At 35.0% G+C, this 144,179-nt stretch overlaps 1 long non-coding RNA gene across 2 annotated transcripts; it reads right to left on the bottom strand.

Moving 5' to 3' along the window:
- Positions 1–25,892: 25,892 nt before the first annotated feature.
- Positions 25,893–117,112, bottom strand: LOC148954119 (uncharacterized). 2 transcript variants are annotated; one of them, XR_016141483.1, is made up of 5 exons: positions 116,817–117,112; positions 115,422–115,589; positions 103,805–104,512; positions 57,646–57,780; positions 25,893–26,174 (listed from the first exon to the last, which is right to left on the bottom strand). It is a non-coding gene; the product is annotated as an uncharacterized LOC148954119 (long non-coding RNA). The 2 variants fall into 2 exon arrangements; XR_016141482.1 differs by lacking the exon at positions 115,422–115,589.
- Positions 117,113–144,179: the final 27,067 nt, after the last annotated feature.

Genomic DNA, 144,179 nt, shown 5'->3' with positions numbered 1-144,179 from the left:
TAAGACATCAGGACGAAGGATTACGGAGTATTCTTTTCTATAAGGGGCTATATTTCAGTCACGTATATACAAGATTGAAAGCGAAGAAATAATAAAAGGCGCCTTTTCACGGTATAAAGCTAAATATTTGTATTGAATAATGCAAGAGCAAAAAAAAAAAACAAAGCAAAACAAGCATAGTGTGTTTTTAGCTGCTAACGATGTTTGGTAGGAATAAATTTTTTTTATTGTTTAACACAAATAAAATTTGTGAGAAAGTCAAACTTTAGTGTGAATAACGAGGCATTAAGGAGTTAAGATCCCTTGCCATATGCGGGCTAATTTATGTTTAAGTTTTAATGTCGTTCTTTACTTTTAGTTAAAAAACTTGTTTTTTTATTTAATTTTTTAATGTTTTTGAATTGATGCAGGTTTTGATCTTGGCTCACCGTACATGAATAATTAAAACAAAATTTGCATATTAATTTTACTTTTATTTGGTTAAATGGCTTTCTCGAAACTTATTTAATTTTATTTACGAACGTTTTTATTAGTAATAAAGATACATAGCTTACGAATTAACTTACTCAATGAACTTCTACATTCATATATTTTTAATATGTATATTAGGGGGCTCGCCTACTAGTCAATACCTCACTCTTTAAGCTAAAGTTCGAATTTTGTTCCAGTTCTTTAAAAATGACCCCTTAATCACAAAGGCCGTTATTTAGAATAAATAGCTCTTATGAAAGTACAAAAAAATCTTTGGTTTAAAGAGTGAGGTACTGACTAGGGGATGAACCACCTCCCCCCCTCTGGATCCACCACTGTCATGGTTGCAGAGGTAGGTGTAACCTAGTAAAGAACAAACAACAGCCCATAGTAACCAAAAATTAAAAACATTTTGAAAAAAAAAATTACCATTAAGAAAAAGTTGCCATGGGACATTGATTCAGGAATGGTAACTATTATTTTGGTTCGTTTTAAAAGTAAAAGTTTATTCCAAAAAAAAGTTTAAGATAATTTCTAAAAAAAGACTAAAGCATATCAAAAATAGTGTCATATCAATGTGAAAAGTGTACCGTTGTAATATTACATAGATAAAAACATATTACAGGAGACTATCATTTCCCCTCATTCAGTGTCAGACCCAGTGAGGAGGATGCAAAGGGGTGTAGGCCCCCCTAGTGTAGCCTAAAGTAGTGTAATTTACTTAATTTACTCAAGTTTGCGTTAATTAAACTCACTCCTGACGCAAGTTTATCAGATCAACCTATTTTGTGCCCCCCTAAATTTTTTATTGGATCCACCTATTTTGCCCTCCCCCCCCTAAAAAAAACAAAATCCTTGATCCGCACCTGTCCTCATTGAATAACAAGGAAAATCACTTTTCTCAATAATTTCAATCTTAATATTTATCTTAAACTTACGCTTAAACTTACCGCCTATTTAAATCAGAAACCAAAATTGCCCCCCCCCTTATTGATAATTATATCCCCTTAATGTTTAGTTATAGGGGGGGGGGACTAAAATTCAGTTGCGCTATACATGATTACTATATTTTCAAAACGCATAAAAAAAAGGCGACAAAGGGTGTAATCACTTTATTCCTAACTCAATAATATGATTTGGTATATATTTATCAATTTTTGTTGTAAATTAATTTGAGCACCACCCCCTAGAAAGCAAAATTCTGTTTATGTATTTGCATAGGAGGGGGGTGGGGGGGGAAGTTGTAACATCCTTCTCATGGCAATCACAACAAAAATCACACCCCCCTCCCGCAGGTGAAAATAAATAACCTGAAGTGGGCTCGAGAGAGGTGGAGGCTCAAATTCATTTAAAATGAAAATGATTACTATATTCTTAAAGAGCATTAAAGAGCATAATTTACTTAATTAACTCAAGTTTGCGTTAATTAAAATTACTCCTGATGCAAATTTATCAGATCAACCTACTTGGCGCCCCGTAATTTTTTTTTTTATAATCCCCAATTTTTGCCCCCCCCCCCAAAAAAAAAATCCTTGATCCGCACCTGCCCACATTGAATAACAAGGATAATCCCTTTTCTCAATAATTCCAATCTGAATTATTATCTTCTCTGAAAATCAAATTTAAATAACAAATTTCTTATATTAATAAACCTTTTACAATTTAATGTTTTGTTTGCCATCATGAATCATGAATTTGCCAAATCATGAATTAGCAGGTTCTGCATATATGCCTAGCAACAAGCGGACGAAAACCCGTCTCATGAAGGTTGACGAAAGCGGATAACAGGAAATCAATAAACGGAACAAAGCAATATTGCATAATAACTATATACATGAGCGATTCCTATATGTCTGTCTATAGGAAGATTTGACACTTCTTAGTAAATTTAAAAATAAGAAGCGCTGTACAATCAAAACTATTTGAATTAATAACCTACTTGTGAAGAAATTTTTTGATACAAAAATTAAGTTTTTAGGTGGTATAATACAGTAATTAGAGTAGTTTAAATGTCAAAAAGTTTTAAAATGATTAATGCATCACAGGTGATCGGAATTAGAGACTTCTGTCGGTGAATAGGATGATGATTCATTCCTACCAAATATTCTGTCCAAGAATAGGCAGGTGGCCGACTACTGGGTGTCTTACCCTAGGCCTAATGTGGCTAATATGACTGACAGTGTATTTATAAAATATTAAGATTAGCAAACCAGTTAGTTATTATATTTCACTGATGTATGCACTTCAGTCTGAATTAACCAACTAGTCAGCTATAAATGAGTTCTATATAAACTATAAAATGAGCTAACTAGTTGGCTATTAAGATTCTGCTTATACTATATAAACTTGAGTTTAAATTAGCCAACTAGTCAGCCATTAATAGCATTCTATATACACTACAGAATTACCTAACTAGCTGGCTATTAAGATCCCCCTTATATATAAATAAACTTGAGTTCAAAAAAGCCATCTAGTCTGCTAATAGAATTAGCTAATTAGTTGGCTATTAGGATCCAACTTATACATAAACTTGAGTTTAAATTAGCAAACTAGTCAGCTTTCAGTAGAGTTCTGAACATATATATATATATATATATATATATATATATATATATATATATATATATATATAAATACATAAATATATAAATATATATATATATATATATATATATATATATATATATATATATATATATATATATATATATATATATATATATATATATATATATATATATATATATATATATATATATATATATATATATATATATATATATATATGTGTGTATATATATATATGTATATATATATGTATATATATATATATATATATACTATAGAATTAACCAACTCATTGGCTATTGAGATCCAATAGATATATAAACTTGAATTTAAATTAGCCAATAGAACTGGCTAACTAGTTGGCTATAAACATCCAGCTTATATACAAACTTGACTTTAAATTAGCTAACTAGTTAGCTATTAAGATTCTGCTTATATATAAACTTGAGTTGAAATTAGCCAACTAGGCAGCTATCAATTGAGTTCTGTATAAGCTACACTATTACCCTAATTCACACTTTGGAGCAAAATAAGGTCTAATGTTGGATATGTTTGGTAAAATTTACACAAAATATATAAAAAAAGGTTGTGACTGTGTTTATGGCCTAGTGATATGCCTTCTGACTAGGAGAGTTCTAGGACAGATGCAATTTAAGACCACTTGTTAACAGTGACCCCAGATGGGTATGATCAAGGGGACCATTCTCTTGTAGTTTAGAGTAGACAATGCTGCACAACATCAATTTCCAATACAGTATGTGACAACAGCAACCTTATAAGAAAATTAAAATATATTTTCTTGTGAACTATTATCGCTTCTGATCAGTAGTTGTACCAAACCAATCTGTCTACATGCATTCTCCGGGCTATGCTGTGGTTTTTTTCCTTTCCATAGTATAGCGCAGATAGTTTGGTGTCACTCTATTATTCCTTCTTGGCTTAGTTTTTTTTTTTTTGTTTAAAGCTTTTTCCAAAAGACAATTTTTATAATTAATCAAAAAAAAAATTACCCCCCGAACCCAAATAGAGTTACAGTGAAAGTGCCATAGTGAAAGAAACCCATCTTGGCTGGTCAAGCACACTATCTAAAAGTTCAAATGATAGCCTTAATTCGGAGAATAAGACAATGATAAGTGTAGGGTCAAATGTCACCATAAATGAGGATAAAGGGATTCAAGAGGTGCTTTCTTGAAGCGATAAAAAAAGGAAAAAAATATCTCCAATTAAAATCATTTCCCCTCTCCCTGCCCAAGATCATCCCTTCAAAAACTTAGGAATTTACCTTAAAATTACTCCTACTACCCCCTTTGAAATAAAAAAGATTACTGCAATAAAATTTGCAATTTTTAAATTGCTAAAATCAATAGTCTCTCTTAATATTAACTATGATGGATCTCTGATAATATCTGTTGAAGATCAGAAATCAACGGATACAATAATCAACGTAACCAGTCTTATAAAGACAAAACTTATTGCGTCTAATTAGGAACCAAAAAGCTTAAGAAGAAACATTGTTGTTTATAATATTCCCCCTGAAATATGCACTCAGGAGATAAAATAAGGTCTATCAAATAAAAATGGTATCACAATCCCAGTTGACGACATTACCCAACTTGACAAGCCTAACTCTAATGGCCTAAAAACTAGTAGATCCTTCTTATTCACACTGAAGGAAAAAATTAATATCCCAGAAAAATTATTCCTATTTGGGCAAATCAACCCACACAAGGAATACAAACATAAGCCTATCCAGTGTCAGAAGTGTCTCAAACTGGGACACACGACAAACAAATGCAATGAAATTCTCCAAGAGTGTAGTAATTGTAAAGCTTTCCATCCTAAAGAGCTGACAAGTTGCAACAACACTCAGCCTACATGCATCAATTGCAAAGGCCCTCATGAATCTACAAATAAATCATTATGCCCTGCTTACAAGAAAAGAGCTCTAACACTCCAAATATCAACAGAGAAGGCCATTCCATACCCCTTTGCAGCAATGGAAGCAAATGCTGCCCAACAATACCAAATAAAGCCTGTAATGAAACCAACCAAAACCCCCCAGTCCAACGCCCCCAATGTATCAAGCACCCCATATAAAACACCATCTTCTAAGCCCCCTAGCTCAAATTCCTATCAGAAGGAATCACTAAGCCAACAAGCCTCCTTGTCCGGTGAGATGGGGTCAGCCTGGCCCCCCCCTCCCAAGAAGAAACAAACCAGAAACACTACCAGGAATCAAACCCTTAGCCGACAAACAGGATGCACAACCAAAAATGCAATCCCCAAAAATAAGCATAGTCATTTTAAACTGTAATGAAGTTCAGTCCATGAACATACATCAACTACAGAAAACAAAAATCATTGCAGAATTGGCAAAAATCTACATCCCAGATGATATGCTCATTCAAGCAAAAAAAGATCTTGCTTTACTTTTAACAAAGCTAAACATTGATACACAGTCATGTGAAGAATAAATCAATAACAAAACATATATCAATACTCCAGTGGAATGTAAGATCACTCACAGAAAAAAAGCTAAATGAACTATTATCTTTTATGAATAATAATTCAATTAATATTGCTTTCTTCCAGGATACTCATTTAACCCAAAATCAATAAATTAAGTCTGTGAAGTATACTATCCTCAGAAAGGATAGATCTTCAGAGAGAAAAGAAGGTGGGGTAGCTTTATTAGTTAAAAATAATATAAAATTTTGTGGCATCAATTTTCCAGATTTTGCAAATGATGTTGATGTAATCGGTATCAGAGTTTGGCTGAATAATTTAAAAACCCACATAATAAGCTTTTATAACCCTAATGGCCAAACTACAGATGCCAAGGAGTTCTTTAATTATATAAATAATTCTAATATGTTAAAAATATCATTATTTGTGGAGATTTCAATGCCCACAGCCTTTTGTGGGGGAATAAACCAGCAAATAAAGCTGGTAAATTCATTGAGCATATGACTTCAAATAAAAATGAATTAGCTGTTGCTACCCCTCCAAACCTAAATACATATTTCAACCCCAAAAGTGGCATATTCTCCACAATTGACCTACAAATTGTGTCATTAAATTTTTTGAACAAAATTTACATTAATAAAATTGATAGTCTATGTACAGACCACTTTGCTATAGTTTGGTCCCTAAATGAACCTGCTGAAACTTTATCTCATACCTCCAAATATATCAACACTAAAGCAAATTGGTGTATGTTCGAAAATAAGCTAAATGATGAAATTACAAGTTTCACCCAAATTTCATTTATTTCTAACACAACAGTTGACACACATGCTGAAGCCTTGACATCTTTACTAATAAATACAACTAATCATGCTATCCCCAGGACAACACCTAAGAAAATATTCCCTAAACAAATTCCTAAAGCATGGTGGACAAATGAGTGCCTAAATAAATGGAGGATAAAAAAGGCAGCTAGGACAGAATTAATAAAAAAATCATCACCTACTACATATTTACAAAAAGTACAAGCAGAATCATATCTAAAAAGAACTATAATAGATGCTAAACATAAATACTGGAATAATTTTACAAATAATCTCTCCAGAGAAACGCATGAGCCAGTTATGCATAAAGTCAAGCCACATCTGTGGGGAAAAGACTTCCCCCAACCCACTCCTCTATGGGCTCATACATAATAATACCCATTATGGCAAAGGTAATGAAAAAGCTAACATATTTGCAACTCTTTTAGTTAATAAGCTAACATCAAATAATCAAAGCAAACTGTCCACAATTCCTATGAACCCAAGTTACCAACCACGCCCAGGATCCGAGTACATAACTAATCCATTTTCAATCTAGGAATTGAATAATGCAATACATCATATTAGGACCAAAACTAGTGGCAGCTATGACAATATACACCCTACATGGATAAAGAATCTCACACCTTCATACAAACAAGAACTGCTAAATTGTTATAATCATGTCGAGATCATTACCTGAAACTTGTCAAGCAGTCTACAATTTCTAGAGTCTGTACTCAATTCTTCTCAACATGTATTGTCAATAATCAGAACAAACTATCTAATGAAACTTTTACTGCTAAATCCATTGATGTTTTTAAACAAAGGCTAGATGCTGTGTGGTCCTCCAGAGAGTGTAAACTCAATTGGGATGCTATCAATGATGGAACAACACCTGGTCACCAGTGAACCTGCATACAACTAGTCGATAATTTCGGAGACCACACCGCCTTTCCATGACGATAAATAAAAGTTCAAATAGGGATAAAATCCTTTTAATAGACAGTGATGATGAAAACAGTGACAGAAATTCACAAAAATACCAGATATTTCGGTCACATATACAGTGACCGTCATCAGTAGTATATGTGACTGAAATATCTGGTATTTTTGTGAATTTCTATCACTGTTATCATCATCACTGTCTATTAAAAGGATTTTATCCCTATTTGAACTTTTATTTATACAACTAGTCATTACTCTGGAGCTCTACAAGGAGAAATCCTTAGGTTGCTCCTGGCTGCAATTTAAGGTAATAATATTTCACCTGAAAAGAAACATTTAAAAAGTTTTTTTTTAATTTTAGTTTTACTGATTTGATGCTAGATTTCACCATCATCTGAGGAACTGCTGCTCAGCCTCATGCCATGTTCATATTTTTAAGCATTTGACTTCGTTGATCACAATACCCTAATTAATTTATAATTGAATAAATTTGAAGTACACCCTCTCTTAGTAAATTTATATGTGTTTTCTTTTAAATAGATCCCAAGCTGTAAAATACAAAATATCCTCTCTGGGCCCCTCCTTAATTAACGTGGAATTCCTATCCCACCCAAAATGCTAATGAAACATGTTAAGCTCCTTGGTGTCACACACTTCTAATAATCTTAAGTAGGTCATGCATATTTCAAGAATTAGCTTTCCAGACAAAGAATGGTCAAAACTAAAAACTTTTAAACTGGATGAAACTGTTTGATTGACTTTAAAATGGCCAAAAGTTGACAGTACTTTAACTGTGAAGAATAAAGAAGTCTTTACTGGACCATTAAAGGTGAGACAAAGTGAGTCATTCCAGATAGCATTTATAAGGAGACCTGTATCACACTATTATATCACACATTATATTGTAGAGACCTAGGTCACACAATTACACTCCATAGGATTATCCAAGTTTGTCCCTATACTTGAGGCATTTTTTTCAGTTTTGTGCTTCCACTTTCTGAATAGTATTTTATACATTTACAAAAATTGAAACAAAGAAATAAAGTAAAAATAATAGGCATGGTGACTCCAACTAGATCTGTCCACAAGTATTCCCCAAGTATTATGTCAAATAGGGTTCTGACTTACATCAAAAGCAGGTAACTTTTTTGTTATGTCAAATTTGTAGGTGAAAATGCTCCCATTTAAGAAAATCAGAGTTTTGTACCATTTTCTGATAAAACTTCAAACCTTTAATACAGTTAGATGTGTAGATGTTTTATCTACATATTGAAACCCTTTCCAAACCAAAATTCTTTAAATTAAGTCTTCTGGAGTAGAAAAAGTGGTTTTTTTTTTTTTTTTTTTTTTTTTTTTTACAAAAACTGTTGAATAATTGGTACTTTTACCCAATTACTTCTACTGCTGTTCCTACTACTACCACGACTACTGTGATACTAGTAAAAGTAAGGCCATGCATATGAAGGTGAAAATTTGGCAGAATATTGAGGGGGAACTTTGAACTAAATCAAAACACACTGTGTCCATGCAGATTGTCAAAAGGGCATATTTCAAGAATAGATATGGGTATTAAGCTGGAACTTGTAGAGAATACTTAAAGGGGACCAATTGACAAAAAGGTAATATATGCAGACCACTACTAACACTACTAGTGCTGCTACTAAACTACTGTTTCAATTGCAACAACTTGTAAGGCTTAGAGTATTAAGATGAAAAGGGTGTCAAAAGTGCACATCAGCAATATTTTTGGAACGGCTTACTGTGTCAAGGTGAAACTTCCAGGGCATCATGAAAGGGATGTTCAACCTGAAGTCTATGAAGATAAAAATTGAGAGAATATTGATGGCAAATTCAAACTAACAAAAGGCACTATGTGCATGTAGATTGTCAAATGAGCATATCTTCAGAATTGTTTTATGTATTAAGTTAAAACTCTCAGAGAATGCTTAAAGGGGAAGATCAACTGACCAAAAGGCAATATGTGGACACTACTACTAATACTACTACCGCTGTTATATTTACTAGTTTTACTACTGTTAGTGTTGCTTCAACTACTATTTCTATTGAAACTAGTTGTAAGGCTAAGAGCATTAAGATGAAAATCTCCAGAGGTATATGAATATATGGGTTATCAAAAGGACATATCAAGAATATTATAGCAATGGCTAACTATTTAGTTGAGTACTTATACTACTGCTGTGACTACTAATACAACTATACCTAAGGGTATGAAGGCGAAGTCTTTTTAGGGGTAGAGTAATCTGAATCACAACATGCAATCAGTATACAGCTTGTCAAAAGGGCATACCAGCAATATCTTAATGTCAGTTTATTAATTATGTTCTTCTTTCATAACGTCTTTTAGTAGTCCCTCTTCTAGTGTACAGGCAGTACAGTATTTCAATGTTTCTAATAAAAAGTTACCCTGTTATGTATGGATGTGTCCAAATCTGCTAATTTGAGTCATTTCATGGTCATCCATGTTTTTGGGCTAGTCAATTGTTTTTTTTTTCATTTTGTTGGCTTTTCATATTTCTTTGCTCTGTTTTTACACATATTTTATTACGTTTTATAAAAAAACTGTTATTATTTATAAAAATCTATTGAGTAAATAAGAAAGGAAAAAGACCTTACCTTAGACCCTCCAGGGCCTCTAGAGACACACAGGGCATTAGTGAGTAGCCTCCAATCTACCCTCAAGTGGGTTGCTGTGTTGATGTCCCCCTACTTGGGGATAAGATTTGTCTGGAGGCTCTTCTGTCGCTTTTGCATGTTCTATGGAGCCCGGAAAAAGAAGGTTGTAACAATTAGATCAATTTTAAATTTGCAGATCTAAATTGTACCCAAATTTTACTCCTAATCCTAAGAGTTTTTTGTCAAAAAAATCACAGAAGTTCCAGCCCCCTGCAAAAAAATAGGATTGTCCATACTGGAACAAGGCTCAAATTGTCAGAACAGGCAGATTATAGGACTGTATAGGGAAGAAATTTATTAAGTAAAAAATTATCAAAAAATATCTAAAACAATCTGAAAATCTAAATATCTAAACATAAGCTAAAACAATTTATTTCTTTCTTAAAAAAAGCAAAGAAAAAATCTGAAGATAAATCTAAAAATCTAAACATGATCTAAAAAAAAAATATTTCTTTCCTAGCATAATAAAAAATGAAAAGAATCTAAACATAAATATGAAAATCTAAACATAATCTAAAAAAACTTCTTTCTTTCTTACATATCATGTTTAAGCCACTGTAGTAAGGAAATAGACTGGGCAGGTCCAACCTGATTTATTAGAGGAGAGAATACCTTCAGAAATGTTGGCATGGGGTAGGAAGATCGGTTGGGGCTCCCTTATCATATTTATAGACGTATATGCAAATTAATAGTAGTAATTATCATCAATTCTTATTCATTTTTATTGATATTATTGGAAAGCATACAAATGAGTAATGCTTTTTTTTGCAATAGGGATGCAACTGTCACAGTAATGGCCAGTATTTTGGAAGTGGTATTGAATTCGGAATTGAATTGTGCTTCTTATTTGCTATTATAGTGCTTAGGACATTAAAGGAATCTTGGCACAAGACTATTTGTTACCTAATTTGTCCTGAAATAAGACTATTTTATCATGAGGATGTATCTGCTTTCTGTTTCTTTTTTATTGAATGCCCTGTTCCTTATTCTTGCCTCTATTTCTCTATTTTGTTTTAGGACAACATAAATAATATCAGATGCAACTGAAGAAAGGACTCCAAAAAAAAAACTTCTACTACTGAAGAAACTCCTACTACTGAGAAAACTACCCATCCAGAGAGTCAGAAAGCCCCAGAAATTGAGCCAAAGGGAGGTAGTATATTAGGTGGGCCAGGACCAGGACTCTTTGACTTTCCACCTATGGTTAGAGGAGGACGTGGTGGTCCTCTTATGGGTAATCGCCCACCTGGAATGCCCATGATGTTTGGTCGGGGTATGAGAGGAGGCGGCATACTGGACCGTGGCCGCGGGATGCTTGACAGAAGTCGTGGAATTTTAGACAGAGGTCGTGGACGAGGTCGTGGTGGTTTAATGGAACCAGGACCACAGGGAATGCCTGATTTTCATGGAGGTCCTATGGAAGGCATGGATGAAGAAATGCATGGCCCAATGGATCATGAGAGAGGAAACTTTGAAGGTCCCAGGGGAAGAGGAATTCTACATCGCGGCTTTAATCGCCGAAACTTCGATTATCATAGGTTTGATGAAGGAAGGTTTATGGAAAGAGGAAGAGGAGGTCCCCCAATGCGAGGGAGAGGGTTTGTAGTTTTGTTTTGATTATTTCAGGTCTCATGCTTAAGTTTATTACTACTGTACTTTATTATGATTGTGGTTAAAATTCAATAATGTTTGCCAATCCAAAACAGGATGGTATTTGTTTAGCCTTGGGACACCTCATAAGGAGACATGTTAAGAAAACAATTCTTACTTTAAAATATGTATAATGATCCTAGTTCTTATATTATCCAAGGGGAGAACCTTTATCATCAAGTCTTTCCTCTAAAAATCCTCAAAAGAGAAAAAGTTTCCAAATATCACCAAGTCTTTTTAAATTGCTGCCTTCTTTTATAGATAGCGTTCATGCCGGTCTTTTTAATATTTTTTTTTTAAAGAGCAGTGGCAAAGGGCGAATAGCAGTGCCGAAGGGGAAATAGCAGTGGCGTAAATACAAAATATTAATAGCAGTGGCAAAGGGTGAATAGCAGTGGCGAAGGGCGAATAGCAGTGGAGTAAATACAAAATATTAATAGCAGTGGTTAGGTTAGGATACAAAAGCTGCTAACCTCATTTCCTACCTTAACCGCAGAAGTGTTATTCTCGCATATAGCACTAGTCACTTTAATGTATTTGTCTGGTATATAATACAAGGATAAAACCCTTACTAAAGCTCTTCTATCAACAGAATCGAACACTTGCTCATAATCTGTAAAACTGAGGACCAAAGGTGTTTGACAACTCAGGCACTTCTCAATTATTAACCTCAGGGTGAAAATTTGCTCGACACATCCTTTACCTTTTCTAATACCACACTGTTCTTCTCTTATAACTTAAAAGTATCATATTACTAAGTAATTTGCTACCTATAGAGACCAGACTAATGCCTCGATAATTACCACACTCAGTCTCACCACCTTTCGTATATAGTGGTTTAATTAAGGTTTTCCTTAAAATCGTTAGGTACTTCCCCTTTTTCATTAATCATATTTGTATTCTTCGGTAACTTATTTCTAACTTTAGAGCCACCATATTTAAGAAACTCATTTACAACCCCATCAGCACCTGGAGCCTTATTATTTTTTAACCCTTTTAGTACTCTTGCTAATTTATACACACAAAAAAATTTTCCTTCACATCCAGGGTAGCAGAAACTTTTTCATTTTCCTATACATCTTTTCCTGCAACTCTATCTTCGTTTAGAAAATTCTCAAAATGTTCTGCCCATCTCTCTTTAATCCTTTCCTTGTCACTAATTGTGGCCCCATTCCTATCTTTAACTGGGCCAAGTCCGGATTGATTACTCCCTCTCGATTTATTAACTTGCCAGTACAATATTTTACTATTATGCCGTCTAGCTGCATCTTCCAGATCCTTGGCAATTTTATCCATGGCCTCCGCTGCACACATCTTTAGTTCATATTTTAATGCTTTCTCCACTTTCTTTACATTCCTTTTGTTTTGGTATGATCAATCACTCAGATAATTCTTGTTTAAGTCCTTTCTCCTTTCCATTAGACACAATGATTTTTCACTAATATTCTTAGCTGCAGTCCTAGCTTTCTTCCCTAAGACACATTCATCAACTTCACAAATTATTTTTCTAAAATTATTCCAACCATCTTTCACATTATCAAATTTTAAACTCTAAAGTTTAGTATTCAGCTGTTCCTGGAAAGTTCCTCTCAAATTCTCATCCTGGATTCTACTAACATCCTAACTTCCCGGGAGGTAATTATCCTTCCGAAATTTCAGCTTTAAATTAACCCTTGACAATACTAGATAGTGATCTTTACTTTTAAAATCAATAACAGCACTCCTATATACCCTAGTATCTTGTAACGATCCTGCCAATCTTTGGTTTACTATGACATTATCAATAAGGTTTGCTGTCTTATCATCACGTGAATACCATGTTAACTTATGAGCCATTTTATGACCAAATACCGTATTGGTCATAACTACACCAAATTTATCAATGCTAGGATACCATCTATCCCTATTTCTATCGACCTGGGTGGTAAAATCTCTTAGTAAAACATCATATGTCTACCTAGAACCCTGTCTATTTGCTCCTGTAACTGTAAGTAAAATGCATCTGAGTCACTATTATATCCGTCAGTCGGTTCTACAGGGGCGTTTACCACTATAACTGATACCCTGAACTTTTTAGTCATAAAATGAGCCATTAGTATTCTATTGTTAATACCGTCCCAGCCTAAACAAGACTTTCAGCCCGAAGATGCCCCTCAAAACATACCAAGCTTAGAACAATTGTCTGTTAATCCAAATCCCGTGCGTATGATATGTCTTTTACTAAGCTCTAATTTCCTCGAGGGGCGCCACTCCTCAAGTGGGAATAGAGTTGACGGCAAGGTCCCCAGTCTTGCAGGTACCCGAAAGGGTCGAGGCAACCCTTTGCAGAGGCCGTTGTTCATAGATCGGGATCTTACGCCCTGCCGCAGTTGTCCTCCCATAGAGGATCCTCCCGCGATGGTCTTCTGCATCACCATGCAATTTAACCCATTGCTGAGAGAAGGTATGTAACTCATGGGACTTGTGGACACACCGATGGGCCCTGTTGAGTGTACATTTGAGGAGCCTTCTTCCTCCTTCGCCTGCATTTATGATCCCGGGTGAGGGTGCCCCAGTTTCTATTATGGACCCCCAGGGACACGGTCTCCCCTTGGTCCGTGCCTCCTATGAAGGTACCCTACATATCTTTAGGGCGTTCCCCTATCACCACCTGGGGACACGCTCAGTGGCCTAGGGGAGACCAGGAGCATAAGTTAAGACAATAAAGACAAAACAATAAAATGAAAGCAGATTTCCGAAATGATGACATAAATTATGGTAATTAGGCTACAGGTTATAGCAACCACACTAAAGAATTGAAGTTAGTCACAGTGAAATATACCAAAACATGATGAAAATAAAATGCTTTACCAACAAAATAATGGAAACTACAACAGAGAATTATGGAATTATAAGAATTATTAAATATTTAACCTAATTATCTCTATCGATTAAACATCTATTTAAAATATACTAGCATAGATACCATTATCTCACTCAGGCTAGCTGATTATCTCCAAGTGGACAGAAAATTACAAAACTTTGGTATCAGAGCATTTTGCTTGGCCGCCATGACTAGCGACTTGCACATATCAGTAATATTGTCATCATCCTTTAGAAACGATGCACAGAAGACTGCAAATTGTAACAATTAAATTTTTCTTGCTTAAATCCCAGAGGGGAGTAAGAGGGGGAGAGAAAAAGGAAAAAGATGAGTGAAAAACCTCTAAAAATATGCTAGAAACAAATGGCACTAAATGACTTTAAAAATCAATTTTTGAAAAGGACTTCTATACTTCCAGTATTATATGATTAAATCTTAAATTTCTCTGAAAGTGTTAATTGATCAGCATTTCTTTATTCAAGAATTATTTAAACTTAAAATCTATTCTGTATAAAGTGGGCCTGCGTAATTTTGTGGGAATTTTTTTTAGGCTAAATGGGGTAATTTACTTTATGCTGGTGACCCTTATGGGGGTATAATTCTACCCTCTTTACCCAGTTTCCACTATTATATGTTGCCTATCCTCTTGGAGACAAATAGTCATATAGCAATTGGAGAATTTGTATCGAAGAGCATGGGAAACTTATAAGAGTGGAAACTGGCACTAGTGGGGGGAAAAGTCCATTAACACCATAGAGCATTTGAAACCTCCCTTTGCGTTTTAAAGTATACGAAAAGACAAATATGTGGCATTCCTGGGTGAGAAAAAATATCCAAATGATAAAGGCCTATGGCGTTGATGGTCTTTCACCACTAGTGCCAGTTTCCGCTCTTATAAGTTTTCCATACTCTTGGATCAGGTAGCATAAAAGTTTAAATTCGTCTTTAGAATAGATTAGACATTAGAGGCAGTTAGTTGCAGGTTTGGCAACTTGCACAGTTTTCTTGTGCAATGCGCTGTTTTTTACCTCATTGGACTCTTTCCTTCCACGGACCAGAGTCGCACCCAATAATGGACATTGTACTCTTTTACGAAATGATGATAGAAAAAGTATTACCGAAATAAAAACAAAAACAAACTTTAAATTAAAATTATTTGAGTGCAAAAGATACAACAGTTATCCGGTATCATCTCTACCTTGCCGTTCCCCAGTTGTCTTTCCAGCATTTCCAACCATTTAAGAATAAGTATATAAAAGTCAAATTAACTAGTGAACACATGGAAATTCAAATTTAATAAAAAGTAGTCAAAAACTGTTTGGCGCAACAATTGTTGAAGGTATAATAAAGAATTTGGTTTATTAGCTTCATTATTATTTATGAAATTTCGAGTGGTTATTAATGGGTTTAGCTCACGACATTGTCGTGAGCTAAACTTAAAATGGACAGAAATTGTTATGAATGAATAAATTAAATATAAAAGGAATATTAACTAAAGTTAATCATAAGTTCTACCTTAAAATGAATAAAATCTACAGATAATAGTTGGGCTGCCAACACTTTACATTACCTGAAAGCTAGATTTATCTTTCTATGAAAACATGATGTACGTAAGACAAAACCTGTTTTTATAGAATAAGAAAAGAAAATGATATGACCTAGGGTAAAAATGAAAGATTATTTACTAGCATGGAATTTTAAAGTTCTAGAGCCCTTTTTAAGTCAAAATTTATTGTAAGGCAGCCAGACCCCTCCCCCACCTTTCCCCTTCAAATATATCCAATAAAAATTTTGAGAGTCAGTTTGTTCATAATAGTTTAAAGGTAGATTTATATTTGGAACTCACCCCCCCCCCCATAGTCGGGTGGTACGTTGGACAGGGGAAAAAAATTTTTACTCTTTTTTTATGGGGCACGGTCTGAAATGATTCCATTATTATTATAATTGAACAATAAACAAACATTTTAGCATTATTTTCAATTTCAGAGGTCCCTACCTTAACTATTAGAAATGTGTAAGCAAGTTTTGATAAAAAAAAAGTGCACAATAATGCTGTTTAATTAAATAATATCAGACATGACTGTTGAGTTGCTGTACACTAAACAGAAAATAAGGGATTGGCAATAGTGTACAGCAATAGTAATGGTGTCCAGTCACTTCAATTGTCAAACTACACAGTTCATATATGGGCTTCAGACTGGTTAATCAGTGTTTTATTGGTCAAATTACTGTAATGATGTCAGTACTCCTTGACAACTAGCAACAGCAACTGTTTCTGTTCTTCAGATGTTGTGTGCAGTTTGTTATAGTCATCCATCAGTGCAACACCAAGTTTGGCAATGTCATTGGTTACCCTGATGCTGTGCACTATATTTTTAACTGTCTGGTAGTCTTTGTCAACTGACCACAAATCAATGTTATTCTCTTCAGAGGGTGTTATTCTCTTCAGAGGGTGCTCTGCTCCTGATGTTTGCAGAGCCGTAACCATATGATGTTTGGTGTCATTTGATATGTGTTCGTCAAAGAAGGCAAGTGCCACCAATTCCTCTGATAAGTACCATAGGTGTCGTATTATTTTGTTCAAGGCAGTTTTGATATCAATTCTGATATTTTTCTGTAGCTATAGATATTTTTATGCAGCCTTGAGACGTTGGAGGTCGGTAAAATGGGCTGATGGTAATGACGATGCCTGAAACCATGCTTTCACGTAGATGATGACAGTGAATTGACAAATACCAACAAGAGCCTTTTCGTGAGTTTGGACTGACTTCTGAACATCCAGATCTTTAGCGTATAAATGGCCTTTGCCATCCACCTTGCTTGATGCAGCCCAGCTGGAGCTCTGAACAATGATGGTTGAACAATGGGGGTTGATACGCTAGTGTCTGCATCTCAGCAAATGCTATGATAACTGTGATTACATGTGAAACAGCTGTAAACACGCACTTGTCTGATGAAGCCGTCTGAAAGTCTGCTCTGTTAATAAACTGCCAGGTTTACTTAAACCGGCTGAAAATTGTTATCTCTGGGCCTTTTCTAGGACCAAGGCAATCAAGAACCACTGCTTGTAAGACTATTTCTAAGATATGATGTTGACAATCAAACCAAAGCATGTCCTTGTCAAGTTTTTGTTCCAGAAGGATACAAGCACCATTTCTTGGACTGGAATTGACAGATGTGGTATCAAAACACATGCACTTTACATTATCTGTAATGTTTCAAGCCACAGCTGCTTCAAACACTGCTGCCGCAGAAGCTCAGCCAGTTCCCAAGGCTAGCTTTGGAACACCAAGAAGCTCATCTACACCTGTTCTGGAGACCAAAATTGGATGGCAATCAACAATCTGTCTGCTGCAGATATCCTCTAGGAGCTTTCCATTCCAGTGAATAGTTAGAGGAACTGTTGGTTTAAACTCCTGTTGTAGATTTTTGGCTATTACCTGGCGCTGCTTCATCCTGTCTCTGCAAATTGAAGAGCAATTGACATTATATTCAGCAGGATCATGACCATGGGGTTGCAGAGTTGGAACAAGAAGTAATGCAGCACTTCTGACACTAACTTTAGCCACATCTAGACAGGCTGACATTTTGTCATTCAATATGTATACACGTCCTCTTTTTTGACTTTTTGCTGAGGTTGACAGTTTTATATCTTCTGTTTCAGGGTCTTCAATTTCTTAACCTTTTTTGCTGTCAGTGTCACTGTCAGATGATGATTCCAGTGTCACTTTCTTTTCTCTTGTTTATTACTCTTTCCTTTTCTGAGATGATGCTCTTTTTATTTCTAAAACCTTGTCGACACTGCCCATCTTTCCATGGCGTCCTGGTTCCCGCTGCGCTAACAGAAACTTACGGTCTTCTTGAATTCATATCATCTCCATTGCGTTGGCGTGGGCAATCTCAAACAACACGTCCAGGTCCACTTTCCGCTCTTCTTCCTTCTTTTTCAGTGTCTCAGAACGCTTAGCTTTGTTTTCTTTATTTCTCTTCAGGTTGTCATGCTCCTTAAAGAGACACTGAATTTTTTTTACCACATGTTTCTTGAGTCTTGTTGTAATGTGTGCCTTTGCCCAAACTGCAAGAAGGTCATTAGCTGTGGAATGTGCTGCTTCACAGACTGTCTTGTTCGTCACTTGCTTGTAGTGATAGAATAGCACCATGACCTCCTTCTTCAATGATAGTTCTGTTGAAATCAGAGTGTTTGATAATTGCCCAATGAGCCATATGTGTGTTTCACTTCTTGTAGTTGGTTTTAATATTACATCAGTACTGTCACTTGTACAAACCATGCAGTCCATGCTGTCACTCATTGCTGTGTCAGTGTATCTTTAACAAAGTATCAGATTAATAAAGTTACCTATATCAGTGTGAAGCATAATTAATATATTGCAGTTCATAAAACTAATAAAAACCTGAAATTTGCATTTTCACTCACATTGCATTGAACAAAAATGGCATCCTGTGTTGAAATGCATTGTGGGAAGCCTGCAGATAAATAAGTAAAAAATTCCAGCAGTTCAGAAGGCTACCATGCTGTATTATAGTGTAGTGTTGACTTTTGAAATGTTGAAAACTGTGCAAGGCATGCAGCATTGAGCAATGAGCATGCAGTAACCAAAAACTTTAACCTCTTGTAGGGACCTCTTAATGTTAATATATTTGGCTCTTTTTTAGGATTTTGTGGTATTTTAACAATAGAAAAAAGATTAGGGGGTGCCTGCTGAAGAAATCCTACTTTGAAAAATAAGGACCACCCTACCCCACAGCCCTCGGGGCGAGGGCTGTAAGTTATGCAACTTACCCATAGTTTACCTTTAGTATTAAGCATCGGGAAAGGGAGGCATGTTTGATTCTTAGTATCCAAAAAGGTCAAGAGCATTTTGGTTCAGCTTTCAGAAAATGTTGAACTAGATAAAACACACTATATGCATGCAGGTTTCCAAAAAGACGTATCTTAGGAATTCCTCAGGGTATCAAGATGGACTTTTAGGGGAATGATGAAGGGGGTTGATCAATTAACCAAAAGTCAATATTTACCCGCTACTACTACTACTAGTTTTACTACTGCTACCACTTTTACTACTAAAGCTGAGGTTATTAAGGTGAAAATATTGGGGAATGCCGAAAGATGTTGAACTAATACAAAACACATTATGTGCATGCAGGTTGTCAAAAGGATGAATCATAAATATCCCAGGAATTGCTTGGGATATTAAGTTGAAACTTCCAGTGCATGTTGAGGGAGATGTTGAAAAAACAAATGATTCTATGTGAATAATGCTATTACTATTATTTCTACTTCTGAAGACAAGAGTTTTAAGGTGAAGCTTTCATGAAATGTTTAGGGGATGTTGAACTAAGGCAAAACACAGCAAATGTATATAGATTGTCAAAAGTTTGGATCCACAATATCTCAAGTACAGCTTATAGTTATATTTTATAGTTTTTGTTTTCGCTGTTCATAAGTGTTGTTCATGGTATGTAATTTTTGCTGTATGAGACAAGCCTATGGCTAATTCCTTTTCTGATTAACAAATAATATTAGATTGAAATTTTAGGAAATGTTGAGCGGGTGCTTGGAACTAACCAAAAGGCCCTAAAAGCATACTTACTGCTACTACTAGTGTCACTAAGATTTTTACGAATACTGAGGCTAATGGTCTTTGGCTGAAATTTTCGGGCAGTTTTTAAGGAGTTTCAACCAGATCAGAAAATCCTATGAGCATGCAAGTTGTAAAAAGGCGATACAAGCATTATCTCATGAACGACTTAGTGCCGTAATTTCCATCGGGGGGGGGGGGGGCATGGCAAAATTTTTGGTTCTAATTGGAAGGACGTGCATCATTAAGCTAGCTATTATTAATATCCTTAATTTTGAAAAAAAGTCTACTTTACGAAGATTAACTAATTTTTCAAAGGTCGAGTTATTTCCAACATATAAAATCTATTAAAAAGTGATGTGGCTTTTAAACTTTGTTAAAAATCTCACTCACATTTTTTCGGACGAAGTAATAAATAATTTTTGACAATAGCTAGCATGTCTATGAACTAATAATCAAAACGATGTGTATAATGAAAAATGTTTATTTTTTCTTCGAATAGATGTTTCATCAACAGAATCGCATAACTGGTATTATAAATTTAAATACAGATTCAAATTTATCGTCTTCTTGCATTAACGAAATGACATAACAATAATACTGAGGAAACTTAAGTCGAAAGTGTACTAAAATACATTAAGGCCATGCTTATGGAAACCAAAAACACTTTTTTCTACATATTGTAAACACACACAACTCAAAAAAGGCACTTCTTTCTACATATATATATATATATATATATATATATATATATATATATATATATATATATATATATATATATATATATATATATATATATATATATATATATATATATATATATATATATATATATATATATATATATATATATATATATATATATATATATATATATATATGTGAACAAATGAATGATTGAGTTTATATAAAAGTAATACTTTAATGCCAGAACTGATTAGCATTTTAGATATGTATCAAATGCAGACAAGACTGTGGGTATTACGAGCCCCAACAGTATTTTCTCAAACACTAAACAGTAAAAAAAAACAAAAAAACGCAAAAACAACAATAGATAAACAGTAGTATCAAACACCCTCTTCACACATATAAACTAAAACAAAGATCAACTTCCTCCTTCCTACAAAGAACATTCTACAAAACAAAAAATAGTTGCCATTTTGTCAAGGCAGGATTATAAATTTGGCTTGAGAGGGTCTCGTTTTTTTTTCTTGAAACCTTTTATCAAGTTTTTTAGACTTTAGGGAAGGAGTAAATAATACAAAATGGCAATATTATTACAGGTATCGTACTATTAAGAACAGGGTTGCCACATCATTATTATTACTAAGAAATTGTCATTTTCCCAGTTACAACTCAGGTTCAACATGTATTTAAGCTTGGATTAATAAGCCCAAACAAATTAGGTCAAATAAAGTTTAAAATAGACTGATGAAATAAAATAAATACACGGTTTCATAAATCATTTTGGATTCGTCTCATTCCGGTTTTTGACAATTTTTTAATTCTATATGCAAAATTCAAAAATGATACTTTTATTTCACTCAAAGTAAACTATATAAGGCTTATCTACTTCACCGTATCTTTGCTTATAATAGTTGATACCTTTCAAAATCAAAGGTTATACAAAAAATAATAAAAAACAGATGTCGTATAAACTCTACTTACGGCAAAAACTTTAGTCTTTTTAGGAGGAATTTTAGCACCTCGTTTAATGGTAATAAATATGAATAGCCCAACGAAACAATCCGAAAATTATAAAAAGAACATTAATATAAGAAAGTAGAAGATTCGTAGACACCCATCTTACACTCAAACATACTATGTTTGAGTGCAAGACTAAATAGATGTCTTAGAAGCTTAATTTATCATCACGCCAATTGTGAGGCTAATAGAATTTAATCCGTGTTGCAAACATCCCTATTTGTGTACTTTTTTGCTTGTTCATGACACGTCCTTATTAAGATAAATTATATTAGCTTTCTCATTTTAGGGCGAAGCTCCACCTTTTCTACCATGGAATGTTTCTGTGCTTTGTGGATCTAAATCTTCACCTGTTGAAAATAGGGTTTTTTCATGGATGAACACTAAAACTTGAAGTCTCAGTCTCCTCCTCAAGCGACCAACCCCAACCCCATGTACGGCCAACCCCAGGCAGCTTCATTTAGAGATTTATGACCGGGAGGATGCATTGCGACCGTATCATTTTTATAACGGGTCATATCGATGCAGATGTTTCACAACTAGTGTTTACCCAGCTGACCGACTTGAGATCTCGAAGTCTTGACCCAATTCGTATCTACATTAACAGCACTGGAGGGGAAGTAACTTCAGGGTTGGCTATTTGTGATTTTATTGAAAGTTATAAAAAGAGATAGTAGTCGACACAATATGTTACGGACAAGCTTTAAGCATGGCGAGCCTTATTTTAGCTGCGGGTACTCCCGGCCGTCGATTCGCATGTCAAAATTCCCGTATAATGATTCACCAACCATGGAGTGGAGCAATACAGGGAAAAGTGTCAGACGTAATCATACAAGTAAAGGAGTTACAAAATCTAAAGGATACAGTTATCGGATTATATGCTATTTTTACTAACCGCACAATAAACGAAATCGCAAACGACTTAGACAACGATTTCTACATGAATCCGCAACAAGCATTAAATTTTGGATTGATTGATGAGATATTACTAGTTTAACAACTTTCAATTAACACTGCCCAGCTTATTTGTTTAAAAAACCGGTATTTTATTTTTTAGAAAATAGTAATTTTCGTTCGAAGTGCAGTGTTTTTTTTTTCGATCTTTTACGATTTTAGTTTCATTTAGTTTTGTTATTTCATAAGACGGAAATTTATAATGAGTTTCCCCTTCCACAATACCATACTCTCTAAGCTAAAGTTTTGAGTTTTAATCCCAGTTCTTTGAAAACGATTCCTGAAACACAATGGCCGTTTGATTAGAACAATAAGCTTTGTTTTAAAATTATATAAAAAAAACTTTAGCGTAAAGAGCGAGGTCCTGAGGCGGAGGCAACCCCTTGCATATACGTAATGATTTCTGTTCGTTTTAAGTTTTGATGTTGCTCCTTACTTTGAGTTGAAGAACTTGTTTTTTTTTTTTTTATTCAATTTCTTATATTTATAAATAATACTGGGATATCCGGTTCTCTCTCCATGAAAATTTCCAGTACTTGTGTATTATACGCCACTCACTCAAGTTTACGATGCGTAAAACTCGAAACAAACCGGTTTCTTTGCTTGTTCTTTCGTTCCTCTAGAAACAAATTTGGGCTACATATTTGTACATTAGGGGTAGGGTTAAAGTATAGCGAGTCTGCATGCAAAATGTGTTAGGTATAATTGTAAAGTGTGACTTTCTCTGTGCTCTCTTCTTCGGAGTCTTATGGTAGCGTTGGCATACAATATGGGGTTCGACCGGTGGAGGATGTCTAGCGCCTCTAACTTTCATTAAGTTTGTGTGTAGAGTATAAAATGTTTATTTATACATATAATACAGTAAATGTACATACAACGAGTACAGTCATCTAGGAAATGGTTATTTTACAGAACTTGAGAATTCGATTATGTATCTAACACGGAAAAACCCACTTTCACCAAATTTTACAGATTTTTCCCTAGGTTTCAGAATATTTTTTTTTTTACCAAAAAATAGATTATTTTCTATCCTCCAACAAAGCTACACTTAATAAGAACATAAAATAAAATACTGACACTAAAACTGAACAACAAGACACAAGAAAATATTTTCCCAATTGGCACTTTCAATTTTCACTTCAAGTTATATTGTCAAGCTAAGTTCACATAAAAACACCTAATTGCTTAAACTAGTAATATCTTATCAATCAATCCAAAATTTAATGCTTGTTGCGGATTCATGTAGAAATCGTTGTCTAAGTCGTTTGCGATTTCGTTTATTGTGCGGTTAGTAAAAATAGCATATAATCCGATAACTGTATCCTTTAGATTTTGTAACTCCTTTACTTGTATGATTAGGTCTGACACTTTTCCCTGTATTGCTCCACTCCATGGTTGGTGAATCATTATACGGGAATTTTGACATGCGAATCGACGGCCGGGAGTACCCGCAGCTAAAATAAGGCTCGCCATGCTTTAAGCTTGTCCGTAACATATTGTGTCGACTACTATCTCTTTTTATAACTTTCAATAAAATCACAAATAGCCAACCCTGAAGTTACTTCCCCTCCAGGGCTGTTAATGTAGATACGAATTGGGTCAAGACTTCGAGATCTCAAGTCGGTCAACTGGGTAAACACAAGCTGTGAAACAGCTGTAACGATATGACCCGTTATAAAAATCATACGGCTGGAATGCATTCTCTCGGTCATAAGATCTGTAAATGAAGCTGGCTGGGGTTGGCGGTACATGGGGTTGGGGTTGGTTGCTTGAGGAGGAAACTGAGACTTCAAGTTTTAGTGTTCATCCATGAAAAAACCCTATTTTCAACAGGTGAAGATTTAGATCCACAAAGCACAGAAACATTCCATGGTAGAAAAGGTGGAGCTTCGCCCTAAAATGAGAAAGCTAATATAATTTATCTTAATAAGGACGTGTCATGAACAAGCAAAAAAAGTACATAAATTAAGCTTCTAAGATATCTATTTAGTCTTGCCGTGTATCTATTCCTATTATCGTTTTTTTTTTTTTTTTTTTTTTTTTTTTTTTTCGCTTTCACACACACAGTTTGACGAGCACATCCCTAAACCTCAAGAAATCAAAGGTATTGAAAATGTTGACTTCCTCGCCTCAAGGACAACCGTATGATTCTTGGAGCCAACATAGATCTATCAAACTCAGAGACTACATGAGAGCAAGGCTCAAAATAAGAAAAATTCACTCCACTCCTGTTCACATGAACTCAGCTCGCATAAATCTGTTGAAATCTACGTAGTAGCATTGCTTCATCAATTTAACTTAACAAAGTTTACTATCTTCTGTCAAAAACTTAGCTTATAAGATGTAGATTATCATTTGAAGGAGATTCGCGTGATTGTTCCCAAGACCTTCCATATAATTGGTAGTAATTTTTCTTACAAACACAATCTTTAGCTTTAATTTTTCAATGATTCACATTCTCTATTTGAAAAATTCAAAGATTTTGTTTTTGGATTTCTCCAATTCTAGCATTTAGGTTTTTCAGGAAAATAAACTTGAATTGCATAGAAGAGTTTGCTTACTCATATATTTCAGGCTAATTTAAAAAATGTTATCCACCATATAACATATGTCTTTTTGTTGAACTAGCTTAGATACTAATTTGTTACCCTCTGTACACAACAAAAATGCACTAAAGAGCAGTATAAGAAATGAAAAGAAAAACAAAAAGGACGCAGAAAAAAAAACACGCTGAATTCTTGACAACTTTAACTTTCAAACACTTTTCAGCATCCAGTTCCAGTTCCAAAATTTTGTATAAGGGTATATGGATCACCTAATTAGTCATTTCACTCACAAAAATATCTTCAAAAGGAAATAAAATATCCTCCGATCAGCTAACAATGGGTTCTCCTTTTAATTCTAATGATGTTTTGTGGGAAGAACGGGTACTTGAGCTGTCTGTCCCCAGCAGTTTAAGGCCTATAGGCCGGTTGGTACCTATACACCTCTTCCCACTTGCTCCCGCTCTCTTCTGCACATTTCCTAAATATTACTGAATCAACACTTTTTCCCATTGTCTTCTTCATCCTTAAGAAGATGGGTCAAACATTATAAGATTCCACAACTTGCGACTCTAAGCACTTGATAAAAGGCAAGCTAGTGAGGAATCGATAATTCTGTTGCTGCAGTCAGCAAATCTACTTGACTGTTCGTCCGTTCTTTGGCAAATCTCAAAAACACCGTACCGTCGCGAAATTTAACTATTACGAGTCCAAATAGGGATACTAAGAAAATACTTGCAGAACCTAAAGAACAGCGATCGGATTTGCTTTTTATCAGATACAGAAAAAAATTTCCAAAAAGGTGTCAAAACAATATATGCGGTGCAAAAAACGGATTTTACGGCCAACAAAGGGTTCTCGGCAAAGGCGATCCATTTATTGAGAAAATCAGTCGTGATAAAGAATTCTGGAAGAAAAAAATGCTACCAAAATTACAAAAGTTTTATCTTGAAGCAATAGTGCCAGAAATAGTTGACACAAGATTACCGAGAAATATGGAAAAACGAGAGCCGTTTTTATAAAAAGAATTTGAACAGTATTAACACTCACGACAAATAATTGCTACTATTCGAATTAAATTAAAAAAAAATAACAACAAAACCAAGTAGATAATTGCGAATACCACACTGACTTTCCTTGACAATAAATAAAACTTCAAATAGGGATAAATCGTTTTAATAGACAGTAATAATTAACAAAAAATACTGGATATTTCTGTCAAATTTACAGTGACTGTCATCAGCAGAAACACTCACATCTATTAAAAGGATTTACCCCTATTTGAACATTTATCTTTCGTTTTTAACTGAAGTTTTTTAATGGGAAATTAAAGAGCAATCTTAAAACTTACCACTGACAGAAATTCAACGTACACGAAGGGGGTCACCCACTCCTCAACACCTCGTTCTTCACCCTACAGTTTTTTAGCACTTTAAAAAAATATTTTTATTGTTCTAATTAAATGACCCTTGTGTTTCATGAGTCGTTATAGACTTTATAATTTAAATATCTAATTAAATGACCCTTGTCTTTCATGAGTCGTTATTAACTTTAGCGTAAGGAGCGAGATGTTCACGAGAGGGAAACCCCCTGTATATACGTAATAATTTCTGTTCCTTTTAAGTTTTATTGTTGAGGCTTACTTTCACTTAAAAAATAATTTTTTTTTATACTTTAATTTCTGATAGGTTTTTGAAATAGTGCCAAGAAATCACCTACACCTACACAGAAAAATTCCCCCTCCCACAGATAGATCCTCTAGACAATTCAATCCTGGTGAAAAATTTACCCCGGACAATTGCCCTTAACATCTCCATCCTTAAAATTTAGCTGACAAAGGGAAAGTAATACAATAAAAAGAATTTCGAATAGGAATTCTGGCAAATTTCCCCAGTATAAAATTTCCTTAGAAACTTTCACCCCCCCCTTCCCCCTCGGAAAATTCTCTCCTCATGTAAAATTTTCCCAGTGGAAAATCCCCCGAGCAGAAAATTCACCACCCCTCCCTCACCCGAAAAATTTATGTCAACTTCGTAATAAAAATACTATACGTAAACAATGAGCAAATTTTATAACTTAAAGATGGATCCCCAGGGGCTATAGGGGCCATATTCTCTCCATGGTAAGGGCATTATATCTCACAATTTTGATCGAACGATTTAGGGAAAAAGGGGCGGTGAATGTCAGGGGGAGGGCTAATTGCGCTCAAATATTTTTAGTCACTTTAAAAGGGCACTAGAACTTTTAATTTCCATCGGAATAAGTCATTTTCCAATAATATAGGTCTACTGGTTCGATACAATAACCCCTTGGGAAAACAAACAAAAAATAACAACAAATAAACACGTATCCACGATCTTTCTTCTTGCAAAAAAATACAAAATTTCACATTTTTGCAGAAGGGAGCTTGGAACTACTGCGACAGGGTTCTCAGATACGCAGAATATGATAATATGATTTTCATTAAGATCTCTTGACTTTTTGCGGGTGTTTACCCCTTTTTTTAGAAATCAGGCAAATTTTCTGAGGCTCATAAACAAATAAGTAGAACAAAAGGGAAATTTTTATATAAGACAGTGGAACGCAACTTTAAATGAATATTTCGACCCTATATCCAAGGGCCGTCCTCAGCAAAACAGACGAAGAGAATAAAAACAATATGAAAGAAACTTACATTAAAATTCACTCATTAAAACTAAAAGGTTTTTTTAAAAATGTTTTAAAACAGCCCTAATATCATTACTTCAAGGAAGTTCAACCAGGACTGGTACTCGAAACGAATTGGATAGATAACAATTCATTCAGATGGAATTAAATACTTGCAGACAAGATTTTAAAGCTAATCTCGCCTTCTTGGCAGCTAACCTAGATGGTCTATTCGTAATAGGTTGACTGGAGTTATTTACTGTTTTTTTAATATAATTAGTTAAATCATTTTTAATTAGATTTGTGTACAGGGCATTAAGTGAATATTCCCCCAAATCTCTATTTAAAGAAATATTACTATTTATTTTGATTTTGCCTCGCGAACAGCCAGTTTTATGCCTAAATCATTTCTAATAAGGCAAGTTTCTTCAAAAAGCATTTTATGACTAGGGTTATCATATATGTGACTGCTTAAAGCCGAATCGAAGGAAATATTTGTACTATTAGAATTTAAAGCTTTAGTTATGTCATCTTTGTGTTGTTGCAGGCGTTTTTCTAAATTTTGATGGGTTCTACCAACATAAAAATGGCCACAGTCACATGGTATTTGATAAAACCCTCTTTGGCGAGTAACTGGGGTTATATCTTTACCAGAATTTGAGAAATTCATGATTTTAAAATTATTTGTAAATACAACATAAAAATTATTTTGTGCGCAAATTTTTTTAAACTTGTAGTGACTTTTGGGATATATGGAAGGTAAATTATATTTGAGGGCTTGACGGGAACTTCACATTGCAAAAGACCCTTAACTTTACGGGAGTGTCTTGCCAATCTTCGGCTAATTGTATTGTTAATAAAGACAATAGGATAACCGTTTCCAAAAAGTATGTCACTAATAGAATTTTTTTTCGCACGACATGAAAATTTTGTCTAATCTTCGCAAAGACTCTTCAATTATAATAACTAAAGCAGACAAGGGAAATTCACTTGTAGTCATGGATACCTTAGATTACGACAATAAAATTTATCCACACTTAAATGACACAAATACATATACTTCAATGACTCACGACCATACTGATAAGTTTGCGAATAAAATTATAACCGAACTAAAGAATCTAAAACAAAATGGCAAAATCACCCCACAATTATATTATGAATTTCTCCCCCGAGGTAGCTTTTGCCCAAAGTTTTACGGTTTACCGAAATTACATAAGCAAGGTATTCCCTTAAGGCCAATTGTAGCATGTACGAAAGCCCCTTCTTCCAATATTGGAAAGTGGTTATGTACAGCCTTCAAACCGTTACTTTAGTCCAAAAAATCTCACATATGTAATTCGGTAGATTTAGTAGAAAAACTTAAAAGTGCAAGCATTTCAGAAAATACAATGGTAAGTAGTTTTGACATAGTTTCTATGTACACAAATATTGATGTAGCAATATCTGAGCAGTTATTAAAAAATAAAATAGAAGAAAATTATCATTTAATTGAAGATTCCACAACAGGAATAGACCGTGAGGTTTTAATGTCCCTAGTCAAAATTTGTAATAAGTATTCAATGTATTTTCAGTTCCGTAATTCTTTTTATCAACAAAAAAATGGTCTCCCTATGGGTGCACCGCTATCCGGGTTATTAGCGAACATTTGTGTAGAACACCTTGAAAATTGGGCCTTAAATTCATATTTTTTTAAACATGTCGATTTGGGGTGTTATATGGATGATGTAATATTATTTTGAAGTTATTGGAGAAATAAACTTAGGGGCTCTACAGATCACCTTAACACTTATGACCAAAATTTACAATTCACTTTGGAAACTTAATCTGAAAATAAAATTCAGTTTCTGGATGTTTTAATTATTCGCGACATTGATAAACTGAATTTTACAATTTACAGAAAACCCTCACAAAATAACAGATATCTACATTTTAAATCCAATCACCCCCCACAAGTTAAAAGAGGTGTTGTTACATCTCTTGTTGACCGTGCCTTAAACATTTGCTCTGAATCTTACATCACAGATGAACTAAATTTTATTAGAGACATACTTTTTGGAAACGGTTATCCTATTGTCTTTATTAAGAATACAATTAGCCCAAGATTGGCAAGACACTCCCGTAAAGTTAAGGGTCTTTTGCAATGTGAAGTTCCCGTCAAGCCCTCAAATATAATTTACCTTCCATATATTCCAAAAGTCACTACAAGTTTAAAAAAAGGTTGCACACAAAAAAATTTTTATGTTGTATTTACAAATAATTTTAAAATCATGAATTTCTTAAAGTCTGGTAAGGATATAACCCCAGTTACTCGCCAAAGAGGGGTTTATCAAATATCATGTGACTGTGGCCATTTTTATGTTGGTAGAACCCATCAAAATTTAGAAAAACGCCTGCAACAACAAAAAGATGACATAACTAAAGCTTTAAATTCTAATAGTACAAATATTTCCTTCGATTCGGCTTGAAGCAGTCACATATATGATAACCCTAGTCATAAAATGCTTTTTGAAGAAACTTGCCTTATTAGCAATGATTTAGGCATGAAACTGGCTGTTCGTGAGGCAATTGAAATTAAAATCAAAATAAATAGTAATATTTCTTTAAATAGATATTTGGGGGAATATTCACTTAATGCCCTGTACACAAATCTAATTAAAAATGATTTAACTAATTATATTAAAAAACCAGTAACTAACTCCAGTCAACCTATTACGGATAGACCATCTAGGTTAGCTGCCAAGAAGGCGAGATTAGCTTTAAAATCTTGTCTGCAAGTATTTTAATTCCATCTGAATGAATTGTTCTCTGTCCATTTCGTTTGGAATACCAGTCCTGGTTGAACTTCCTTGAAGTACCGTAATGATATTAGGGCTTTTTTAAAACATTGTTAAAAAAACCTTTTAGTTTTAATGAGTTAATTTTAATGTTAGTTTCTTTCATATTGTTTTTATTCTCTTCGTCTGTTTTGCTGAGGACGGCCCTTGGATATAGGGTCAAAATATTCATTTAAAGTTGCGTTCCACTGTCTTATATAAAAATTTCCCTGTTGTTTCTACTTATTTGTTTATTATGGAAAGGCAGTGTGGTCTTCGTCGCTATTTGTTTCTGAGGCTCGTAGTTTTTGATGGGTAACACTAACTATCAGCATGATAAACCGATTCTTTTGATAAAACTATTGACACAAGAATTCTGATTTTTTGGTTTCGGTAAAATTTGAGCAGCGTAGCTCCTTACTTACAGTTCGTTACCACAAACTATTTGATTCAAGTTTAAATCAGACAAAAATCTATGAATAAGCCTTGCAATTTGTACTTAGCATTAGAAGCTTACAAAGTAAGTCTCTGTAGTTAATTTGTGGCAGAATTCATGGTGTTTTAGCCTTTTTTCCATGACATTTCAAGGAAAATTTCTAATATTTCTTCGGATTCCGATTTGATTGTCGATTTATTAAAACTAAATTTTGTTAGATGGATTCTAGACTGAGTATTAACTTAGTTGCATCTTTCTTCTGCGTTTATTTTTTGGGGTCATTGTCTTCTTTGTAATACAGACAAATTGTTCAAGTTTGAAAACTTCTTTTTATGTGTGCTTTTACGACCTGTGCAAGCTACTTTTTTGCGATCGTAAGAACTTTTGATATTATGGAACAACATTTTTAAATGATTTATTTCGGTTTACGAGTGTTGAACAATTAGTCTATTTTCATCATTTGTGTTTGTTGAATAACAGCTTAATAAAGGTATGCTTCATGAAAAACTGTTATAATCTGTATTAGTAAATCTGATGTGCATGTGTAATGTATCGTATGTCATAATTAGGTAAAATCGTTTTATGGCAAAAATTTATAGTTTTCAAAGTTTTTTTTTTAATCTTTATTTTTATAGTGCCACTTTTTATTAATTGTGTTAGAAGATCTTCATCAGATTTCTAATGGATATGTAATCTATTAAAATTGAATTTTTTGTAGGTTGAATGCAAAATTGTGCTCTCAGTTTCGATAATCTAACTTTCTTTTGCATTTTTTCTTTTTTTGCGCGAGCATTTTCTTGTGTTGCAGATCCATTTTTCAAGATTCTGCTCTAGATATTATCTGTATTTTTAATAAATATAAGCCCTTTTTCTTAGTTCCTATCAGATTTGTTTTCATTCTTTTAGAAATCATATATTTTAAGTGACTTGTTTGAGTTCACGGGGTCGAACTATAAGACTGGTTTTTAAAATGAGTTGTGCTTCATAATGGGATGCTTCACAAAAAGCTGTAGCAAAGTTTTTCTTAATCAGCCTTATGTGCTGGTACACCCTCCAGAGGAGATAGGCAGACCATACTGTCAATATAATCTTATTTCTATAAATAAAAACATGATTCCATATCATCATGTGGTGAAATATATTTTTTCAAAACAAATTTCAAAAATTACCCTAATCAGAGACAAATTTATACAAATGAATCTGCCCATGGTAAGAGAGATGGAGCAGCTTCATGCATTCCATCCCTGGACCTTAATCTTTATATTCTCCTTCCATTGGGATCCTGTATTTTGTCTGCTGAACTGTGTACCATCCACCTTGCCCTAGATCTCTTATAGATTATTGTTTAGAGTTTGAAAGTATTCTCTCTTTAACTGACTCCCAATCTGCAATACATTTGCTCTAAAGTTTAAACAGAATTGTTGATAAGGGCACACTTCTTGTGTACGATCACACAAGAAGTGTGATTTTTATATCTTAACAAGCCCCCACCCCTCCTTTGTCATATATTAAAATTTTGTTTAGTGTCATATCGGGAAAATCTAAATATTGGTTATTACAAGGTCTAAGAATTTAGTGTGCTTGTGCATAATAGGGTCAAAACAAAAGAACTCAAATTTGGTTAATGCTAATAAAAATAAATAGGATGAATATATAATAGTTTATAAACAAACTTGGGCTATATATTTGCACGTTGGGGGGAAGGTGGTAGAGCATAGCATATATTAAATACGTTACCTAACCTAGGTACCTTCCCCCCTAAAGCCCCCCCCCCCAAAAAAAAAAACAGTTTAAATATTGTAAACGCAGTGAAAACCACGCTTTTCGGTCCGTTTCTCTATTGCCAATACTCGTTTGTCGGTTTTTGTGTCTTGTCTCCTTGATAGAGTTACAGCGTTGGGTACTAGATAGTGCATAACTACCAAATTTAGCTACAGAAATAGGGTAGGCCTACCATAGAGGCAGGCAAATGAAAAATAGTATTTGTTTGCGGTTTGAGGACCAAATTCTGGACGGAAGAAGACCTCATAATATGGCAATCTGAGAGCCATTTCTAAACAAGTTGACAGGTAAATAAAACTGCATACATAGCTTCAAAGATAATGTAATTCGGAATTAATGTTTATTTACTGCGTACACTAAGAAAGTCTCAAATGCTGAAAACGAATGCATTTATACATATGTATGTAATTACTATATACTGGAAATTAATTTATACTTCTTAGCTGTCCTTGTCATTGAAATTATCCTGTCTAGATAATGCTAAAACCGTGGTAGGAGTTTCTTCAAAATAAAACTAAAATTTCATCATTTTGAAGGTCAGTCTGGGCCAAAAGATAAAAGGAAAGCCCCATCTTTAGGAATTTTCTAACCCCTTTATGCATAGAACGATGTGCGATTTCGTAAGGAGTATAATTGCTGTTATGAAAGAAGAAAATACAGACCAGGACTTAGTCAAGGCTCAAAAAGTAATTATGGTGCTTACAAGTACCGCAAATTACCAAAATCTTCAAGCCATTTCTTAACCTATCAAAGGCAGGGGCGTAATTTGCTACGGGACAGGAGCGGTAACTGGTCCCTCTACACCCAATTTTGCCCCCCCCCAGACCTCAGTTTGCCCACCCAGCTGAAATTTAGTTTCTGCAAAAATCTTGTCACAAAGATAAGCCTGCAAAATACAAGTATCCAGAGAAACAGGCAGTTACTTTAGTATATTTTTGTCTTTATGTTAATATATGGATCATTTCTCAGTTTTCACTGTCATTTTCATTTGAATGGGAAAATTAGCTCCAACTTTGCCACCACCACGCCCCCCCCCCAGGATTTTGACAAAATTACGCCACTGATCGAGGGGCAAATAAAATTGATTGCATGACTTCTAAGCAAGACAGTATCTGTTTAGTTTTCTTTTTTTTTGGGGGGGGGGGAGGAGGACAAAAAACATCAAAATTTGTTTATATATATTTTGGTTGAGTTTTTATGAGTCTGACAAAAATTCCAGAGGGATTAAACCACCTCTCAATACGGCCTTGCTTCTGAGAAAATGTTTCAGTTTTTAACGAGTTGGGCAAACCCAATGAAAAATCAAGTTTCGAATTAGGTTTTTAACGAAAGTTTATTTTAGCTACTCAAGTATTTATTGTGTCAGCTAATTCCCTCCTCAGACGGTTATCCCTCAAAAAAATTCTCCCCGTGTATAAAATTTTCCTCAATCAAAATAACATCACTTCTTAAAATTACCAGTTTATTTAAAATCACCAGTGACTCATTCTTTTTATTTTCCTGCGTCAAGGTACAAGGCCTTTTGCATAGAAACATTTGCTCCCAATCAATTCATTTGAAAACTTCAACCAATTCTTACTCCCTTCTTACTAATCAAACCAGACATTCTTGATGACAACTAGTCATCTGTAAGAGTTTGCTAAATTTTAGATTCTTCCTAAAATGTTACAGATTCTTGCCACTAGATTAAGTAGTCTCTGCTTTTTAATTTTCTGGAAAAAAATTCAGAATCGGTAACCCGGAAATTATCCAGCGAAGTAACGACCCTTAACAGAGACATAAAAACACTGCCTTAATAAATGTACGTCATTCCTTTTAAAACCTGTTAATTTTCGAAGCCACCTATTATCCAAGTTGAATTGTATGCTTTTCGTGCGTCGAAACCGGTCGCCCCTTAAGGCTTCTTCTAAATTATCACTTACATGTCATTTTTCTATACCCTTATGTTGAACCGAAGATTCGAGCACATCCCTAAACCACAAGGAATCAAAGGTATTGAAAAAGTTGACTTCCTCGCCTCAAGGACAACCGTATGATTCTTGGAGCCAACATAGATCTATCAAACTCAGAGACTACATGAGAGCAAGGCTCAAAATAAGAAAAATTCACCCCACTCCTGTTCACATGAACTCAGCTCACATAAATCTGTTGGAATCTACGTAGTAGAATTGCTTCATCAATTTAACTTAACAAAGTTTACTGTCTTCTGTCAAAACTTAGCTTATAAGATGTAGATTATCATTTTAAGGAGATTCGCGTGATTGTTCCCAAGACCTTCCAAATAATTAGTAGAAATTATTCTTACAAACACAATCTTTAGCTTTAATTTTTCAATGATTCACATTCTCTATTTGAAAAATTCAAAGATTTTGTTTTTGGATTTCTCCAATTCTAGAATTTAGGTTTTTCAGGAAAATAAACTTGAATTGTATAGAAGAGTTTGTTTACTCGTATATTTCACGCTAATTAAAAAATGTTATCCACCATGAAACATATGTCTGTTTGCTGAACTAGCTTAGATACTAATAATAATAATTTATTGTTACCCACTGTACACAACAAAAATGCACTAAAGAGGAGTATAAGAAATGAAAAGAAAAACAAAAAGGACGCAGAAAAAAAACACGCTGAATTCTTGACAATTTTAACTTTCAAAGACTTTTCAGCATCCACTTCCAGTTCCAAAATTTTGCATAAGGTTATATGGACTACCTAATTAGTCCATTCACTCACAAAAATATCTTCAGAAGAAAATAAAATATCCTCCGATCAGCTAACAATGGGTTCTCCTTTTAATTCTAATGATGTTCTGTATGAAGAACGTGTACTTGAGCTGCCTGTCCCCAGCAGTTTAAGGCCTATAGGCCGGCCGGTACCTATACGGCTCTTCCCACTTGCTCCCGCTCTCTTTTGCACATTTCATAAATATTACTGAATCAACACTTTTTTTTGTCTTCTCCATGCTTTAGTACACGGGTCAAACATTATAAGATTCCATAACTAGCGACGATAGGCACTTGATAGGAGGCAAATCAATGGACAATCGATAATTATGTTGCTGCAGTCTGAAAATCTACGTGACAGTTCGTCCATTTTTTGTCAAATCTCAAAACACAGTGCCGTCGTGAAATTTAACAATTATGAGTCCAAATGGGGACACCAAGGAAATACTTACAGAACCTAAACAACAGCGAACGGATTTCCTTTTTATCAGATACAGAAAAAAATTTCAAAAGCGGTGTCAAAACAACATATGCGGTGCAAAAACGCATTATATAGCCGACCAAGGGTTCTCTTATTAATCTGGCGCTTTACCCAAGCGAAAAAAACGTAAGATATTCTTAGTTTTTCTTTCAAAGAAACAATTATAAGCTTCCTAGTGGATCTAATTGAAGTTCCAAATGGAAGGCCTAAATACCTAAGTGAGCTGGAAGATGAGATTAGGGTAGGGTCAACTTGGATTGGATCACATTGAAGGCAATCTCCAGTCCAAAGACAAGAAAATCTGTTTTTGAAGTAGCAACTGAAAGGCCGATTTCTTTCAGTCCAGAGCATACAACATCAACAACGTTCTGGAGTGCCCCAAGATTATAAGCCCAGAGAAGAATGTCATAGGCATAAGACAAGTGACTTGCGTCTAAATATGGCTCAATTAAGTATGGTGGGATCTGTCGAGTGACTACTCTAATAGAGTTATTAAATATTGCCGGACTAAGAACAAAACCTTGCTTAACACTATGACTTACCCGAATACGATTACTAACAGTACATTGCAAACGTATCCGGATTGGGAATTTCTGATAGCACTGTCACAGAGAGGTACTAACAAATGAATCAGTTCCACTTCTGAAGAGAGATAGAATTGCTTGAGAGTGAAGAATGGAGTCAAAGCCTTTAAAATATCAATGGCACAAACGTAGAAGTTACTATTTCCCTTTTTATGCCTTTCAAGAATCGCTAGAAGAGTTGCATGGGCGTTCTGCACCCTAAGACCTTCCCAAAAACCGAATTGGTTATCGCCATGATCACATTTCGTGCTAATTTCATTATAGATAAGCTTCTCAAGAAGCTTGCCAATCGTCAAACATAAAGAAAATGCATTAAAAATGCACGTTACTAGACCTCCACATATTGTATCGGGAATATGCTGCTGGGCGATACAAGCCTGAAGTAAAATAGCAAAATGTTCAATCAATTTTACTGTCCCGTATATCAGATGTTCGGGTTGCAGGCAGTCTGAACCTGATGGTTTACCTGGTTTAAGACGGCGAATATATGCCTTACAAGATGCTGGCATTATAGTGATATAGTTTTTAGCATGGTCTAACTTTGCAAAATGACCCAAAAGTATAAATCTAAATGTTGTGTCAAGAGGAGTTGGATCATCAGAAAATAATGAAGAAAAATTAATTTCCCAGGAGAATAAGTCAATCGAATTGTCCTCAGATGAAGAAGTCGAGGTAAGTTTTCACACGTGACGGCACAACAGCTGGGGGTTATTTTAATATCCCGCAAAAAATTGCCGATTTGACATCGTTTCCATTGCCACACAGCATTTCCATGTACACGCTTCGTATATTTGACGATTTGAAATAAACTAACTGACCTTGGATAGCCACAGTCTGCCCAAATACGAAACCAGGACTTGTGTCAATGTTTAGAGCTCTTAAGTTCAACGTCTTCACTCCACCCTTTTTTACGTGTGCCAACTCAAACTTTGGTTAGAGGAAGAGAGACTGAAGCTGCGATCTTGGTTGAATGAAATATTTCCGCTAAGTAAAAATCCAAATCGCGAGTGTTCCCGTTTATGGACGTACTTAAAAGGTGAAATGGAATACGGATTTTCGACAACATAGAATCTAATGTCCCCTGATATAGAGAGAGATCAAGACGATTCCAACAAGGTTTAAAAAAACACTTAGGCTTTCGCACATGAAGAGGCAGAGAATAGGAAAGTCGAAACTGCAAACTCAAGTAATCGCTTGTTAGGATGTCGCTTGAAACGTCAACCATCGTACCTTCCATCTGGTGGGCGTATCTTAGAACGAAATCCAAATCGGAAGTGGATCCCGAAATGTGCACACAAGAAAACGGCTTCGATTTTGCTAGCAGAAAAACGCCACTAGGAACGGAAGAAAGTAATATTCAAGTAAGAGGTACATTCTTTTTTTTAGATCCGTGTTAAAATTACTGCAAACAAATATTGACTTATTTGCTGATCGAACCTTATGAATGGATTTAGAAAGTGAAGCACCAGCTGTGGCAAATTTACGATGAGAGGACTCGCTTCGGTAGTTCGTTGGCATATACACACACATCAAAACAAAAGAACCAAAATCAACTGAAATATATGCATCAGAACATTCAAAAAAAGAGCAAGAAAACTTCTTATTCACTGAAATTGCTAGGCCACCGGAAGGACGACCAGATACCAGTGTGGCGGGCCGAAAAAAAGAAAATGTGGTCACGTAAGAGCTCTAACAGTGAGACATTATAAGCACTTACAAGGTGTTCAGTGATGCACACAATTTTGTCACTACTAAAAAGCCTTTCGAGAGTTTCAAGCTTCTGACGAGCACCATTGATATTTTGATAAAATAACGACACGGCTGAGTTAGAAATCATCACCAATCATAGATTAAACACGGGCAGATGAATTAATTCTTCCTGAGGCCCTTTGAACGGGGAGGTACTTCTTAAGCTCTGGACACACCAAACTATTGCTATGATGATTCCCTCCACAATTAGCCCACTTAACAATCTAAGATGCACATGCTTGGTCCTTGTTAGTGTGATCACTTCCACATTTACTACATTTATCAGGGCTCTTACAGTCCCTTGTGAAATGCCCAAATCATTGGCAATTAAGGCACTGCTTAGGCTTTTTAATTGGCAGAGTGACTCGGAATAAGCAGTATTCAATATTGATGCCAAACCCGATTGCGATATCAATATCTTCTTTAGTTTTAAAGTCCATTTTCACTATTCTAGAACTTCCATACCTTGGTAAATTTCATATCATATTCCATACCTTGATAAAATTCAGGGCTGTGGATTCGGTTATAAGTCACAACCGACTCCAACTCCCACTCCAGACGTTTTCAATAAACTCATAAGTCAACTTTCGATTTATTGGATTATTATTTTCATCTTCAGAAGGGAGATTTGGCGGTAGCTCAGTTCAAGGGATATCCCCTCTGGCCAGTCCGGATTGTTAGCATAACTAACCAAAAAGAGTCTACGCCTAAATTCATTGTTTTTCGCTACGGATCCCATGACCTTTAGACAGTGGTGGAAGTGAATCTTCTTTCATATAGTGAAAATTATGCGGAAGCTTCGAAAAAAGCGGCTAAGGGCGTAAATCATGCTTTCCGTGAGTGTGAATCTTCTCCTGATCTTTACTATCAGTTTCTGAAAAAGAAAACTGCGAAAGGCACGGGTGCTGATTTAACTGCTTCGAGCGAAACATGTGCAATCCTAAATCAGCTTACTTTAGCACAAGATGAAGTTACAAAGCTTAAATTTGGCCTAGTTAAAAAATAGAGAAAAAAGTTCAGGAAAAAGTTGTTTCCGTGACAGGAGTAGCAGGCTCATCGCAACAAGCCGCTCTGCACCCTGAACTGATTGTTTTGGAAATATATGATTCGATCACGCTAGAATACAACGTAAAGTCTGAGAAAATAGAAAAACTGTTTTCATCGCTGTATAGCCAGATTCAGTCATTACCGCTTCGATTGGCTACTATTGAGAAAAATCTGGACGATTACGAACAGGAGCGTTTGCTTGATTCTTTGTTTTTTTTCGGAATGAAGCAGGAGCCCGGAAACGACCTGGGTACTACTGTTCTTGATATAGTGAAGAGAATGGGTGTAAATGTCCAGAAAGAACAGTTGTTGTCTGTGAACCGTTTTAGACTTCCGAACGCTGCCCGGAATATCCAGACACCTACGACTGTTGCGCCAGCTATCGTTAAATTTGCAACTAAAGATACGGCGTACAATATTTTCAGAGCGAAATCAAAGCTCGCGAAATCAGGTGTATTCGTCACTGAATATCTTACGAAAATGAAAAAAACGATTTTTGAAGGTGCGAGAAACAGATATGGTGTAAAAAACGTGTGGTCTGATCGTGGCCGTGTTTACAAACGTGAGCAGGGTGATAGCCACCCAACACGAATCTGCTCACTTGTTGACACTCTTTAGTGTTTTAGTATATGTTGATTATTTATTTTTTTTTTTTTTTTTTTTTTTTTTTTTTTTTTTTTTTTTTTTTTTTTTTTTTTTTTTTTAGAAAAGAGAAACTATTTTATCTTATTACTTATGTTGAATGATTTTTCTTCATTGAATAGATTTATGCGTAATCCGCTCCGTATTGAATATCATTTAGAGGCTCAAATTGGAAGTGATGATTTGCCTATTATTAATTCAAAGGCTCTTCGTGAGAGTTTTTATATATTACCATCACAGATCGGTGCAGACACGTCGCTGTGTCTTAGCACGAGGAAGTGCCACCTTACTACGGCATATTTTTATGTTCTGCAAATGATTGAGCTATCTTCTTTACAATGTGATATAATGGGTATTTGTGAAACTTTTTTGAGTTCTGACCAATATCTCTCGGCTTTTTATTTTCCAGGATATGATTTTGAGGTAAGGAACCGATAAACTATGAACCGAGGAGGCCTGGGATTTTCGATTAAGAAAAATATGAAGTATATGGTGAGGGAGGATTTGGGTGTATGGATAGAAGGTAAGATTGAAAGTTTTTGTTTGGAATTAGAAATTGAAAAAAGGAAATTTTTAATTAGTGTGGTGTATTTGCCCAATGAATTTGTGTGACATATCTAGCCGACTGAGTGTTATTTTGAAAGTTGATATACCTAAACATATTGACTGGTTTGTTTTTTTCTTTTGTTTATACTTTGTTTCCTATGTATAATTCATTATTATATTTATTTAGTCCTCCGATTTTGTAAGATGTAGATGTTATTTGGGGAAAGTGTGGTTCTTTACTCCTCCTTTGACTTTCTCTTGCCCTTATTTGATTTTTGATAATGGTTAATTTAACCAGTAGGTTGAGGGAACTTGAAAGGAGTCCACTGGATGTGTGTGGATTGATAAATGGTGTTCTGCATCGGGACTATGATGTAAGTGAGAATCTTGGATGTATGGATTCCCGGTATGCTTTTTTGTGTGAGATGTGTGATTGGAAGAATATGAGAGAAATGAAAGTCTACATCATGAACTGTCAAGGGATAAACACATCATATGAGTTTCTTGCTGAGCTATGTCTTAAAACAGAGCCGCATATCCTGACCCTAACGGAAACTTGGCTTAGGGGTTATAATTCTACTTTACTAAAAATAGAAGGTTATATTGTTTACGTGCAAAATAGGGTACTACCCCAACGTGGTGTCTTAGCTGTTTATGTAAAAAGTGGTTGTAGTACTCAGATTAGGTCAGATTTAGTGGTTACTTTTGAAATGAAATTTGAGTCTATGCTTCTTGATATGAGTTATGCAAATAATAATTTTATGGTTGTAGTAATTTAAAGACCACTCTTAGATAATGTTGAGGGGTTTATTGAACTAATTGATGAATTTTTGGGAAAGTTCCCAAGTTCAAAAATATCATGTTTTATATGCGGTAATTTCAATATTGATTTAAATATGGTTGATAGAAATAGTAAGGTAAAGACATTTTGTTAACACAATGTTAAGTTTTGGTTTTTATCCTGCAATTAACATATGCAAACGAGTGACAGAAACTTCAGAGTCTATAATTGATAATATTTTCGTAAATATGAATTATTTATGCCCCACAGTAGTTATTAATAGTGTATCTGACCATTTTGGTGTTGCAATATCTGTACCTGGAATATTTGGTCCAAACCCCAAGAATAAAAGTGTGCCAAAGATGCCTTATATGGATGGAAATGTGCTTTTGAAGTTTAAGCGGAAACTTAAAAGTGCAGATATTGAGTTTCTTCAGGATAGTAGAGGTATTGATACTAAATTTGGTAAACGGTATGAAAAAATAAATTACTATTTCAAGAGTATTTGGAGTTTAAAGAGACAAAGCAAAGATATAATTTGCCAATTAAACCTTGGATTACAAAAGGATTACTAGCCTCAATGGAAAAAAGGCAAGTGATGTATAAAAGATGCGTGACTCAAGATTCAGCATCTTATAAAGAACAATATAAAGAATTTAATAGAAAGTTAAAAAGTCTTTTAAGAAAGGCAAAAATTGATTACTTTGCACAGAAATTTAAAGATCATGAAGGAAGCCCAGCTAAAACTTGGTAACTGATTAAGTCGGTAATAAGCCCAAAAAGTGAACCGATAGCTCTTAGTAATTTGCCATAGGAGTCGGATAGTAGTGTAGCCAATAACTTGTGTACCCACTTTTCAGAAGTAGGGTTAAAAATATCGACATATCTAGAACGCATAAATAGTGAGGGTACATACCAGAATTTTTTTCCTGAAGCAAGTTATACAACCATTTATCCTCAACCAATAAGGTCATGTGAACTTGAGGATATCTTAAGAAGTATGAAAAAATCAGCTGCTGGAATGGATTCTATAACCTCTCAAATAGCTCAAAAAATTTACCCAATTATATCTAGTCATCTGTTATACATTTTCAATCAGTGTTTTGAATCTGGGGTGTACCCTAACTAGTTGAAAAGTGCTATGGTTATTCCCGTGTATAAAGTAGATGATAAGGAGGATATGAACAACTACCGTCCGATATCTCTACTTCCAAAGTTTTATGATATTTTTGAAATATATATTTATAGACGACGGATGGAGTCTTTGAAAAAAAGAGGTTTTTTTCACTGTAGTCAATTTGGTTTTAGGAAAAATTTGTCTGTAGGGCCTGCTTTATTATTTTTGACAAAATTTGTTAACGATTGCCTAGATTCAGGTCTAAAGGTGTGTTAAATTTTTCAAGATATTATGAAGGCTTTTGACTGTGTTGATCACAAGATTTTATTGGCTAAGCTTGAAGATGCTGGAATTCATTTTCAAAGTCTAAACTTTATTGCTTCATTTCTTGAAGGAAGAATACAACGAGTACGGCTGGGCACAGTCCTGTCAGAAGAAATGGTAGTAAAGTGCGGTGTGCCACAGGGGTCTGTGTTGGGTCCCCTATTATTTCTTGTGTACATTAATGATCTAAATGGATGCCTAAAACAACTGTCAACTCCAAGGTACACTGATGGCCCGGTGCGAGCAATACTTCCAAGTTTTGCTGATGATACTCAATTTACAATGGCTGCAAAAACAGAAGCGGATTTGAAAAATGGCATGAAACAAGGAATGGTGATAATCGAGAGGTGGATGCGAGTGAACAAACTGCTTGTTAATCAGAAGAAAACAATGTTCATTTTATATTGCAGAAGTACAAATTACTATTCATGGATTGAAGAAATTGAGTTAGTAAATGGAAGTATAAAGCGGACAAGTACAGTAAGGTATCTTGGTGTAATTCTCGATGAATGCCTAAGTTTTAAAGATCATATTGCATTTACAAGTGATAAATTAGCCAAAAATGCTGGAATTTTACAGAAGCTGAAAATTTTTTTCCCCAAAAAAGGTATTAGAATGTTATATTTTTCTCTTATTCATCCATATTTGTTGTACTGTGTTACAGTTTGGTCGTCGACGTTCACAAGCCATTTGTATCCGCTCCGTGTGTTACAAAATAAAGCTGTAAGAGTTTTGACTAATGACTTGTCCCAGAATTCGGTTAGATCGAGGTATCACCAATTAAAATTTTACTATTCTTTGGTTTGGTTAAATCTTATGTAAATTTGTCTATGTATAATTTTTTTTCTATTTCGTTACCTGCATGTTTTTCGGAACTTTATAATGAAAGGGGTCATAGTTATGAAACTAGAAATGTTGAATTAGTTAGAACGCCGGTTCCAGTTACTACCAGATCTAAATTTTCTATTAGGTATATTGGTCCTGAAGAATGGAACAGGTTTCCGGCGGAACTAAAAGGTAAGAAGGTTCTTGAGGAATTTCGTGCTTCTTTGCGATGTATTTGTTTTAACCAGTTTTGTAGACACGGATAAGGTGATTGATCTGGGAGTGAATATATGTTTGTGAGTGTTAAAAGAGAAAAAAATTTTCCTGTGTGTTGATTGAGGTGATTGTCGGTATATGAAAGGAAGCATGATGAATCATAGAATATGAGTGTTGAATTCCTTTAAGTTCCCTTTAAAATAAAAAATTTTTTTATCCTTTGGTTGTTGTTTTATTGTTTTGTTGGGGTGGGGGCGTAGAGGAGGAGTCAGAGAGTCAGACACTATTTCCCCAAGGTAGTTTATTAGTGCATAAGTAGTTGAAGTGAGCCTTTTTTTTTGGGTCATCCCAAACACACTAATATGCATCGGTACCTATTTTGATATTATTGGTATTATATGCAGTTTTTTTCTGTTAGCATTATATTGAGATTTGCATGTTGTTTTTTTTTTGACCTATGTGTTAATAAAAAAAAAAAAAATATAAGCAGCCCATTGCTCACCTGGATTAGTTTGTAGCTGGTTTTTATGAGTTTATGAGGGTTGTTTCGTATACAAGCATGTATTTTTTTTTGTATGGGTGATTTTAACTATAATCTTTTAGATATTTCAGGTGATAATTTTGATTTTTTTAATTATATGATTTCAAGTGACCTTTACCCTTTAACTTGTCTACCTACCCGAATCTCTACTCATTCTGCGACCTTAATTGATAACGTTTTCGTGGGACCTAACTATTTGAGTCAAAGCTATTCAGATGTGATAGTATATCCAGGCTCGGATCATCTCCCGGTAATTGCTCATGTGACGTGTCTTAGAAAACGACTTATCCCGGCTAAAAAAAATACTGATACGTGAGCTGAAAAAGCAAAATTTGAATAGCTTTGCCGAAGAGTGGAGCTGTATCAAGTGGGACTCGGTCCTGGGGATTCCTGGTGAATCTTCTCTAGCGTACCATCAGTTCTGGTATATATTCCAACGAAGTTATGAGAAAACATACCTCATGCGTTTGACAGAACAAAAGAGTGATAATCCCCGCAAGTTGTTGATTACGGAGGCATTAATAGACAAGATAAAAAAGGAACTTGTTATATGAGGAATCTCTTAATATTCAGGATGACGCAGATTTTGCAGAGTTCAAGCGAGTTAGAAATACGATGAACAGTATGAGAAGGCAAGCAAAGAAGAAGTATTTTGAAGAAAAGTTTTCTGATAGTAAGGGAGATACCAAAGCCACATGGCAGGTTATTAATAAGTTTATGAGAAATCAGAAAAGTAGTCAGTCTACTTGCATTGATATAAACGGAAGTTATGTGAGTGATAAAAATGTAGTCGTGAATCATTTTGGCCAGTTTTATTCTCAGGTTGGCTCGTCTGTTCAAGAGAGTGTAAGGGGGGACATGGAAAATTTTATTAGCGAGGAATTCGTGGACTCTCGTGGAGATACTGTTGAGTTCCAGTTTGAAAAGTGTACAAGTGATGAAGTGATTAAAATAGAGAAAAATATAAAATCGAATTCTGCTGGGATAGATGGCGTGAATCTGAGAACTTTTAAAGCTGTGTTAATGTATATACCACCATGTATTCTCCATATTATTAATTTATCAATGGAAACAGGGACCTTTCCAGAAGCGTTGAAGCAAGCTAAAGTTATCCCGCTTTACAAAGGGGGTGCCAGGTCAGATGCCGGTAACTGGAGACCAATATCGATACTGCCTTTATTGTCAAAAATTTTGGAAAAAGTGATTCATCGCCGTCTATATGACCATCTCACGAAACATAGCCTACTCAGTGATACTCAATTCGGGTTTCGAAAAGGTCATTCCACTAGTCATACTGCCATTCATCTTGTTGATTTTGTAAATAATTGTTTAGTAAAAGGTGAAATCCCCCTAACAGTATTTTTTGATTTTAGGAAAGCATTTGACATGGTAGATTTTAAAATTTTATAGCAAAGATTAGAATGCTTAGGTGTTAAAGGAATGAGTTTGAAGTGGTTTGAAAGTTATTTGTGTGGGAGGTCTATTAAAGTGATGATTGATGATGCTTTTTCTTCCCCTTATCAAGTGTCGTGCGATGTGCCACAGGGATCGGTCCTTTGTCCACTTTTATATCTGGTTTATGTGGATAGCAGGAGGTTTTGTATTCCAGATTGTTGCTTAACGTCATTCGCTGATGACACTGCAGTTACGTTTTCTGTCGTTGTTTGGATAGTCTTGTGTTGAAAGTGAATTGTGTTCTGAGGAATTTCCATGTTTTTACTAGTTTGAGTTTGTTATCAGTTAATGTTACTAAGACTAATTTTATTGTATATTCTAGAGTAGGTAAGCCCAGTGATATTGATGGTAGAATTCTGTTTAATAATAAGCCTGTAGTTCAAGTTCAAGAAATCCGGCACTTAGGTTTTTACATTGATTGTAATTTTTCGTGGAAACGTCACAGTGATGTTGTTGCCACAAAGGCTGCACGTGGCCTTGGAGCGATTCGTCGTTTTAAAAATTTCCTACCTCAGAGAGTTTTATTGCTTTTATACCATGCTTTGATACACCCATATGCTTCGTATGGCTGTATGTTATGGGCAAGTAATTTTTATGTGAATTTTAAACGTGTTCAGAGTCTTTAAAATAGAGCGATGCGTCTTATTGGTGGGTATGCTGAAGGTGTAAATAACACTTCAGCTTGCTTCAACAAGTTGCAAGTGTTGAATGTAGGACAGCTACGAGATTACCAAATAGGAATTTTTGCTTATCAATGCTGGAATGATGTTAGTCCCAGAGGTTTTTCGTGATTATTTTAATGACAATAGGTCTTTGCACCATTATGAAACTCGTCATGCTAGTGATTTCATTGTTCCGAATAGAAGTGGAACCAGGGCCGGCTTCTATACTAGATTTTCAGGACCTAATGTGTGGAACTCTATTCCGGAGAGCATTCGGGCGGCTGAGCACCTGGGGTTATTTAAAAATAAATTGAAAAAATATTTGTTAGGTCAAGGTTCATAGTTTTTTTTTATGATTATTATTAAATGAATTGGTGAGAGATTGATTTTTTTGTTTTGTTTTTTAGTGTTTTTTGTTTATAGTTAATCAATCATTAGTAAATGAGTTGTATGTACCCGCCCAGTCGCAAGTGCTTTTTGGTATCTTTCTTGGGGCTGGTATTGGCGTATTAGTTAAATGTATTTTGATGTTAAATAAAATGAACTGAACTGAACTCCGACTCCATTCAGCAAAAATTTACTAAAACTCCAAATCCGCAGCCCTGGTAAAATTACACTAAAACTCTCAGCACTAGGTAAAAGCTTATTATATTTTAGAATTCAGCATAAAAAGCAACATTTGGAAGCCATCTCAAAAAAATTAGAACTTTTATTTACAAAAACAGAGCACATATATATCATCAAAAAACTTGCAAAGTTCTCACGCGAAAACTGTTAGAAACAAGTATAATCTCTTTTCTTTTAATTTAGCATAAAGAAGCTCAATCACAGTCATTCATTTTATTTGATGAGCCAAAATAAAACTTTATTTTTGTTCCGCAATGTTACTTACCATATAAGGAGCAGGTAATTCTTTTGTCACATTTTCAAGAGATGCGTCAAGTCCAGCTTGGGCAGCAGTACACGCATTGCTTATGCAGGCAATGCTTTTACAAAACTGTGTTAAGTCTGGAATAACTCTGCATACTCTAACATGCTCAAGCTCCGACTCTTAAATAGTAGTGTCCTCTCTGTACTAATGTACAGATGCAAGGCATGGGCACTTACAAAACAAATTGAGAAATGAAAAAAAGGTTTAGGAAATAACTGCCTCCAGTGCATCTTGGGAATACACAGCTCGGACAAAATTAGGAACATCACCGTATGTGAAAAAAAAAAACCAACTAAGCAACCATTGATATTTGAGAAAATACAGAGCAGCACATGGTGGTATTGGGGCCACATGGTCAGTATGGGAAATGGCATGCTCCTCCATGAGTTCTAGTGCTGCAGCCCCCCCCCCAGTCTTCGGAGACATGAACAGAAGAAAAAATGAAGCTTGGCCGATCCCTTGAGAAGGATGCTTACACTGACCGGAAAATCTTTGGAAGACCTGTTGCTGCAAGCTCTTCGAAGATCACCATAGGGAGGCACCAATGTCACCTTATGTGCCATGCCAGCCACCGTAGGAGGAACCAAGTCTTTAGCAAATAAGAGCATTAAGTTGAGCATTAAAACTTCGTTTTGGTAGATTTTAGTCATGACTAAGCATTAGATATGAAAGATATGACTATAATTATGCTGAATAATTTTCCCTCATCATTTCTTGTTTCCCCTATCACATACGAAGTTAGATATACCTCAACAAAGACAACCAGTGTAAAAAGATCAGTGATAGGTATGTTCCTCACTACCTAACTCAATCCATAACAATTCAAGATACGTCCTTTCATTTTGAGGACGAGGCATTGTGAATTTCATAATGCCAGCAATCTTTATTCAAAAAGAGAAAGGTAGACTTCACTTGAAAATTTTTTAAAAGTAATACCAAAATAAGATACTTTAAGTGGTTTTGCTGCAATGCTCATTGATGAAAGCTACAACGTCTTGACACACACTTTTGTGGGATGGGGTGTCAATCACCCTTATTTTTGAATAGCAAAGCATTGGCCCACTTAGAAACAATTTTAAATTATGAACAAAGCATGTTGTAGTTAGTCTCTCGTATACTTTAGTTAAAGCACTGATTACTCAAAAACTGGGTGTACTGAAGTAAGTCAGAAATTACTTCCAAGGTAACACAGTCTTTTCATTAGAAACATAGACAGAAGAGAGCAGGATAACATTTTGCTTCAACAGTAAAAGAATAAAAACAAACAACTGAATATTTCTACAACAAATGTAACTTCAACACAAATTAATGTTACGATCATAGGCAGCGCAATAGCGCTGCCTAATTAAAGAACGATGTTGGCACAATGTTTTTTTTTTCATACCCAGGAACTTCCTATCGAAGGAGTTGTCGTAGAAATTTCGAAAAGGGCTCATTCAATTGGAAATTGGAGTGGGTTGTGCCCTTTTTAATAGTTGAAAGTGATTGGAAGGCAACTAACACCCCTTCCACGCCCACCATTTCCCGAAACACATCCAATCAAAATTTAGAGATAGCCATTTTGTTCAGCGTAGTTGATTTCCAGGTAGAAATTATATTTTTAAGGAGGACACTCCACCACAGCCTTATGGGCAAGGGTTGTAAGTTATGCCCTGGGAGGCGTTGTCGCAGAAACTTCAAAAAAGGCTCATTTGATTGGAAATTCAAAAGGCTAGTGCCCTTTTTAATAGTCGAAAGTGATTGGAGGGCAACTAACCCCACTCTCACGCCCACCTTATCCCCAAACATATCCAATAAAAATTTGAGATAGTCATTTTATTCAAAGTAGTTTTAAGTTCTGGAAATTAGGTCTTGGAAGATGACAACCCCCCAACAGCCCTCAGGGCAAAAGTTGTAAGTTATGTCCCGGGGGCATATAAGGTTTTTATAGAACGGGTTGCCGTAGAAACGTCAAAAAAGGCTCATTCGATTGGAGATTCAAAGGGCTAGTGCCCTTTTTAATAGTCGAAAGTGATTTGAGGGCAACTAACCTCCCTCTCCACGCCCATCATTCCCCAAAACACATCCAATCAAAATTTTGAGATAGCGATTTTGTTCCATGCAGTTTAAAGTTCAGGAAATTATACATTTGAGCAGGACACTCCCACCACAGTCTTTAGGGCAAGGGTTATAAGTTATGCCCTGGGGGCATATAAGTTTTTATTGAAATCATTGTCGTAGAAACTTTCAAAAGGACTCATTCGATTGGAAATTCAAAGGTGTAGTGCCCTTTTTAATAATCGAAAGTGATTTGAGGGCAACCAACCCCCCGCTCACCCCCCCCCGTTTCCCCAATCACCTCCAATCAAAATTTTTAGATAGCCATTTTGTTCAGCATAGTTGATTTCCAGCTGGAAATTATGTTTTTTGAGGAGGGAACTCCCCCCAAGCCCTTAGAGCGAGGGTTGTATGCTATGTCCTGGAGGCATGCAGGGTTTTTGTAGAACGCGTCGCGCGGATATTAAAACAAGGGACAATTCGATTGGAAATCGAAATCGATACTGCCCTTTCGAATAGTCGAAAGTGATTGGAAGGCAACTAACACTCCTTCCATGCCCACCATTTCCCCAAACATATCCAATCAAAAATTTGAGATAGACATTTTGTTCCATGCAGTTTAAAGTTCAGATAATTATACGTTTGAGCAGGACCCTCCCCCCAGAGTCTTCGGACGAAGGGTTATAAGTTATGCCCTGGGGGCATATAAATTTTTATTGAAATCTTTGTCGTAGAAACTTCAAAAAGGGCTCATTCGATTGGAAATTCAAAGGTCTAATGGCCTTTTTAATAGTCGAAAGTGATTTGAGGGCAACTAGCCCCCCTCTCACACCCACCTTTTCCCCAAACACATCCAATCAAAATTTTTAGATAGCCATTTTGTTCAGCATAGTTGATTTCCAGAAAGAAATTATGTTTTTTGAGGAGGGAGCTCCCGCACAGCCCTCAGGGCAAGGGTTGTAAGTTATGCCCTTGGGGCCTATAAGGTTTTTATAGAACGCGTTGTCGTAGGAACTCCAAAAAGGGCTCATTCAATTCGAAATTGAAATGGCTAGTGCTGTTCTTAATAGTCGAAAGTGATTGGAAGGCAAGTAACACCCCTTCCACGCCCACCATTTCCCCAAACATATCTACTCAAAATTTTGAGATAGCCATTTTGTTTCACGCAGTTTAAAGTTCAGGAAAGTATACCTTTGAGCAGGAAACTCCCCCCACGGTCTTCAGGGCAAAGGTTATAAGTTATGCCCTGGAGGCATATAAGGTTTTTATTGAAATCTTTGTCGTAGAAACTTGAAAAAGGGTTCATTCGATTGGAAATTCAAAGGGCTAGTGCCCTTTTTAATATTCTAAAGTGATTTGAGGGCAACTAACCCCCCTCTCACGCCCACCTTTTCCCCAAACACATCCAATCAAAATTTTTAGATAGCCATTTTATTCAACGTAGTTGAAAGTTTTGGAAATTAGGTCTTTAAGGATGACGACCCCTCCCTCCACAATCCTCAGGGCAAGGGTTGTAAGTTATGCCCTGGGAGCATGTAAGGTTTCTATAGAAAGCAATGTTGTAAAAACATCAAAAAGGGCACTTTCAATTGGAAATTGAAGGGGATAGTGCCCTTTAAATAGTCAAAAGTGATTGAAGGGTAACTAAAACCCTCTGACGCCCACCATTTCCCCAAACACATCCAATGTAAATTTTGAAATATCCATTTTGTTCAACGTAGTCGAAAGTTCTGGAAATTAGATCTTTTAGGATGATAACCCCCTCAGAGCCCTCAGTGCAAAGGTTGTAAGTTATGCCCTGGGGGCATATGATGTTTATATAAAAATCTTTTGTAGAAATTTCAAAAAGGGCTCATTTGTTTGGAAACTGAAATTGCCCTTTTTAATAGTCAAAAGTGAGTGGAGAGTAATTGACCTCCCTCCCACGCCCACCATTTCCCCAAACACATTCAATCAAAGTTTAGAGATAGCCATTTTGTTCAATGTAGTTGAAAGTTCTGGAAATTATGTACTTAAGGATGACCAACCCCCCAGGGCCCCCCAGGGCAAAGGTTGTAAGTTATGCCCTGGGGTCATATAAGGTTTTTATAGTTAGAGCTGTCGTAAAAACTTCAAAAGGGGCTCATTCAATTGGGAATTGAGAGGGCTAGTGCCCTTTTTAATAGTCGAAAGTGATTAGAGGGTAACAAACCAACCTCTCATGCGCACCATTGAAAATTTTCAGATAGCCATTGTGTTCACTGTAGTAGAAAAATCTGGAAATTAGGTCTTTAAGGGTGACACCCCCCCCCCCAGCCCTCAGGTCAAGGGTTGTAAGTTATGCCCGGGGGGCATATAAGGTTTTATTGAAAGATTTTTCATATAAACTTAAAAAGGGCTCATTTGATTGGAAATTGAAAGAGCTAGTGCCATTTTTAATAGTTGAAAGTGACGGGAGAGCGACTAACCATTTTCCCAAACACATCCAATCAAAATTTTGAAATAACCATTTTGTTTAACGTAGTTGAAAGCTCTGTAAATTATATCTTAGAGGATGACAACCACCCTCACAGCCCTTAGGGTAGGGGTTGTAATTTATGACCTGGGGGCATATAATGTGTTTATAGAAAGCGTTGTCGTAGAAACTTAAAAAGGGCTCTTCCGATTGGAAACCGAAAGGCCTAGTGCCCTTTTTAATAGTCGAAAGGGGTTAGAAGGCTGCACATTTTATAGTAAAAATTAATGTGGGTAAGATGTATTATTTTTTTGTTGTTGTTGTTTAGACAAGGGCACTTTATACCGCAGGACTTGTTGTAGGAACTTCGAAAAAGGCTTTTTCGATTGAAAATAGAAAGGGCCGAATGCACTTTTTAATAGTCAAAAGTGATTGGAGGGCAACTAATCCCCCTCCCACGCCCAGCCTCCCATTTGCCCATTATGTTTAAAAACTAAATGTTGCCTTAAGATTAAATCAATATGCACTGTGTTTTGTGAATGGTATCAAGTTTTCCATTTCAGGTCAACTAGAGGAGGTATGAAAGGAAATTAAACTACTATTTTTGTCCAGATTTTTAAAAGGGTGTATGTTGTTAAAAATTGCTGAAAATTTTTCTACGGCATACAAATAGCAGACCAAACTATAAAGTCTAAAAAAAAAACGAAACGAACCCCTATGCCTTCCCAACGCCAGAACATAATTTGCACTTTACTGAAAAAAATATAAATGTTCTTACTTTTATAACTTAAATAAATCCAATAATATTAACATTTTGATTACTAAATATAAATATATGTACATTAAACTGAAAATGCACATTCATTTGTATTTTTTTTCAGTAAAGTACAAAATTATGTTCTGGCCTTAGGAAGGTAGAGGGGTTTTGAGCCCAACTTATGTTAATTTCTGCTCTTTTTGAGTTTGACTCGGTTATTTATTGTAATTTCTGTTTTTTTTGGGATTCATTTATTTATCATTGCTGATTTGTGGTAGTTTCACGCTTCTTAGATTATTTGATTTTATTTTTACTAATTTTTTGTTTAATGGAGTTCTTTACTTTTCTTTGAAAACCTAATTTTGTCGAAAAAGTTTTTTTTAAATAATAGTGTTATAAGACAGCAAGCTTATTTATTGTATAATGATTTATTCAAAGTTAAGAATCTTAATGTAACTCAAACTCTAATGAAACACAACTTCGAAAAGTAAATGCACTGCAGAAATTATTGAAAATAAAAAAATAATTTTTTACTTTATAAATAATCAAGTTCTTTGGGAAACAAATTGTTTCTGCTAACTTGGTTACTATATGACTTTACTTTTTAGATATTATCTATTATCTATGGTCTTTGATAACTAGCTGAAGCCCTTACCCATAAACCAATCCAACGCACCAGAAAATTGTTTCTCGCCGTTTTATTGCAGACTTTACGTTTCAAGACAAAATAATAAATACACGGAAAACAATAATCAATCAAAATAGGATTTTAACAATAGAAAAACGGGCTTGGAAATACATCACTGGGATCCAGGAACACTGGTTGCTATTGCAAGTTGCTACTGAAATCGAATTTTGAGATAGCCAATCAATTAAAATTATTGTAAAAACTGTATGTTGAGCTTTCCAGTTTTGTAAAGCATTATGAAGAAAAGTCAAACTTTAGCATAAAGAGCAAAGGTTGCAAAAGGGGCAGTGCTTCTTATATACAGAATAATTTCTGTTCGTTCAAGTTATACAGAACCATCAACACATACATTTGAAATAGAACTGCAGTCTACTACCAAACTACCATACAGGGGCAAAACCTGAAAAATTGCCAGTATTTTTAATCTTCAGTTAGGATCTTTTGGAGGAATCTCAATGACTTATCCAATTTGAAGATAATTGCAATTATATTCTTGCTTTTTAAAAAGAGTATTTTCAGCTCCCTCACCAAAAAATCCCCTGAAGTTAAACTATTGAGGACAGAAAGGTTATTGTATTCTACCAAGAGAGGAAAGGAAATAATAAGCAATAAAAAAAAACAATAAATAAATAAATTAAAAAAAAAATATCTAACCGTCCGAAGTGAATCCAACAAGAGCAGAATAGACACTGAATAAAAAAAACAGCCAGAAATAAATAATTGAAACAATCACCAATTGAATTGAATCCGTTGCCTGGCAATACACTTCGCCATTCTTCAACTTCCATATTCATTAGGCATGCGGACCGATTGTCTTAAATTAAATTATTTTTTCATGTAATCACGTAAATTCTGAATTAAATTATGTCAAAGATTATTAAATTAGTTCCATTCTGCAATGGCTACCCAATAAACCTTATAGAAAATTAAATAAATAAAAAACAAGTTTTTTTCAACTGAAAGTAAGGAACTACGTTAAAGCTTAAAAAGAACAGAAATTATTCCGTATATGAAAGGGGCTGTCCCCTCCTCAACGCCTCACTCTGTACGCTAAAGTTTTTTATTGTTTAAAAAAATAGAGTTGTGATAAAGTCAAACTTTAGCGTAAAAAAAGCTTGTTTTTTTTTTATTTAATTTTTAAACGTTTTTGAATTAATGCATTTTGATATTGGCTCACCGTACATGAATAATTTAAACAAAATTTGCATATTAATTTTACATTTATTTGGTTAAATGGCTTTCTCGAAACTTGTTTAATTTTATTTACAAACGTTTTTATTAGTAATAAATATAAGTAACTTACGAATTAACTTACGTAACGAACTTCTATATTCATATATTTTTAATACGTATATTAGGGGGTTCGCCCCTAGTCAATACCTTGTTCTTCAAGCTAAAGTCCGAATTTTGTTCCAATTCTTTTAAAATAACACCTTAATCACAAAGGCCGTTAATTAGAATAAATAGCTCTTATGAAAGTACTAAAAAATCTTTGGCTTAAAGACTGAGGTATTGACTAGGGGTGAACCCCATCGTATACGTAATATTTTCTGTTCGTTTTAAGTTTTGATGTTGCTCCTTACTTTCAGTTGAAAAACTTTTTTATTTATTTAATTTCTGATCTTTTTCTTTAATGATGCTGGGAAATCCGGCGCCCCCTTCACAGCAATGTCCCTTCCCCGTGAAAACTTCCTTTATGGAAAGATCCTCCCATATAACCCCCTACCCCCCCCACCTACCAGAAAAAATCCCCCCTGAAAACGTTTGTATACTTCCCAATAACCAATACTATGTTAACATTGGGCAAAGTTCATAACTTTCAGCCCTCCCCCGGGGACTTCGGGGGAATAAGTCATCCTAAAATACATAGTTATCATATTTTCGACCGTGCTGAACAAAATGGCAATCTCAAAATTTTGATTGGATGACTTTGGGGAAAAATGAGCGTGGGAGGGGGCCTAGTTGCCCTCCATTTTTTCAGTCACTTAAAAAGCGCACTAGAAATTTTAATTTCCGTTCCAATGAGCCTTCCCACGATATTCTAGAACCACTGAGTCGATACGATCACCCCTGGGAAAAAATATAAATACAAAAAAATAAACATGCATCCGTGATCTTTCTTCTGGCAAAAAAAAAACAAATTCCACATTTTTGTAGATAGGTGCTTGAAACCTCTACAGTAGGGTTCTCCGATACGCTGAATATGAGGGTGTGATTTTCATTAAGATTCTACAACTTTTAGGGGGTCTTTCTCTCTTTTTCTATAATCAGCCAAATTTTCTCAGGCACGTAACTTTTGATGGGTAAGATTAAACTTGATGAAAATTATATATTTGAAATCAGCATTAAAATCTGATTCTTTTGATACATCTATTGGTATCAAAATTCCGATTTTTACAGTTTTGGTTACAATTGACCCGGGTCTCTCCTTACTTACAGTTCGTTACCACGAACTGTTAGATATCATACATAGACGATTAAAAAGGATAAAACAAAAAAATACGGAGCCCGTCCCCCTAGATTCAGTTATACCTGCAATTGAGAACAAAACTTTCACCGCTTTACCAAACATCTCAAAACTTAGTGACAAACTTGGAAAAATTAAAAAAAACAATCTCTATTTCTTTCAAAACTGAACAAAAAGTTGAACGTTTTTTCAACTCAGGAAGAGATGAAACGGACCCTATACTGGGTAGTGGCGTCTACAGAGTCACGTGTTCATGTGGGAAATTTTACATAGGTAGGACCCATCAACAACTTGGCGAACATTTGTATAAACACAAAATTTCAATAGTCCCTGAGATTCGAAAATAGAAATGACAACTTTGATTCCGCCTTGGCCCTTCATGTCTTTGAAAATCCAACAAATTTGGTACTTTTTGAAGAGACAACTTTAATATCTACTGTAAATGGCCTACCGCAATTCTTTTAAAGAGGCAATTGAGATAAAAAAAATATATAAACAGGAATTTTGCTATAATTAGGGATACCAGCGATATTTCTTTAAGCCCAATTCATAACAACTTAATCTCAAAACACTCTATCAATATTTTCGCCAGTCTAATTTAAGACAACCTGTCCACATACCTAATGAATATCGAAGTTGAAGAATGGAGAAGTCTATTACCAGGCAACGGATACTTATTCAATCCAATTAGTTATTGTTTCTTTCAATTATTCCTGGCTTTTTTTTTTCTTTTTTTTTTTTTTTATTCAGTGTCTATTCTGCTCTTGTTGGATTCACTTCGGAAGGTTAGATTTTGATTGATGTTTTGTTTTGTTTTTTTTTTAGCACTGAAGACGACTTGGTGGAGGTCCATGTCAAAATATTTACTTGTCCTTCGTCTTCATATTTTGCCACTGGCTGACAAAATCCTCGTTTTCTAACCTATTTTATTTTATTTTTCATTTATTATTTTCTCTCCTCTCTTGGCTTAATACGTCATGTATACCCAGTGTGGTCTTAGAACGTATTTACGAAAGGTTATTGATAAATCCGTCTTGCTGATTTGAATGAATTTTGACTAAAACGATAAAATTTGACATGTCATGCATTTATTCTTAAGCTTTATATCTGAGCAGCTGAAGCTAATATGTGTATTGACTTTCTATCAAGTTTGCCTAGCATTTATTTTCTCTAATGCTGCGGAAGATTAAGTTTTTTTGTGATAAATAGTTTGGTACCAGAAATTACTATATATATTTCTTTCCACAACATCATTGGACAAATTACACTTCACTGAGGTCTTTAAAAGGGTTTTTCCTTTCCATCAAATCTTATGCTGAGCAGCTTTGTAGCTTCCATGAACAATATAGAAGGACCAGCAAATAAAATTTCCAAAAATCCGAGCAGGCTACCCTCTAAACCTGAGTGGCTCTTTAAGGAAGTATCATATCAATATAGGCATGGAGTTTTTTCCGATACATCTTTTCATGTAACCCTTTCCCCAAAAAAGACAAGAATTATGATAAAAAGCCCTTTTTTCTTATCTTCAATTTCATATTTGTGCCTCACTACCTACAACACTCAGACTCTTACAAGAAGGCGTGCTAGCCCCTATACTGCTCACAAGGGTCAAGCTACATCCATCATTCCCTAAAAATCAATATAAACCTTAAAAAAAGTAATAATGACTGCATTAAAGGTGGCAACTTTACCTTGCTCAGAATAGCGGCAGACAATCCAGATTTCTTTAAGAAATTAGCTGCATGTTCTTCACCAATGCAACCAGAAGCAGTTGGATCTAAATGATGATGCCATGCTTCATAGATGCCAATAAGATTTCCAGCAACCTTAAAAAAAAAGTCAAAACAATAGCAGAATATAGTAAAAATTGATGGTAGTACATGCCCAATAGAAGTAGTATCCTAGGTGCTGATCCGGAATGTACATGAAACGGTACAAGATAATAGTGTATACAATATGAAAGGTACATGGAATTACGCAAGAAACACCCATGCCTTTGACACTGTATTTAGACATGCACATTTTAAAAAGCTGGCACACTATAATGCATGTTATGAAACTAAAGTCAAGGTTTGATTGCACAAGAAAGAGCATGTACTTGACGATGGGAAAAAAGGGTTAAAGTGATTAGCAATTACGAGCGGGGATTCCCCGCTGTTTTTTTTTTTAATCGAAAACTAGAGACTGTCAAATTGCGTATTCAGGAATGCTTTTGTAGGGAAAGCATTAGTTGATGGAACGAACCATCAAGGATCATAAGCACCAACGACCCTAACCATCAGAGACATCAACACCCCAAAGGTCCCTTTCCCCCCAACTCGTAGGGTGCCTCGTCCCTCCAACTTTTTGCCCCCCCTCCCCATTTTTTTTTATTTTTTTTAATATGATATATTTTTTAAACTTTTTTTTTTAAATGTATTCGAATGAGATGAAACAAACTTAAATTAATTAGTGTTTCGTCGTGGTTTAACTTGTCATAGTTACATTCCCTTAATTTTTCAAAGTTTATTTTGAATTTCTTTCGTCGAAATGCAAGAGTTGGAATATTTCAGTAGTGTCTTGTTGTGCTTTACCTTGTCACAGTTACATTCTCAAAATTTTTCAAAGTTCATTTTGGATTTCTTTCGTGAAATGCAAGAGTTGGGATATTTCAGTAGTGTTTTGTCGTGGTTTACCTAGTCACAGTTACATTCTCTTAGTTTTTCAAAGTTCATTTTGTATTTCTTTCGTTGAAATGCAAGAGTTGGAATATTTCAATAGTGTTTTGTTGTGCTTTACCTTCTCATAGTTACATTCTCTTGATTTTTCAAAGTTCATTTTGAATTTCTTTCGTGAAATGCAAGAGTTGGAATATTTCAGTAGTGTTTTGTCGTGGTTTACTATGTCATAGTTACATTCTCTTGATTTTTCAAAGTTCATTTTGAATTTCTTTCATGAAATACAAGTTGGAATATTTCAGTAGTGTTTTGTCGTGGTTTACCTTGTCACAGTTACATTCTCTTGATTTTTCAAAGTTCATTTTGGATTCCTTTCCTTTAAATGCAAGATTTGGAATGTTTCAGTAGTGTCTTGTTGTGCTTTAACTTGTCATAGTTACATTCTCTTGATTTTTCGAAGTTAATTTTTGGATTTCTTTCGTTCAAATGCAAGAGTTGGAATATTTCAGTAGTGTTTTGTTATGGTTTACCTTGCCACAGTTACATTCTCTTGATTTTTAAAAGTTCATTTTGGATTTCTTTCCTTGAATTGCAAGAGTTGGAATACCATTTTTTGTTAAGTCTCCGAGAGAATAAATTCGTTATCTACATCCTTTGTCAAATACATCAAATAAAATAGACAAATTCTAAATTTTAGAATGAATAAATTCAATATCAACATCCTTTGTCGGATATGTCGGATAAAATTGACAAAATCTAAGTATCAGAGTGAATATTTTTTTATCAACATCCTTTGCCAGATACATAGAATAAAATTGATAAAATATAAGTGTAAAAGTGAATAAATATTTCTATCAGCATCGTTTGTCAGATACATCAAATAAAATTGACAAAATCTAAATTTAAGAACGAATAAATGATTTAACAACATCCCTTATCAGATATGTCTGATAAAATTGACAAAATCTAAGTATCAGAGTGACTAAAATCTATATAAATATCTTTTTCTCGGATACATAGGATAAAATTGACAGAATCTAAGTGTTAGCGTGAATAATTTTTTTTATCAGAATCATTTGTCAGATTCATCAAATAAAATTGAAAAAATCTAAATTTCAGTTTTATCCTATGTATCAGACAAAGGATGTTGATAATGAATTTTTTCATTCTGGAATTTAGATTTTGTCAATTTTATCCGATGTATCTGCCAAAGGATGTTGATAAAAAAAATTTATTCGCTCTAATACTTATAATTTATCAATTTTATCCTATATATCCCAGAAAAGGATATTGATATCGATTATAGTCACTCTGATCCTTAGATTTTGTCAATTTTATCCGATGTATCTGACAAAGGATGTTGATAAAAAAAATTATTCACTCTGACACTTATATTTTGTCAATTTAATCCGAAATAACTGACAAAGGATGTTGATAATGAGTTTATTCATTCTGAAATTTAGATTTTGTCTATTTTATTTTATGTATCTGACAAAGGATGATGATAAAAAAAAATTATTCTAACTGAACCTTAGATTTTGACCATTTTATCTTATGTATCCAAGAAAAGGATGATGATATAGAAATTAGCCACTCTGATACTTAGATTTTGTCAATTTTATCCGACATATCCGACAAAGGATGTTGATAATGAATTTATTCATTCTGAAATTTAGATTTTGTCAATTTTATCCGATGTAACTGCCAAAGGATGTTGATAAAAAAAAATTATTCACTCTAACACTTAGAATTTGTCAATTTTATCCTACGTATCCAAGAAAAAGATGTTGATAAAAAAAAAAGTATTCACTCTGACACTTATACTTTATCAATTTTATCTAACGTATCCGACAAAGGATGTTGATATAAAATTTATTCATTATTAAATTTAGTTTTTGTCAATTTTATCCGCTATATCCGATAAAAGATGTTGTTTAAGCATTTATTCATTCAGGAATTTAGACTTTTTCAATTTTATTTGAGGCGTCTGACAAAAGTATGTTGACAAAAAAAATTTATTCACTCTGACACTTATATTTTGTCAATTTTATCCGACAAATCCGACAAAGGATGTTGATAATGAATTTACTCATTCTGAAATTTAGATTTTGTCAATTTTATTTGATGTATCTGACAAAGGATGCTGATAAAAAATTTATTCACACTGACACTTAGATTCTGTCAATTTTATCCTATGTATCCGAGAAAAGGATGTTGAAATAGAATTCAGTCACTCTGATACTTAGATTTTGTCAATTTTATCCGACATACCCGACAAAGGATGATGATAATGAATTTACTCATTCTGAAATTTAGATTTTGTCAATTTTATTTGATGTATCTGACAAAGGATGTTGATAAAAAAAAATTATTCACTCTGACACTTATATTTTATGAATTTTATTCGATGTATCTGGCAAAGGATGTTGATAAAAAAATTGTTTACACTGACACTTAGATTCTGTCAATTTTATCCTATGTATCCGAGAAAAGGATGTTGATATAGAATTTAATCACTCTGATACTTAGATTTTGTCAATTTTATCCAACATATCAGACAAAATGATGTTGATAATGAATTTATTCATTTTCAAATTTAGATTTTGTCAATTTTATTTCATGTATTTGAAAAATGATGCTGATAAAAAAAATTTATTCACAATGACACTTATATTCTGTCAATTTTATCCTATTTATCCAAGAAAATGATGTTTATATAGAATTTAATCACTCTGATAATTAGATTTTGTCAATTTTATACGACATATCTGATAAAGAATGTTTTAAAGCATTTATTCGTTCTTAAATTTACATTTTGTCAATTTTATTTGATGTATCTGATAAAGGATGTTGATAGAAATATCTATTCACTTTTACACTTATATTTTATCAATTTTATTCGATGTATCTGGCAAAGGATGTTGGTAAAAAAATATTCACTCTGATACTTAGATTTTGTCAATTTTATCCGACAAATCCGACAAAGGATGTTGATAATGAATTTATTCATTCTGAAATTTAGATTTTGTCAATTTTATTTGATGTATCTGACAAAGGATGTTGATAATGAATTTATTCACTCTGACACTTAGCGAAAAAATGGTATTCCAACTCTTGTATTTCAAGGAAAGAACTCCAAAATGAACTTTGAAAAATCAAGAGAATATAGCTATGACAAGGTAAACCATAACAAAAGACTACTGAAATATTCCAACTCTTGCATTTAAACGAAAGAAATCCAAAAATGAACTTTAAAAATCATTGGAATTGAACAGTTAATATGTAAATAAAAAAAAGACAATACTTAAATGATCCAACTCTTTCATTTTAAGGAAAGAAATTAAAAATTAACTTTAAAAATTAAAGATACTTTAACTTTGAAATTGAAATGACCGACAAAAAACTACTGAAATATTCCAACTCTTGTATTTCATGAAAGAAATTCAAAATGAACTTTGAAAAATAAAGAGAATGTAACTGTGACATAGTAAACAACGATAAAACACTACTGAAATATTCCAACTCTTGCATTTCACGAAAGAAATTCAAAATTAACTGTTAAAAATGAAGAGAATTTAACTTTGACTATGTAAACCACAAAAAGACACTTCTTAAATATTCCAACTCTTGCATTTCAAGGAAAAAAATCCAAATTTAACTTTGAAAAATCAAGAGAATGTAACTGTGACAAGGTAAAGTACAACAATAAAATATTGAAATATTCCAACTCTTGTATTTCAACGAAAGAAATCCAAAATGAACTTTTAAAAATCAAGAGAATGTAACTGTGACAAGGTAAACCACGACAAAACACTACTGAATTTAAGTTTGTTTCATCTCATTCGAAGACATGTAAAAAAAAATTGAAAAAATATATCATGTTAATAAAAATAAAAAATGGGGAGGGGGGGGGGGGATAAAAAGTTGGAGGGAGGGGGCACCCTTCGAGTTTGGGGGTAAGGGATCGTTGGGGGGTTGATGTCTCTGCCCCCAGGGACCTTTGGTTAGGGTCGTTGGTGCTTATGCTCCTTGATGGTTCGTTCTCACATACACCTTACTACTTGATTTGCAAGGATTTCTAAGGTTTGTTCTGAATTTTATTATTAAAATTCTTTTCTTGCCATCTACATCTCTCTTAGTATCAACTTTTTAGTATACTATAACGTTAAACTCTATTTTGAATTGACAACACTGTTCAAACACCACTTGTGCATTATACAGAACAAAATCAACCCATCTCCCCCAAAACACTTTTCAGCCATTTCTTGTAAAAATTTTTTATTTCTTAACTATTTTAAATTGACAACACATCGAAGTATTCGCAAATGCTAAACCCTTTTCTTTTGTTCCCCACCTTAATAGGATCAAATTCGCAAATCCTATCTGCCGACACATTCATATCAAACTATTGTTGGCTAAAGGCAATTGTCCAAAACAAATCAGAAACCGCTCTTGATAGCACAGACTTCAAAATGGAACTGTGGATAACACATGGGTGATTGACAGCTTTTCCTACAAAAGCATTCCTAAATACGCAATTTGACAATCTCTAGTTTTCGATTAAAAAAAAACACGGTGGGGAATCCCCGCTCGTAATTGCTAATCACTTTAACCCTTTTTCTCCATCGTCAAGTACATGCTCTTTCTTGTGCAATAAAACCTTGACTTTAGTTTCATAACATGCATTATAGTGTGCCAGCTTTTTAAAATGTGCATGTCTAGATACAGTGTCAAAGGCATGGGTTTTTCTTGCGTAATTCCATGTACCTTTCATATTGTATACACTATTATCTTGTACCGTTTCATGTACTTTCCGGATCAGCACCTAGGATACTACTAATAGAAGATAGGAGGGAGTGGGAAGTAGAGGACTAAGTACCATTTCTACCGGTCCTATAGGAAGACATTTCTACCGGTCCTATAGGAAGACATTTCTACCGGTCCTATAGGAATATATTTCTACTGGTCGTATAGGAAGACATTTCTACCAGTCCTATAGGACGACATTTCTCCCGGTCCTATAGGAATACATTTCTAATGATTTTGTGAATTGGAGTGTAGGTTTGACATCCCCAGGCACGTGCGAGGGAAATTTTTTGTGGGGGGGGGGGGGGGATTAAAAATACAAAAATGGGTGAACTACATTAGTTTATAAGACGGATCGTGAAAATCCCAAGGTTTGTGTACCAAGAATGAACCAGAGATAGTCTCCCCATACATACATGCAAGAATGGATATAGCTAGAATATTTTAATACGGCTTTTTTATTTCAAAAATCGGATACTACAATCAGAATCGTTTGATTAAAAATTACAAAAAAAGGGGTAATGAATTTGTGAATTGGAGTGTAGGTTTAAAACCCTCAGGCACGTACGAGGGAAATTTTTTGTTGGTGGGGGGGGGGGCCTTAAAAAGGCAAAAATGGGTGAACTACATTAGTTTATAAGACGGATCGTGAAAATCCCAAGGTTTTGTGTACCAAGAATGGACCGAAAACAACTTCAACCGTGCCCAGCCCCCCGCGATCAGAAATTAAATTATAAAAAAGTTTCTTCAACTGAAAGTAAGGAGGAACATCAAAACTTAGATGGGCAGAAATAGAGGCTGTCTCCAAAGATTTAGGATTTATTAACTTTAATGTTGCCAGTCAAAAGCTATGAGCTTGAGAAAATTGTCTGATTATCGAAAAATGGAGAAACACCCTCCAAAAGTCAACAGGAATGGGATTGTCTTGAGGGGGGAATTTTCCATGGAAGAGGGGGAGGGTATTTTTACGTGAAAACAAATTCAACCGTGCCCAGCTCCCCGCGATCAGAAATTAAATTATAAAAAAGTTTCTTCAACTGAAAGTAAGGAGCAACATCAAAACTTAAACAGGCAGAAATCGAGGCTGTTTCCAAAGATTTAGGATTCATTAACTTTAGTGTTGCCAGGTAAAAGATATGAGTTTGAGCAAAGTGTCTGATTATCAAAAAATGAAGAAACACCTTCCAAAAGTCGACAGGAATGGGATTGTCTTGAGGGGGGAATTTTCTATGGAAGAGGTGGAGGGTATTTTTACGTGAAAACAACTTCAACCGTGCCCAGCCCCCCGCGATCAGAAATTAAATTATGAAAAAGTTTCTTCAACTGGAAGTAAGGAGCAACATCAAAACTTAAACGGGCAGAAATAGAGGCTGTTTCCAAAGATTTAGGATTCATTAACTTTAGTGTTGCCAGTCAAAAGCTATGAGTTTAAGAAAATTGGCTGATTATCGAAAAATGAAGAAACACCCTCCAAAAGTCGACAGGACTGAGATTGTCTTGAGGGGGGAATTTTCCCGGGAAGAGGGGGAGGGTATTTTTACGTGAAAACAAATTCAACCGTGCCCAGCTCCCCGCGATCAGAAATTAAATTCTAAAAAGGTTCTTCAACTGAAAGTAAGGAGCAACATCAAAACTTAAACGGGCAGAAATAGAGGCTGTTTCCAAAGATCTAGGATTCATTAACTTTAGTGTTGTCAGTCAAAAGCTATGAGTTTGAGAAAATTGCCTGATTATCGAAAAAATGGAGAAACACCCTCCAAAAGTCGACAGGAATGGGATTGTCTTGAGGGGGGAATTTTCCATGGAAGAGGGGGAGGGTATTTTTACGTGAAAACAACTTCAACCGTGCCCAGCTCCCCGCGATCAGAAATTAAATTAGAAAAAGTTTCTTCAACTGAAAGTAAGGAACAACATCAAAACTTAAACGGGCAGAAATAGAGGCTGTTTCCAAAGATTTAGGATTCATTAACTTTAGTGTTGTCAGTCATAAGCTATGAGTTTGAGAAAATTGCCTGATTATCGAAAAATGAAGAAACACCCTCCAAAACTCGACAGGAATGGGATTGTCTTGAGGGGGGAATTTTCCATGGAAGAGGTGGAGGGTATTTTTACGTGAAAACAACTTTAACCGTACTCAGCTCCTAGCGATCACACATTAAATTATAAAAAAGTTCCTTCAACTGAAAGTAAGGAGCAACATCAAAACTTAAACGGGCAGAAATAGAGGCTGTTTCCAAAGATTTAGGATTCATTAACTTTAGTGTTGCCAGTCAAAAGCTGAAAACAACTTCAACTTTGCCCGGCCCCCCGCATTTTTAACATGAAATTGCTGGGTTTTTTTTGGGGGGATGGGTATTAGTCTCTAAGAGGTGTTTGTTGACTGAAACCTATAAAAAAAACTAATTCCGTAAAATCTGAGCTAATAAGGGTTTTAACCGTAAACTCTAGTTTGTTTGTTTTTTTGTAAGAAAATTGTGGAAAATACAATTCTCTGGTACAGGTGTGAAACTTAAGTCTATTTTTGGATTAAAAAATAAAACTATATCCGTAAAATCTGAACTAATAATTTAATTTTTTTTTCATAAAAACAAACTTTTTTTTTTAAACTTCGAAATTTTTCAACTTTATTTATTTTTTTCTTTTTGTACATATCTTAAAATTTCAAAATATGCTTACGGTTCTAACAATTGTGCTCTATGATTGGTCAGAGACATGATGTGGCTTTCCCACTGGTATTCTATGACCGGTTATCGACCCTACCTAGTCTATAGCATGTATTAAATCAGTATTTTTAAGCAGTGGAACGATAAACACATAAGTCATATCTTTAAAAAAAAATGAAGATGGAACATTTTAATAGTGTGTTCACATAACAAGGTTATTGTAGCATTGAATTCCGACAAGGAGAAGTATTTAAACTATGAAACAAGTACAAGTGGTAGCACTATCGGAAACGTATGCGTGCGTTGTCATGACAGTGAGAGTTTAGATTCTTTGGAACACCCAAGAATTTCTATTAAACAAATGCTGGATATGCGAAATTATCATTTCCAGAGATGATTACACTCAAAGAGAATGCTAACATAAAAATAATTGCTGATAATAGAGGACAACTCCTTGCTACTGCTGGAGGTAACACATTACCTACGGATACATCCAATCATCAGCTTTCGGGTACTAGCATTCAACAGAAGGCTAATAAAAGAAAGGCCTACTCTGCTACTAATATCGTAAACCATATCTTGTTTACGAGCCGAAACCGTTACCTGTGTAAAAATAATGCGTTAATAGACAGTGAAATTGTCAGAAAAATAAAAATGGCATTGTCAGAAAATATCACAACGGAGTATAAAGATGAAACGATGAAAAACAAAGCACCAGCAAACGTTACTGGCATTGATCAAACAGTCAATGAATCAAATAATACCAAAGACGAAAAGCATATTGAGCCTGTCGATGACACACCAGTAAAAATTGTGTATGATTCAAAATGAAATAATGATTATTCTACTGATTACGAACTAAGAGAAGACAATAGCTACAATATCAAGAGAGAATATGGTGAACTATATTCTAAATGACACTATTTCATTAAAAATATATTATGCATTACATTGTTATGTGTTCATTATTTTTAGAGTAAGCTAGCATATCGAACGTGTTTTTCAAGCAGACTGTTTTTCGAGCCAAAAATAGACTAAAGTTTCAGATTTGAACCAGAGAATTGTATTTTCCATAATTTTCTTACAAAAAACTAGAGTTGACGGCCAAAAACCCTTATTAGCTCAGATTTTATAGAAATAGTTTTATTTTTCGATCTGAAAATAGACTAAAGTTGCAGATTTGAACCAGAGAATTGTGTTTTCCATAATTTTCTTACAAAAAACTAGTTTACGGCCAAAAACCCTTATTAGCTCAGATTTTATAGAAATAGTTTTATGTTTTGATCCAAAAATAGACTAAAGTTTCAGATTTGAACCAGAGAATTGTATTTTCCATAATTTTCTTACAAGAAACTAGAGTTTACGGCCAAAAACCCTTAGTAGCTCAGATTTTATAGAAATAGTTTTATTTTTCGATCCAAAAATAGACTAAAGTTTCAGATTTGAACCAGAGAATTGTATTTTCCATAATTTTCTTACATCTTTGGAAATGGTTAACGATAACAAACATGTTTTCGACCAGATGGGTTTTTGAAAGTACATTCAGCATGGCGTGCGCTATTTTTTTTTTATCAAAACTTAAAGGGCAGAAATAGAGGCTGTTTCCAAAGATTTAGAATTCATTAACTTTAGTGTTGTCAGTCAAAAGCTATGAGCTTGAGAAAATTGCCTGATTATCGAAAAATAGGGGAACACCCTCCAACAGTCGACATGAATGGTATTGTCTTGAGGGGGGAATTTTCCATGGAAGAGGGGAAGGGTATTTTTACATGAAAACAACGTCAACCGTGGCCCACAATCAGAAATTAAATTATAAAAAAGTTTCTTCAACTGAAAGTAAGGAGCAACATCAAAACTAAAACGGGCAGAAATAGAGGTTGTTTCCAAAGATTTAGGATTCATTAACTTTAGTGTTGTCAGTCAAAAGCTATGAACTTGAGAAAATTGTCTGATTATCAAAAAATAGGGAAACACCCTCCAAAAGTTGACAGGAATGGTATTGTCTTGAGGGGTAATTTTCCATGGAAGAGGGGAAGGGTATTTTTACATGAAAACAACTTCAACCATGGCCCGCAATCAGAAATTAAATTATAAAAAAAGGTTCTTTAACTGAAAGTAAGGAGCAACATCAAAACTTAAACGGTCAAAAATAGAGGCTGTTTCCAAAGATTTAGAATTCATTAACTTTAGTGTTGTCAGTCAAAAGCTATGAGCTTGAGAAATATGCCTGATTATCGAAAAATGGGGAAACACCCTCCAAAAGTCGACAGGAATGGTATTGTCTTGAGGGGGGGGGGGGGGAATTTTCCATGGAAAAGGGGAAGGGTATTTTTTCACGAAAACAACTTCAACCGTGGCCCGCAATCAGAAATTAAATTATAAAAGTTTCTTCAACTGAAAGTAAGGAGCAACATCAAAACTTAAACGGGCAGAAATAGAGGTTGTTTCCAAAAATTTAGGATTCATTAACTTTAGTGTTGCCAGTCAAAAGCTATGAACCTTTTATAATTTATAATCTAATTATAAATTTTAAGACAGTTTTTTATAATTTAATTTCTGATTGTGGGCCACGGTTGAATTTCTTTTCATGTAAAAATACCCTTCCCCTCTTCCATGGAAAATTCCCCCCCTCATGACACTACCATTCCTGTCAACTTTTGGAGGGTGTTTCCCAATTTTTCGATAATCAGTCAATTTTCACAAGATCATAGCTTTTGACTGACAACACTAAAGTTAATAAATTCTAAATCTTTGGAAACAGCCTCTATTTCTGCCCGTTTAAGTTTTGATAAAAAAAAATAACGCACGCCATGCTCAATGTGCTTTCAAAAACCCATCTGGTCGAAAACATGTTTGTTATCGTTAACCATTTCCAAAGATGTAAGAAAATTATGGAAAATACAATTCTCTGGTTCAAATCTGAAACTTTAGTCTATTTTCGGATCGAAAAATAAAACTATTTCAATAAAATCTGAGCTACTAAGAATTTTCGGTCGTAAATTCTAATTTCTTGTAGGAAAACTATCGAAAATAGAATTCGGTGCTTCAAATCCGAAATTTTTGTATATTTTCGGATAGTAAAATAAAAGTATTTCTATAAAATCTGAGCTAATAAGGGTTTTTGGTCGTAAACTCTAGTTTTTGTAAGAAAATTATGGAAAATACAATTCTCTGGTTCAAATCTGAAAGTTTAGTCTATTTTCGGATCGAAAAATTAAACTATTTCTATAAAATATGAGTTAAAAAGGGTTTTTGGCCGTAAACTCTAGTTTTTTGTAAGAAAATTATGGAAAATACAATTGTCTGGTTCAAATCTGAAACTGTAGTCTATTTTTGGCTCGAAAAACAGTCTGCTTGAAAAACGAACGTTCGATATTCTAGCTTACTCTAAAAATTATGAACACATAACAATGTAATGCATAATATATTTGTAATGAAATAATGTCATGTAGAATATTAATACAAAAATATATATTATTATACATTATTAATATCAATGAACAACTTTGGACATTTTGAATCTGTTCCATAAAATGGTTCACCATGTTCTCTCTTGATACTGTAGCTATTGTCTTCTCTTAGTTCGTAATCAGTAGAATAATCATTATTCCATTTTGAATGATACACAATTTTTACTGGTGTGTCAGCGACAGGCTCAATATGTTTTTCGTCTTTGGTATTATTTGATTCATTGACTGTTTGATCAATGCCAGTAACGTTTGCTGGTGCTTTGTTTTTCATCGTTTCATCTTTATATTCCGTAGTGATATTTTCTGACAATGACATTTTTATTTTTCTGACAATTTCACTGTCTATTAACACATTATTTTTACAAAGGTAACAGTTTCGGCACGTAAACAAGATATGGTTTACGATATTAGTAGCAGAGTAGGCCTTTCTTTTATTAGCCTTCCGTTGAATGCTAATACCCGAAAGCTGATGATTGGATGTATCCGTAGGTAATGTGTTACCTGCAGCAGTAGCAAGGAGTTGTCTTCTATCATCAACAATTATTTTTATGTTAGCATTCTCTTTGAGTGTAATCATCTCTAGAAATGATAATTTCGCATATCCAGCATTTGTATAATAGAAATTCTTGGGTGCTCCAAAGAAATCTAAACTCTCACTGTCATGACAACGCACGCATACGTTTCCGATAGTGCTACCACTTGTACTTGTTTCATAGTTTAAATACTTCTCCTTGTCGGCATTCAATGCTACAATAACCTTGTTATGTGAACACGCTCTATTAAAATGTTCCATCTTAACTTTTTTTTAAAGATATGACTTATGTGTTTATCGTTCCACTGCGTAAAAAATACTGATTTAATACATGCAATAGACTAGGTAGTGTCGACATCCGGTCATAGAATACCAGTCGGAAAGCCACATCATATCTTTGACGAATCATAGAGCACAATTGTTAGAACCGTAAGCATATTTTGAAATTTTAAGATATGTACAAAAAGAAAAAAAAAAATAAAGTTGAAAAATTTCGAAGTTTAAAAAAAAAGTGTGTTTTTATGAAAAAAAATACTGAATTATTAGTTCAGATTTTACGGATATAATTTTATTTTTCAATCCAAAAATAGACTAAAGTTTCACACCTGTACCAGATATTTGTATTTTCCATAATTTTCTTACAAAAAAACTAGAGTTTACGGTCAAAACCCTAATTAGCTCAGATTTTACGGAATTAGTTTATTTTTATAGGTTTCAGACAACACACGCCTATGAGAGACTAATAGCCATCCCCCCCCAAAAAAACCCTTCAGCTATTTCATGTTAAAAATTTGGGGGGCTGGGTACTGTTAAAGTTCTTTTCACGTAAAATTACCCTCCACCTCTTTCAGGGCCACTTCCGCTCGAACGACCATCCTAGTCCTGTTGACGTGTGAGGTTGGTGTCTCTATTCTTCGATAATAAGGCAATCTTCCCATTCTCATAGCTTTTCACTGGCAGAACTAAATCTAATGAATCCTAAATCTTTGGAAACAACCTCTATTTCAGCCCGTTTAAGTTTTGATGTTGTTCCTTACTTTCAGTTGAAGAAACTTTATAATTTAATTTCTGATCACGGGGGGCTGGGCACGGTTGAAGTTGTTTTCACGTAAAAATACCCTCCACCTCTTCCATGGAAAATTCCCCACTCAAGACAATCCCATTCCTGTCGACTTTTGGAGGGTGTTTCTTCATTTTTCGATAATCAGGCAATTTTCTCAAACTCATAGCTTTTGACTGGCAATACTAAAGTTAATGAATCCTAAATCTTTGGAAACAGCCTCTATTTCTGCCAGATTAAGTTTTGATGTTGCTCCTTACTTTCAGTTGAAGAAAATTTTTTATAATTTAATTTCTGATCGCGGGGAGCTGGGCACGGTTGAATTTGTTTTCATGTAAAAATACCCTCCCCCTCTTCCATAGAAAATTCCTCCCTCAAGGCAATACTATTCTTGTAGACTTTTGGAGGGTGTTTCCCCATTTTTCGATAATCAGACAATTTTCTCAAACTCATAGCTTTTGACTGGCAACACTAAAGTTAAAGAATCCTAAATCTTTGGAAACAACCTCTATTTCTGACCGTTTAAGTTTTGATTTTGCTCCTTACTTTCAGTTGAAGAAACTGTTTTATAATTTAATTTCTGATCGCGGGGGCTGGGCACGGTTGAAGTTGTTTTCACATAAAAATACCCTCCACCTCTTCCATGGAAAATTCCCCCTCAAGACAATCCCATTCCTGTCGACTTTTGGAGGGTGTTTCTTCATTTTTCGATAATCAGGCAATTATCTCAAACTCATAGCTTTTGACTGGCAACACTTAAGTTAATGAATCCTAAATCTTTGGAAACAGCCTCTATTTCTGCCCGTTTAAGTTTTGATGTTGCTGCTTACTTTCAGTTGAAGAAACTTTTTTATAATTTAATTTCTGATCGCGGGGAGCTGGGCACGGTTGAAGTTGTTTTCACGTAAAAATACCCTCCCCCTCTTCCATGGAAAATTACCCCCTCAAGACAATTCCATTCCTGTCGACTTTTGGAGGGTGTTTCTCCATTTTTCGATAATCAGGCAATTTTCTCAAGCTCAGCTTTTGACTGGCAACATTAAAGTTAATGAATCCTAAATCTTTGGAAACAGCCTCTATTTCTGCCCGTTTAAGTTTTGATGTTGCTCCTTACTTTCAGTTGAAGAAACTTTTTATAATTTAATTTCTGATCGCGGGGGCTGGGCACGGTTGAAGTTGTTTCCGGTCCATTCTTGGTACACAAAACCTTGGGATTTTCACGATCCGTCTTATAAACTAATGTAGTTCACCCATTTTTACCTTTTTAAACCCCCCACCAACAAAAAAATTCCCTTGCACGTGCCTGGTGATGTCACACCTACACTCCAATTCACAAATACATCACACCTTTTTTGCAAATGCCAATCTAACAATTCTGATTGTAGCATCCAATTTTTAAATAACAGAGACCGTATAAAAATATTCTAGCAATATCCATTCTTGTATTTATGGGGAGGCTAAGTGTGATCCATTCCTGATAAACAAAAGCTTTGTATTTTCATGAACCATCTTATGAAAACATTTAGTCTACCCATTATTGTCTTTTTAAGCCCCCCCCCACCAACAAAAATTTACCACGCCCGGGGCGTGTGACGTCAATCAGACGCTCCAAGTCACAAATTCATTAGAAATGTCTTCCTATAGGACCGGTAGAAATGTCTTCCTATAGGACCGGTAGAAATGTCTTCCTATAGAACCGGTAGAAATGGTACTTAGTCCTCTACTCTGGGATTCATCTTAAAATTAAAATAAGATCATCTTAAAATAAGACCACTCTACCAAAACATTATATTCTTTCAAGGAAATTTGTCCTATTCAAGAAACGTCTAGGGATCACTTTTTAGAGGGGAGGGGAGGGGGACACCGTCTATCTATTTCATCATTGACTATATAGTGGCATTTGGTATTCTTATGAAAAACTACAGTTTTTCTTCTGTAAATCCTTAGCATGATTTAAGCTATTAGTCTTCATCAGTGAATTCAGATATAGAGTTTTTATTTCAATGTCTTTTTCTACCTATTTTGCAGATACAGATATTTTGCTACAAAATGCTACAAAATACACCTGCGTACTTGCCTGGTGGCATAGTGGCACTGGCTTTAGAATCACATGTACAGTATACATTTTAGTATAATTTCTGAAAAGCTTTGAAATAAAATGTCTTTATACTGTCCATTATTTCATTCTTTTCAGGATAAAACAGGCATAGAATAAATTAAATACTGAGAGGCTTATCAACAAATAACTTCTTTTGGTAATGAAAACAAAATGGGCAAACAAACTGTTTATTAAACCCTTACAAATCTTAAACTGTTTTTCTACATATCTTCTGCTATTTTTAGATCACTTTTCATAGCATAGAAAAAGTATTGTATACCTTCATTGTAAACCATTACTGCCTCTCTTGTCAATCATATGTAGCATGATCTTTAGACTCATAGGCATGATCATATGCAGTATGATCTTTAGACTTGTTACTGACATTAAATTTTTAACTAGCAAGGTCCATTTTCTTGCACAAAAACAGGTAGAAGTCCCAAGGAGCAATAGAAGCATTATCTTTGCCCTAAGTGCTGTAAGAGCTGTCATCTTGTTTGCACTGTGGCATTGTTATACATTTAAACACCTTTGTTAGTAGACACTTCATAGCACTAATTCAGGCCTCCCTAAACTATGAGTCGCGACCCCAAATAGAGTCGCGTAGCAAAATCATTGGGTTGCAAGAGGTTTTAAAGTCAAATATTTATAACATAAACAGGCCTCCCGCTAGATTTTTTGTGAAAAATATGAACTTTATGAACTTTTGACCACAAAAATATGAACTTTATGAACTTTTGATTGCGCTTTTTATGAACCTAAATTTACGATAGGTGCACCTCAGAAACTGTCCGTGGACACAAAAAGTGGCAGTTGGTGTGCAATAATTTGCCCCTTCGGGGGGTGGGGGTAACTTTAAGTCTGATTAAACTGATTGGTAAGTTTTCTCTTTTCCCCCCACCCCCCTAATGGGAAAAAATATAACGGAACGTGTGATCTATATGGGTGGGGGCTAAAATTCATTTCCAACAAGTATGATTATTATATTTGTAAAGAGCATAAAAAAAGGCATGAATGGTATATTCACTTTAGTCGTAACTCAATAATATGATTGGGTAAATATTTACCCAAAATACAATAGTACAAAATAGTCCACTCTACTTGTTCCTTTTTTTGGCAAAACATGACGAAATTAAGGACGACTTTCGTTTGTTTACCCTGCTCTGTATCCACTCAACCTCTCTGGCTGCCTCATCTTCTTCGCACATCTTCCAGCTCAAAGCCTCGATCACATTTTGTGCAAGGCTTTTTTCTACAAAGTCTTTGGCATCTATGGCTTTTTTCAGCTTCTCATTAGCTTCTTGAAAAAGCATTTCTGCTACTTGTCTCTTCTCCTTTTCAACTGACTTCTTCTTAATCAAATCCTTTTCCAGGTGTTCAATGGTCTTCTTCTCAGATAACATCCTCTTTTTTTACTCTTCTTCTTCTTTCCTTTTGGACTCCTCTTCAGCCTGTCTAGATCGCTCAGCTTCCAGGTACAGTTTATAGCTCTGGCACGCATTTCGCCTCAAATTCAACAGCTCTCTGGTAATAGGGACTATCTCGGGCCTGTTCTCAAACTTCTTTAGAGCATCAGAGACTATCAGTCTAGCATTGAGCATTTTGACTTTCATCGATGATTTTTCCTCGGTCATGATCCGTCCTGACCGGGAAAATCACGTTCAACGTCAGCGTTCCCATGCGACATGCAGAGAACTGCTTTTACTATCTTTGAAACAAGGGGATATTTTGTCTGTCCTTGATGGTTTTTCAGACTGAAAACCGAGTTTCATAAAACATCGATCCTCTCTGAAGTCATGTTCTTAGGCAAACTCGGTTCCAGCTGGAGCAAGTTCGATTCGTCAATGGCAGCTTCAGTATTCACACGGAAAGGCATAAATCCAACGATTTTCACAAAGTCACTTGTTCTTGTCTTAGGATTCGAATCATCCAGCCCCAGGCACCGGAAATGCAGAAGGGCACTTTGACCTAGTGATTTCTCTTCAATATGGCGGCAAATAGCCCGGTAATCAGTCCTGGCACAACTCCTGAAGATCAAAGAATCAACTTTTTGTACCTTCAACAGGCATTCTTCCACGCCGTCACCGCATGCTACTTTATCGGATGGAAGAAAATCCCTACTTCAATTGGAGAGTTCAGAAAAAGTTTTTTTCCCTTCTGAATATCCGTCAAATCACTTTGCTTGAGAAAACGACTGGCGGTCATCATTACTAATCGACGCATTTCGTCATATAGAATATTGATAAGTGGTTCTTCATGTTGAAACAACTCTGTTAACTGAGTAAATGGCTTTCCGAAAGATTTGACAAAGAGGACTAACGCTTTGGTTGTGGTACAATGGAGACTGCGAGAAATATCTCGGTATCTGCTAGACTTTATCAATTCTGGTCTTTTCTTTGAGATGAATTTCAGGAAATACTCATCGAGAGCATCCCATTGCTCATCAAGTCTCTCAGCTGAAACAACGAGGGTTAGCCATCGAATTGGCACATGTTTCAGGAAACGATGTGGAGGAAGCTTGAGATTCTCCAGGATGGTACCAAAGTCTTCTAAACGGGCAGGCCAACCACTAAAGAAATAGAAAATTCGAATCACAAAATCAGAAACTTTGGATCCGCGATGGTCCAAACCTTTCAAAAAAGCGTTGTAGACTATGTGTATGTTGCATGTCCCAATGTCACCTAGGTCTCGGTCGCTGCGCACAGTTCTAACTTCGGAATCAAATAGCCTCCAAACTTTCTTGTTGACATTAGGTCCGTCATTTCTCAGCATCAAGACTTGACGGAGATCAAGGTTAGCATCCTTTCGAGCTTGTAGTAGGTGCTGGTGTAAATCTTCCACTTTTGCGTGTCCTATGGAAAAAGGACTGTAGGTGGCGTACAGAGACTCTTCCTTTGGTCTCCAACCAGTATCTAATCATGATATTCACCTCCTTTGCACCTTTGGCATTTGTAGTTTCATCGTAAAGCAACGCCAAATAAGAAGATCCATGTCGCGTAGAAGGTCCTTGCAAAAAGCATTAGTGTGAATCCATGTAAAAAACAAAAAAAAAAGAAAAAAAAGAATAATCAATCAACTTATGGATCTTCTGCCAAGATGTTATGTTACAGCTCATAAGCTTAAATCAACTATTAAGGAATATTACTACTAGAAAACTCTATGAAGGTAGCAAAGACTCAAGCCAAAAAAGGAAAAGACTAAAAGATAGCTTAGTATAAGAAGATATAGGGGCCAAATTAGATGTAACAAATTAGAAACCAAATTAGATGTAACAATGTCTTTTTGAACAGAAGAAAATCTATGTTCACAAAACATGCTGAGTGTTACAGTTAGAAACGTTCTAAATAAAACTCTTGCACCTACATTTACTCCGCTTGTCCTTTATAAGGAAAAAGACAGCAACCGCAAGTGCTTTCCAGCTGATGACAAGAAAAATATGAACTTTATGAACTTTTTTCTAAATTATGAACCATTTACGAACCTAGGTTAAAAATATGAATTTTTTTTCATAATTTTGAGCCCAGTGGGAGGCCTGCATACGACAGGAAAAGGCAGATATTGTGAAGTTGATGCATTTTTTAAGATTGAAGATTTAGAATGGAAAGATTGCTATGGAATATGCATGGATGGTGCAAAAGCAATGACGGGCAAAAACATTGGTTTTAAATCATTTTTTCAAGCTATTCATTATGACCATATAACTTTTGCTCACTGCCTTATTCACCAAGAGCCCCTTGCAGCCAAAAAAAATTAGCACCAAAACTGAACGATTTGCTTCAGAATGCTGGTAAGATTATAAATTTTATTAAGAGCCATGCCTTTAACAGTCACTTATTTTCAAATCTTTGCAAGGACTTGGATTCCGTCTATACAACTTTATTATTAAATGCAGAAGTAAGATAGTGTTCAAGAGGTCAAAGTTTCATAAGATTATTATTATTAAAAGACTGAATTGAAATATTCTTAACCAAACGAAAATGTGAACTAGCTACTTTTCTTCAAAACGACTTATAGATATCCAAGCTGTGTTATTAGTCGGATATCCTTGCAAAATTAAACAATCTAAACTTGTCTCTTCAAGGAAAAAATTTCAATATATTTAGGCTACTTTTAATGATAAAATTCAAAGTTTTATTAAAAACGTTAAAATTTGGAAGGATAGGATAGAAAAAAAATAGTTCGAAATATTTTCCAGTGTCGACAATTTTATAATAGAGAGAAATCATTGTAAAAATTTCTATTGCAAAAATTATTGTAGATCACTTAAAAGTACTAGAAACCTAGTTCTGTACATATTTTATATTAAATATTGATTTCAAAAAGGTAGCTTGGCTTCAAAAGCCGTTTTGTATTGATTTAGCTGAGATTGATCATGCCACTTAAAGCTCAAGAGGAATTTGCTAAGCTCTTGAGCGATTCAAACTTAAAACTACAGTTTCCAAAAAAGCCCTTAACTGAATTCTGGATTTCCCACAATCGCAAAAATGACATTATATTGCCATTCAACACAACATATTTATGTGAAGTTACTTTCTGAGCTTTAACACATAACAAACCCCAATATTGTTCATTGCTAAAAAAAAATGTTGAAGAGTTCTTACATCCACCAGTGTCAAATATTCCACCAAAATTTAATTTGTTATGCAATAAAAACATGCACATCCATCTCACTGAAGTTTTTCCTTTCATTTTAATTTAATATTTACCACCCAACAACTGTGTTCGAATATATTCAATTGAACTAAGATGGTCAGAATTCTCTTTTATTTGGTATTGCAAAAAGTGCAATTTTGATGAAAAATACGGCATATAATTTTTGTAAGTATAATAAAGACAACTTTTCAACTTTCGTTGAATTTTTTATTTTACATTTTTGTACGTTTCTAAACGAATTCTAAAACTATATATTTTCATGTGTATATGCATATTGTCACCTAATAAATGAATCATAAAAAAATATGTATTTGTCTTTCAATTATATTTATATGGAGTCGCCAGGAAACTTGCAATCATAAATGGGGTCGTGAATGAAAAAAGTTTAGGAAGCCCTGCACTAATTATGCATTGCTCAAAACAGTTTCCTATGATTCTTACATTAAAAATTTGCATTAATTAATTCACCTTGCAGTAAAAGAAAATCTAATATTTAGGAGCTACAAGAAGCTTATAACAGATATTAGTAAATGGCACAGCATGGGCAGTAATTTTAATGATAAAAGCACACAGAAACTTGTGCTAAGATTTTACCAGTGTCAACAAAATTATGAAAGGGTTGTAGAAAGCCAGTTTAGCATGTATGATGTTTTTCTAATAATAATCAATTTTTTGGGAAACTATCAATCAATCAATTTTTTGGGTCCCTTACAACCCATGAAAGTTTCTAGGTGTAATTGAAGAATTGGAGTTTGACCAACATGCTCAGTCAGTTGCCTCCAAAGGGCTCTAGGCCCAGGGAATTGTAAAAAGAACACTCCCCAGTAGGTCACCAAAGCTGATGTCAAAGCAATACAAAGGACTTGTTCAACCAAAATTGGAATTTGGTAAGTATGTGGCAACCCCATTAAACAAAGGCGACAAGAATAAACTAGACAGTATCCAAAGGCAAGCAACTAAATCAATAGAGGTTTGTAAAAGCCTGGACTACACAACCTGCCAGAAGAAGTTACAGATTCCTACCCTCTCCTATCAACGGAAGTGTGGGACGTCATCATGGCATACAAAATGCTGCACGCTCAGTCCTTGCAACAAAATATACTTGAGCCTGACGAGTTAACAAGAACTAGAGGATACACCATGAAGCTGTACTGCAAACAAGCCAAAACCATTCTACAGAACAACTTCTTCCCAAATAGAGTTGTGGGGCTCTGGAACTCCCAAAGCAAAGAAGTAGTCTCAGCCCCTAGTGTGGAGGCCTTAAACGGAGCTGTGGACAAAGATTGGTTTTCCAAGCCATGGCTTCAAGAATGGGATGCAGCAGACGCGTTGGATCAACATCTTCACTAACCCGCACCTACAGGATAAAACCTTATTCGCTGGACAATGTAATTTAAGTTAAATTTAAGGTAATTGCTTAAATTAGCTTAAGATGGTTTAGGTGACCAAACCAACATTGTTTACCAAACAAAGTTGATACTTCAACACAAAAATATAGCATCTGCCATAAAAAAGTTGATATTCCTTATCAACTTATCATTCCTTATAAACAAAGTAGTTTAAAGTGACAAATAGGATTTCTCATGGTTTTATGCTGTTGAGCATTTACAAATATTAAATCTCTGGGAAAAGGGGTGGCAAACCATTTTGATGAGCTTTTCCCCCTGACAGATCAGTAGGCAAAATTTCTATTCAACTTTTTGTAGCTTTAAGTATAAGCTTTTCAACATGTTTATTCTATAGACTAAATTAAAGGAAAGCTACACCCAAACCATGGTTTGTGTGTAGCCCAGATATAGCCCAAGGGCATATAAAAAAAATTAAAAAAAAATACTAAAACAACGAGATTCTTAGTTCATAATATACAGCACATTTCTGTTAATCAGATGAACAATCTGACTATTGTCAGAAAATTAATCAATTTTCTGTCATTGTCATTTAAGTTTTTAAATAATTTCAAACAATTGATTGAAATATCTCGGTTGAATGGTTTTAACCAGGTCAAAAATGAATAAACAAGAAGTAAATTTTGGCATAATAACTAAGCATAATAACTGTGTTTTGGAGCGAGGAAAGACCAAGGAAAATTCAAATTAATTGGCATGTAATATGTCTAATACGGGTGGCTAAGGAACAAAGACCATACCAAGCATAACAAGATTAACTATCCTTAGCGTTTCAAAAGACATGGTATCAGTTTTTTTGCAATGGTATCAAGTTTTCCTTTTCAGGTCAACTAGAGGAGGTATGAAACTAAGTTAAACAGTAGTGTTTGTTTTAGAAGGGTGTATGTTGTTAAAAATTGCTGAAATTTTTTCTCCAGCATACACATACAAATAGCAGGTCAAACTATAAAGTCTTAAAAAATGAAAAGATTTAAGATGTTATTTTCTTTTTCCCTGAAAAGACTATGTCAATATAAAACAAACAGAAATTAATTAAAAAAAAAAAAAACTTTTCCCCAAAATAAGTTTTTCAAAGAAAAGTAAAGAACTCCATTAAACAAAAAATGAGCAAAAAATAAAATTAAGTAATCTACCAAGCTCAAAACTACCACAAATCAGAATCAATAAATAAATTAAACCCAAAACGAACAGAAATTCCAATAAATAACCAAGTCAAACTCAAAACAAGCAGAAATTAACATAAGTTGGGTGCAAAACCCCTATGCCTTCCCAAAGCCAGAACAAAATTTGCACTTTACTGAAAAAATACACATGAATGTGCATTGTCAGTTTAATATACATATACTGATATTTAGTAATCAAAATGTTAAAATTATTTGGGTTATTAAAGTTATATAAGTAAAAACATTTATATTTTTGACCTTGGGGTCTTCGGCAGGAGAAACTGTCTGGAGGCAGGGGGGGGGCTACACTTCATGTTGGATGAAATTTCCACAGAAGTTTTTCTTGAGGGGGGGGGGGTATTTCATGGCCCTTTCTTTTTTCAATCGAATGAGCCCCTTTCAAAGTTCCCACAACAACTCCTTTGATACAAAGTGCCCTGGTCTAAACAACAACAATAACAAAAAATATTACTAATAACTTTCAACTATTAGAAAGGGCCCTAGCCCTTTGAATTTCAAATCAAATGAGCCCTTTTCTAAGATTTCTACAACAACGCCTTCTGTAAAACATTATATGCCCCCAGGGCATAACTTAAAACCCTTGCCCTGAGAATCCTCCTCAAAAACATATTTTCTATCTGTAAATCAACTATGCTGAACAAAATCGCTACCTTAAAATTTTTATTGGATGTGTTCGGGGGAATGATGGGCGTGTGGGGGCTAGTTGCCCTCCAATCACTTTTGACTATTAAAAAGGGGATTAGCCCTTTGAATTTCCAATCGAATAAGCTTTTTTGAAGTTTCTACAACAATACCTTCTATAAAAACATTATATGCCCTCTGGGCATAACTTAAAACCCTTGCCCTGAGGGTTGTGGGGGAGCGTCCTCCTCAAAAACATATTTTCTATCTGAAAATCAACTATTCTGAACAAAATGGTTATCTTAAAATTTTTATTGGATGTGTTTGGGGGAATGATGGGCGTGAGGGGGGGGCAAGTTGCCCTCCAATCACTTTCGACTATTAAAAAGGGCACTAGCCCTTTGAATTTCCAATCGAATTAGCCTTTTTGTTAGTTTCTACGACAACGCCTTCTATAAAAACCTTATATGCCCCAGGGCATAACTTAAAACCCTTGCCCTGAGGGTTGTGGGGGAGTGTCTTTCTCAAAAACATATGCCCTCCAATCACTTTCGACTATTAAACAGGGCACTAGCCCTTTGAATTTCCAATTAAATGAGCCTGTTTTGAAGTTTCTACAACAACACCTATAAAAACCTTATATGCCCCCAGGGCATAACTTAAAACCCTTGTCCTGAGGGTTGTGGGGGAGTGTCCTCTTCAAAAACACATTTTCTATCTAGAAATCAACTATGCTGAACAAAATGACTATAACACAAATTTGATTTGATGTATATGGGGGAATGATGGGCGTGGAGGGGGGGCTAGTTGCCCTCCAATCACTTTCAACTATTGAAAAGGGTACTAGCCCTTTGAATTTCCAATAAAATGAGCCTGTATTGAAGTTTCTACAACAAAACCTTCTTTAAAAACCTTATATGCCCCCAGGACATAACTTAAAACCTTTGCCCTGAGGGTTGCAGGGGAGTTTCCTCCTCAGAAACATATTTTCTATCTAGAAATCAACTAGCTTATTCTGAACAAAATGGCTATCTAAAATTTTGATTGGGTGTGTTTTAAGGAATGGTAGGCGTGGGGGGGGGCTAGTTGCCCTCTAATCACTTTTGACTATTAAAAAGGGCACTAGCCCTTTGAATTTCCAATCAGATGAGCCTGTTTCGAAGTTTCTACAACAATACCTTCTATAAAAACATTATATGCCTCCAGGACATAGCTTAAAACCTTTGCCCTGAGGGTTGCAGGGGAGTGTCCTCCTCAAAAACATATTTTCCATCTGAAAATCAACTAGCTTATTCTGAACAAAATGGCTATCTCAAAATTTTTATTGGATGTGTTTGGGGGAATGATAGGAGTGGGGGGGGGTCTAGTTACCCTTCAATCACTTTTTACTATTAAAAAGGGCACTAGCCCTTTGAATTTCCAATCAAATGAGCACGTTTTGAAGTTTCTACAACAACGCCTTCTATAAAAACCTTATAAGCCCCCAGGACAAAACTTAAAACCCTTGCCCCAAGGGTTTTGGGGGAGTGTTCTTCTCAAATATATATTTTTTATCTGGAAATCAGCTATACAGACAAAATGCCTATCTCAAATTTTGATTGGATGTTAGGGGGAATGATGGGCATGGGGGGGGGGGAGTTGCCCTCCAATCACTTTTGACTATTAAAAAGGGCATTAGCCCTTTGAATTTCTAATCAAACGAGGCTTTTTTGAAGTTTCTACAACAACCCCTTCTATAAAAACCTTATATACCCCCAGGGCATAGCTTAAAGCCCTTGCCCTGAGGGTTGTGGGCAAGTCTCCTCCTCAAAAACACATTTTCTCTCTTGAAATAAATTACGCTGAACAAAATGGCTATCTCAAAATTTTGATTGGATGTGTTTGGGTGAATTAGGGGCAAGAGGGGGGGCTAGTTGCACTCCAATCACTTTTGACTATTAAAAAGGGCACTAGCCCTTTGAATTTCCAATTGAATAAGCCTGTTTTGAAGTTTCTACAACAATGCCTACAACAAAAACCTTATATGCCCCCAGGAAATAACTTAAAATCCTTGCCCTGAGGGTTGTGGGGGAGTCTCCTCCTAAAAAACATATTTTCTATCAGGAAATCAACTACACTGAACAAAACAGCTATCTCAAAATTTTGATTGGATGTGTTTGGGGGAATGTGTTTGGAGGATGGATGTGTTTGGATGGATGTGTTTTGGACAAACACATCCATGAGGATGATTCAACTTTTTGTGAATAGCTATTTCTTTTTTAATGCTGGTTGTGACATTAGCATTTTTGACGAGATCAACTATCTTCATAGCAACAGCATCGCCACTTACTTTATTTAACAATAGCTTTACCCTGAAAATAAAGTTAATTAATTAATTAATTTTCATTAATAAAATTAATTAATTAATTAATTAAGAAAATTAATTAATTAATTTTCATTAATTAATCAATTAATAAAAGTTAATTAAGTTAATTAATTAATTCAAGTTTATGAAAAGAAAAGCCCAAAAGGGCTCCTGTCATTTACTGGTGCCATACACTTTGTTAATATGAGGACGATTCGAATTTTTGTGCCTTAATTTAAAGAAACGTTTTTCAAAAAGAAGTTTAAAAAAATTAAGTTCCATTTACAACTAGGAGCAACTTGGCCCAATAGTAGCTAAAACTCTAAAAGACGAAATTTCGATAACAATTGATGCACCAAAAGAATATACTTTTTGTGTGATTTGACAGTTTGGATGTGATGGACCAAACACATCCATCCTCAGGGATGGATGTGTTTGGGGGAGCTCCTGACAATTTTTCAGGTATGTAATGTTCAAACTGTCATTACTTGGTTATTTATTGCAAGAAAATGTTGGGATAAGTGCCAATGTGTCGAGATACATCTGATCTTCTCTGAAATGTCACCACATTAGCTTTTTCTTGATAAAATTAAATGAAAATGGCAATGGAAATTGCATTGTCAAAACTAGGTTACAAGTGTGGACTAAAAATGGTTCAAGGCGGACTAAAAATGTTCCTTCAGCCGCATTCAAGCGTAAATATCGCCTTCTATCAAGGGATTTATTTGTTTGACAAATATTTCGTAGTAGCCATGTCGAAATTTTGGACAGACAGCAACAGGCCCTGTCAAAATATAGGTGACTTTGTCGAAACTTCACTGAACATGTAAAACAGATGAGAAATAATAGGTGTCGAAATTCTAGGATCCACTGACGAAACAATAGGCACCATAGCTGTCGAATTTATGGGTGTTTTCCGTGCAACGAGAGATTTTGATGATTATTATTTCTAATAATATTTCAGATGAAAGAACATTTAAACAAAAGGTTTTTTTAAACTTTGAAGTTTTACTTACAGACACTGAATTTTTCCATCATCTGATGAACTGCTGCTTAGCCTCATACCATGCAGGGGCATAAATAGCCATGGGGCAGGGGGGCAGTTGCCCCCCCAGACCTGATTTACCCCCCCCCAGATTTTTTAGATTATACCCTAATTTATCCTTCATCCGAATAAAAAATACAAATTTTATCAAATATAAAATCTTATACAAAATGAGGCGTAGGCCCATGTTTTGGACAAAACTAAGAATCTGCATATGAAAGTAAAATCCACTAAATCAAATAAACTTCTTAAATTTCTTGAAATCCACTCCTGTTTTCCTAGACCCTATCCCTTCCAAAATGCTAGTGAAACAATTTTGTTATACTAAATACTATTTGTATTTAATAAAGTATATTAAAATTTGTTGTACCAATTTTGTACCAAATACTACATACTTGAAACAATTTTGTTAGTTTTATTACTTCTACTTTTTGCATAGTCTTTTATGCTTTTATTCATTAAATGAAGTTGAAGAAAGAAACAAGAATATACGTGTCAAATACACCAGGTTCCACCCACAAGTATTCCCCAAGTATTTAGACAGGTGTCGAATTGGGTTCCGACTTGCGTCGAAAACAGGTAACTTTTTTGTTGTGTCGAATTTGTAGGTGAAAATACTCAAATTTCGGAAAATTGGAGTTTTGTACCCTTTCCAGAAAAAACTTAAAACTTCTCATCAAACAGTTAGATTCCTAGATGTTTTTCCTACATACTGAAACCCTTTTTAAACCGAAAGTCTTTAAATTGAGACTTCTAGAGTAGAAAAACTGTTTTTTTACAAAAACTGTTGAAGTTTTGGTTTGACACCCAATACGGGCGTCAAATTGGGTTCCGACTTGCATCAAAAACAGGTAACTTTTTTGTTGTTTCGAATTTGTAGGTGAAAATAATCTAATTTCGGAAAATTGGAGTTTTGTACCCTTTCCAGATAAAGCTTCAAACTTCTCATAAAACAGTTAGATTCCTAGATGTTTTTCTTACATACTAAAACCCTTTTCAAACCGAAAGTCTTTAAATTAAGACTTCTAGAGTAGAAAAACTTTTTTTTACAAAAACTGTGGAATCATTGGTACCTTTACCCTCGGCCCAATTATAGAGTAATCATTTTATTTTTTAGTGTTTTCTTTTAGTTACTAGATATCCTGGGATTATAAATCTATCTAGGACCATCACCAGGGGGGGTATGGTTGCAAATACAATTATTAGGATTAAGGTACCCAGTACTTGTCTGTCTAAAGTATCTACTATAATCTTTTGCATTAAAACAAGTTCCTTTTTGATAATTTTTACATGCATGAGGAGATTCTGATTGATTTAATATATAGGTGCATATCAAATAGATAAGTATTATCTAGTCTTATGAGATATTTTATACAGTACAAATATACCTTTGAAGTGTATCTGAACCCATATATTATGGAATAATTTAATAAATATTCTTGTCTTGCCTTTATTGCTTACTATTTTATGCTCATGTCAGAAATAGGTAGAAGCTAGTCTCTTCTCTATAACCCTCAAGCTAACTTTTATAGCCCATGATTGCAATTGATTGCTTCAAACAAACTTCCTAGTATTTTTTATAAACTGTTTAGGTCTGTCCAATCCCCATCAGAGCCTTGATTGACTATAAACCAAAACATGATAGTTTTAACTAGACCCTGGTGCTGTGCTGGCAGATGGACCAAATGCCACCAATGAGAGGCCTTGTTGACCACCACTGAAGTGTTGCTACACCATCAGCAGGACACATGAGCTGCTGCTGGCGTTTGGCTGACTAAATTAATTTAGTGGCAATTTACTATTGCATCAACTGCAAAGTTGGAGGTTTTGTTTCTTGTGTGGTTTAATATTTTGAATTTCCAGATCAGAAATTAAGCAGGGCATGCACTATCCCCAATTTTTCAAGTATTTCCCCAAAATCTATACATCACCCCCAAAAATCACTCAATCACAGTGCCACCCGTAGCAATTTATCCCCAGTGATTTTCCCTGCCAAATATTACTTTGCATACTATAATTCTTCACTACTCTCTGGTTTGTTAATTTTTGCCTCTTTTGTTACTTTGTATAAAAACCAGACAGATGCAAAATGCAATTGCAAATATTACAATTATACACAGCTCTTCATATGTTTACAAAAAAAGTGTTGTCTTTATAAAATGAGTTTAAATTATTTCAAATGCAGTTTCCCAATTGCTATTTCTTACATCATTTGTAGTCAATATTTTTATTTTCAAGTTGAATAGAATTATAGAATGCATTTACTACTATACAGCTTCAGCCTTCAGTTGGATTTTGAAATTGATAGCTGACAGATTATTTCTACAGCTGAATTGCAAGTTTGCAGAATTTTTTTTTTTTGCTATTTTTAGATAAGGTTTTTTTAATGTTTAATACTCAAATGTTGAATGCCTTTTAGATTAAAGAAAATACAATCTTCTTTCTGAAAATTTTCACCCCCCCCCCCCTCCAAAAAAACCCTTCTTTTGACACAAAATTCAGCTATAGACTAACCCAAGTACATTAGGGATTGTCCAAGTATTGTAAATATTATATTATATTTTAAAGTGGCATAAAGCAACAAATCAAATAGTAGCCTAGGCTAAGCCTAATACTTTTTTTGTTTTAAAGGCTAAAAGTTTCCTCAAAAAGAGCCACTCTCATCCAGTGGTACCTAATTTCTGAAAGGTAGCTGATGATTGCTGGTCAGTATGCCTATTTGGTAATTTTTCGCAGTTTATATTGACTTATGAATAAAGTAGACATATTACTCAATGGCTTTTTGTGCTCTCTCCAAATATAATAATCATTTTTGTCAGAAATAAATTTTACCCCTGCCCCTATATATACCAATTCCAGGTATATATTTGAACATTGGGGGAGGGGGGGGGTAAATTTTATTTGTGATGTAAATGGGAGGTAAGTTAAAACTTTATCCCCACTCCACCCCCCTAATGTGAAAATATATACCCTGAATTGGTATATATAGACTAGGGTGGGGGTAAAATAATTTCTGACCAATATGATTATTAGGCTATATTTGAAAAGAGCATTAAAAAGGCATCAAGTGGTAGCCTAGGTTACTTTAGGCCTAGGCTATTTGCAAGTCAATAATATGAATTGCAATAAAAATACCCAATATTTATTCAATGGCAGTTGAATAGGCAGTAAATTATTCATTAGACTATTCATATTATTGACTTATGAATAAAGTAAACATACCACTTGCTGCCTTTTTTTTAGCTCTTTCCAAATATAAGGGTGAGCAATGTTTGACTATTAAAGTCATTGGTTCTTCATAGACTACTCTAAGCAACAAATAGGTTATTGTCATTTATTCTTAGGCTATATAGTAAGTACTATAAAATCAAACAAAAGATAATATTGTGTTTCCTTTACACATGGAGAATGATATTAAGTCTTCTGTATGACTTTTTAACCATCAAGTTGTTATAGAGAAGTATGAATAAAGTTATACAGAAGATTTTTTGGTTCACTCCCAACATAAATGATTGTTATATTTACAAAGAGCATGAAAAAGGTATTGAGTGGTATGTTTACTTTATTCATAAGTCAATAATATGAATAACAAAAAAATTACCAAATAGGTTACTTAAGAAGCTGGTTTATCTTAGCAGGCTAGGCGGTATTTATTTAGCCTTGTGACACCTGATAAGGAAACATGTTAAGAAAACAATTCATATTTTAAAATATGTACAATGATCCTAGCTCTTATATTATCTAACAGGAGAACCTTTATCATCAAGTCTTTCCTCTAAAAATCCTGAAAAGTGAAAAATTTTCCAAATATCCCAACGTTTTCAATTCAATTCTTAAAGTCATTTGGAATTGCCACTGTAAACTGCCGTCGAATAAGTTGTTTTATAGATAGCGTTTAGCACGAGTTTGGCACGTGTATCAAAAAACATGTTGAAAGAAAAGGTAGTTGTAAATTGAAATTATAGAAATTACGTGCATCTTTTGTAACCTAACCCAACCTAGCCACTGCTATTAATATTTGTATTTACGCCACTGCTATTCGCCCTTCGCCACTGCTCTTAAAAAAAAAAATATTAAAAAGACCGGCATGAACGCTATCTATAAAAGAACTTATTAGGCGGCAATAGTCACCTTCTTAAAAATCCTTATATGCCCCCAGGACATAACTTAAAACCTTTGCCCTGAGGGTTGCAGGGGAGTGTCCTCCTCAGAGACATATTTTCTATCTGGAAATCAACTAGCTTATTCTGAACAAAATAGCTATCTCAAAATTTTGATTGGGTGTGTTTTAAGGAATGGTGGGCGTGGGGGGGGCTAGTTGCCCTCCAATCACTTTTGACTATTAAAAAGGGCACTAGCCCTTTGAATTTCCAATCAGATGAGCCTGTTTTGAAGTTGCTACAACAATACCTTCTATAAAAACCTTATAAGGCTCCAGGACATAACTTAAAACCTTTGCCCTGAGGGGGGTTGCAGGGGAGTGTCCTCCTCAAAAACATATTTTCTATCTGGAAATCAACTAGCTTATTCTGAACAAAATGGCTATCTCACAATTTTGATTGGATGTGTTTGGGAGAATGATAGGAGTGGAGGGGGGGTCTAGTTACCCTCCAATCACTTTTTACTACTAAAAAGGGCACTAGCCCTTTGAATTTCCAATCAAATGAGTACGTTTTGAAGTTTCTACAACAACGCCTTCTATAAAAACCTTATATGCCCCCAGGACATAACTTAAAACCCTTGCCCCAAGGGTTTTGGGGGAGTGTTCTTCTCAAAGATATATTTTTTATCTGGAAATCAGCTATACAGACAAAATGCTTATCTCAAATTTTGATTGGATGTTTGGGGGAATGATGGGCCAGGGGGGGGGAGTTGCCCTCTAGTCACTTTTGACTATTAAAAAGGGCATTAGCCCTTTGAATTTCTAATCAAACTTTTTTGAAGTTTCTACAACAACCCCTTCTATAAAAACCTTATATGTCCCCAGGGCATAGCTTAAAGCCCTTGCCCTGAGGGTTGTGGGCAAGTCTCCTCCTTAAAAAAACATTTTCTCTCTTGAAATAAATTACGCTGAACAAAATGGCTATCTCAAAATTTTGATTGGATGTGTTTGGTTGAATTAGGGGCAAGGGGGGGGGCTAGTTGCACTCCAATCACTTTTGACTATTAAAAAGGGCACTAGCCCTTTGAATTTCCAATTGAATAAGCCTGTTTTGAAGTTTCTACAACAATGTCTTCAACAAAAACCTTATATGCCCCCAGGACATAACTTAAAATCCTTGCCCTGAGGGTTATTTGCCATAATATTTATGGCATTTGTATTATCTGTTTTACTTGGTGCTCCTAAGAAGAGTGTCACTAATTTATCTCTTTGTGCATTCTGATGTATTTTCTTATTTCCATAATGTGTTCAGGCTAAGAAATTTATTTGTTATTGTGGTATCAGTCAATACCAAGGAGTTGAATTCTTGTTTATTGTCTATTTGTAACAAGACAAGCCTATGGTTTACTCTGTTTTTTTTTGTTTTTTTTAATAAATAAAATAAATATTATATGAAAGGATTTAAAAATATGGATATCATCGGGAGGAAAAATGATGGTCTGATTGTTAGAAACATGCTGTAGGGTAAAGGCACTGATGATTCGACAGTGCAATTTTGGAACCACTGTCGAAATTTTCCTTCAAAACGGGATAGCTCTGCTTAGCCGTGACTTAGAGCGCCATCTCTTGGAGCCGTTGTTATATTTCGACGGTGCGAAACATGGACACTATATCCGGTACACCCAGATAAGAAAAGAACATTCAATTTGGTCAGTTTCCTGTTTTCGACAAGAAAGGAGCTCCCGACAATTTTTCAGGTATGTAATGTTCAAACTGTCATTACTTGGTTATTTATTGCAAGAAAAAGTTGGGATAAGCGCCAATGTGTCGAGATACATCTGATCTTCTCTGAAATGTCACCACATTAGCTTTTTCTTGATAAAATTAAATGAAAATGGCAATGGAAATTGCATTGTCGAAACTAGGTTACAAGTGTTGAAAATTCTTGTTTGATGTAGTGGAATACCAGGCGGACTAAAAATGTTCCTTCAGCTACATTCAAGCGTAAATATCGGCTTCTATCAAGGGATTTATTTCTTTGGCGAATATCTTGTAGTAACCTTGTCAAAATTTTGGACAGACAGGAACAGGCCCTGTCAAAATATAGGTGACTTTGTCGAAACTTCACTGAACATGTAAAACAGATGAGAAATAATAGGTGTCGAAATTCCAGGATCCACTGACAAAACCATAGGCACCATAGCTGTCGAATTTATGGGTGCTTTCTGTGCAATAAGAGATTTTGAGGATTATTATTTCTAATAATATTTCAGATAAAAGAACATTTAAACAAAAGGTTTTTTTTTAAACTTTGAAGTTTTACTTACAGACACTGGATTTTTCCATCATCTGAGGAACTGCTGCTTGGCCTCATACCATGCAGGGGCATAAATTGCTATGGGGCAGGGGGGCAGTTGCCCCCCCCCCCAGATTTTTTAGATTATACCCTTATTTATCCTTCATCCAAATAAAAGGTAACTTTTTTGTTGTTTTGAATTTGTAGGTGAAAATGCTCTAATTTTGGAAAATTGGAGTTTTGTACCCTTTCAAGACAAAACTTCAAACTTCTCATCAGACAGTTCGATTCCTAGATGTTTTTCCTACATACTGAAACCCTTCTCAAACCGAAAGTCTTTAAATTAAGACTTCTAGAGTAGAAAAACTTGTTTTTACAAAAACTGTGGAATCATTGGTACCTTTACCCTAGGCCCAATTATAGAGTAATCATTTTATTTTTTAGTGTTTTCTTTTAGTTACTAGATATCCTGGGATTATAAATCTATCTAGGCCCATCACCAGGGGGGGGTATGGGTGCCAATAAAATTACTAGGATTAAGGTAACCAGTACTTGTCTGTCTAAAGTATCTACTATAATCTTTTGCATTAAAACAAGTTCCTTTTTGATAATTTTTACATGCATGAGGCGATTCTGATTGATTTAATATAATCAATCAGATAATATAATAAGATTTAATATAATCAATATAGCCTATAGGTGGTTATCAAAAAGACAAGTATCATCTAGTCTTATGAGAGATTTTATACAGTTCAAATATACCTTTTATGTGTATCTGAACCCATGTATTATGGAATAATTTAATAAATATTCTTGTCTTGCCTTTATTGTTTACTATTTTATGCTCATGTCAGAAATAGGTAGAAGCTAGTCTCTTCTCTATAACCCTCAAGCTAACTTTTATAGCCCATGCTTGCAATTGATTGCTTCAAACAAACTTCCTAGTATTTTTTATAAACTGTTTAGGTATGTCCAATCCCCATCAGAGCCTTGATTGACTTTAAATCAAAACATGACAGTTTTAACTAGAACCTGGTGCTGTGCTGGCAGATGGACCAAATGCCACCAATGAGAGGCCTTGTTGACCACCACTGAAGTGTTGCTACACCATCAGCAGGACATATGAGCTGCTGCTGGTGTTTGGCTGACTAAATTAATTTAGTGGCAATTTTCTATTGCATCAACTGCATAGTTGGAGGTTTTGTTTCTTGTGTGGCTTAATATTTTGAATTACCAGATCAGAAATTAAGCAGGGCATGCACTATCCCCAATTTTTCAAGTATTTCCCCAAAATCTATACATCACCCCCAAAAACAATTTGGCTCCCCAAAAATCACTCAATCACAGTGCCACCCCTAGCAATTTATCCCCAGTGACTTTCCCTGCCAAATATTACTTTGCATACCATAATTCTTCACTACTCTCTTGTTTGTTAATTTTTGCCTCTTTTGTTACTTTGTATAAAAACCAGACAGATGCAAAATGCAATTGCAAATATTGCAATTATACACAGCTCTTCATATGTTTACAAAAAAAGTATTGTCTTTATAAAATGAGTTTAAATCATTTCAAATGCAGTTTCCCAATTGCTATTTCTTACATCATTTGTAGTCAAGAATTTTATTTTCAAATTGAATGGAATTATAGAAAGCACTTACTACTATACAGCTTCAGCCTTAAGTTGGATTTTGAAATTGATAGCCAATAGATTATTTCCACAGCTGAATTGCAAGTTTGCAGAATTTTTTTTTTTTGCTATTTTTAGATAAGGTTTTTTTAATGTTTAATACTCAAATGTTGAATGCCTTATAGATTAAAGAAAATACAATCTTCTTTCTGAAAATTTTTACCCCCCCCCCCTCCAAAAAAACCCTTCTTTTGACACAAAATTCAGCTATAGACTAACCCATGTACATTAGGGATTGCCCAAGTATTGTAAATATTATCTTATATTTTAAAGTGGCATAAAGTAACAAATCAAATAGTAGCCTAGGCTAAGCCTACTACTTTTTTTGTTTTAAAGGCTAAATGTTTCCTCAAAAGAGCCACTCTCATTCAGTGATACCTAATTTCTGAAAGGTAGCTGATGATTGCTGGTCAGTATGCCTATTTGGTAATTTTTTGCAGTTTATATTGACTTATGAATAAAGTAGACATATTACTCAATGCCTTTTTTATGCTCTCTCCAAATATAATAATCATTTTTGTCAGAAATAAATTTTACCCCTGCCCATACATATACCAATTCCAGGTATATATTTGAACATTGGGGGAGGGGGGGGGGTAAATTTTATTTGTGATGTAAATGGGAGGTAAGTTAAAACTTTATCCCCACTCCCCCCCCTCTAATGTGAAAATATATACCCTGAATTGGTATATATAGCCTAGAGTGGGGGTAAAAATAATTTATGACCAATATGATTATTAGGCTATATTTGAAAAGAGCATTAAAAAGGCATCAAGTGGTAGCCTAGGTTACTTTAGGCCTAGGCTATTTGCAAGTCAATAATATGAATTGCAATAAAAATACCCAATATTTATTCAATGGCAGTTGAATAGGCAGTAAATTATTCATTAGACTATTCATATTATTGACTTATGAATAAAGTAAACATACCACTTGCTGCCTTTTTTGAGCTCTTTCCAAATATAAGGGTGAGCAATGTTTGACTAATAAAGTCATTGGTTCTTCATAGACTACTCGAAGCAACAAATAGGTTATTGTCATTTATTCTTAGGCTATATAAAAAGTACTATAAAATCAAACAAAAGATAATATTGTGTTTCCTTTACACATGGAGAATGATATTAAGTCTTCTGTATGACTTTTTAACCATCAAATTATTATAGAGAAGTATGAATAAAGTTATATGGAAGACTTTTTGGTTCATTCCCAACATAAATGATTATTATATTTACAAAGAGCATAAAAAAGGCATTGAGTGGTATGTTTACTTTATTCATAAGTCAATAATATGAATAACGAAAAAATTACCAAATAGGTTACTTAAGAAGCTGGTTTATCTTAGCAGGCTAGGCGGTATTTATTTAGCCTTGTGACACCTGATAAGGAGACATGTTAAGAAAACAATTCTTACTTTAAAATATGTATAATGATCCTAGTTCTATATTATCCAACGGGAGAACCTTTATCATCAAGTCTTTCCTCTAAATCCTCAAAAGAGAAAAAGTTTCCAAATATCACCACGTTTTTAATTCAATGCTTAAGTCTTTTGAAATTGCCGCTGTAAACTGCTGCCAAATAAGTTGTTTTATAAGCTGCGTTCGTTTTCGTCGTTCTATGGAAATCAAATCCTCGGTTTTACAATTAAGCCGTTCGTTTTCGCCGTTCTATGAAATGTTTTGCTTATAAGCCGTTCTTTGAAATGCCGTTCTTCGTTCTTAGTACTGTCGTTCTTTGAAGGACGAACTGAGCCTCATACTCCGTTCAACAACTTTAGTTTTACTTTTGGGCGCCAAGTTAAAAAAAAAAACATGACAGAAAACAAGTTTATTCATTTATTTAATTTTGTAGATTTTGTGGCTGGGGTCTTTAATTTATAAAATGGTACTGATTTGTTTTTCGTATATGTTTTTCGTTAAGTTGACCCTCTTCTGATTTCTAAGTGTTAAAAGTGTGCTTGCTTGACAAGCCTCTTTTCTAACCTATTGAAATTTTGACAAGAGAAAATTTTATAGGAATTTTCAGTTTTTCATTTTCTTTCTCTCTGGTTTTAGTTCTTAAAATGCAGCTCCTATTAATTTATTAAAATTTCAAGCCACATTAATAATTTCTTTTCAAAATTCATGAAATGAATTTGAAGATCCTAAAAAACTAATAATTTAGGACTGAGCAAAGTTGTGAAGCTGAAAACAGGCTTTTTGTACTTTGCTTAAGAAAAAGACCTGTTTTGTACTATTCCTCTTTTATAACACAAAAATCTTTAAAGGTCAGCAAAAGTCACTGCCCTATAGAGGGAAAAAGAGTGGAGATAGATACTTGAAAACAACTTACCGGAGCATACTTTAGCATATAGACCCATCCCGTAAAGTTTTATTTTCTAACCTAACCCCTGTTTAAAATAGGAAAAAAGTAACTGAACTAGACTTTTACCAAAAATTTCCATTTTCATTGTGTCCAATAGACCTTGTGTAATAAAAAAAACTGAATAACTGCCTTCTTAAAAAAAATCGATGGACAAGGGAATAAAATACGTCCAGACTTACTTTTACTATCTCTAAGTCACCATTAATAAGTGTAAATCATATCTCTGATCTTCCTGAAATAAAAACATCTTCTGCCACAGCTTTCAGCAGGAGCTCATTGTTAGAGTCCCTTTCCTTTAGTAACTCCATTTCTTGTTTTTCTACATTTGAAAGTATAATTTCCCTTTTTGTTGTGCTGGCTGATTGAAATTTCATATGGGGCTTTGAAATCTTATCTGGACAAGAAAAGCTCTTATAAGCCGTTTTTTTCAGTTAAAACGTTCTTAGAACGGCGAAATAAAACGCAATTTAAGAGTAAAACCAAGAAAATATTCTTAGTACTAAGAACGACGAACGGTGAAAACGAACGCAGCTATAGATAGCGTTTAGCACGAGTTTAGCATATGTGTCAAAAAACGTGTTTAAAGAAATGTTATTTTTAAATTGAAATTATAGAGAGTCTATGCATATTTTGTCACCTAACCTAGCCATATCTATTAATATTTGTATTTACACCATTTCTATTTGCCAATTGCAACTGCTATTTAAAAAAAAAATATTAAAAATACCAGCATGAACGCTAACTATAAAATAACTTATTAGGCGGCAATAGTCACCTTCTTAAAAAACCTTATATGCCCCCAGGACATAACTTAAAACCTATGCCCTGAGGGTTGCAGGGGAGTGTCCTCCTCAGAAACATATTTTCTATCTGGAAATCAACTAGCTTATTCTGAACAAAATGGCTATCTCAAAATTTTGATTGGGTGTGTTTTAAAGAATGGTGGGCGGGGGGGGGGCGAGTTGCCCTCTAATCACTTTTGACTATTAAAAAGGGCACGAGCCCTTTGAATTTCCAATCACATGAGCCTGTTTCGAAGTTTCTACAACAATACCTTCTATAAAAACATTATATGCCTCCAGGACATAACTTAAAACCTTTGCCCCGAGGGTTGCAGGGGAGTGTCCTCCTCAAAAACATATTTTCTATCTGGAAATCAACTAGCTTATTCTGAACAAAATGGCTTTCTCACAATTTTGATTGGATGTGTTTGGGAGAATGATAGGAGTGGGGGGTCTAGTTACCCTCCAATCACTTTTTACTATTAAAAAGGGCACTAGCCCTTTGAATTTCCAATCAAATGAGCACGTTTTGAAGTTTCTACAACAACACCTTCTATAAAAACCTTATATGCCCCCAGGACATAACTTAAAACCCTTGCCCCAAGGGTTTTGGGGGAGTGTTCTTCTCAAAGATATATTTTTTATCTGGAAATCAGCTACAGAGACAAAATGCCTATCTCAAATTTTGATTGGATGTTTGGGGGATAGATGGGCGTGGGGGGGGGAGTTGCCCTCCAATCACTTTTGACTATTAAAAAGGGCATTAGCCCTTTGAATTTCTAATCAAACGAGGCTTTTTTGAAGTTTCTACAACAACCCCTTCTATAAAAACCTTATATACCCCCAGGGCATAGCTTAAAACCCTTCCCTGAGGGTTGTGGACAAGTCTCCTCCTCAAAAACACATTTTCTCTCTTGAAATAAATTACGCTGAACAAAATGGCTATCTCAAAATTTTGATTGGATGTGTTTGGGTGAATTAGGGGCAAGGGGGGGGGCTAGTTGCACTCCAATCACTTTTGACTATTGAAAAGGGCACTAGCCCTTTGAATTTCCAATTGAATAAGCCTGTTTTGAAGTTTCTACAACAATGCCTTCAACAAAAACCTTATATGCCCCCAGGACATAACTTAAAACCCTTGCCCTGAGGGTTGTGGGGGAGTCTCCTCCTCAAAAACATATTTTCTATCAGGAAATCAACTACACTGAACAAAATGGCTATCTCAAAATTTTGATTGGATGTGTTTGGGGGAATGAGGGGCGTGGGGGGGGGGCTGGTTGCCCTCCAATCACTTTCAACTATTAAAAAGGGCATCGGCCCTTTGAATTTCCAATTGAATGAGCCTGTCTGAAGTTTCTATGGCAACTCTTTTGATACAAAGTGCCCAGGTATGGAGAAAAATACATTGTGCCTACATTGTTCTTTACTGAGACAGCACTAGTGTGCTGACTATGATATATGGATCATTTTTCAGTTTCCACTGTCATTTGGGAAAATTGGCTCACCCTTTGCCCCCCCCCCCTCCCCCAGGATTTTGACAATATTACACCATTGAGTCTCAACCAAAATATTTGCATAGCTTTTTATTTTTTTTTTCACTGGCTGTTATTTTCCTCATTTGCATCTTCTTTGTAATTTTTTTTTGTTTTATTAACATGCTTCCTTTAGAATTCATCTACCACTAAAATTTTAAAAGTCAATGAAAGCACACAATTTCTTAATAGGCTAGCCTATCATTCCAACATTAGACCTTCACCTGACTTGAGCTACAGATGTATTTTGGAAAGTTTCAATAGTGTGGCAGAATAATCTTTGGTACAACTGAATGATAGCAGCTCTTCTGAAGGAAATGCAATAAAAAAAAAAGAGCGCCATAGTAATATTTGATTCCTTATTTTATGCTAGACAATTACATAATGTAATAGTCATATTTGTGACAATACATCAACCCAGTCCTCTACCCTGATGGTTCAATATATAGTCCTAAATTATTTTAATTTTGTGAAAGACTAAAAGCAAATAACAGGTAGCTGCTTTCTGGACTTGATAAGATCCAGTTTTGCCTTAGTGCTTACAATAACCTAGAACTGTTGACAAAATATCATTAAAATTGTACCAGAACAGGGTTTTAAGAAAGGTTGGACAGGGTTTGCTTCTTCTCTTATTTTCTACTCTCTATTTTTCATGAGTAGGTGTTTTTACATGTTATATGCTGCAATGATCAATAATTTAACATTTAAATGTCTTGTTATGTCTTTTGCAGGCTGCCGAGTCTTTGCAGAGGAATTGTGATTGACATTGACCTTTTGTGGTGGAAATATATCAAATATACCTACATCTATCCATAATCATAATATTTATGGCATTTGTATGATCTGTTTTACTTGGTGCTCCTAAGAAGTGTCACTAATTTGTCTCTTCATGCATTCTGATGTATTTTCTTATTTCCATAATGTGTTCAGCCTAAGAAATTTATTTGTTATTGTGGTATCAGTCAATACCAAGGAGTTGAATTCTTGTTTATTGTCTATTTGTAACAAGACAAGCCTATGGTTTACTCTGTTTTTTTTTTTTTTTTTTTAATAAATAAAATAAATATTATCTGAAAGGATTTAAAAATATGGATAGCAACGGGAGGAAACATGATGGTCTGATTGTTAGAAACATGCTGTAGGGTAAAGGCATCGATGATTCGACAGTGCAATTCTGGAACCAGTGTCAAAATTTTCCTTCAAAATGGGATAGCTTTGCTTAGCCGTGACTTAGAGCGCCATCTCTTGGAGCCGTCATTATATTTTGACGGTGCGAAACGTGGACACTATATCCAGTACACCCAGATAAGAAAAGAACATTCAATTTGGTCAGTTTCCTGTTTTCGACAAGAAAGGAGCTCCTGACAATTTTTCAGGTATGTAATGTTCAAACTGTCATTACTTGGTTATTTATTGCAAGAAAAAGTTGGGATAAGCGCCAATGTGTCGAGATACATCTGATCTTCTCTGAAATGTAGTCACATTAGCTTTTTCTTGATAAAATTAAATGAAAATGGCGATGGAAATTGCATTGTCAAAACTAGGTTCCAAGTGTCAAAAATTCTTGTTCGATGTAGTGGAACTTCAGGCGGACTAAAAATGTTCCTTCAGCCGCATTCAAGCGTAAATATTGGCTTTTATCAAGGGATTTATTTCTTTGGCGAATATCTTGTAGTAACCTTGTCGAAATTTTGGACAGACAGCAATAGGCCCTGTCAAAATATAGGTAACTTTGTCAAAACTTCACTGAACATACAAAACAGATGAGAAATAATAGGTGTCAAAATTCCAGGATCCACTGACGAAACCATAGACACCATAGCTGTCAAATTTATGGGTGTTTTCCGTGCAACGAGAGATTTTGATGATTATTATTTCTAATGATATTTCAGATGAAAGAACATTTAAACAAAAGGTTTTCTTTAAACTTTGAAGTTTTACTTACAGACACTGGATTTTTCCATCATCGGTGGAAGTGCTGCTTAGCCTCATACCATGCAGGGGCATAAATTGGTTTGGGGCAGGGGGGCAGTTGCCCCCCCAGACCTGATTTTGCCCCCCCCCCCAGATTTTTTACATTATACCCTTATTTATCCTTCATCCAAATAAAAAATACAAATTTTATCAAATATAAAATCTTATATGAAATGATGCGTAGGCCTATGTTTTGAATGAAACTAAGAATCTGCATATGAAAATAAAATCCACTAAATCAAATAAACTTCTTAAATTTCTTGAAATCCACTCCCGTTTTCCTAGACCCTATCCCTTCCAAAATGCTAGTGAAACAATTTTGTTATACTAAATTTGTTATACTAAATACTATTTGTATTTAATAATGTATATTAAAATTTGTTGTACCGATTTTGTACCAAATACTACATACTTGAAACAATTTTTAGTTTTATTACTTCTACTTTTTGCATAGTCTTTTATACTTTTATACATTAAATGAAGTTGAAGAAAAACAAAGAAACAAGAATATACGTGTCAAATACACCAGGTTCTCCCACAAGTATTCCCCAAGTATTTAGACAGGTGTCAAATTGGGTTCCAACTTGCGTCGAAAACAAGTAACCTTTTTGTTGTGTCAAATTTGTAGGTGAAAATGCTCTAAATTCGGAAAATTGGAGTTTTGTACTCTTTCCAGACAAAACTTCAAACTTCTCATCAAACAGTTAGATTCCTAGATGTTTTTCCTACATACTGAAACCCCTTTTCAAACCGAAAGTCTTTAAATTAAGACTTCTAGGGTGAGAAAAACTGGTTTTTTACAAAAACTGTTGAATCATTGGTTTGACACCTAATACAGGTGTCGAATTGGGTTTCAACTTGCATCGAAAACAGGTAACTTTTTTGTTGTTTCGAATTTGTAGGTGAAAATGCTCTAATTTCGGAAAATTTGAGTTTTGTACCCTTTCCAGATAAAACTTCAAACTTCTCATCAAACAGTTAGATTCCTAGATGTTTTTCCTACATACTGAAACCCTTTTCAAACCGAAAGTCTTTAAATTAAGACTTCTAGAGTAGAAAAACTTGTTTTTACAAAAACTGTGGAATCATTGGTACCTTTACCCTAGGCCCAATTATAGAGTAATCATTTTATTTTTTAGTGTTTTCTTTTAGTTACTAGATACTCTGGGATTATAAATCTATCTAGGACCATCACCAGGGGGGGTATGGTTGCAAATACAATTATTAGGATTAAGATCCCCAGTACTTGTCTGTCTAAAGTATCTATTACAATCTTTTGCATCAAAACAAGTTCCTTTTTGATAATTTTTACATGGATGAGGAGATTCTGATTGATTTAATATATAGGTGCATATCAAAAAGACAAGTATTATCTAGTCTTATGAGAGATTTTATACAGTACAAATATACCTTTGAAGTGTATCTGAACCCATATATTATGGAATAATTTAATAAATATTCTTGTCTTGCCTTTATTGTTTACTATTTTATGCTCATGTCAGAAATAGGTAGAAGCTCGTCTCTTCTCTATAACCCTCAAGCTAACTTTTATAGCCCATGATTGCAATTGATTGCTTCAAACAAACTTCCTAGTATTTTTTATAAACTGTTTAGGTATGTCCAATCCTGATCAGAGCCTTGATTGACTATAAATCAAAACATGACAAGTTTTAACTGGACCCAGGTGCTGTGCTGGCAGATTGACCAAATGCCACCAATGAGAGGCCTTGTTGACCACCACTGAAGTGTTGCTACACAGTCAGCAGGACACAGGAGCTGCTGTTGGCGTTTGGCTGACTAAATTAATCTAGTGGCAATTTTCTATTGCATCAACTTCAAAGTTGGAGGTTTTGTTTCTTGTGTGGTTTAATATTTTGAATTTCCAGATCAGAAATTAAGCAGGGCGTGCACTATCCCCAATTTTTCAAGTATTTCCCCAAAATCTATATATCACCCCCAAAAAAAATTTGGCTCCCCAAAAATCACTCAATCACAGTGCCACCCCTAGCAATTTATCCCCAGTGACTTTCCCTGCCAAATATTACTTTGCATACCATAATTCTTCACTACTCTCTTGTTTGTTAATTTTTGCCTCTTTTGTTACTTTGCATAAAAACCAGACAGATGCAATATGCTATTGCAAATATTGCAATATACACAGTTCTTCATATGTTGACAAAAAAGTGTTGTCTTTATGAAATGAGTTTAAATCATTTCAAATGCAGTTTCCCAATTGCTATTTCTTACATCATTTGTAGTCAAGAATTTTATTTTCAAGTTGAATCGAATTATAGAATGCATTCACTACTATACAGCTTCAGCCTTCAGTTGGATTTTGAAATTGATAGCCAATAGATTATTTCTACAGCTGAATTGCAAGTTTGCATAATTTTTTTTTTGCTATTTTAAGATAAGGTTTTTTAATGTTTAATAATCAAATGTTGAATGCCTTATAGATTAAAGAAAATACAATCTTCTTTCTGAAAATTTTCACCCCCCCCTCCAAAAAAACCCTTCTTTTGACACAAAATTCAGCTATAGACTAACCCATGTACATTAGGGATTGCCCAAGTATTGTAAATATTATCTTATATTTTAAAGTGGCATAAAGCAACAAATCAAATAGTAGCCTAGGCTAAGCCTACTACTTTTTTTGTTTTAAAGGCTAAAAGTTTCCTCAAAAACAGCCACTCTCATTCAGTGATACCTAATTTCTGAAAGGTAGCTGATGATTGCTGGTCAGTATGCCTATTTGGTAATTTTTTGCAGTTTATATTGACTTATGAATAAAGTAGACATATTACTCAATGCCTTTTTTATGCTCTCTCCAAATATGATAATCATTTTTGTCAGAAATAAATTTACCCCTGCCCCTATATATACCAATTCCAGGTATATATTTGAACATTGGGGGAGGGGGGTAAATTTTTTTTGTGATGTAAATGGGAGGTAAGTTAAAACTTTATCCCCACTCCCCCTCTAATGTGAAAATATATACCCTGAATTGGTATATATAGCCTAGGGTGGGGGTAAAAATAATTTCTGACCAATATGATTATTAGGCTATATTTGGAAAGAGCATTAAAAAGGCATCAAGTGGTAGCCTAGGTTACTTTAGGCCTAGGCTATTTGCAAGTCAATAATATGAATTGCAATAAAAATACCCAATATTTATTCAATGGCAGTTGAATAGGCAGTAAATTATTCAGTAAATAGCTCATGATTGCTGGTCAGTATGCCTATTTGGTAATTTTTTGCAGTTTATATTGACTTATGAATAAAGTAGACATATTACTCAATGCCTTTTTTATGCTCTCTCCAAATATGATAATCATTTTTGTCAAAAATAAATTTTACCCCTGCCCCTATATATACCAATTCCAGGTATATATTTGAACATTGGGGGGGGGGTAAATTTTATTTGTGATGTAAATGGGAGGTAAGTTAAAACTTTATCCCCACTCCCCCCCCCCTAATTTGAAAATATATACCCTGAATTGGTATATATAGCCTAGGGTGGGGGTAAAAATAATTTCTGACCAATATGATTATTAAGCTATATTTGGAAAGAGCATTAAAAAGGCATCAAGTGGTAGCCTAGGTTACTTTAGGCCTAGGCTATTTGCAAGTCAATAATATGAATTGCAAAAAAAAGGGTGAGCAACATTTGACTATTAAAGTCATTGGTTCTTTATACTCTAAGCAACAAATATTGTCATTACTCTTATATAGAAAGCACTATAAAGTCAAACAAAAGACAATATTGTGTTTCTTTTAAACATGGAGATTGATATAAAGTCTACTGTATGACTTTTTAAATATTAAATTATTATAGAGGAGTATGAATAAAGTTAAACAGAAGACGTTTTAGTTGTCTTATTTAATATATGATCCCCACTAACATGTCATACAGAAGAAATTATATTACCTGACATAAACATAGGGTAAGACACCCAGTAGTCAGACACTTTAATCACTTTGAAAACTTTTTGATATTTAAACTACTCTAATTACTCTATTATACCACCTAGAAACTTAATTTTTGTATCAAAAAATTTCTGAAGAATTTCTGAACAAGTAGGTTACTAATTCAAATAGTTTCACTTGTACAGCGCCTCTTATTTTTGAATTTACTAACAAGTGACAATTCTGCCTAAACTCGGACATACAAACAACTCATTGGAAATAGTGATTAAAATAGTATAAAAGATTATGTCAGAGAATAGGCAGGTAGCCGACTACTGGGTGTCTTACCCTAGCCTAGTAGAGAAAACATCAAAAAGACATACAGATGACAATTTAATATATTATTCTACTATAAAGCATTATGAACAAAGTCATACAGATGACTTTTTATAACTTATACTACTATAGATCAAACATAAATAAAGTCTTACAGATGACTTTTATACCTCATAATATTATTGAGCAAACATGGATAAAGTCTTACATATGACTTTTTGGGTTTAAATATTTTTTACTTAGAGCAGCATAAATAAAGTCATTCAGATGACGTTTTAATACATCACTGTACTATAAGACATTATGAATAAAGTCAAACATATGACTTTTTATACCTCATACTATTATAGGCTAGAGCAAAAGTCAAACAACAGATCACTTATCAGTTCTTCCAAAACGACAGCGTTGCGAGTTATAAGAAACAGATGTGATTGGTCGAATCAGTTCTTTTCGACCTGAGAAGTGCGACCAGCCATACTATTGTAACCTAAAGAGCGTGACAAGCCTAGAATTTTGACATCTATGTCAAAATGGCAGAACAACTTAAGAATTACATTCCAAGAGCTGATTCAGATTAGGAAGATGTTTTTACAGCACTGGCTCAGTTAGATGCACTAATTTATAACCAGTGGCATAGCTACAGTATTTTTATTGGGGTGCAAGAGGGGGTGCTATTAAAGTAGAGGCTTATTCAAGTGGTATAGAAAAAAAGTAACTATTTAACAAACACGCTACTCGGAGAATTTATAAACATTGCACAATAAATTATAAAAATCAAACTCACATTAAACAATGATAAAAATAAGTGCCGGTACTTAATTTTTACTAAAATTGTCAGCAATGAGCTTCTGCAGACGACAGTAGTACAGTGTAAGCAAGTTTTCGGGTGGGTGAAGTTAAATATCGTACACATTCAGCTTTTCAGCCAGATTCTTCACTAGTGCTGCAGTGCATATCCCCCCACTTCTCCTATCCTCCATGCTCATCACAGGATGCTCAATCTGATTCTTGAACCAAGCTCTATTCTAATGGCCAGTAACTATCTAAAAAACACGCCACTCGGAGAATTTGTAAACATTACACAATATATTATAAATATTAAACTCACATTAAACAATGATAAAAATAATTGCTGGTGCTTGGTTTTTACTAAAATTGTCAGCAATGAGTTTCTGCAGACGACAGTAGTACAGCGTAAGCAAGTTTTCGGGAGGGCGAAGTTAAATATCATACACATTCAGCTTTTCAGCCAGATTCACCACTAATGCTGCAGTACATATCCCCCCCATACCCACCACAGGATGCTCAATCTCATTCTTGAACCAAGCTCTATTCTAATAGCCCCGGATATTACGCTATTCATTTGATCGTAATTTTATATGGATTTTGTCTCTGTAAGATTTAACTTGTTGCACTAAACTTTTAACACACGTGTTTTATTGACATATTATTTATGACTTTTTATTAAATTTATATGTTTGTTGGTTCACCGATTTATATTAACAAATAGTATTGATATCAGCGGGCCATATAAAGCCGAAAATAATCACCGGCCGCGTAAAAGTGCTGTATAAGATGCATAATAAGTCAAAGTATTATCACATAAAGTGTAACGTTATATAGTGACATAAACCTCTCATTTGAATAGTGACCATATTCAAATTTGAAAGCATTGACAAAATTTAAAGTTATAATTTTATAACTTATCCGTTGGGCATTGTTTGACAAAGAATATCCAGAAAATCTGAACAAATCATGGTATCATTGTGGCAGAATTCTTAAATTAATTAAAAATTGCCAGGGATGCAAATGGGAAGGGAAATTGAATTGTAGAGTTTGGAAATTACCTTTCGCTTTGCATCTCTGTTAAAAAAAAATGAATTTTACAAAAGTAATGCAAAAGTTTTTTTTGTATAAATCAAGGTAGGGGGGTTACATTTTTGGAGGGGGGTTACACTGAATATCGTTTTTATGTGTATAGTTCTTTTCACAAGCAAATTTTGGTTTCCTTGCGCTGCATGATAAAACTGAGAACAATAGAAACTGAGAATGGGTTGGTGCCGCTTATACGTACACACAAACTTTCTAAATTGAGAGAAAAATATACCTTTTTTGCTTAAATTCACTTTATTCTATTATCAACAGACATTTAGTGCATAATCCCGATACTGAGATAAATGTCCCACAAGTAGCAATGGCGTTGTGTGAAATGCGACTAATTCCAGTCATAATCCTTAGCACATTTATGTCATTTCTTTTTGGAGCTGGTTAAAAGAAATATTTTGGAAAGCAAAAATAGTAAAAAGTCAGCATAGTATTGCATATAGAGGCACTCCTTCATTTGTTGGTTAGTATACTGATTCAAAACGTAAGGAACAGGACGTTGATTAGGCGTTTCAATGACAAATAAGAGAATCGGATTGATTGGATTGGAGTAACTTTGATCTACAAAATGCTTCGTTTTATTTAAATATATATTTTGAGTGGCTTGTTTTTACTGTCTTACCTAAGAGAGTTTCCGAGAGAGTTATCTCTGTGCATTCCCATTGATTGCCAGTAATCCGTGCATTTCTACTGGCTTCTCATAATCCAGTGTTCATAAAAAACATTTTCCTGGGCTAACCGTATAAAAATAAATGATATGAGATTGACCCTGTTTCTTTCAACCCAGTTTTTTGTTTTAGTTTTCTAAGTAACGCAGAATGTAGATATTGCTTTAGGAGGTGAAAATTAGTATTTTGCTTCGATGGGAATAACTTTGCTTTACGAAGCACTTTTTCTTTATCCAAATATTTAGTTTTAATGGCTCTTCTTTGCTGTTTACATGAGAAATTTTCTGAGAGAGTTATCCCTGTGCATTTCCATTGACTGCTATCAATCCATACATCCCTACTGGCTTCTGATAATCCTGTGTTCAGGAAAACCAATTTTCTAGGCTAAGCATCAAAGAAAATTTAGCTTATATGAGATTGACCCTGCTTCTTTCAGATATACTTTAATAGCAGAAGAAACCAAAAAAAAAGTACTTCAGAATTCCCAGTTGGAGCTTATGGAAAATATCAGCTGGAGAATCGCAATTTGAAAAATGGTGATACCAATTTAGATACCATAGGTGATTTCAAGCTTCAAGACCTATAGACACTACCCTTATTTTATAGTAATTAAATGTTTTCATCTCTTTTGTTTGCTCATTTGTTTAAGTGCAAAAAATGGACAAACATCACTGTTTCTTTGTTTTTGAAATTGTGCTATAAAACAGGTCCAACAAGCCAGCTTTTTAATTTAATTTTGCAATTTTACTGTTTACAGAGGGAAATTGGAAAATACACTACTTCTGTGATTTTTAATTCTTGATGTTAGCATTCTGATAATTCTTCAGGATTATGCATATAGATCCAATGTAATTATGAGTCAAATATGAAATGCTTTAGAAAAACGGAGCTTTATTAACATTACTAGACTTTTTCCCAAGCTCACAACTGAAGCAGAAAACCATGACATGTCTCTGAAATTTTAAGACTTATGTATTGTATTTTGGCACCTTAAATGACAAATACCTCTGCTCTAATTTCCGATTTATGTTGACGAAGGTTACAGCTTGATTATTGATTATATTAAGAACACGAGTAGAAAAAACATACAGAAAACACGACATGAAAAGTTTTACGAAGCTTAGGGGCCACAAATTTTAAATATTTCAAATAATTGAACTGGTAAAAAAAATAATAATAAAACTTCCTAAACCAGGTCTTCAGAGTATTTTATGTTAATTTTTCACTTAAAAAAAGAACTACGAATCCTTTGGTATGGTACTTAAGGCTGCTCATAGTTACAACTCTAAGATACTCGGAGCTTTAAGCATAATAATTAAAAGCATTATACTTTGTTCTAATGACTAGTATTGGGTTTTACACTAATTGAATATGAAAAATGCACCCATTGCACATGTCTAAACAACAAAGAAAAAGTATGGCATTGCAGGAATAATAGATATATTACACTTTTGAACTTATAATGTCATTGCTATTTATAACTTAAACTTCAGTACTTAGGGTATGGTAGTTGAGGCTGCTTGAAGTCACACATCTAAGGTACTCGTTTTATTACTACTACTACTACTACTACTACTACTACTAACAACTCATGGCAGCACCAAGCCATCTGAGGCCAACACAGCTACGCACGCTCCTCCTACACCCAATTCTATTCAAAACCCCCCTTATTTAAACCTCTCACGAAGTTCCCATTTCCTTCAAATCTTTCTTTATGACGTCCTCCCCCACCAGACGGGGAGGACCTGCTTTCCGTTTAGCCCTAGATGGTTGGCCGAAAAGAACAATCTTCAGCAATCTGTCATCCTTCATCCGCACAACCTGCCCTAACCACATCAACCTTTCTTTCATTATAGACCTAGAGAGCGGTATTGAACTACATTTTTCGTATAGCCTATTTTTTGAAAAACGGTCAGTCAGCCAGATACCCAGAACAATCCTTATGCAATTTCTCTGAAAAACATCTATCAATTCGTCATCCGCCTTTCGGAGTGTCCATGCTTCAGAGCCATATTTGACCACTGTCATCACTGTAGCTTCTAAGATTCTAATCTTGGTTTGCAGACTTATCTTCCTATTCTTCCAAACTTTTTTTAACTGTGAAAAAACACCCTGAGCCTTGGCTATTCTATTTTTAACATCTTCACTGCTCCCACCATCTTTACTAATAATACTACCAAGGTAAGTGAAGCTGCCAACCAGATCAATTTTTCATTATCCAACTTCACTTTTTCATCTTCACTTATTCCTAACCTTAGTGACTGAGTCTTCTTAACATTAATTTTCAAACCTATTCTATCACCCTGTACTCGCAATACCTCTAAAAGCTCATTCATATTGTTCACACTTTCATCTAGGATGATTAAATCAACAGTTTAATCTAAGTCCAGGATATTTTTACCTCCCCATTTGAATCCGTGCTCTCCCATTGCCTTTCCTGTGCTCCTTAAAACAAAGTCCATCAAAATAATCAATATAAAGGGAGATAGAACACAACCCTGCTTAAATCCTGATTTTATACAAAACCAGCTGCTAACCTCATTTCCTACCTTAACCGTAGCAGTGTTATTCTCGTACCTAGCAACAATAGCTTGTATTTGTCTGATGTACCATACAAGGATAAAACCTTTGCCAAAGCCGTTCTATCAACAGAATCGAATGCTTGTTCATAATCTATAAAACTGAGGACCAAAGGCGTTTGAAAACTTAGGTACTTCTCAATTATTAACCTAAGAGTGAAAATTTGGTCAACACACCCTCTACCTTTTCTAAAACCGCACTGCTCTTCTCTTAAAACTTTGTCTACGGCATCTCTCAGTCTAAAAAGTATCATATTACTAAGAAATTTGCTAACTACAGAGACCAGACTAATGCCTCGATAATTACTACACTCAATTTTATCACCTTTCTTATAAAGTGGCTTAATTAAGGTTTTCCTAATATCTAAAGGACCTTCTACTTTTATAAATATCATATTCATAATCTTCAATAACTTGTTTCTAACCTCAGAGCAACCATATTTAATAAACTCATTTATTACCTTATCAGCACCTGGAGCCTTATTATTCTTTAATCCTTTTAGTACTGTTGCTCATTCCTCCTCATAAAACAAATCTTCCTTCACATCCAAGGTATCACCAACTTTTTCATTTTCCTCTATATTTTTTCCTGCAACTCTATCTCGGTTAAGCAAGTTCTCAAAATGTTCGGCCCATCTCCCTTTAGCTTTTTCCTTATCGCTAATTGCCACCCCATTCCTATCTTTAACTGGGACAAGTCCGGATTGACTACTAGCTCTCAATTTGTTAACGTGCCAGTACAGTATTTTACTATTATGCCGTCTAGCTGCATCTTCTAAATCCTCGGTTATTAAACATAATAATTATGAGTGAGGAAGTGCAATATAAAAATATATCTGACACACGTATCTAAATAGCTAAGGGAAAGTATGGCAGGTAAGTGCAAGGAAAGTATGGCAGTGCAAGTACAATGATTTTAGCGCACTTTTGATGATAAGCCAACCTTGGCATTCAGCGCAACATGAAAAATGTTACTACATTTTCATTATTTGAAATAATTTAAGAATCTTATTTTGAAATAAGAAGTCAAATAAAACCTGCTAAAACAAGTCTCTGCAGCATTAATTTTTTTTTCAAAAGTAAGCCTAAAAATCCTTCGTTTTAAATTTAGAAATCAAGCTATGGAATATTAGTAAAAGTGTTGATAAATTGAAAAAGTGATAAAATAATGAAATAGCGAAATCATAATTAATCACAACAAAGATAAATTTTAAAAATGGCTTTTCCATGACCAGGGTAGCCGCAGACCCAAATATTACACAGCCAGTGCAAGTTAAATATTTCAATAAACAAGGTAGCCTATTTTAGGCAGCATTCACCCTCTTTGCAAACCCGATAGTTAGAGAAAAAGTGGTGAAATGTGCTTGGGGATTTTTTAATGATTGTTACATATTTGAGCCAAAAAAGGGATATACTGTTCCCTTTTTCTTGCTATACTTATGCGTGACATTGCTGCTTTCAATGAATTCATTGACTATTAGTGGGTTATACATTGATGTCAGCCATTACCGATAAAAGTTTAAGTGGCAATAGAATATCAGCTGAATACTACATGATTAGGTTCCTTATACTACATCTAATTCCATCACAGAGATAGAATGCTTTGTGCAAATGACTAGTGGTGGTTTTTATACTAAGAAGAAAAATTACATAGAAAGTTTACACCCATCTTTTCATGATAAGACAGAGCCTTATTCACTTAAGCTTGCATAATTGTTTGGAATTTCAAGTCGTTGATTCGGAAATATGAGTGTCACTGTTACAGAGGTTGGCCGTAGACAAGAGTCATAGAAAAATATAGTGACTATTACGCCCCAGAAAGTGAAGAAAAATATATTTCCAACAAAAGCATCCTCAATACAAGTAGCAGACTGAAATATTGTTGCAGATTCAAAATAACTGTTGTAAATCGCAGTGTTCATTTGGTGAAGTATGTTCAACGACAAATGTGGAGAAAAATGCGTAAGCACGGGAAGAGTTTAGTAGCCTTTACCCCATAGAAAAATAAAAAGAATTATTAAATTTGGATTAAAAAAGGCAGTTGTTTTTAGTTGCATTAAGTCTGTTGTCGAACAAATGTTAAACAAATAATAATACCCGTAGAGGATTTGATAATTGCGTGTGAAAGCATACTCAAACTGACTGGGCTGGGAAAATTGGTTTCTGTGTAAATGCAATAAAGAAAAAGACTTAAGAAGTTCACTGACGAAGAACCTAAATAGGAATGCTATGAGTAGTTTTTAGCTGCTAAATATTTAAAACTATTAAAAAGGAATCAACAAAATAATACATTAACAGAAATTCGTTGTTTACTTCTTCTCTTCTAGCCCCCCCCCCGCTTTTTTTTGCTGTAACTGTCGAAACTGGCTTGTAATCCTCATTTAGAAGCTGAACATCACTTTGCTTCACACTGCTAAAATCACAAAAGTAGCCCTTTCAATCTATATATAAAGCTTTGTATTTGGATTTATTCCATGAGGCTATTTTCGCCACCCTCCAGCCATATTTCCCATTTTCATCTTTGGTGTCAATCATCACATGTCTACCTATCATGGTCTTAGCAGTTTCTGCAGAGTCTGGTTCAACTACGTACTCCTCTTCCTCATCAAATGAACTTCCGGAGTCATCTTCAAGGTCTGATTGGTCAAAAGAAAAGTAAAACTTTGCCCTCCCCTTCTTTTTCCTTGCGGTTTGTAATGGATACTTCATTTGTTTCACGCAGTGCATGGCAACTGCAGCAAAATCAACTTTAAATAACCCTTCAAGTAGTCCAGGCACTGTTTTATATTTCACAAAAGCATGACTTAGTTTGTTCATACTTTCACAAGCGTTGGTCGAATCTTCCATAACTTCCCAATCTTCTTTGTTCATAAGCGAGCATGCTCGAGTAAACATTCTTCTGTGCTCAATTTTTGTCCACCAGAGTGCAAAATGCCTAGCTTCTGACCAGTCTACGTTTAAGTTTAATTCTTCTTCTGTAAAGTTCTTATAAACAGAAATAGTCCATAGCTCCAAAAGAGAGCTAGGCTGTAGGTTTTTGAGTCCCCCCAGAATCTCAAACTGAATTATTACCTCTGTTTCTTCTTTCACGGTGGTAACTAGTTTGGCAATTTTTTGAAACAAAGGAGATTTAGGAGTTACCACTCTTTTGAAGAGCCTATATGCTATTTTTAGCACATTTCACCACCAGTGGACTTTGCAGCCCCTTAAGGACTTTGCTGCTGTCTCTGAAAAAAGGGCCTCTTCCAAACCTTTTTTTTGTGCCTGTAGGAAGTCAACAATAAAGAATGTCGAAGATCCATTGTCAAACGCAGGAAAAAGCTCTGTCACCAGACTTAATAATTTTGATAGAACTATTCCATAAGCTATTGCAGTTTGCTGATTCAAAAGAACCCGCGCAACAACTTTGTATTGCATAGTAACTATATTAAGTGACGTGACGTTCATCAGATATTTAAAACCTTTTGTTGATGGAAATGTAACATCAACAAGCAGTGAAATAGCCTCAGCAAAAATTTCAACCCCATGATGAGAAAAAATTACGACATATGACACTTTGTTTGGATCAGCACCAAACTTGCAAAATCTTATATATTTGTATGATTTATTGTGGAGCAAAGAATGACATGTTTGTGTTGGTCCTCCTTCAGCAGCAATTTCAAATTTCCTAAGTTTTGTGAAACCTTCAATAATTTAAGGCCTCCTTCTAGACTCAAAAGATTCAATCTAGTGTCTGTTTGTTAGCACACCATAGCCATCTTCACTTTTTGTTATTCTCTCCTTAAGCCTAGCAATCTTATGAGTATCGAAAAAAGCGATACTCCGTAACGGCAAGCTATAATCTGGTCCCACACTCAGCATGATTTCCGACGGAGTGATCCCTGGATTCCGCCGGATTGTTTCAATTGCATGATGCTCTGCATCTGGCAGAAATGCAGTTTCAACCGGTCTAGGATGGTCATGACCGTTTTCAACTGAGGGTATCCCATTACGCAAAACGCCCATCCATCTTCTTTTATCTTTTGGGTCTAGCGGATGCACGTAAATCATGAAGGCATCACATTTCATTTTGATAATAGTCGATTCCTGGTGTTGTGGACATTTTTGACTTGCATAAGCTATGGGATAGGAAGTAGAGCAGCCAGTTTGAGCGCATGCTCTCACCCCTGCACACTTGTTCCTATGAACAATAATATCCATCGTCTCCCCTTTTATTCTGACAACCCTTTGAGCTGGAATCATACCCTTACCTTTTTTTAACTGAAGAAAACTCCAAATGAAATTTTTGTCTGAACGTACAGCCTCATACTCTGAAAAATCGTAGGTGTTTTCTATATATAAAAGTTTTTTGTGGTTGTGGGAGTATCCAAGAAATTTTACCTGGTCTTCTGATGAGACAGGCTCAACAAACTCTTGATCTATCATCCATACAATCCTTTGTAGCATATTTCTTTTAGTTGGTTCGGGAGGTGCCTCAATACTATCAGTAGAATTAATATTTGATTCATACTTGCCCGATTTATTAACCCTTCGATTTGGATGAATTTTTTTTAAAGTTTGAACTTGTTCGGGAACTTTGAAAGTTTCTTGGGAATTCAGGAAATGCCTCCCTTTTTCAGTTAATACAAGAGATTTAACTATGTCTGGAGAAGAACCTGGTATTTTTTTGGTGAAAAAGTCAATTTGAAGAAGACCTAAGCATATGCACTGCCGAACAGCAACGTTTAGGCTGTAGATTCTGTGAATTGTTCATACTTGAATAGGTGGTCGACGTCAAGGGTATTGGCTAGGTATCAAGCTTCTTCTGAAGCCAAAAGCAGTTTCTAAGGTCACCTTTTAAAAAAAGCCGGATGTTTACTTCTGTTACTTTGTCACTAACCATAGCAAACATGTCCACAGCACCAAGAATCTTCCTAAATAAAGAAGAACTCTCTTTTAGAGTTAAACTCTTTCTATAGATGCAACCAGGTCAGTCATGTGTATCAGAATTCACGGTCCCTCCCCGTATATCGAAGTAGTCATTCACATAGTTTTCGTGGCAAAGACCTGCATGAAGTAAGTAGAAATATACTAAAACAGATTTGAAATTTGAATGTATGGCATCAACTTCAGCGTCTTTTTTTTCTGATGTCCATACTAATATCTGCCATAAGTCCTCTTTCTCAGAAACATAAAGTATCGCTGTTGCCAGATCACCATCCATACCTGCCTTACCTAAATCTTGTATCCAGGTACACGAGTGTGCTGGAAAACCGATGTGAATTACGAACCTAATTGACGGAACGTTGACTGCCATACCAATAGCAACTGTTGCGATACGTACAACAATTTCACCTGCTAACACTTGATGAAGAATGCGCTTTTTATCTATTGATCGGGTGGTCTTTCCTGTGTAAACTTTAACTTTGACTTTGCCTAAGTACAGAAATACAGAACGTAAATTTTCACATCTTTCAGGGAGCGGAAGGTCGATAATTGTTGGTTGAGAAAGTGTTTGATCAATAATCTTCTGAGCAAGATCAACGTATTGTTTCGGAGGGCCCTCAATATAAAGATCTTCGTTTTTTTCTACTTTTTTAGACTTTTTACTTTTTCAAATATTACAAGTTTCAATGTGAATCCCTATATTTGGTCGACTAATTTGCCCTTTGATAGAAACTAATTTCTTCGTTGAAAGCTTTTGTTGTAGTTGACTTTCGCTACTTGGAGTAAGGGTGGCAGATAAGAACAGTGCAGGAGCTAATGGGAACAGTTGACGAAGCTCCGCTACACGATCAAAGGCAGACTGGAAAGAACCACCCCATTCACAAATTAAATGAACTTCATTGACACAGATAAGTTTCACATTTTTTTTTTAGAAACTCCAAATTATTGCCATGATTTAGAAATCCAAGGTTCCCACAAGATTCAAAGAAGGCTTCGGGTGTTGTCAAAATGACTTGAGGAAGGTTGGACGGATCAAAACAAATGATAGAACCCTCACCACCTAAGGCAAATACATGAATACCTTTGGACGTTAAGTACTTTCCATGGCTTGCAATCGACAAACTATTTCAGCCATGGCTGGGTGACCGTCGGGACAAAATGAGCAACAGTCCCAAAACAGCTTCTGAAGTGAGCAAACCATGCTTTTATGACATTGCAGCATTCTTCGTTCAATTCGATCTTTTAAATTGTCTTTATTTTGGATTCCATCGCGCTCATACGGATAGTCTGAGCCATAATCATTCAACTTATACAAAAACATGCCAAAAGCAAAAACATCAGATTGCTTGGTCGGGTTTCATGAAATAAATCTTTCTGGGCTAAAAAATGACAAATTCCCCCCATATGTTTCGTTGCAGGAACTAAAGTAGGTAGACGTATGTGTTACGGATGTTATAATTTCGATTCTACTTTCTACAAAATCAGTGACCTTAAATAGCCAAGAATCGGGTAAGGAGGGATCTTCAGTGACAAGAACATTTTGGGATTTTAGGTCACCGTGAATGATTCGTTTTTTATGCAAGTATTCAAGCCCGTTTCCAGTTTGTCTACTGCATTCTAAAAACAAGGTGCTACCATACTTTCCACAACATAGTTAACGTAAAAAAAATCCAATAGACATCTAACGCTATGGATAACGGTACTTTTTGAACCAAATACTAAACTTTTTCTACAATATTCTCGACCAAATGTTGACGCTTCTGGACAAACAAATATTAGCTCTACTATATTCCTGTGAGCTGCTCTTCTGATAGCATTTGCTTCCTTCACGAATTTCTGTTCATATTTTACACTGCCACTACAACCAAAATATATGTTTAAAATTATTTCTTTACCCCTGTAATCACAAATTGAGATGGTAGAGAATTTTGATTCTGCTACCTTGGATTTTACGTTTGGGAGATCTTCTTTGGTCAGTTGTAGTTCAACAGGGAGAGAGGATTGTCTCCGAGATGCAAGCTGCCCATCAGATCCAAGATTGAATATGAAATGAGATGGCAGGTCTAGAATGATAAAAAAGAGCTTTGAATAATAGCTTCATGTCGTATATTGGGGGTGAGAGCTATAGGAATGATCATCCCCGTCCCAAAAATTTACTAGTGGGTCATAAATGACATTAAATTAAACATTTTCCAGGCTGAGGGGGGATTTAGATGTTCTTTTAACTCATTTTCTTACTTAAGACTGTTCAAATACCCTAGGATTTATCATCAGTGGTGTAAATAAGAGTAAATAAAGGGTAAAAAACTAAACAATGGAAACTGTAGGGACAAAAGAATTATGGTTGCGTTCCGTTTCAAAAGGTCCAAAATTAACTTATTCTAGAGTGATTTCTTCCATTATATGTGGTTATTGGACACACTGTTAAATAAGCAGCCACCAAAGATGCGCTATTAGTAACAAAAGCCGATAGAAACAGCTTGGTCTAGAATATGCCACGGAAAGGGGCTACCCAATAATTTTTAAAATTACTAAACGTAGAGAAAAACGGCTTGGCGGATATGGATTGAATTTCTTACTACTAAATTGTACTAGTGGCTTTTTTCCTATGTCCTTTTAATGGTTTAAATTTATTTTTCTTCATTCAACTCTCCCATTATCTTATTCACTCTGTACCTATCTACTTTATAGTGGGATATACAGCAGAAGAAGCATAGAAGTAGAAGATGTAGTAAAAGTAGCGGCGAGGCTTAACTTTAACGGAGGAAAAAATATACTTAGGCTGACTTCGTTGTTCGCGATACCGTTAAAATGAACGTTTTGAACCAAATCGTATTAAAAATTTTGAGCTTATATACCTTCTTTATAAATGATCTTAGATTAAGTGTATCAAAAGCGTGCTTAGGTGAAGCCTTTAAACAAAATGATGGAACAGTGCCAATGATATTGGAAAACGTTATATTTCTACTGTAAAAATACATAAAACAAGGTGCCGATTTTCCATGACTGACGATTTTCCATGAATTGTGAGACGCTCATCGAGCCGACAGATCAAATCTAGATGTTATAAGAGCCCTTCCTTATAATTGATGGTTGTGTGTCATGAATTTGAATAATCTGTCATAATAAAATAACAAAAAAATATTCCAGACCAAAATTCCAAAATGGGAAGTCAGTTGATGATGATCAACAACCTTCCATTTTCATGAATTTCTTCTTTTACAGCAGTCTAATGTAGTTTAGACTTAATCAAAATATCTATAAATCGATAATAAAAAAATACTCCTTACCAAGAACAGTGTTTTCATGTGTCTTGTCAGTATCCATTTTTTAATTCACTATGGTTCATTTTTGAAGCACAGTGGATTAATGTTTGCTTAGCAATACAGGACCAAGAGTTTGACACCACCTTAGCAGGGTTGGGTGACAGGCTTGCTATATGTCCCTGTATATATAAAATGGCAGCTTAAATGTTGATTCGGTGCTCTATGCACCAATAATGGCTCATCACGATATTTAGCTACTTATCTTTATGGTTCGCAAGCGCAAGGGAGAAAACTTCGAGACTCAGTTCCAGGATATTGCACAGCCTGAAACAAAAAAAAAAGTTGCAATAGTTTCCACTGATTCATCTAAGCAATCATTTCCAAAGTAAATAATCGCGTTTGTAAAAGTGTAATTTTTTTCACTGATTGACCTAAGCCCTTATTTTAAAATTAAATAAGTATGGCTGCAGGAATAGAAAAAAAACATGAGCATGTTGACAACATGCAACCAAAAACATGGAACAGAAAAATGGAGGAGGAAGTCAAAGCCCAATTAAGAATTAAATCAGTTCAATCAAGAATTAAAATGATGTTGGTAGACTGTGATGAAACAGTTAAGAGTCATGGCTAATTGTAAAAAAATCCAAGACACATAGTCTGAGTAATAGGCAAAGATGGAAAAAACTTTTTACAGTATTGAATAAAAATTAAATAATTTCACATGTTGGTAGATATTCTTCCATTCATCCATGCATCCTTAGGTAGATATTAATAGAATAAGGGTAATTCAATTAGTGTATGAGTTCCTATGAGGCATTTAAAGGCCATTGGAGACCCCAAATAAAAGGTTTTCATAAATTTATGACTGTCAATAGGAGCTGCAAGACAGTTGGGAATTGAGATTGCTCTCAATATATGTGTATAGCCTTTCAACCCTAAAGACCTTGTAATCTGATATTAAGACTGTTTTCGACGAAATGGCAATCTAAAATTTCTATCAGATGCATTTGGGGAAAACTTGAGGCAACTAGTTGCTTTGTGTTCACCTTCGACTTTAAGGAAGGATGCTATGACTTCTGATTTCCAATTGAATACACATCCAAAATATACACTCAGATATAACTATTTCATAACTTTGGTTGAAAGCATTTGGCGAAAAAACCGATTTGTAATTTCCAAAGACATAATTAATAGACCTTTCAACACTATACAGAACAAAATTGCTATCTCCAAATTTTGATTGAATATAATTGGGGAAATGATGGACGTGGGGGGATGAATGGAATGGTGGTCCTCCAATCCCCTTTCGATCATGAATCTCATTGCTTGAAACTCGAAAAGAACACTAACACTTCCGACTGGCAATACAATGAGTCCCTTCCAAATATTATGCAACCGCCCTTTCTATATAAACCTTATATGCCTCAGGGCATAACTTACAACCCTTGTCCTGAGAAGGCTCTGCAGGGGGGGGGGGTCATCCTCAAAGACCTGATTTTTAGACCTTTCGAATACGTTGAACCAAATGGCTATCTAAAGATTTTGATTGAATGTGTTCGGGGAAAGGGCGGGCGTAGAAGGAATGTTAGTGCTATCCAATCACTTTCGACCATCAAAAATGGCAAAAGCTCTTCCAATTACTAATCAAATGAGCCATATTTGAAATTTCTACGACAACTTCTTCGATACGAAGTGTCTTGGTCTAAAAGAAAAAAAAATAAATTGTGCCCACGTCGCTCTTTACTTAGGCAGTGCTAGTGCGCTGCCCTTGATAAGATAAAACTTCAACTTGGATTTTAACTCCAGAGTACAAAAAAACAAACAAATTAAAAGCAGATAGAAACTCTTATGTACAGAAATACTTACGATTGAAAGAAATAAATAATGAAACCTCAGCGCTTCTTCTTCTAATTCACAGCAGGCGGGCTATTCAGTTGGTACTATTTAGCCCTCTTCTTTTTGCTTCACTCTGTAGGCTACAGACCTACTGTCTTGGTTGTCTCTTATTTTTTAGATATTGTCAGATATCTTTCAGTAGATCTTTTGACTCAAGGAGTTCGAATATAAGATGATAGATATCGATTTCTGCGCTCTGTGTGCAGGTATAGTTGGCTAGGCACATGGCTGATAGTGAGATTTTGTGGTGTTTATAGTATTTTAACAGTTTACAAAGCAAGGTATGTTGTGCAGACGTCAGCATATTACATTCAAATAGGCAATGGTCAGTTGTTTCATTATTCATATTACAATGCCTGCAAAGAGGGGACAGGGGAATTGAACCACTTGAATTAGAAAGCTTATATGAGAATGCAAGGAAATTTAGTCCATTTGTTCCAGAACGAATTCTATGATAAATTTTAGAAAGATACTTATTGGGAAAAGGGGAAAGGAAAGGATTAATCTTATTAAAATTAATATCTGATAGCCTTCATCGGTAAATATCTCTAATTGGGATTGATCTCCCACTTGGCTGGTCAATATTTATTGCATTTTTCGCTATTTCATCAACCTGATGATTACCACTTATGTCAGAGTGGCTAGGAATGTAAGTGACTCAATCCAGTGACTCGAGAAAGTGTGGTGGGTGAATTTAAACTTCCCACTGCACCAATATTCTCATAAACATGTTTCAATGCTTCAACCATTTTGAACGTAAACACGTAGTGAAGTGTCCACTGCCCGTTTGCATACTAACAGGTGATGTTGAGGGGGATGCAATGATATTAAAACGTCTTCGCTTGACTCCCTCGCTCATAGCTCTTGTCAAATCATTTCCACTTGGCGTGGTAGTATTTTCCGAAAATGATTTAAAAACATCTTTTGATATTTGACTAAATTCCTTTAATCGTTTTAAAATATGTGTATTGGCAACAAGGCTTTTGGGAAAGTTTGATGAGTTTAAAAATGTATGCAGATGACTGTCAAATGATACAAGTCTTTTAAGATTCGTGACCAAATCTGATAATAAATCAACTAGAATATAGGTCTTGTCATGGATTACAACTTGATTCCCATTAGCACCAATTTGAACATGTTCACTCGCATTGAGATATGTCAAGAGTCTTTTACACTGTTCACGATACGAATGTGGCATTAGATCTGCAACACTTGTCATAACAAGTGTAGACAAACCTTCTTCTTCTTTTGGTATTATCGTTGATGGTGATGATGATGATGATGATGGAGTCATTTCCTTATTGTGATCAATGACATTTACTTTGAGGGGTCTCTCACGATAGGGTTCATGTTTGTCGACTCGGCGAAGTGCATTTTGAAGCAGAATTAATTTTTTCATCGTCGGCAATTGTCTCATTGTTAATGAATTTATTGAGATTGTCCTCGAAATGTTCCTTTGGCGAAAAGGTGAGTTCAATAGGAGTCAATTTATAGGGTTTGGCCATTCTCGCTCTAGAGAAAACTATTTACAGGTTCTTCAATGATTGGCAGTAACAGTGTAAAGAAGTTACCACCCGCTTGAAGCAGTCGTTTTCTTTTGAAATCGTTTCCTTTATTTCTGCTTGCCGCTGATGCTAGGGAGCGTACAAGGGAACATTACAGCGGGGTGAGAGGGAAATAAATTTTGAGTCGGGGAAAATGTTAAAATCTGGCCTATTTAGTTTGTGATAAGCGATCAAATCGTAAAGGACTATCATCCAATATCAATAATCTAAGCACCTTTTTAAGCGCATTAATTTTTCCCAAATGCTTGATTGGCAATCATCGCGTTCTTAAGAAACTTGAACAATATAATCTTCCAACAGCACCAACACCACCATTTAAAAAAGAAAATGATTCAATATTTGAAAATACTATCAGTAGCAGCAGCAGCACCACTGATTTTATAACACCTGTGGCTGCTAGTCAAAAGCAAAGACGAATTGATTCATCCTCCAGTGTGAAAAAGGGGAGTGGACATTACACTACGTGTTTGCGTTCAAAATAGATGAAGTTCTGAAATGTGTCTATGCAAATATTGGTGAAGCAGGAAGTTTAAGTTCTCCCAAAACGCTTTCTAAAGTTGTCTCCGGCAGCACATTAAAAAAAGCAAAAGAGTATCTAGAGAATGAACCGAGTTACACACTGCACCGGAATCACAGGCTTCGCGGCAAACAATATTGACAAACTAAAGCCTTTTTCCCTCTGCATATAATGCAAACGGATCTTTTAACTGTAGACGCAATTCAACGGCGTCACAATGCACCCTACAAATATATTATGGTAGCAATAAGTGTCTTTAGTCGCTCTGCCTATGCCATTCCATTACGATCAAAGAGAGGTATTGAAGTTGCTCAGGCCATTGAAAGTATTCTTGGAACAGGATTCGTATAGAAAAATTCAATCGGATTGTGGTAGTGAATTTGTTGAATCCCCATGTACAAAAGGTTCTATTGAAATATAATACAACACTTTATCATAGTCACAGCCCGATAAAGGCTGCATTGGCTGAACGATTAATAAGAACGATTCGTCTAATAGTTTCAAGATATTGTACCCTGAAAAATACACCGGTTTTTATTCATGACTTAGATAAAATCATGCGAATATATAACCATCGACCCCATCGGTCACTGTTCAACGCACATCCTTGGGATTTTCACTGCCGTGAAAATATATTTGACACCTTTATAAGGCAGTACTCTTATGACTAACAAGAAAAAAAAAATGTGAAGAAGAAGTTCAATGTTGGTGATACTATTAGAATTAAGAGAACCACTAATATTTTTGAAAAGGGGAATTATTTATGGAGCACCGAACTTTTTAAAGTGTCCAAAATCCTGGAAACCGAACCCACGACATATCAACTGCGAGACACCAAAGATGATGAGATTCTCGGCGGTTTTTATGAATATGAACTGCAAAAAGTTAGAAACACTAGTGAAATTTATCAAATTGAAAAGATATTAAAGAGTCGTACTCGTAGGGGTAAGAAACTTTTGCTTGTTGGCTGGCTAGGATACAACTCAGATATTGATTTTTGGGTCAGTGCTGAAGATATTAACAATGCCCAATGATTTCTATGTGACTTTCATGTGTAATGTTTCTGATCCTCTCTACAATGATCTGAATAGAACAAGTGATTTTGGACGAAACCCTCACCACCCATCGAATTCGACGGAAAGTACGAAGTGGCTATTGTCGACTGTATTCTCAAAAATAACCACGGCTTCCTGAGAGAAGATTGTAAATATGATCTAAAAGTTATATCTCACGATCTGCCACCAATCAACTCAGGTGAGCAAGAAAAAATTCAAAACATCAATTGGATGGATTATCCAAATATTGAAATACCCTATGAGGAACTCGCCTGCATGAATTATTTATGTCGTTCTATCAATAAAAGAATTGTTGCTCGTAAAAAAAAAGCTTTTCATTTCAACTATTCAAAGGAGGAGGGCAAGATCTACAATATTGCACCTAATGTCAGCGAAAATGTTATCCTCAATGATAATCTAAAGGATGTTCTTAGCTTTAAGCTCAATATAATCAATGGCAAAAGTGCCGGAAACTCTAATTTCAGTCTTGCTGACTACCCGCCTGTCTTCTCCACGGACACTTGTATATATCTCTACGCTTCATTTGTGCAAACATCTCGGGTTGGTAATTCAAATGTTCCCCTCCTACGAGTTCTTGAACGAAAAACCAATCAAGAGCATATTCACCACTACAATATAAAGCATCTTCAATATATTCCCTTAAACACTTCCTATTTGGAACTCTGTCAGTTAACACTAAGAACTGAATTGGGTGATCCCATAGCAATTTCAAAAGGTTTGGCTGTGATTACATGCCATTTCCGGCCCATCGTTCAAATTCAACAAGATGTCTAATAGAAAACTGGTATTCACTTGTCCTGATATTAACTGCTATGTTAATACTCTTGGCCCAAGACAACAGAGCAATGGAATGGACTATTACAAGGGTCGCTCGTCAATGTCTGGCTACGGTCTTGGCAGTTGGTTTGCTAAGCTGTTTCGCTCTTCACTACCACTGGCTAGAAAATATCTTGTACCGGCTGCGACAGATTTTGTATCCTCTACACTATACGATTGGGGCTCTCGCAAGGATTTTTAAAAAAAGTACTTTGGAAAATCTTAGGTCCAGTGCGCGAACCCTTGGCGAGAAATTAAAACAAAATTGTAAATGAGCCGACCTTTTCGTCTAGAAGAGGTTTTATCGGCACCAATAGCAAGAGATGCTGAACCGTGTATGAACCAAGTTAGATTTCAACCGTTAAAAAATAGTGCTTATGTCCAAGGATCGAAGTTAGACCCCGGGGAAGCCGATTCGTTGCGTTTGTGTGCCTGGAATTGTCACCTCACTACTGGTTATGAAGATGTGTTGCAATTTCTTTCTGATTCTCAAGGAAAAATTAGTTTTATTGGTATATCTGAGTTTTTTTTAGTCAGGAACACTCTTTCTCGCTGTATTCTTTTCCAGATTATAATTTGGAGGCTAAAAACCGGACGTCACTTTACAGAGGGGGAATTGCGTGTTTGATTTCAAAGTCATTGACATACCAAGTAAGAAATGATATTGATGTTTGGATAGAGGGTAAGTTTGAAAGTTTTAGTATTGATTTAAATTTGGGTAGTCGTAAATTTTTGATTAGTATTGTGGATAAGCCACCGAGCGCAAGCTGGGAAGATTTTGAGCGTGGATTTGATCAACTTACGCGTGCGGTGTCTCGGGCAGGTTTAGATTTTATTTGTATGGGTGATTTTAACTTTGATCTGCTATCTCTGAATGGAGTGAATCTTGATTTTTTTTAATTTGATGGTTGCTAATGATCTTTTCCCCTAGCTAATATTCCAACACGGGTTACGAGTCATTCAGCTACTCTCATTGACAATATTTTTGTTGGTTCGAAGTATCTGGATCGTAGTTATGCTGATGTGGTTCTGTACCCTTGTTCTGACCATTTTCCAGTTCTCGGAACGGTACTTTGTGTCCGCATAGAAAGAAAAGAAAGAAAAAAAAAAGTGAAGACTCGATCGTTAAAAAAAGAGAACTTACAGAGGTTTGGTGATGAGTTAAGCAGCACTGATCTTAGCGAGATTTTGGAGATAAAAGATGACGCTTCTGGGGCATTTGATTGCATGATGGGGATCACACAGCCAATTTATGACAATAATTGCCCAGTTAAATTTGTGAAACCGCATAAGGATCAACCCAGGAAGCCTTGGATAACTACAGAAATTCTTGAAGCGTCACATTTAAGAAATCAAGTGTATGTAGATTATTTAAATAGTAGGTGTGTCAAGAAATTGGAAGAGTTTAAAATAATACGCAATAAAGTGAACTCAATGAGAAGGAAAGCTAAAAACGAAAATTTTGCTAACCAACTGAGTTTAAATAAGGATAATGCGAGAGGAACTTGGAAGGTTATAAATGACCTATTGGGAAAGAAGAAAGAAGCTCCACAATTCGCTGCTGATTCAAGGAGAAGCAGTGAGTGATGAAACGATTATTACTAATAAATTTGCTGAGTTCTTCTCAAGTATTGGTCAAACCGTGTAGACAGAATGGCAAATGAATTTTATTAGTGAGTCCTTGGATGAAAAATTTTTGGAGGACAGAGGAATTGGAAAGAAATTTGAGTTTCCACCATGTACTGGAGATAAAACTCTGAAGGTTGTAAAGACAACCAAATATTATTTAGCATGGACAGATATGGAATTAACTTGAAGGTTTTTAAATCAGTGATGTGTTATTTAATATCATGTCTCGTCCACATAATCAATCTTTCCCTGGAAACTGGGGTATTCCCCGATGCGCTTAAAAGGGCAAAAGTCATCCCTCTCCATAAAGGTGGGTCTAAACTAGATATCGAAAATTATAGACCTATATCAATCCTTCCCCTGTTTTAAAAAATATTTGAAAAAATTGTGCATAAAAGGCTATATGATTACCTTACAAAATCAGGGATGTTAAGTGAAACTCAGTTCGGCTTTAGGAAAGGTCACTCGACGTCGGACGCCGTGCATTCTCTCTGTGATATTGTAAATAGATTCTTTGAACGTGGTGAAATCCCTTTTACTGTTTTTATTGATTTTAGAAAGGCGTTTGATACAGTGGATTTTAAAATTTTACTCAAAGGTCTACAGTCCCTTGGAGTTCGTGGTAATTATCTGAAATGGTTTGATAGTATTTTAAATGGAAGATCTATTCAAGTTGTTTTAAATGATGCATTTTCTTATCCCTATCAAGTGAAGTGTGGTGTACCTCAGGGATCTGTCTTGGGACCAATTCTGTACCTAGTGTATGTTGATTCAATGCGTTTTTACTTACCGGAGTGTTTTATCACGACTTTCGCAGATGATACAGCTTTAACTATGTCTAGTCGAATGATTGATGATCTATTGTTGAAAGTAAATAGGGTTTTAAAGTCATTTTATGTATTTACAAGTTTAAGCCTTTTGTCAGTGAATGTTAAAAAAACTAATTTTATGATTTTTAGGAGAGTTGGTAAGCCTCCGAGTGTTGATGGAGAGATATTTGTTAATGGTAAGCCTTTGTCACAGGTGCACGAGGTGCGTTATTTGGGCTTCCAGCTTGATTGTAATTTGTCTTGGAAGCACCATAGTGATCTTATTGCAGCTAAAGTTGCTAGAGGTCTGGGAATTTTGCGTTGTTTGAAGCATTTTCTACCATTTTCGGTTCTTTTATTATTGTATCATAGTATTGTTGCGCCTTATATGTCTTATGGTTGTGTCATTTGGTCTAGCAATTTTTATGCAAATTTCAAAAGAGTGCAGATTTTACAAAATAAAACAGTACGTCTTCTTGGGAATTATATAGAAAATGTGAATGATACCGCGTCATGTTTTAAAAAATTAAGAGTGCTTAACATTGATCAGATTCGCGATTACCAAGCTGCTATTTTTGCCTATAGATGTTGGAATGATGTATGTCCTCCAGTTCTTACAAATTTTTTTCGCCTAAATAGTTCACTCCACAGGTATGCGACTAGAGAGGCGGAAAATTTTACGGTTGAGTACCGAGACACCACACGTGCAGGTTTGGGAATTCGGTATTTGGCTCCGGCTATTTGGAATGATATCCCAGTTGGCGTTCGGGAAGCTGAACACATTGGGTCGTTTAAAGTAAAAATAAATAAACATTTTTTGGGAGAGGGGAGGTAATTTATTATTATTGTCATCATTAATGTCTTAATTTTTTGTTTTTTTATTTTCTTCATAGTTTTTGGTATTATTGTTTAAATTGAGAGAGAGTGTTCAAGTTTTTTTTCAGGTCTTTTTTTTTTTTTGAGAATTAGAATTTTGATTGGTTGAGAATTAGAGGATTGCAACCGTCTTTCATCAGGCTTTTTGAGCCTTCTCCGGGCGGTTGCTTGTATATAGTTTATTTTGTAATTAGTAGTAAATAAAGCAAGTCAAGTCAAGTCAAGCTTAAAAAGGTCGAGAAACAATACATCACTCATCAGTCTCCACTCACGTCGGAAACGAAAGACATCATCCCTCTTGTCAAAGAAAAGAAGGAAAAAGCCGACACGTGCTGTAAACAGAAGAAGAAGCCCCAGGAAGAAAATTGTTAGATCGAAGCTAGATTTCTTCTCTTAAGATGTCCTACCTGCCGTATAAGGATTCCCAACCTTCAATCACCGCCTCATTGAATCTATTCAATGCTGAAAATGTTGATGTGAGTGTCAAGCATGGATACTATGAACAATTTTATCCTCAACAACCCGTCTCCGATAATATCCCCATTAAACTTTATTCCAATGAAGACTACTTTATGGACATGTTCTCAACATTTATAGATTTACAAATGAAAGTCCGGAAAACCGATAATACAATGCCAATTCGGGCTGATGGAATATCCTACGAAAATCGTATATTACATAATATATTTCGTCAAATCAGTGTCTACATCAATAGCACACTGGTGAGCACAAGCAACAATCTCTCAAATTATACTAGCTATATGCAAATCATGTTGATGACACCCAAGTCATACAAGGAATTGAGAGGCACCTCCAATGGATATGAATATATGACTAATACTGATAGTACTGATGCACTTAAAAATACTACAACTTGTGAATTACATCTAGTTGAAAAAATATATCATGAAATATTTAATATACCCCAATGGATGCCGCCCAATGTTAAAGTGGATATAAAATTGACGCTTGCACCATCCAATTTCATATTGAGAAAAGAACTTGCTGCCAATCCTGATGTAAGTCTCTCCCTCACCTCGGCAATACTTCATGTACGCAAACAACAGGTCATGAGTTCTGTTGCTTTGGCAGTGGAAAAACTGAGAGCCAATGGAAATAATATTAAACTACTTGTTCCTCATTCAATCAGCAATCAACGTCATATTGCTATGGGCTCACGCACCTTCACCGATTCATCCTTTATCAATGGCGAAATTCTGTCAAAAATCGCTTTGGTATTTGTAAAATGCGCCAGTGCACTAGGATCGTGGACTGAATATCCACATAAATTTGTGATGATTGGACTTTCACCTCTTGTGTGTAAAGTAAACGGTATCCCACTCTACAATCTATCTTTTGATAAATCCTATAGAACATTGTATGAGTTGACCATGCAAACCCCAGATCATGACTCTCAACTATTTGAAAATGGTATAACCGAAGATATGTTTGCTAAAACACATGGTATCATTGTTCTGGATTTGTCTGGCACACAGGATATGAGTATAGTACGTACGGGGAGTGTGCGTTTAGAGTGTACATTTGCCGACCCATTGGCTGAGAGTATTGCACTAATCTCATTAAATCAATATGAAACCTATTGGGAAATCACTCCCGAAGGCAGTGTTCTACTAGACTTTGCGCCATGAACACCAGTCAAATAATCAATGTATTGAATATGGATCCCTACATGTCCCAGTACAAATCCTATTGTCTGCCCTCGGACTTTCTTGGAAAAATTTAAAGTGTCAACAATACCTTGATTATTGTTAATAGCAGTCCGTCGACTGTGCTGACGGGTCATTGGCTGTGCATCTTTCAAACAATGAAGACGATTGAATTTTTTGATCCTCTTGGTCTACCCTATACATTCTACACACCCCACATCAGCAACTATATTGAGAGCAGTGGGAAAACTATTATTCAAAATCGGAAGAGGGTGCAGGATCTAACGACTAAAAGCTGTGGCTTCCATGCACTATTATATTTTGTGTTCCGATGTCGCGGCTATACATACAAGCAGTTTCTCCACATTTATGTTGACAATCCACGTCTGAACGACTTTCTAGTGGAAAATATCCTCTCAGACCTATATAGTATTGAATTCAGTGCCCTAAGAGTAAAGTGCTAAAAAAATGTTTGTGAATTTGTTTATTAATAAAATGTATATATATATATATATATATATATATATATATATATATATATATATATATATATATATATATATATATATATATATATATATATATATATATATATATATATATATATATATATATATATATAATATACAACAATATCTTTAAATCTTCACTTTAGATTTCATCGTCTTCGGTGTATAGGCAACTGTCGTGAACCACTAATGCTGGTAAATCATTTGGATCCACTGCATATTGATCTTGATTGACTGCAAAGTCAGGGTCACATTTTCTACATTAAAATGTAACTTCACTCTTGTCATATCTCTTTGTATAGTCAATGATACTATTTGCATTTATATAATGAAAATTCACGAGTTTCAATCTGTCTATTTGAAGCAATATCACATACACTGTTTTCAAAGGGTGAATCAAATACGGTAACTACAAAATAAAAATCACTTGGTTTATAGTCATAATAGGCAGTGTCGTCAAAACGATGACGTATAAATCAAATTTTATTGTTACCCCAACAGTTGAATCGTAGACTAGATTCCTCTTCCAAGAATAATTTAAATCCACGACGATACCAATCTCGTAGAAATAAACTAAAATCACGTGTGGGATTCTTTGCAATCATAGAGGGGCAAATATTCTCCCACTGATCACATTTATCACATTGACAATTGGAGCACTAGTGCCCTCTAGGGCGAGATTCACAAATCTCTTCAAGATATAAATTATATCCTTTAATACGTACTGCATAGCCTCTATGTAATTTACAAGGATTACATAATTTGCACTTTTCACTATAGTCATCAATAATTGTGAGAGTTTCACATTGATTCCAAGTGCCAATTGTGTACATGTAAAATTGACATGTATAGAACATTTTTCAGTTTCCAATGTCAACTCTCTCTCACAGTTGAATCGAAGCTGATTGTCCTCACTCGATAAATTCAGTGAGGGGAATGGGGTGAGGAGTACCTCTGCGACGTTACCTCTTTTGAATGGCGGGGGGGCCATCTACATCGAACCTATTAGCAATGATTTCAAAAGTATATCGACGATAAGATTCTGCTGTTTTTCAATCAAAATATCAATAAATTGACTATAAGCACTTAAATCACATTTAAAAATTTTCACTCAATAGTCCAATGGTGGAGAATCACTCTTCATTATATTTTCAAGTGTTCATTGATGAGAGAATATCCCGTATTGAAGAGATAACTCGAGAAAATCGTCATCCAAAATCAAATGTGTTTCCATAAACACTAGATTTGATCTAATTCTCTCTTTCTCAAATTTATTCATTTTTCAATCCTTTCACTCTCACTGCTGATTCTAGGCGGACCCTGATTCGTTATCTCTAACCTAACCTAATCACAAAGGGAACATTTTCGATTTCGAAACAATTTTATTGAATAATTACAACAACAATAATACTAAGCACGTACAATTGTCGATAGAGTTTATTGTCTTCGATATGTTTCACTAATGCACTTAAAGCACATTGAAGTCTATTCACATGTGCTATATCAACTTTTGCAGCGACACCTAATTGATCCTCCATTTTAAATTTGCTCAAGGATATCACATATCTTGCATTTACTAAATCCCATTCCAGACAAAGCCGTGATCCTTTCGTGATTTCAACCGCGATGTTTGATACTCTTGTATTATTACCTTCAACTCCAGTATCAACTTCTAAGATGGTAAACATTCCACTTGTAATTATCAACACACACAAATATATATTAAAATGAGTAAAGTCGGAACTGTTCTTCTCACTCCTTTAAATTCTATTAACAGACTAATAAAACTGTAGCAAAAACCCTTTCCTTATATTCCATGCAATCCTCTGTCGCTAATATGTAACCAGCCCTCTGATTGGCTGAGAAGGAAACACGTGATCTAACTGTTTCCTAATTCCTGGACACCTTGACATATGCCTCGAGCGTGCACTTGGCCAAAACAACAACATCATCAAATAAATCGATCTTTGGAAATTTAGGTCATTGACCCACTTCGATTATGCAATCATCCTCCCTGGGGATTCCATGCCCATATTTGGTGTGCTGACGCGAGCTCATGATAGGTATCTACTATTGTATTGATTTCAGTGTCCTAAGAGTAAAGTGTTTTAAAAATGTATGTGAATTTGTTTATTAATAAAATATATATGCACTATAAAAATGTCTTTTGTCTTCATTTGTTTAGATTTCTTCTTCTTCATAGTCATTTAGATTGTCATGATCATAGTCGTCGTCGACAACGATTAGTGGTGGCAGATCATTGGGATTCAACTTGTAATGATCCTGGCGTGCAAAGTCAGGGTCACATTTTCCACAATATATTGAAACTTCATTTTTATCAAATCTTTTTGTGAAGTCAATGATACTATTACGATTCATATTGAAAAATTCACCTGTTTCTATCTGATTATTTGAAGCAATGTCGCACACAACATTCTCATATGAAGAATCACTTTCTGTCACAGCCAAATAAAAATCACTAGGTTTGTAATAATTACTAGTATTGTCCTCACAACGATGACGTAGGAACCATACTCTCTTCATGTTTTTACAATTGAAACGTGCTCCAAATTCTTTTTCCCAATACAATTTAAATCCGCGACGATACCAATCCCGTAGAAATAAGCTGAAGTCACGTTTAGGGTTTTTTCCAGGGTAAGTATTTTCCCACTGGTCATACTTATCATAATGATAATTGGAGCATAGATACCCATTAGGATGAGGGTCACAAGTCTCTTCAAGACAGGTATTACAGTCTTTAATTTGTACAGCATATCCTTTATGCAATTTACGCGGATTGCATAGTCTACACCTTTTATTATAGTTATCAACTGTAGTACAGTTCTCACATGATGACCAGCTGCCCAATGTATATAAACATAGTGAACATGTATGATACATTTTTTCGATGTCGTCCGTCTCACTGCCAAAAACAAACTGACTCAAAATCAATAAAAAAAAAGATGTGTTCTAGGAAGAGGAGTAATCGAGTATCGTCACAAAAACTTATTTCCTACTGTTTTAAAGAATGAATTTCTAGGTAGTGGTTAAAAGCAGAATCACAATGTCATTTTGTTTCGTTTCAATTAATATATCAATAAATTGAGTAAATGCATTTGATTCACAACGCATAAGCTTCATAGAATAATCAAAAGATGGGGAATCCGTTCCCATTATGCCTTTTAAGCATTTCTAGAGAAAATATTTTCCGTTGAAGAGATAATTCCAAAAATTCATCATCTAACACTAAACATTTTTCCAATTTGACTAGATTCCGTAAGATCTTCTGTTTCTCAAATCCAATCATTCTTGATACTCCTACTACCAACTATAGACTAAAATAACAATTGAAATTTTCTACTTTGTGCACAATCTAAATACCTATTGGTCACCCACTTGTATGGTACGGGTACTGTGCGCTTCCTTTAATTAACGCTGTAATGTCCTATCACCGCGCTCTCTTTAATTGACACAGTAATGTCCTATTACCCCTCTCTGTTTAATAGACACAGTAATGTCCTATTACCCCTCTCTCTTTAATTGACACAGTAATGTCCTGTTACCCCTCTCCCTTTAATTGACACAGTAATGTCCTATCATCCCTCTCTCTTTAATTGGCACAGGAATGTCTTATTGCCCCTCTCTCTTTAATTGACCTATCACTACTAATTTATCTAATTAACGTAAAGGCACTGTCATTTTTCGCTTCAGTTTGGTCTTTATAGCAGAAACTTATTCTTTTCTTTTTTTTTAGTATGAATCCTTCGCAAAAGGAGCAAGCCGAGGCGGAGATACGCCAAGGCCAAACCATTAAAGCGACATCCATCAAATATGGGATCCCTAGGTCAACATTATACTATGCTTATCGCCTGGCACCTCGGGAGGCACTGGACACAGGGCCTCATCCAGCACTGGGAGCAGAAATCGAAGCAGCTCTAATAAACTTCATTCATTCAAGCCGGGTAAGGGGGTTTCCAATAACTACACTTTCGGAGACTGCCGCTCGGCTTGCTAATACGGGTGGTACTGATGTATTAGTCAGATTTTCGAATAGCGGTTTCCCAAGCGGAACGTGGGCTCGGCGGTTCAAAAAAAGGCACAGCCAGACTATTTCCGAAAGAGCCGTCGAAATAATTCATGTTGGTGCTACCGCCGTGAGCGAGACCAATCTAAGGAATTGGCATGCAAATGCCTGTCGTTTTTCAGACCCTTTTCTTGAAACCATGGCATAAATTTATGTCGGATATACCGTAGTAAGGCTGAACCCCTGCATCCAACCCGAGTCAGTGAAATCTACTGCCAACTCTTGCGGTACAGAGTTGGCTAAAGCAGAGTTTCTAGTTTTGCCTTTAAAAAGAATGAGGGGTCGTGGATACTACCCTTTTGCATTAAAACAATGGAGGAGTGTGACCGCAGTTTTTTCGTTATTTGCCTGAAGGTAGACAACATGGCTACTTTTTTTTAGAAAGTACTCTGTTTTTTTGGCGGCATCGGGGTTAAAATATAACATGGTTTCGTCTAAGTTAAACCACCGACTCGGGTTATCAAACACTTCTTTTTTTCTTATATATATATATATATATATATATATATATATATATATATATATATATATATATATGTATATAAAAAATTTTCCAATTCAGGAACTAAAAATTTTCATAAAAGCTTGTGCCTAAAAAGGATAGTTAAAAGATATTTGTTTTGATATTCAGTTCTTAACATCCTTATCATTTTTTTCAGTTGCTCAATTAAAACTGCTTCCACCAAACGACCTCTCATTTCTTCAGTAAAAAACTGCTCCATATCTTTAACTTTATGCAAACATTGAATGTGTTGCTTGAGAGCATATAACCAAATTTTGAGCTAAATTCTCAAAGTGCTGAGGAATATCAATAATTACGTCATTGGCTCCTTCCGAAATAGCTCTAAAACTCTCAATAAATCCATCACCAGATATCAGTCCCTTTGAAGAAAGTTCTCTGAGCAGTTTCCGAATTCAGCTCTTGCTGATGACTTACGTTCAACAACGATATTGAGACCATTTTCAATAAAACGAACAACTGTCTTTTCGTGCATTTGTTCTTTGACACATTCAACAGCATCCTGGACATCCCCATTACTCAAGAATTCGTTGACAATGTCGTCAATTTTTTTTTTTAATTTCCTCTTCAGTAAGATAGGGCTTGGCTTTTAGTTGTAATTTAGCTGGAAAAGTTACAGAAGGCTGTCGTGATAGTGAACTTTCCCTGGAAAATTGCTGACTTTGAGATCGTGGTTTCGAAGTCATTTTAGTCAGTTCGCCAAAACAGGGTCCTTTTTTCCCTTGGTACGTTTGCCAGCCTCTGTAATATCTTTTCCTTTCATCGGCCCGCAGGCCCATCTGAGACTGTTTGATAATATATTCCTGTAAAGATAATTCTGTTTCGAGTGTTTCTTTGACAATTCATCACGAATTTCATCAATTGTCTTTGGTTTTGCATCTTTTCGGCGTGGCACCCACCGATTTTGCTTCAACTCAAGAACATCCATTAGCATAAATTGAATACGAATTGATAAATCTTTGCTCTGGCTCATGGGCGCCCATAAGCTGAATTCCAGGGGGGGCAAACTTCGTATAATTGCTACTTTTAATGCTATATAATAGAAATCTCAGAACAAAAATATGAAAATAAGGCAGCATCATTCAGCCAAGGGGGGGGGCAAGAGCCCCCCCCCCTATCCCCCCATATGGGCGCGCGTGCTCTGGCTCAATCTTCTCATTTTATCCAGATATACATCAAGCTTTGTCAGCTGTATCTGTAATGGCTTTCCCAAACTCTTAGCATCAAAATCTACTGTATCATATTCTTCTTCATAGGCTTGGCCAATTGTTGAAATCAAATTGCATACGTTTTTTTTTGTACCAATTGTTAAAATTTAAGGTTTTTAAAGAAGGGATGATCGTTAAAACTTTGAAGGAGGCTCATTTGATTGGAAATTGAAGGTTCAAGTTCAATTTCGACGAATCAATGGTAATCAGGGGACAATCAACCTTTCCCTCTTAACCGATATCCCACCTCCCAAATACATCCGATCAAAATAAAAATAAACATTTTGTTCAAAATAGTCTGAAGATCAAATAACCATGCCTTTGGGGTTAACAGCCCCACCAGCAGCATCTGGGGCAAGGACTGTAAGTTAAGCTAGTTGCTCATTGCTAACCTATAAGGTTTTTGAAGAATTTTTTTATGAACTTGGGTGGGGGGCTCATTCGATTGAAAATCAAAATTTACAGTGCACTTTTTCAGAGTTAAAAGTGATTGGAGGGCTTCCACCCCACCCTATTTTTCCCCAAAATACATCCGATCTAAATTGTGGGACGGCCATTTTATTTAAAACAGTTTAAAGGTTAAATAACTATACCATAGTTAAATAAATATGGTTCATAAACCTATTGTGTTTTACCCAATTTAAGTACGGTGGTGAGTTGCACGAGGGTTCAGTAGCACGAGGGTTCAGTTGCACGGGGGTTCAGTTGCATGGGGGTTCGGTTATACGGGGGTTCAGTAATACGGGGGTTCAGTTGCACGGGGGTTTAGTTACATGGGGGTTCAGTTACATGGAGGTTCAGTACGGGGGTTCGGTTGTACGGGGGTTCAGTTGCACGGGGGTTCAGTTGCACGAGGGTTCGGTTATACGGGGTTTCAGTTACATGGGTGTTCAGTTGCACGAGGATTTAGTTAAAAGGGGTTGAGTTGCACGAGGGTTCAGTTAAAGGGGGTTCAGTTGCATGAGGGTTCAGTAGCACAAGGGTTCAGTTTCACGGGGGATTCAGTTGCACGGGGGTTAATTATACGGGGCTCAGTTGCACGGTGGTTCGGTTATACGGTGGTTCAGTTTCACGGGGGTTCAGTTACAGGGGTTCAGCTGCTTGGGGTTCAGTTACACGCACACCATATATATATATATATAAATATATATATATATATATATATATATATATATATATATATATATATATATATATATATATATATATATACTCACTTCATAAGGAAAAAGGGAAATATTACATTTTGCAGATAGTGCCTTCAGGTCACTCACACATGTTGAATTTCACTGTATAGTCATAGGCAGCGCGCTAGCGCTGCCTAAGTAAAGAACGATGTGGGCACAATGTGTTTTTTTTTCGTGTTTTTTTTCGTTTTTCTCCATACCCGGGCACTTCGCATCGAAGGAGTCGTCGTAAAAACTTCGAAAAGGGCTCATTCGCTTGGAAACTGGAGTGGCTAGTGCCCTTTTTAATAGAAGAAACTAAATGGAGGGCATCTAACCCTCCCCCCTCCCCGCCCATTATTCCCCCAAACACATCCAATCAAAATTTTGAGATAGCCATTTTGTTCAGCGTATTTGATTTCCTGATAGAAAATATGTTTTTGAGGAGGACACTCCCCCACAGCCCTCAGGGCAAGGGTTTTAATTTATGCCCTGGGGGCATACAAGGTATTTATAGAAGGTGTCTTCGTAGAAACTTCAAAACAGGCTTATTTGATTGAAAATTCAAAGAGCTAGTGCCCTTTATATATATATATATATATATATATATATATATATATATATATATATATATATATATATATATATATATATATATACTCACTTCATAAGGAAAAAGGGAAATATTACATTTTGCAGATAGTGCCTTCAGGTCACTCACACATGTTGAATTTCACTGTATAGTCATAGGCAGCGCACTAGCGCTGCCTAAGTAAAAAACGAAGTGGGCACAATGATTTGTTTTTTTGTTGTTTTTTTTTCTCTCCATACCCGGGCACTTCGCATCGAAGGAGTCGTCGTAGAAACTTCGAAAAGGGCTCATTCGATTGGAAATTGGAGTGGGTAGTGCCCTTTTTAATAGACGAAACTAAATGGAGGGCATCTACCCCCCTCCCGCCCATTATTCCCCCAAACACATCCAATCAAAATTTTGAGATAGCCATTTTGTTCAGCGTATTTGATTTCCTGATAGAAAATATGTTTTTGAGGAGGACACTCCCCCACCGCCCTCAGGGCAAGGGTTTTAATTTATGCCCTGGGGGCATACAAGGTATTTATAGAAGGTGTCTTCGTAGAAACTTCAAAACAGGCTTATTCGATTGGAAATTCAAAGAGCTAGTGCCCTTTTTAATAGTCGAAAGTGATTGGAGGGCAACTGACCCCCCCCCCCTACGCCCATCATTCCCCCAAACGCATTCAATCAAAATTGTGAGGTAGCCATTTTGTTCAACGTAGTTGTTTTCCCGATAGAAAATATGTTTTTGAGGAGGACATTCCCTCACAACCCTCAAGGCAAGGGTTTTAAGTTATGGCCTGGAAGCATATAAGGTTTTTTAGAAGGCGTTGTCGAAGAAACTTCAAAACAGGCTCATTCAATTGGAACTTCAAAGGGCTAGTACCCTTTTTAATTGTCAAAAGTGATTGGAGGGTAACTGCCCCCCCACACCCTTCATTCCCCCAAACACACCCAATCAAAATTTTGAGATAGCCATTTTGTTCAGCGTCTTTGATTTCCAGATAGAAAATATGTTTTTGAGGAGGACACTCCCCCAAAATAATCAGGGCAAGGGTTTTAAGTTATGCCCTAGGGGCATATAAGGTTTTTATAGAAGGTGTTGTCGTAGAAACTTCAAAACAGGCTCATTTGATTGAAAATTCTTAGGGCTAGTACCCTTTTTCATAGTCGAAAGTGATTGGAGGGCAACTAGCCCCCCCCCACGCCTTTCATACCCCCAAACACATCAAATTAAAATTTTGAGATAGCCATTTGTTCAGCGGAGTTGATTTCCAGGTAGAAAATATATTTTTGAGGAGGACACTCCTCCACATCCATCAGGGCAAGGGTTTTAAGTTATGCCCTGGGGGGTATATAAGGTGTTTAAAGAAGGCGTTGTCGTAGAAACTTCAATAATAGCTCATTCGACTGGAAATTGAAAGGGCTAGTGCCATTTTTAATAGTGGAAAGTGATTGGAGGGTGACTAACCCCCTCCCACCTACACCCATTATTCCCCCAAAAACATCCAATAAAAATTTTGAGATAGTCATTTTGTTCAGCGTAGTTGATTTCCAGATAGAAAATATATTTCTGAGGAGGACACTCCCCCACAACCCTCAGGGCACGGAGTATAAGTTATGCCCTGGGGGCATATAAGGTTTTTATTAAAATCTTTGTCGTACAAACTTGAAAAAGGGCTCATTCAATTTGAAATTCAAAGGACTAGTAGCCTACCCTTTTTAATAGTCGAAAGTGATTTGAGGGCAACTACCCCCCCCCCCATTTTTAATTCTTCCCGCTGACTTAGTCTAACGGTCAACCGCGGAGACCGCCAGTCCGCCCCTTGCGAACGTGGACGCGTCCACCAGGCATACTTTTGTATCTTTAAGGGGAATTTTATATATATATATATATATATATATATATATATATATATATATATATATATATATATATATATATATATATATATATATATATATATATATATATATATATATATATATATATATATATATATATATATATATATATATATATATATATATATATATATATATATATATATATATATATATATATATATATATATATATAAAATAAAATTTTCCAATTCAGGAACTCAGAATTTTCATAATAGCCAGTGCCTAAAAAGGATGGTTAAAAGATATTTGTTTTGATATTCAGTTCTTAACATCATTATCATTTTTTTTCACTTGCTCAATTCAAACTGCTTCCACCGAACGACCTCTCATTTTTTACAGTAACAAACTGCTTCATATCTTTATGCAAATATTGAGTGTGTTGCTTGAGAGCATAGACCAAAATTTGAGCTATATTCTCAAAGAGCTGGGGAATATCAATAATTACGTCTGACGCTCCTTCCCAAATAGCTCTAAAACTCTCAATAAATCCATCACCAGATATCAGTCCCTTTGACAAAAGCTCTCTGAGGAGTTTCCCGAATTCAGCTCTTGCTGATGACTTGCGTTCAGCAACGATATTGAGACTATTTTCAATAAAACGCACAATTTTCTTTTCGTGCATTTGTTCTTTGACACATTCAACAGCTTCTTGGACATCCCCATTGCTCAAGAATTCGTTGACAATGTCGTCAGTTTTTTTTTATTTCCTCTTCAGTAAGATAGGGCTTGGCTTTTAGTTGTAATTTAGCTGGGAAACTTACTGAAGGCTGTCGTGATAGTGAACTTTCCCTGGAAAATTGCTGAATTTAAGATCGTGGTTTCTAATTCATTTTAGTCACTTCGCCAAAACAGGGTTCTTTTTTCCCTTGGTACGTTTGCCAGCCTTTGTAATATCTTTTCCTTTCATCGGCCCGCAGGCCCTTCTGAGACTGTTTGATAATATCTTCCTGTAAAGATAATTCTGTTTCGAGTCTTTCTTTTGACAATTCATCACGAATTTCATCAATTGTCTTTGATTTTGCATCTTCTCGGCGTGGCACCCACCGATTTTGCTTCAACTCAAGAACAGCCATTAGCATAAATCGAATAAGTAACGATAAATCTCTGCTGTGGCTCAATCTTCTCATTTTATCCAGATATACATCGAGCTTTGTCAGCTGTTGAAATTCATCAATTTGTATGTCAAACCCATCCCATTTGTCACTTTAATTGTTGGCTATTTTAGTAGTATGTGACCTTATACTTTGCGTACTGCCATAGCAATTCCCATGTTATTTGCGTACTGCCATAGCAATTCCCATGTTATTTGCTCGCCTGTATAGGACCATGCTATTTGCTTGCTGCCATAGCAATTCCCATGTTATTTGCTTGCCTGTATAGGACCATGTTATTTGCTGGGCCAACCAGACATACTTGACGATGGAGAAAAAGGGTTAAGGTGATTAGCAATTACGAGCGGGGATTCCCCGCTGGTTATTAATTAATGTTTTGAATAATAGAAGTGTGAATGATTCTAATTAGTGATTGGATTGTTTGAAGGTGGAGAAAAAAGGATTAAACTGATTAGCAGTTAAGGTAACCCCGAAGGAGTTGTTAACTCAGGTAATTTGTTATAAATTAGAAACAACATCAGTCTATGAAAATGGCTAACGACGATAGAATGACATTGTGACTTGACCTAGCTTTACCTCTCCGATGTGGTCAGTATAATACAAAAGTGATGTTTGAAAAGTATTGTCAATTTAAAATAGGATCTAACGTTCCCTTCGTTCCCCCATTTCTGAGGGCAGGGGAGGAGGGGGTCAATTTTGGAGGGAAAACCAAAACACTCAGAATCAAAAATAAACGGGATCTGCCTCAAGGGCAAGGCTCAGAGGCCTTTCGTTTCCCCATTTCTGAGGGCAGGGGGGGTCAATTTTAGTTGGAAAACCAAAAATACTCAGAATCAAAAATAAACAGGATCTGCCTCAAGGGCAAGGCTCAAAGGCCCTTCGTTCCCCCATTTCTGAGGGCAGGGGGGGGGGCAGGGTTTAATTTTGGAGGGAAAACAAAAAATACTCAGAGTCAAAAATAAACGAGATCTGCCTCAAGGGCAAGGCTCAGAGGCCCCTCGTTCCCCCGTTTCTGAGGACAGGGGAGGCGGGGGTCAATTTTGGACGGAAAACCAAAAATACACAGAATCAAAAATAAACGGGATCTGCCTCAAGGGCAAGGCTCAGAGGCCCATCGTTCCCCCATTTCTGTGGGCAGGGGGGAGGGGTCAATTTTGGAGGGAAAACAAAAAATACTCAGAATCGAAAATAAACGGGATCTGCCTCAAGGGCAAGGCTCAGAGGCCCCTCCTTCCCCCATTTCTGAGGTTTAGCATTTTGTGGTTTTACGTGCCTGAAATCATGAATTAGAATATTTAATTGGTTGTCTGAGGATTTTCAGACCTAGGTTTGTTAGATTTTTGTAGGTGTTTGTTTCCTGGGGTTTATTATTTGAGAAGTTAACTTTAGTATTTCGTGGCTTGATGTGCCTGAAATCATGAATTAGAATATTTAATTACCTGTTTGGGTTTTCACACCTAGTTTTTTAGATTTTTGTGGGTGTTAGGTTCCTGGGGTTTATTATTTGAGAAGTTAACTTTAGTATTTCCTGGTTTGACTTGCCTGAAATCATGAATTAGAATATTTAATTGGCTGTTTGGGGATTTTCACACCTAGGTTTTTTAGGTTTTCGTGGGTGTTAGGTTCCAAGGGTTTATTATTTGAGAAGTTAACTTTAGTATTTTGTGGTTTGACTTGCCTGAAATCATGAACTAGAATAGTTAATTTACTGTTCGGGGATTTTCAGACTTAGTTTTTTAGATTTTCGTGGGTGTTTGACTCCTGGGGTTTATTATTTGATAAGTTAACTTTAGTATTTTGTGGTTTTACGTGCCTGAAACCATGAATTAGAATAGTTAATTAGCTGTTTAGGGTTTTCAGACCTACATTTTTTAGATTTTCGTGGGTGTTTGGTTCCAGGGGTTTATTATTTGAGAAGTTAACTTTAGTATTTCGTGATTTGACGTGCCTGAAATCATGAACTAGAATAGTTAATTAGCTTTTTGGGTTTTCAGACTTAGTTTTTTAGATTTTCGTGGGTGTTAGGTTCCTGGGGTTTATTATTTGAGAAGTTAACTTTATTATTTCGTGGTTTGACTTGCCTGAAATCATGAATTAGAATATTTAATTGGCTGTTTGGGGATTTTCAGACCTAGCTTTTTTAGTTTTTCTTGTGTGTTTGACTCCTGGGGTTTATTATTTGAGAAGTTAACTTTAGTATTTTGTGGTTTAACGTGCCTGAAATCAATAATTAGAATAGTTAATTAGCTGTTTAAGGTTTTCAGACCTAGGTTTTTTAGATTTTCGTGGGTGTTTGTTTCCTGGAGTTTATTATTTGAGAAGTTAACTTTAGTATTTCGTGATTTGACGTGCCTGAAATCATGAATTAGAATAGTTAATTAGCTGTTTGGGTTTTCTGACCTAGGTTTTTTAGATTTTCGTGGGTGTTAGGTTCCTAGGGTTTATTATTTGAGAAGTTAACTTTAGTATTTCATGGTTTGACTTGCCTGAAATCATGAATTAGAATATTTAATTGGCTGTTTGTGGATTTTCAGACCTAGGTTTTTTAGGTTTTCGTGTGTGTTTGACTCCTGGGGTTTATTATTTGAGAAATTAACTTTATTATTTTGTGGTTTTACGTGCCTGAAATCATGAATTAGAATAGTTAATTAACTGTTTAGGGTTTTCAGACCTAGGTTTTTTAGATTTTCGTGGGTATTTGTTTCCTGGAGTTTATTATTTGAGAAGTTAACTTTAGTATTTCGTGGTTTGACATTCGCTTCTGGGACACAATACAGATATTTAATTCAAGAAATTATAATAAAATCGCAAGTAAGTAATAAACTCTTTATTGTTTTCACGACTTAGATACACGATGTAGAAATTTAATTCAAGAAATTATGAAAAAATTCTCAGTAAGTAACAATTTCTTTCTTGAAGTCAACTCTTGGATACACAATACGGAAATTTCATTCAAGAAATTATGAAAGTATTTGTAAGTAACAAACTCTTTATTGATTTCAGCTCTTGGATATACAGTACAGATACTTCATTCAAGAAATTGTGAAAAAATTGCAAGTAAGTAACAAACTCTTTTTATTGTTTTCGTCTCTTCGATATACAATACGGAAATTTCATTTAAGAAATTATGAAGAAATTGTAAGTAAGTAGCAAATTCTTTCTTGAATTCACCTCGTGGATACACAATGCAGAAATTTCATTAAAGAAATTATGAAAAAATTGTAAGTAAGTAGCAAATTCTTTCTTGAATTCACCTGCTGGATAAACAAAAAGCCATTTCATTCAAGAAATTATGACAAAATTCCAAGTAAGTAACAAACTCTTTATTGTTTTCACGACTTAGACACAAGATGTAGAAAATTTAATTCAAGAAATTATGAAAACATTCTCAGTAAGTAACAATTTCTTTCTTGAAGTCAACTCTTGGATACACAATACGGAAATTTCATTCAAGAAATTATGAAAATATTTGTAAGTAAGTACCAAACTCTTTATTGATTTCACCTCTTGGATATACAGTACAGATACTTCATTCAAGAAATTGTGAAAAAAGTGCAAGTAAGTAACAAACTCTTTATTGTTTTCGCCTCTTGGATATACAATACGGAAATTTCATCTGTTAATACGTTTAAGCAATAAATATCTTTAAGCTTAACCCGTCTTTATTCTTTAGAATAGTTTTATTCATTTCATTCAAGAAATTATGACAACATTCCAAATAAGTAACATACCCTATCTTGAATTCGCCATTGGGTTGCACAATACAGAAATTAATTCAAGAAATCATAATAAAATCGCAAGTAAGCAATAAACTCTTTATTGTTTTCACCTATTGGATACACAATACCGAAATTTCATTCATGAAATTATGAAGGAATTGTAAATAGGTAACACACTCATTCTTGAAGTCACCTCTTGTATACACAATGCAGAAGTTTCATTTAAGAAATTATCAAAAATTGTAAGTAAGTAGCAAATTCTTTCTTGAATTCACCTCCTGGATAAATAAAAAAGACATTTCATTCAAGAAATTATGATAAAATTTTAAGTAAGTAACAAACTCTTTCTTGAAGTTACCTCATGGATACACAATGCAGAAATTTCATTTAAGAAATTATGAAAAAATTGTAAGCAAGTAACAAACTCTTTCCTGAAGTCACCTCGTGGATACACAATGCAGAAATTTCATTAAAGAAATTATGAAAAAATTGTAATTAGTAGCAAATTCTTTCTTGAATTCACCTGCTGGATAAACAAAAAGACATTTCGTTCAAGAAATTATGACAAAATTCTAAGTAAGTAACAAAGTCATTAATGTTTTTACGACTTAGATTAACGATGTAAAAATTTAATTCAAAAAATTATGATAAAATTTTCAGTAAGTAATAATTTCTTTCTTGAACTCATCTATTGGATACACAAAACGGAAATTGCATTCAATAAATTATGAAAATAATTGTAAGTAAGTAACAAACTCTTTATTGATTTCACCTCTTGGCTATACAGTACAGATACTTCATTCAAGAAATTATGAAAAAATTGCAAGTAAGTAACAAACTCTTTATTGTTTTCGCCTCTTGGATATACAATACAGAAATTTCATTCAATAAATTATGAAGAAATTGTAAGCAAGTAAGAAACTCTTTCCTGAAGTCACCTCTTGGATACACAATGCAGAAACTTCATTTAAGAAACTATGAAAAAATTGTAAGTAAGTCACAAATTCTTTCTTCAATGCGCCTCTTGGGTAAACAAAAAAGTCATTTCATTCAAGAAATTATGACAAAATTCTAAATAAGTAACAAACCCTTTCTTGAATTCGCCATTCGGTTGCATAATACAGAAATTTAATTCAGGAAACTATGAATAACATTGCAAACAAACTCTTTCTTGAACTCGCTTCCTGGACAGAAAATACAGCAATTTCAATCGAGAAATTATGAAAAAATTGTAAGTAAGTAGCAAACTGTTTCTTGAATTCTCCTCCTGGATGCACAATACAGATATTTCATTCAAGAAATTAAAAAAAAAATTGTAAGTAAGTAACAAACTCTTTCTTGAATACACCTCTTGGATACCCAATACGGAAATTTCATTTAAGAATTTATGAGAGAATTCTAAGTAAGTAACAATCTCTTTCTTGAAGTCCCCTCTTGGATACGCAATACGATACGAAAATTTCATTCAATAAATTATTAGAAAACTTAAGATAACTAATAACCTCTTTCTTGAATTCCCTTCTTGAATACAAAATGCGTATGTTTTATTCAAGAAATTATAAAAGGAAGAAAAGCAAGTAACAAACTCTTTATTGACTTCATCTATTTAATACAAAAAATACATTTCAATCAAGAAATTATGACAAAATTCTAAGTAAGTAAAAAACTCATTCTTGAATTCCCCACACAAGTTTGTTTCAATTCCATGTTTTCAACCAGAGTTTTTTTTAGACAAC

This window comes from Artemia sp. Qi Xiang Cuo, chromosome 3, assembly GCF_049724085.1.
Source record: "Artemia sp. Qi Xiang Cuo chromosome 3, ASM4972408v1, whole genome shotgun sequence".
NCBI classification, from domain to species: domain Eukaryota; kingdom Metazoa; phylum Arthropoda; class Branchiopoda; order Anostraca; family Artemiidae; genus Artemia; species Artemia sp. Qi Xiang Cuo.
Note: the sequence above shows the minus strand (reverse complement) of the source record. Positions and strands in the feature narration are given on the sequence as shown.